General features: G+C 36.1%; 4 protein-coding genes and 2 long non-coding RNA genes across 9 annotated transcripts; 4 read left to right on the forward strand and 2 right to left on the reverse strand.

Annotated features, from left to right (window-relative positions):
• The first annotated feature begins 12,394 nt into the window (after positions 1 to 12,394).
• Positions 12,395 to 19,198, forward strand: LOC122141999. Of its 2 annotated transcripts, XR_006158272.1 has the most exons (4): positions 12,395 to 15,955; positions 17,468 to 17,642; positions 17,721 to 17,897; positions 18,916 to 19,198. It is a non-coding gene; the product is annotated as an uncharacterized LOC122141999 (long non-coding RNA). The 2 variants fall into 2 exon arrangements; XR_006158271.1 differs by having other exon boundaries at positions 17,721 to 19,198.
• A 5,810-nt stretch (positions 19,199 to 25,008) lies between these two features.
• LOC109048061 (RBBP8 N-terminal-like protein) lies at positions 25,009 to 34,976 on the forward strand. 2 transcript variants are annotated; one of them, XM_042750088.1, is made up of 15 exons: positions 25,009 to 25,124; positions 25,202 to 25,290; positions 27,651 to 27,755; positions 29,299 to 29,341; positions 29,436 to 29,531; positions 29,624 to 29,736; positions 30,094 to 30,169; positions 30,451 to 30,623; positions 30,807 to 30,859; positions 30,973 to 31,034; positions 31,454 to 32,159; positions 32,970 to 33,099; positions 33,177 to 33,211; positions 33,307 to 33,400; positions 33,495 to 34,976. In XM_042750088.1, the coding sequence occupies exons 3-15, from the start codon at positions 27,689 to 27,691 to the stop codon at positions 33,578 to 33,580; spliced, it is 1,734 nt and encodes a 577-aa protein (XP_042606022.1). In that variant the 5' UTR covers positions 25,009 to 25,124; positions 25,202 to 25,290; positions 27,651 to 27,688; the 3' UTR covers positions 33,581 to 34,976. The 2 variants fall into 2 exon arrangements, with proteins under 2 accessions (XP_042606022.1, XP_018921294.1); XM_019065749.2 differs by lacking the exons at positions 25,009 to 25,124; positions 25,202 to 25,290; positions 27,651 to 27,755 and adding an exon at positions 28,337 to 28,998.
• Positions 34,977 to 35,870: 894 nt separating this feature from the next.
• On the forward strand, positions 35,871 to 47,924 carry hck (HCK proto-oncogene, Src family tyrosine kinase). The gene is made up of 13 exons (XM_042750089.1): positions 35,871 to 36,041; positions 38,777 to 38,901; positions 39,528 to 39,564; positions 40,015 to 40,111; positions 40,214 to 40,309; positions 41,011 to 41,114; positions 41,273 to 41,419; positions 41,574 to 41,726; positions 43,382 to 43,564; positions 43,648 to 43,724; positions 44,687 to 44,840; positions 44,967 to 45,098; positions 47,292 to 47,924. The coding sequence occupies exons 2-13, from the start codon at positions 38,785 to 38,787 to the stop codon at positions 47,492 to 47,494; spliced, it is 1,500 nt and encodes a 499-aa protein (XP_042606023.1). The 5' UTR covers positions 35,871 to 36,041; positions 38,777 to 38,784; the 3' UTR covers positions 47,495 to 47,924.
• Positions 47,925 to 49,796: 1,872 nt separating this feature from the next.
• On the forward strand, positions 49,797 to 58,497 carry tm9sf4 (transmembrane 9 superfamily protein member 4). Of its 2 annotated transcripts, none has more exons than XM_042750900.1 (18): positions 49,797 to 49,928; positions 51,501 to 51,608; positions 51,913 to 52,012; positions 52,141 to 52,309; positions 53,169 to 53,313; positions 53,429 to 53,552; positions 53,891 to 54,009; positions 54,090 to 54,201; positions 54,285 to 54,355; positions 54,451 to 54,583; positions 54,766 to 54,847; positions 54,942 to 55,017; positions 55,124 to 55,207; positions 56,052 to 56,227; positions 56,325 to 56,388; positions 56,481 to 56,600; positions 56,994 to 57,083; positions 57,780 to 58,497. In XM_042750900.1, the coding sequence occupies exons 1-18, from the start codon at positions 49,896 to 49,898 to the stop codon at positions 57,927 to 57,929; spliced, it is 1,956 nt and encodes a 651-aa protein (XP_042606834.1). In that variant the 5' UTR covers positions 49,797 to 49,895; the 3' UTR covers positions 57,930 to 58,497. The 2 variants fall into 2 exon arrangements, with proteins under 2 accessions (XP_042606834.1, XP_042606835.1); XM_042750901.1 differs by lacking the exon at positions 49,797 to 49,928 and adding an exon at positions 50,013 to 50,037.
• A 1,226-nt stretch (positions 58,498 to 59,723) lies between these two features.
• Positions 59,724 to 88,643, reverse strand: LOC122141960. The gene is made up of 2 exons (XR_006158239.1): positions 86,408 to 88,643; positions 59,724 to 62,735 (listed from the first exon to the last, which is right to left on the reverse strand). It is a non-coding gene; the product is annotated as an uncharacterized LOC122141960 (long non-coding RNA).
• LOC109048065 (zinc finger protein PLAGL2-like) lies at positions 59,724 to 101,953 on the reverse strand. Its single transcript, XM_042750902.1, has 4 exons — positions 101,804 to 101,953; positions 68,105 to 68,181; positions 66,373 to 66,797; positions 59,724 to 65,233 (listed from the first exon to the last, which is right to left on the reverse strand). The coding sequence occupies exons 3-4, from the start codon at positions 66,678 to 66,680 to the stop codon at positions 63,760 to 63,762; spliced, it is 1,782 nt and encodes a 593-aa protein (XP_042606836.1). The 5' UTR covers positions 66,681 to 66,797; positions 68,105 to 68,181; positions 101,804 to 101,953; the 3' UTR covers positions 59,724 to 63,759.
• Between the last annotated feature and the right edge of the window lie 7,159 nt (positions 101,954 to 109,112).

A 109,112-nucleotide genomic window follows, 5' to 3' on the forward strand; every position in this document is an offset into this window, starting at 1 on the left:
GAAAATGTTGGATACTCTAAAGTTTTGGGTCAGTAAGATTTAAAAAATAATTTTTTGACTCTTAAACTCACCCAACTTGCATTTTTTTAACTATCTAACATACAGGTAAAAACAGTATTATTGTGGAAAATTATTACAAAAAAAAAAAAAAACATTTTCTATTTTATTATATGTTACAATGTAATTTATTTATTATTAATTTATTATTAATGTAAAATATTTTAGTGGAAACCATATACGGTTTTGCTCAAAATTATTCATACCCTTGGTAAATATGATCAAAGAAGGCTGTGAAAATGAATCTGTATAATCAATCCTTTAGATATTTTATTAAAAAAATTAAGCTTGGTTTTGTTCTCAGTGACCCATTTTTGTTTTGATTTTGATGTTTGTTTGTTTGTTTGTTAGATCACTGTACTGTTGGAAGATCCAACCATGGCCCATTATAAGATTTCGAGCATGGACAGTCAGTTTTTAATTTTTTATCATTTGGTATTTTATAGAATCCATTATGCCATCTATCTGAACAAGATATCAAAAAATATGCCCACAACATTAAAGATTCAGCAGTATAGCCTATTTCAATGTACACATGGGGTACATTTTTATCCCTGTGTGCACCAAACCCATCTTGAGTGTTTGCTGCTAAAAAGCTAATTTTTTTTAGTTTCATCTGACCATTGAACCCAGTCCCGTTTAAAGTTTCAGTCGTGTCTAGCAGATTAATATGCTGGATTTTGTTTTTTGATGAGAGCGTTTTCTTTTCTAGTTTTTTCATGAAACCCTCCCAAACAACATTTTTTATTTTTTATTTTTTAGGTTTTCTGAACCCAAGACTCAACTATTTTCTGCAGTTCTTCAGCTGTGATCCTTGGAGTCTTTGACCACTCAAACTCTCCTCTTCACCGTGCATTAGGATGATATAGACACATGTCCTCTTACTGTATTAGAGAAAAATATTTAATTCATAATGTGAATTTCACCCACTTTCACTTTTTTTTTATTAATATTTTTTTTACTTTAATTAAAGGTTAGATTTATATATAAAAAATACTAATTTCTGAATGAAAGATCAAGAGGATAAACAATGTGGATTTATTTTCACACTCTTCTTTGATCATGTTTACCAAGGGTATGAATAATTTTGAGCACAACTGTATATTTAACTATATATATATTTCAGTATTCTTTGATAAATAAAAAGTTAAAAAGAACTTTTTTTTGAAATATAATTTTTTTTTGTAACATTACAGTGGGGGGGGGGGGGTAATATTTTCACAGCCAAATGTTATTTGCGATTAATTAGATTAATTAATCAACACATCATGTAATTAGATTAAAAAAATAAATCTGTACGGTAGTTCTAAATGGCCATGCATTATTATTATATATTTTTTCTTTCTTCTTTTCTCGTGATCACAATTTTTTTTTTTTTTTTTTTTTTTTTTTTTTTGTCGTGATCTCGACATAACAAAAGTTGTTTTCTCGTTATCACAACTTATTTTTCTCGTGATCTCGACATAAAGGTTGTTCTCCAAGTTACACAACTGCGCCAACAGGTGGCAGTATAGAACTATTGATGGGGAGTTCTAAAGTTTACAGGCGCTGGTCATATAATTAGAATATCGTCAAAAAGTTGATTTATTTCACTAATTCCATTCAAAAAGTGAAACTTGTATATTATATTCATTCATTACACACAGACTGATATATTTCAAATGTTTATTTCTTTTAATTTTGATGATTATAACTGACAACTAAGGAAAATCCCAAATTCAGTGTCTCAGAAAATTAGAATATTGTGAAATGGTTCAATATTGAAGACACCTGGTGCCACACTCTAATCAGCTAATTAACTCAAAACACCTGCAAAGGCCTTTAAATGCTCTCTCAGTCTAGTTCTGTATGCTACACAATCATGGGGAAGACTGCTGACTTGACAGTTGTCCAAAAGACTACCATTGACACCTTGCACAACGAGGGCAAGACACAAAAGGTCATTGCAAAAGAGTCTGGCTGTTCACAGAGCTCTGTGTCCAAGCACATTAATAGAGAGGCGAAGGGAAGGAAATATGTGGTAGAAAAAAGTGTACAATCAATAGGGATAACCGCACCCTGGAGAGGATTGTGAAACAAAACCCATTCAAAAATGTGGGGGAGATTCACAAAGAGTGGACTGCAGCTGGAGTCAGTGCTTCAAGAACCACTACGCACAGATGTATGCAAGACATGGGTTTCAGCTGTCGCATTCCTTGTATCAAGTCACCCTTGACCAACAGACAGCGACAGAAGCATCTCGCCTGGGCTAAAGACAAAAAGGACTGGACTGCTGCTGAGTGGTCCAAAGTTATGTTCTCTGATGAAAGTAAATTTTGCATTTCCTTTGGAAATCAGGGTCCCAGAGTCTGGAGGAAGAGAGGAGAGGCACACATCGACTCCATGCCGCGACAAATTTATTGCAGTAATTCAGGCAAAAGGAGCCCCAACTAAGTATTGAGTGCTGTACATGCTCATAGTTTTCAGGTTCATACTTTTCAGTTGGCCACGATTTATAAAAATCCTTTCTTTGTATTGGTCTTAAGTGTTATTCTAATTTTCTGAGATACTGAATTTGGGATTTTCCTTAGTTGTCAGTTATAATCATCAAAATTAAAAGAAATGAACATTTTAAATATATATCAGTCTGTGTGTAATGAATGAATATAATATACAAGTTTCACTTTTTGAATGGAATTAGTGAAATAAATAAACTTTTTGACGATATTCTAATTATATGACCAGCACCTGTATATCCACTAGATCTGCATCTTGAGTCTTATGTTGATTGTTTTTTTGTTTTTGTTTTTTTTGTGACATTCTAAAAAGCTTAACCTGGCTTAATGTGTTAATTGAGAGTGTTTTTAAAAGACAAAACTCAGTAGGATTATTGTGTGTTAATTTGTTAATTGCTTAACCTGGCTTAATGTGTTAATTGAGAGTGTTTAATATCCGCGTCCACACGAAACCGCAAAATGATGTAGTATACATGCTGTGGCGCTGTAATTCTGCCACAGAGATACACTTAAAACAGAGAAGAAGAGTTGGACTATGCTCATAAACCTTGCGCGTGGTACACAAACGAACATGGAACAATACACTGTGTGCACAATTATTAGGCAAGTGATTATTTTGACCATATCATCATTTTATCCATAATTTCCAAGTCCAAGCTATATAAACTTGAAAGCTTATTGGATTTAATGCATATCAGGTGATGAGTATTTGTGTAATGAGGGAGGGTGTGGCCTAAGGAGATCAACACCCTATACCAAGGTGTGCATAATTATTAGGCAGATTCTTCTTCTCCTCCGGAAAATGGGCCAAAAAAGAGATTTAACTGACTCTGGAAAGTCAAAAATTGTAAAAAGTATTTCACAGGGATGCAGCACTCTTGAAATATCTAAGATATTGGGGCGTGATCACAGAACCATCAAACATTTTGTAGCAAATAGTCAACAGGGTCGCAAGAAACGTGTCGAGAAGAACAGACGCAAATTATCCGCCAAAGATTTGAGAAGAATCAAACATGAAGCTACCAGGAACTCATTATCCTCCAGTGCTGCCATATTCCACAACTGCAACCTACCTGGAGTGTCAAGAAGTAGGAGGTGTTCAGTTCTCAGAGACATGGCCAAGGTAAGAAAGGCTGAAACCCGACCACCTCTGAACAAGACACATAAGTTGAAACGTCAAGAATGGGCCAAGAAATATCTGAAGACAGATTTTTCAAAGGTTTTGTGGACTGATGAGATGAGAGTGACTCTTGATGGACCAGATGGATGGGCCCGTGGTTGGATCAGTAACGGACACAGAGCTCCACTTCGACTCAGACACCAGCAAGGTGGAGGTGGGGTACTGGTATGTATTATTAAAGATGAGCTAGTTGGACCTTTTCGGGTTGAAAATCAACTCAAAATCAACTCTCAGACCTACTGCCAATTTTTAGAAGACACTCTTCTTCAAGCAGTGGTACAGGAAAAAGTCTGCATCTTTCAAGAAGACTTTAATTTTTATGCAAGACAACGCTCCATCACATGCATCAAAGTACTCCACTGCGTGGCTGGCCAGTAAAGGCCTTAAAGATGAAAAACTAATGACATGGCCCCCCTTCTTCACCTGACTTAAACCCTATTGAGAACTTTTGGGCCCTTCTTAAGCAGGAAATTTACAGGGAAGGTAAACAGTACACCTCTCTGAACAGTGTCTGGGAGGCTGTGGTTGCGGCTGCACAAAAAGTTGATTCTGACCAGATCAAGAAACTGACTGACTCCATGAATGGAAGGCTTGTGACTGTTATCAAAAAGAAGGGTGGCTATATTGGTCACTGAGGTTTTCTTTTTGAAATTTCAGACATGTTTATTTGTAAATTTTGAGTTTGTTTATTATTCTCACTTTAACAGGTGAAAATAAACAAGTGAGATGGGAAAATCTTTGTTTTTCATTTAGTTGCATAATAATTCTGCACACTAATAGTTGCCTAATAATGGTGTACATGTAGATATTCTCTTAAGAACGCAAAAAAAATCACTTTTACTACTTAAATGTTCAGGTTTGAGGGTTTGTTAACATTTTGGATTGACCAAGAGCACTGTAGTTGTACAATAACAAAATCAATCCTCAAAAATACAACTTGCCTAATAATTGTGCACACAGTGTAACAAAATCAATCTTTGTTAATGTTAGTTGATTAATAGTTGTTCGTTCAGTGTTTGTTCATGTTTTTGTTGCTGTTACGTGACGTAGAGGTGTCTGACTAGCGGGGTACGTGGGCTGATGACGTCATCGTTTCAGAAAATATACGGATTAGCCGTCCAGACGAAAACGCAAAGACGGTGTCTTCAAATTTATCCACTTTGGGACCCGGTTTCAAAAAATAGCGGTTTCGCCTTACGAAAATGCCGGATCCGTGTGGAAGAAACGCCTATCCGATAAAAAATTTGTGCGTATTCACAGAAACGCGTCTCCGTGTGGACGGGGCTTAAGAGCTTAACCTGGCTTTATTTGTTATTTTGTAGTGTTTTGAAGATGAGCCAATAATAGGAACGCAATGCGTTTAATTCCACGCTAAGTGTTTTCGTCCCATAGAATACCTTACAGACAACACGTAACATGGCTTGATGTGTTAAGTCAGTGTTTTTAAAAGGCCAAACTCAGTAAACACATCATTAATAAAGCATTCTTTGTACAGACAAGCAAATAAGCCCACAATAAGAACGCAATGCGTTTAACACGTTAGGCGTTTTACCCATAGAAAACAGTTAGGCTATAAGAAAAACGCGTTGCGTTCGCATCCTGGATTCTATAGAGTAATCCTGCATCCTTCATATCTCCAAAAAGTCTTTAGTTTTATCATACAGCTTTACGATTCTCTCCGGAAAAAGCTGCTGTGGGCAGAGCTAAAGATTGATGAGCACTTGAGCGCCGAATGCCAACAAAACAGACATTTGATGCTGTTTCACTAACTGTCTGCAGTTCTGAATCATGATAGCGATGTTTTATAGCTGGGACCACTCCATCTTTCAGTATCAAACGATGTGCAAATCCAGCGTCGAACTGGGCCTTGTTTATAAAATGTTCTTCAACAAACACACTTGTAAAAAACTCCGTTGCTGCCCCAGAAAAACAAACTGTATCCACTGTTTACATAACACTGGGTTCTTTAGGAAGCTGAACAAAGTTATCTTTCCCTTACAACCAAAAAGACACTTCTTTGGAAACATTCTTCCCGAGCAAGTCCCATGCAGTGCTGCTGCCAGATGAAGCTCGTTGATGGGCGTGATCTCTGGTCGATGCATGCGCGGGCGCTTTTTTTCAGAGAGAAATGCCAATATAAGGAATTCCACCCTTTTCTACATCATCAAGCGCCATGATCTAAAAAAAACCTCTCTGAAAATTGTACGAACCCAGAAGTAAGATTTTTGGCACAGAAATACTCCGTCATATGTCCAAATTGTTTTTGGAAACTTTGTCCATGCGTAGCATGAGAATCCAACTCTCTAACAGTGTAAACAACTCTGAATGCATGAAACAGCATTGTACCCCCTTTAAGCATTTTGGAATGGCCCCTTTGAGGCGCAAATGATCGACAGATAACCGTGCGCTCATATGCTGTATCTTGTGGATATTTCAGAAAATGTTGCTTCACTTAGAAATGACGTCTACAATAAAAATAGGCTAAATAGGCTAATCAAACACTGCTGATTTTGTCCAGAGTTAGGCTTCGCTAAACATTTTATTTGTGTATTTAACTACAATAAATGGTCCAACAACAAAGCATTCAACACTGCAAGCACAGGCGGAGAAGAATGCAGAGAAGAACTAGCCTATTCTAAAAATCTTAAACTACTTGGATTATACTCAGTTCATTTTCCTCGTTTGTTTGAAATAAAATTATATATAATAATATATTATAATAATTTGTTTGTGATTTTTATTAGTCATGTAGGATAGGCTGTGATATCATGTCTGGATGCTGGATACAAGCCTGGAGGCTGCTATGTGTGAGTGAGTGTGCTTTATAAAGAAATGAAGAAAATACAAACGATTAGGCTACAACACTGTATAACATCACTGAACTAAATTATATTCATATGTAAATCACATTTCTTATTAATATACATTTATTAACAATAAAGATTAAAAATAAGACAGATGCACATTACAAATGGGCTGTATGTCGTTGTAAATGAGAAACGATGATGAGTCATGCAGCAGTAACGTAATGATAACATAAAATTTCAAGCAAAATGATCATATTTATTCAAGCATTTAACATGTATAAGTTAATTAAATGTTAGTAATGAACAGCACAAATTATACATAGTCTATCATGAAGACAGTCCTCTGTCCCAAATCCATACAGTAGGCAAAAGTTGATACAGTAAACAACTCCCCAGTCGTAGTTCTGTACTGCCATATGTTGGCGCAGTGTAACTTAGAGAACAACTTGTCCTCTCGAGATGTCGAAAATAAGTCGTGATAATGAGAAAACTAGAAAATTAAGTTGTGATTACGAGAAAACAAGAAGGAAAAAAATAATAATGCATGTCTGCTTAGAACTTCCATAAAATCGACTGAGTTGTGATTACGAGAAAACAAGAAGGAAAAAAATAATAATGCATGTCTGCTTAGAACTTAAATTAAATTTTCTAATATTTATGTAATTCTCAAAACTTTTGGCCACGACTGTATATATATATATATATATATTATAGAGCATATATATGTACATTTTCAAAATTAAGTGATCACTGGCATGTTTACTTGTCATATGACCAAAATGTAATACAGAAAAAAAAAAAAAAAAAAAAAAAAAAAATTAAATTATATGCTTATAGTAGACCCTTTAAGTATATCAGTTTCAAATATCTACAATCCACAACATTTTGATAGTTATGGAACACATGCAAAGTAGTTCCAGTTGGGGCTGATTTTTACGTAGTTTACTTTTTCATAAGTGGAATGAACTTTGACCCTGCCCCGGTCAGCTGAACTCTAGCCCACTCATTAATTTATAGACTCTGTGCCATCTGATTGGTGCTGCACTGATGATGTCAGCCCTGAAACAGCAGCACTAAATTATAATCATAGCCATCGTAAAGACAAGGGCCTGCTGCACATGTGGAATTCTTTTCTCTCTTTTTTTGCCTTCTCTTCTCTTTCATTATCTCTCCCCCTCTCCCCTCTTCATCGTCTCCATGCAGGATTTCCTTATGTTCCTGTCTCCGTCTGTCTATCTTTTTCTTTTCTCTTTGTCTGTCTGTTTCTCATGTTCCTTCATTCGGGTTAATCTCTCACCCTTTCTCATTCTGTTGTCTCTCTCTCTCGCGCTGCTTCTGAACATGCACTTTGGATAACCCTGTTCTCAGACTCTCCGCTGCACTTTGCAGATAGATGCAGCCTATTTATTTTACTGTAAGAACACAGCAGACGCAGGGAGCCAGAGAGAAAGCCAAAGACACATATATTCTGGCGGGTTAAATCCAAAAGAAGTTGGCTGAAAGTAAAGTGGGGGGGGGGGTGCCTTGCCGACTATATCTTCAAGAGAAACTTCCAGATTTATAGAAGTGACTCTGGACCTTGAAATATTTTTAATCGTGATTTGTTTGATTATGTGTGGGAGCAGAGAGCGAGCTGGAAGTACTTTAATACTGAATTCGCTCTCTTTGTCTCTCACTCTGCACCCCATCCCTTAACACATAAACACTACATCACTGTCTTTCGTGCCCATTTAAGCTCTTACAGTATAGAGCTTCTTCAGCAAATGCACTGAATCTTAATTCTCGCTTCTTAATTTTGGAGTTTTTGCAATCGCAAAATAAAAAAATAAAAAAATCATATTCAATTGGGGAGGGGGGGTATGGGGGTCTATCACTGGGGACCAACAAACCTCTGGGCCCTATGCACTCTGTCACCTATTTCCCTCCACTAGCTACACCCCTCCTATGCCGACCCCTTTCCCTTGTCCCTTGAAACAGACTGTCAAGGGGTCGGGGTGAAAATATTCCCCTAAGACTTGGGATACCACTACTATACTGTTACACCTCATTATACGTCATCTAACTCCTACAATACGCACACTAGTGTTCATTAGAGCCTTAAGCCCGGGACACACCAAGCCGACGATCGGCTGTTTGCCATCGTCGGGCCGACAGGAGTGACTGTCGGGCTAGTTTGTTTGGTCTGTTCCACTCGTCTGTCATCGGGCTCACATTGGCGGCAGTTTGCCCGATTCAACATATTGAATCAGCATCGGGGACATCGGCGCGAGTGAGAGCTCTGATTGGATGTTCAGTTTAGCGAATGAGTCAGTGCCGAGAATTAGAACAAAAGTGATGAAAACAAGCATGTGAATGAAGGCGGTACAGATAGAAGGCTGTTTAAATGTTACGAGATCTTTCCCAATCATTCTAATGTGCGAATGTTTTCATAACAACATGATCCACTTAAAATGATTAAAATTATCAAAGTTACTGATATTCAAAATGGTAAGCAAGCGCTGCTTTGTTTACATTTCGGATATCTGCGTTTATCTCGTATATCTTTGTTTCAGTTTCTCCTTTTGAATGACGAATATATAATATTAATAGCTGCTGATATGAACAGCTCACTCCTCTCACGAATGCGCAGAATGCACATGTTAGTTTGCCGTTGACTGTAGTCTGTGCGGTGTTACAGCGCATCTTTTTGGTCCGAAGCGAGGCAACAACACGGATGGCTTTTGTCGCCGCTAGCTCTTTGAAGTCGGCTTGGTGTGTCCCGGCTTTTACCGTTAATGTGCTGCTTACTGACACACAAACACACACACAATGATTTATCAGAGATTGCGCAGCTCACACATCCAGGAGAAAAGAAACTTGTCAACACTACCCCATGACTTTTATTAATTAATTAATTGATTAATAAAGGCCTTCTAAAGCAAATCGATGTGTTTGTTAGAAAAATATCCATATTTAAAACTTTATAAACCATAATCTCTAGCTTCTGTTAAGTGTAGGACGTGCATTCATGAGAGAGTGGCGTTCCAGTGGATGACGTAGGATGTAGGCATATCGTAAGCTAAGCTCCGCTGAGAAGTGGCGAATGCGAAAAAAATGCAGAGGAGAGAGCAAATCAAACATCGGTCAGAAATTAGAAGTACAAAACCAGGCTTGGAAAGAAAAATGTCAGAGGATTTTTATATAAGCCAAGAAGAGACTGGTTTTCCTTTTCTGTAAACAAAACGAGGTTCTCACGAGACTAGCATATTCTCACCAGAGCTTCCAGTGGATTTTTCTTTACAAATCCTCGTTTTTTTGTACTTCTAATTCATCATCCACTAAAATGCCTCTCACTCGTGCATGAGCATACGACAGTTAACGGAAGGTAGAGATTATGGTTTATAAAGATTTAAATATGGATATTTTTCTTACACAAACTCCACTCTCTCAGGAATGCGCAAATTCTCGACCACCATTCACTGCCATTATAAAGCTTGGAAGAGCCAGGACATTTTTTAATATAACTCCAATTGTATTTGTCTGCAGAAAGTCATATACACCAAGGAGCGAGTAAATCATGGGGTAATTAGAATTTTTGGTTGAACTGTCTCTTTAAGGCTCTGAAAATTATTAAAAAATTTGAAAAATTTTTTTTGGAGTTTTTTTTATTGATGGTGTGTGTGTTATATGTGTTGTGTGTGAGAGAGTGTATAGATTTTTTGTGGTGTGAGTTTTCAGATTTCACAGGAAATCGTATGGTGTAAGATGGGCACAGACTAAGGTGGTGTTTACATGACACTGTTTTCAACTAAAAACAGAAAACGTTTTATGCAGTTTAGCATTTATTGTCTCTAAGCTACAAAAATGTCAATTTTTGAAAATGGTGACATCATGCGCATGTGTATTTGCTCAGTTTATAGGAATGCACAGGCGTGTGGTGTTTCTCTATAAAATAAGTGTTATTTATCCATTTTTGTGTGTGAACAGGAATCTTTTTGACAACACAGTTGTCTATATGCAAAGGAAAAACTTTTCTGGTTTTAATACATCGTTGTCATGTAAATGTACCCTGACATTTTTTAGCTTCAGATTTTTGACTCCATCCAGTCAGAGAATATCAGACATGTTTGATATTTTGAGCCGATTTTAGAACACTTGTTGTTTTAATTCGTCATGCATATTCTAGAAATGAGACACATATTTCATGAGGTTTACATGATATTTTTAATGTTTTTTTTTTCTCTCTCTCGGAACGACTTAAAGTATTTTAGTATGTGGTCCTCAGTCCTTTTGTGTATGATGCCAAAGTTTTCCTCTGTAACTATTTACAACATCAGCAAGTGTATGATGCATAGAGTTTTAAAATGTTCCAATTTTAAAAGCTGTGTAGTGTTTTCCAGCCACAGCCGTCATTTCAGAATTTAAAAATATCCTGGTCCTATATGTTTGTTTGTTTTTAAATTAATTTTGTACCATGTTTAAATCTATTCTGAAAAATTCTGCAGATTTCCTTCCAAAACTGGCAGAGAAAATATTTTAAAGTTTGCAGATTCCATCTTTCTACTCATCCTGCATAAGGAAGGTTGCATGTCTCATGGAGAAATGATTGTCTGAAAGGTATGGATCTCTCTCTCACTGTAATGGTATTTGTTGGGTTTGATAAGCTCCTCTCTGATGATGTGGACACAGAGACAAAGGCCAACTGCTGCATTCTTCTGAACCCAGAGTTTAACACATGCTCAGATAACAGAAAGGTATTTACAGCACACTTCACCCGTTACCTCCAAAAAAAATGGCCTGAATCTAGAGCTTATAAACTAATACTGCATAAAATGACAGAAGAGCATTTACGCAATAGTCCTTTTAGTTTATTGCATGGAAATTATTTTATGTGCTGGAATTGATTGGCTAAGACTCTGCATCTGTCAGCCACTGTTATATAAATGAAAAGGGAAAGGACAAAGCAAGATTTAAGTGATGTCATTAAAGGCAAAGTGAGGTTGGTGAGCTGTAGTTATCGCTGTAATGTGAGTTTAATATGTGCAGATTAGACTGCAGTCAGTGTGACTGTGAGTGTATCAGTGAGCGGCAGTCCTGTCCATCTGAAGTCCCGCTGGGATTCCTCTGGCTGTGTCTCATTGTGCTGGGCCCTGTAAGACAAAGGGTTAAGTAAATGTTTGGGGAAGATAAGGCCACTCACACTGACAGCATGCAGACTACATGGACCGGGCTCCACTACGGCCAGATACGCACTCTTAACACACACACACACACACACACACACACACTCCTCCTCACTTTCTCAATTTCAATTTTTCTCTGTCTCTCTCAGGATTACTTTATCACTCTATTCCAACTCCATGACTGTGTATGTAAAGGTTTGTCAAGAAGATGCTAGTGCTTTATATTATTACAGTGCACTCCATTTTCATGTCCCCATCATAGATCATGGTAGCTTTATCACAACTTCACAAATATAAGTGAACACTGAGATGAATTTTAAATTTGAGCTGATTTGAGCTGCAATTTTTGCCATGTTCACTGACTGCTAAGCAGTGACTTCTACCTTGAAATACTGTACTGTAAAACAATTTGGAGGTCAAAACACAAAATTTTGTTTTGACTTTCTGAATTGAAAATGTATTGAAAAAATAAAGATTTATCTAAATTTTATGTAATTTTTTTTTTTTTTTTGTTTGTTTGTTTATATTGGAGTTTTATTTGTTTCAATCAACATTTTTTATTTTGTTTGTTTAGTGTGGCAATTCTAATTCTATATTCTAAATGTTGTTTTAATCATTTTATAGTTTTTTCCTATGTTCTCAATTTTACTTTATCTTAATAATCTTTTTTTTATATCCTGTTAACAAAAGCCAGGTCATCTTCCAGGAAATGTCATCAGTTTCTCTAATAAACAAACAAACAAATACAGCACAAGCATTTTTAAAAATTAAATTTACATTCTTTAAAACATACGTCATAACAGCAATGACCTAGCTGCAGTTAACATTAAGGCAGATATATTTCTTTTTGTGTATATGAGAGAGATTCTGTGTAACACAGCAGTATTATGTTTTGAGGTAGTATAAGGCAGAGGGAGGGGAATGGTGGAGGCTTGCTTCACATGGCTGTTCGAGCTGCTATCTCCAGCTACAAGACTGAAAGTCTGGCCAGGAAAACAGACTTGCACACACTCACTCCTATTTTCTTTAATGTGCTCTGTTCAGTTTTTCCTACTCTTAAAACAAGCTATGTCCCACAGCGGTCTGATAAGAGAGAGGAGGGGCTGTGTACCTGTGTGAAGGGCACTGTGTCATGTTGGTTTTTATTTGGAGGGTGTGTGGCATTAGTCATTTAAGTTATGACATTTGGTTTTGTATGTGTCATGTATGTGGGCACATTACGTGTAGTGTACAGTTAATTAGCATCAAAGCAAATAGTTATCAAACACTGTTGCATTAGCAACACATTGTTTAGAGTCATTTTATGTCTATTAATGACAGCTTGTGAACTGAAGGTGGGACTACAAATACAAAAAAGTCACTTGCCATTACTGTGTTTTCTATGGCATTGTACCATAGTAAAAGTGTTACAATACTCATTTTTAGAAAAATACTATGGAAATAAAATGATTCTTTGACATGCACCTTGGTAATACCCTGTTTATCTTTGAATTGGCTTGAAGTACCATCTAAAAACCATGGAACACTAATATTGTAATCATTCAGTGACGTGGTATATAAGAAAATGTCATGGTGTTGCCAACTGATAACATCACGCTGACTGTACCATGGTACCACCACAGTACTTTTTCGAGGGTCAACCCAGCACAGGCTCATTCAACCAGTTTCAATAGAGATAAATGAGCCCTGAAAATACATAAACTACCCACTTTCCGTTTACTTCTTACTTTCACACATATTAAAATTATGGCCTACATTTTACACAAATAGAAGATCATAAATTAAACCGCAGACACCAACTACACAATGAAGTGCTGCCATTGATGTGTTCTCACCATACACAAACAATGAATGCTCTTCGTACACAGTTTGACATTTTGCTTTTCTCTATAATTGGGCTGTAGAATAAACAAGGAGGTTAGGTTGTGGAGCAGGGATGTCAGATAGTTTACGGAGACTTCATTCATGTACGGTCAAGTCTGATTCAGCCAACAGCTAATAAGTACGACGAACATCGCGTCAAATTGTCAGAAACGTCCAGAGCGGCTCGGTTAATGATACACAGTCCTTGATTTGTGCGAGCTGCTAAATAGCAGTAACATTAGTTCAGCTGTTTTAATGGCCTTGTTAGCGTGTCAATGAAAGAACAGTATATCAAATGATGTATCACCTGTCATCTAAGTTATGAAGAGCTAGGACAAGCGAAAATGGGGGAAAAACAGTAAATTTAGTTTAAAAGTGTTCTTGGATCAATGTGAATCATAATGCATATAGTGGGGGTGCATCCTTTCTCAGCCAGTTAAGATTTAGGTGGACAGCTGTTTGAAATGGGAGAATGCATTCATGAACCTGGAAATTAGCTTGTGCTCTTTGGATAATCTACACCTTCGGGAGGACTGGAAATCTTACACACTCCAATACTTTTCTCACTCCCCCCACTCTGTCCATCTATCGCTCTCCCTCTGATTCTTCGTTTCACACACACACTGACACAAACACATTCAGACTTTCTTTATATCTCTCTTTCCACTCGCCCTACCCCCTCACCCATTACCGTGACCCTTGTTCTTCCCACTTACTTTCTCTCCATTCTCTCTCTCTCTCTCTCTCTCTCTCTCTCTTTCCCTCCCTCCTGCTGGTTTTATCAGTGGTCCTGCTCAGTGTCCTACAGTCATGTCATGATGTGATTTATGTCATGGGTTGTGAAGTCTACTTATCTCCTCCCCCTACACACACACACACACTGAGGAGCTGGCTCCCACTTTCTAGGGCTCAGCCATCCTGGCTCCTCTGCCGCCCAGCACCCAGACCTGGCCAGAGTGAGCAGGGTGTGTTGCATGTGTGTGAATGCTGGTATCAGTGAAGAGTATGAGTGTCTGAAATGAAATGCAGGGTGTTTAGTGGACAGTCAGGGATAGTGATGTCATTCATGAAGCAATATATTTTCTCCCTGATCCTATCCTATCCAGTCCTGTCCTGTCCTATACTGGTCTATCCTATCCTGTCTTGTCCTGTCCTATCCCGTCCCATCCCATCCTGTCCTATCCCGTCCCATCCCATCCTATCCTGGCCTATCCTATCCTTTACCAATCCTGTCTCATCCTCATTTATCTCATCCTATCCCACCTTACCTTGTCCTGACTCATCCTATCCTGGTCTACCCTATCTTGGTCTATCCTGCCCAGGCCTATCCTATCCTATCCTATCCTATCCTATCCTATCCTATCCTATCCTATCCCAGTGCTCTTATTTATCCTTTCCTGTCCTATCATACCCTAATTGTTCCTGCTCCGACTTATCCTATCCCATCCTGTCCTGTCCTGTCCTGTTCCAATTCATTTTCATCATATCCTACCTTGCCCTAATTTATCCTAAGCTGTCCTACAATTTTTTATTCTCCCTATCCTATTCTGGTCTATCCTATCTTGTCCTGACTTATCCTATCCTGTCCTATCCTACCCTACTCGTTCCTGGTCTGACTTATCCTATCCTATCTTATCCTGTCCTGTTTCAATTATTTTTCATCATATCCTACCTTGCCCTAATTTATCCTAAGCTGTCCTACAATTTCTTATTCTCCTTGTCCTATCCTGGTCTATCCTTATCTTGATTTGACTTATCCTCTCCCTGTTCCTGTCCTGGGCTATCCTATCCTGGCCTACCCTTACTTATTCTGACTTAAACTAACCAATGCCACGCAAAGAGAGCTGTATTCTTTTCTTCATTCCAATCTTTGAGTCTGAATCTTTGCTTCTTGACTTACTAAAAACAGTGACCAAAATCATCTAGCACCAAATATGTCATTTTCTCCAGCAAGTAACTCACAGTGAATCCAGCTCCATTTATATGTCATTGTTCTGTCTGTAATTTTGAAATACTTTCATCCCAGTGTCTGCTATGTATGCATGTGATATTTGTGAGGTGCATATGTGATTTGTGTATGTGTGTGTGTGTGCGTTGGAGAGGTCATCCACATCTCTCTTTTACACGGCTCTTAGCGCGGACCCTTTGATGTGCTTTTAGAATGGCCATACAGCTCTCTGCTTTACCTCTCGCTTGACAATTGTTTATTAGTTTTGAAACAGCTTTAGTGGACATCAGGCTCTCTGAGATGGCACGTTTGTGGAGAGGACGACTCACAACTCAACTGACCCCTCCTCCCCAAGAGCCGGACCCAGGACAGTGAGTCACAGAGACCTTTGAAGGGTAAAGGGAGACTTGGGCCTGCTGGGAGTCTGAAGGATGGAGGAATGGGTAGGATGAATGTTTCATTACGAGTGAGAGAAAGTTTGAGATGGTCACAGAAGAAAGTGTAGGAGAGGAAAGAGACAAGAGAGAAGACCACCCTGGTGTTTAAGAGCTCATTGTGTGTGAGATTTATAGCAATGGTTACTGGTTGTGAGAGGTCTTTGAGAGTCCTGTTGAAGTGCTAAGAGAGTGCTGTATAAACGCCTCAAGAGCATTAGGAAACTGTCATTTATGCGAAGGGACAGCAAGATAAATCAGTTTTATAAAACTGGACAAATCTTTGTAAATCTTTGAGTGTCTTGAGGATAGTGTAAACATTGCACAGAAATCTGAATAATCAATTTTAAGCTGGTAGCTGTTGCTTTAGCTGGTTTCCAGTTGGACCAAATGGGTCAATAGCTGGAAGTGTTTATTTTTATTTATTTATTTTTTTTTTTTCAGCATGTGCAGGTGTTGAGAGATTTGTGCAGGGATATAATTGTCTTTTTTATTTTACAGTGAAAAATATCTAAATACCTCTGAAAAAACGTCATATATTAAACATCAAAAAGCTCATACAGTCTTGTGTCTCAAATATATCTAGAAACTAAAAATTAGACAAACTTAATAAATTGTTTGGCTGTTGTTGTTGTTTTTTTTTTTTTCTCTGCATGATGTCATATTTTGTTCACACAGTGGTGTGTTTTTGTTTAACCTGAAAGTGACTAGATGGAGATTATTTGCAACATTTATTTTTATATATATATATATATATATATATATTACATACAGTACATTCTAGACACACTTTAATCCCCATGACTTATATAGTCCTTATTTTAAAAAGAACAGAACAATGCTATTATTAATCAACAAGTCACTTGAAGTTTCTATGGCTAAATTATTACTGTTAATGCTTTTTTTGTCTCTGTTCTTCTAAGATCAGTAAATCAGTGCACGTCTGCATTGCAGCTGCTTCTTCCAGTGACTGTCATGGAACATGTAGATGTACTTGTGAACATTTTATAACAATTGAGTTTTTTAAACTTGAGGTTTTTAAACCTCAGTCCAAAGTAAGGCCTGGACATGAAATGATCAATGCAGACTTTGAATGTTAATGTTAGCCAACACGTACTTCTAAAAAAAAAAAAAACAGCATTATGTAGACATTACAGTCATGTATAAATCTCAATATGAAGTCATATATGAAGTCAGAGCCACAATACAAAAATATACAATTGACCAAAAAAATTACCTAAAACTTTGCCTGTTTGCAAGTGTGCAGTTAATATTTTTGCAGCTATTACGTCTCATTGTACACACTGAAGAAAGTTTTTTTTACAGAAGATTTTTGGACAGTGTTTTGTTTAATTTTTAAGCTCTATTGAACAGTATTTCAAGGGAATTCAGTGAGCTAATATGATGGATCAGTCTGCCCCTAGATAAACAGTGCTTTATATTGGTTTTAGATTAATAATCCATATGCAGCAGTTTCACCTGCACTAGTTTTTCACTTAATTTTTTACATCTCTTTCTCAGGAGTCAAAGAGTTACTGAGAGTTCAGTTCATCCATCTTCTCTCAAATAAAGAGAGACTCCCTGCAAATACGTCTAATCTTCCTTACCTCTCTTTCATAACCATCACTTTTCCTTCTTTTCGTGGGACATGATACGCTCGCTCAGTCAGCTCAAGTCTTATCGCTGTGTATAAAGGGTAAGAAAACACTGGGATGTTTGGTTTCTAATAGGCCTGTGTGGTGTAATTGGCTAATTGCTTTATTTTTCTCTGAAGGGTTCTGTGTTCTGTCATAGAGGCAGGAGGCCATAAACACATATGAGCATCTCCCTCACTGTCAAGGCTTCCTATGCTGTGATTGGCTGAAGGCTGCACTGTCACTGCAGCTGATTGGCCGGGCTGAGGATGAATGTGCACGCTGACAACCAATGGGGCCAGATGAGGGTGAGCCGGGTGAGATATGGGACGCCACATTCTTAAGCACTAATCAAATCTTATGAGCTTTCACTGATGGGTATGTGTTATGTTTGTTGATTTGCCTTCATTAGTCTTTACAACGTGTCCATGTTCTTATGCATTTTTGTGCTTGCGATGAATCATGTTGATAGACGTCTGTATAAATTCTCAATGTGTAAAGGGGTTTTAGCCAGTGAGCGAATCAGTTTGTATCAAGAGTTCATATGCAGGAGGAACCAAGACTTGCCTCAACAGATTGAAACACGTATTGCAGCAAGCTAATAAAGTTTATACTGAAGAGGTTCTGGGGTCAAAGGTCACTTGCTGCCCTCTGCTCAGCCTCCCCTCACCACTCCATCTAGCGCTCCAACAGGAGTGCTGAAAATAGCCTGTGATGGATGCAAATCTGAACATTTCCCTCATTCCCTCCCCCTTTCTTAGTCTACCTTGCTCTGCTATTCAGACCATCTCTCGTCATCCCTATTAGTCCAGATGAAGATGGATATGGACAGTCAGTTATTTATGGATTAGGGCGGAGCTCTGAACCTTTATTGCCATTCTTTTATGTCCCGAAAAGGTCTTGGGTATGTTTCACATTACCATTGTTTTTCTACAGCTGACAGAGTGACAGTAAAGACATTTAGAATGTTTCAAAAGATTTATATTAATAAATAAAATGCCTTTTTTATTTCTGTTTGGGTTTTCAACTTACAACTTGTGTTTTGTAGGAAAGAGCAGCATAGATATATCTCAGCAAAATACCTAATTTTTTGTTCGGTGGAAGCAAAAAATGTACATTTGGGTGAGATATATAGTGAATTATTCCTTTTACGTAAGCATTCAAACATTCAGACGCCTTAATGTTCTGTGAGAAACTGTTTCAGACGCACACGCACGCATTCTGAGAGATGGACGTGGTGATCTGTCGTGTGGGTAGACACACGTCGTGGGACACAGGAATCAGGAGGGGGTGTTTTTGAGCTCTGTTTTAGTCAACTTCCTCTCTGTGCAACAGAACTTCCTGTGTTGGTTCCGCGAATGGAGACCCACCAGCTTCCCCCCAGCGGAATGAGTGTGTGCCTGTGCACGTGAGTGCCCGTATTACATGTCACTGCCACCTACCACTCTCAGCATTCTCTTTCTGCATGCTGTAGTCAATTAGACTGCATCAGTATTTATTTAGGGTTTAACTGTTATAAATGTGGCTACGTAAGTGGGTTCAGTGGGGTTTTGGTACCAATGGATTGCAAATTGGGCAAACAATTATGGGTCAATGATGAGATATTTTTGACACTCCAACCTGGTATTTATTTAAAAAATATATATACATTCAAATGTAATTTAGTATGAAAGTATGATATTTTATTGATTTAATTAATTAGTTCATTAATTCATTAAAATTAATTTTGATATTTAATCAAGATGAAGCATTTATTTGTAATTTAGTATGAAAGTATGATATTTTATTGATTTAATCCCCCACACCTTCTTGATTTAATTAATTAGTTCATTAATTCATTAAAATTAATTTTGATATTTAATCAAGATGAAGCCTCCATGGAAACTGATATTTAAGAATGAATAGTTTTGGGATATATATATATATATATTAAAGCACTTCTTTAAAAACAAATTTCATCTTTTTTAAATAACAACTGAGATCTGCACACTTACAATACATTCTATATTGAGGATGCATAATGTCACGTGGCGTGGCAACGAAGAATTTTAGTGATATTTATGCATTAATAATTTGTTAAAAATAATCTTGAAATATATGTTTAAAAACATTTTTGGAATTCATAATTAAGATGTGTACACTCACACGAATTGAAGTTTTGAGAAAAATGTTATTACTTTTGCTTGGTTACACCACATGACATTTTTAGAGCCATTAAACTGAAACTTTTCTTAAAAATTCTCTAAAAGTTTTTTTAAAACCATATGAAACCAACAGAAATACAAAGAGTACATTTTCTAAGAACTTGGCACCAGATTTGTTTTGTTTGTGCTCTTTTACATCATTGGTCTACGCTTCATACAGCCACCAGCACAAAGTACTCAAGCTCAGCCTCTGTCACTTGGACTGAAGGGCAAACAGAGACCGTCTGGATCGGTGAGGTCACCTGTGACCTGGAAAACACACTGAATTTTGCCGAAGCATGTGACAGATTAAAAGATTTTAAATCTATTGCATGTCCAAACAAATGTTCTAATGATTTAGGATATGGGCTTACATTTGAAATACACATAAAGTGAAATATATCTATTTATGCTACAGTAATTTTCCATCATTAGAAACGAAGAAATGGTGACTTGTGAATCTCTGTGTTAAGATTACCGTATTCTTTGGGGATTGGAAACCAAAGCTCCCCTGTTCCCGACCCCGGTCCTGTATCTTTCTTTCCTCTCTCGTTCTTGTTTGATGTCACTGTAAGTGGAGTCTCTGGGTGGGCTTGGACGGTATCGGGTCTTGGACTGACTGACTGCTCCATCATGTTGTTTTCTGGCAACACTACAGACAGATGATCAAGACACATCCATTCCTTTGCTCCGTAGCGGAACAGAGCGATCTGGCCATGCCTTGTGCTGTTAAACAGCAATGGACCTGGTTTCCATCCTTCCCGTACCGGCAGGTTTAAAGACATTCTGTTGAGTTTATCAAAAGTAGTATAAGAGCAGAAACAACATAACAACTTCCAATGGGAAATCATATATTGCCGCCAATGATGAATGTGTGTGTAAACGTGTTTGTTTATATGCAGCATCTCTACAGTGTGTGATTAAAAAATGTTAAGCATTCATTTTGAGTTTAGATTGACCCTCTGTTCAATTGCTGTAATGAAGTCTCACAAGTGAATCACTGTACAGCGCCCTCTAGTGACCGACTGCCGAGCTGCATCAAAACTGCAGCGGTCTCACCTGGACCTGTAATTTCAGACTACAGCCAAAACATGCTAAAAGAAAAAAGAAAAAAAAATGAAAATACATATTTTATTTTTTTTTAATTTTAAAATTTGTGGTTTGTTGTTTTGTTTTTTGTTTTGAAATTTCAAAACATTCAAGCAATGCAATCAAAAGAGTTACAGAATATTATTGGCGTTAGACTGTTCATGAATATTTAAATCTTTTCATAAAAGCCATATGAATATTTACCTCTGTGTACCAATGAGTATATCATGCAGTTTCTAACAAGTTACAGTATGGCCCAAAAGTCTGCATTGAAAAGCTGTGATTTAGGATCAAATAAAACCATGAATTAACCTAATATAGGATTTAGAATCAAAGAAACATCACAATGTAAAATTTGTGTATAAAATAGTGACATTGATCATGTGACTATTTGTACAAAGAGTAAGATACTTTTCTGTTGAACCTTAAGATGTTCTTTGGATCATCTCAGATCATACTGGAGAACATAATCAGCTTTTACACAATGCAGTCTGACTATGTGTAGCTACTGACAAACTAAAAATGAACCAAATCTCAAGACATTATGAGGTTTGTGTATAGCCTACTTTTTATATTAATATTCAACTTTTCACCCAAATTGTTGTTTAAAATATATAACGGGGACAAAATATATTACATTTATACATTTATATAACCCTCAATGTAAGCATTTTCACCAGTGATATTACAAGTTTGGATCCCATTGTATCAATTTTGAATGATTTGCATCTGTTTTAATAGCAAAGTAATATTGCTTTGTTCGCAAAACACAGGTAGCCCATTGTTCTTTCATGTGAGTTGCCATTTTACGATGACTAAGCTTGTTTCTGCAGTGTTAGACGTCTTTTGAGTTACATAAACATTTATGCAGCAGTATTTTTTAAAGGGGGATTCGCCGTGTCTTGTAAATCTGTCTCATTCTTTGAAGTCTTATCTGGCTCGAGACATGGATCGTAGTGCTGCTCTGATCCTATGGAATCCCAGTCCCTCGTGTGTGTGCTTGTGTGTGTTCCTGCACTATGAACGGCCCCAGAAAACCCTGGTGCATATTTTACTATTGAATTATCAAGCCATGTAATTAATAAAATTAGGAATAGTAGAATAGGTAGTAATTTAAGTTGTGCATTAACATACATTAATCAGGTATTTAACAGTCTTTGGCAACTTTGGATTGTATTGCTTTGCTTTGATATGTATGTATGTATTTATTACCAGTGCATTTAAAACAAACTATTGTTATTAGAGAGGGTGAATATGCCTCTACAGACTGTTTAAACCTGTGCTTTTACTCCACCCAGTGGACAAAAAGCAGATCTCAGAGCACTGCAGTTATTTAGCAAATTTTATACTTTGCTTCATGAACCTGCGAAACCTGTTTGCATCTGTCTGTCACCATTTGGAGATTGGATCTCTTTGGCCCCTCTATAAATTCATATGCAATCCATAGCCATTTGCCTATTACAAGATAAGCCTATTACAAGGTTTCTTATTCTTCAAAATATCATTATATAAAATAGATACATTATAAAGTTGACACATAAATCTGGTTTATTCTAGAGTGCAAAAGTGTGCTCATAATCTGCGTATGACTAACAGTCCTATTGGGGTGGAGATGCACAGCTCACTGACCTGGTCTGTCTGGTACTGCAGAATCTGACATTACCATCATTTGTCTTGACTTGTTTATTTTTTTTGAGCTTCCAGTCAGTTGTAATAAAGGGGCGGAGTTTAAGCAAACTAAATGATTGTAGATGTCCAGCATACATCAAGAGTAAAATTATGAGATTAAAAAAAGAGATGTACACATGGATGATTGATTCACAAACAGATCAATAAAACATACATTTTGTTTCATTCTGCCTTACATTTATATATACCAATGATAAATATATATATATATATATATATATATATATATATATATATATATATATATATATATATATATATATATATATATATATATATATATATATACAGGTGCATCTCAATAAATTAGAATGTTAGGAAAAAAAGTTAATTTATTTCAGTAATTCAACTAAAATTGTGAAACTCATTTATTAAATAAATTCAATGCACACAGACTGAAGTAGTTTAAGTCTTTGGTTCTTTTAATTGTGATGATTTTGGCTCACATTTAACAAAAACCCACCAATTCCATATCTCAACAAATTAGAATATGGTGACATACCAATCAGCTAATCAACTCAAAACACCTGCAAAGGTTTCGTGAGCCTTCAAAATAGTCTCTCAGTTTGGTTCACTAGGCTACACAATCATGGGGAAGACTGCTGATCTGACAGTTGTCCAGAAGACAATCATTGACAACCCTTCATAAGGAGGGTAAGCCACAAAAAATTAATTGCCAAAGAAGCTGGCTGTTCACAGAGTGCTGTATCCAAGCATGTTAACAGAAAGTTGAGTGGAAGGAAAAAGTGTGGAAGAAAAAGATGCAGAACCAACCGAGAGAACCGCAGCCTTATGAGGATTGTGAAGCAAAATCGAATCAAAAATTTGAGTGAACTTCACAAGGAATGGACTGAGCCTGGGATCAAGGCATCAGGAGCCACCACACACAGATGGGTCAAGGAATTTGGCTACAGTTGTTGTATTCCTGTTGTTAAGCCACCCCTGAACCACAGACAACGTCAGAGGCGTCTTACCTGGGCTAAGGAGAAGAAGAACTGGACTGTTGCCCAGTGGTCCAAAGTCCTCTTTTCAGATGAGAGCAAGTTTTGTATTTCATTTGGAAACCAAGGTCCTAGAGTCTGGAGGAAGGGAGGAGAAGCTCATAGCCCAAGTTGCTTGAAGTCCAGTGTTAAGTTTTCACAGTCTGTGATGATTTGGGGTAAATGTCATCTGCTGGTGTTGGTCCATTGTGTTTTTTGAAAACCAAAGTCACTGCACCCGTTTACCAAGAAATTTTGGAGCACTTCATGCTTCCTTCTGCTGACCAGCCTTTTGAAGATGCTGATTTCATTTTTCCAGCAGGATTTGGTACCTGCCCACACTGTCAAAAGCACACAAAGTTGGTTAAAATACCATGGTGTTGGTGTGCTTGACTGGCCAGCAAACTCATCAGACCTGAACCCCAGAGAGAATCTATGGAGTATAGTCAAGAAGAAAATGAGAAACAAGAGACCAAAAAATGCAGATGAGCTGAAGGCCACTGTCAAAGAAACCTGGGCTTGCAGCACTTTTTCAGAGTTTCTCTGAAACCCCCCACCTGTATAGAAATGCTACAGGTTATTTTATATGCTATTTGTACAGCAGCAGTATACCTTCGCCATATGCATTGGCAGTAGCAAGTTTCTGTACTTGCTTGCAGCAGCAGCAATAAACCTCTCTGACAACGTTTAGAAACCGTCTCTCAGACAGCACATGCATATAGCAAAATGAGTTCTCTTTAATTGCTGTTTGCGATATTGACTAGAGTACCTTTACAAAACACAACAATGGTTTTACTGCAAAACAGGTTTTTGACAGATACTATGGTTCACATTCCACAAATTAGCCAAGTTTTTCTGTTTGACCTTGTTTTAAGTACAAATACCATAATTAGATGAAGGTTACTGCAGTAAAACCATTACAAATATCTGATTAATATAGATTTGCTACATATATAAACCATGATTACTGTAAAACCATAGTTAAACGTGGTTGTTTTGCTTTTTCACTAAATATCCTTGTTTTTACAGTAGTTACTATAGTAAAACCATGTATTATTTTCCTATGGGTGCACAGTAGGACAGGAGTCACCTTGTTAGGAGGTGTTCTGCAGGTGTGGTTATCAGAGAAACCTCCAATGCTGCTTCAGGACTGTCCTTTTGATGGCTTGGTTTTTGCAAAGTGACATATGACTTGATACAGATCATTCAGTATGATGATTATTATCATAAAATAGGAGGGTCTAAAAAGATAAATTTCCCTTTCTGGGCTATGTATGTAGTAAATAAATGCTAATAAAAACTTTCACATGTTACTGCAACAAAGCTGAATAAGTGCATCTTTAGTTCCTTGAGATTAAAATAGCAAATCAAAGCAGAATAAAGCGGCTTTGTGTGTCTAAAGCTTCTCTATATCCTTCTGAGGATTTTTTTTTTTTCTTTGTGGCCGGGCAGGTTTAGTGGGATTTCAGCAGGACCGGTTTATCCAGGGGAGAACTGGTGTTTGTGTGCCGTGGCAAGGAACTGCTCAAACCTGTTCTCCTCGTCAGTGGGGAGAAGAAGGAGGGGCTGCTTGGAGAGCAGGAGGAGGAGAGGAGCACAGGGCGTATGTAACTCTTTTTTACCTTTCCTCTCTATTTCGTTCTCATTCCATTAGTTTTCAATCTGATGTGGCTCTCCAAGGGGCTCCGGATGACACTGGCGTGACGAGGGGGCCGACAGCGTCGTGTGATTGGCAGGTGACGTGATTGACGTCCATAAGGTGGCACAGGGTGAGTGGACTGCTCGTTTCTCCTGAACACACTGTATTGACCAGATGTCATGTGTTTTGGTGTTTGTTTATTGAGCTATTGCATAATGTGATCAGTCATCAATAACACAACACATCATATTGACAAAAACACAATCACTCATTATTTAAGCTATTTCAGTTGGGTGTGGTGACGTGTTATTTTTTTCTATTTGATCAGTGATAGGAATTTATCCTATTCTTAGTATTGTATTTAATTTTCCGGTCACGTCTATTTTTATTATTTAAATTATTATTATTTTTATTAAATTATATTATTTTTATTATTTAATTATATATTTGTTTACTAAGTTTTTCTCTTTATATTAATTGAAATATTGAGAATGCTAATTTAATAATAAAAACATATTTTTTATATGAGGATTATTAAAAAAGTAATAATTGAATTCTGATAAGTTTGAGTCCACTGATATTGTATCATAAACTCATTACAGGTTCGCAAAGTTTAACATTTGTTTGCACCCCCCCCCCCTCGCTCACTCGCTCACATCTCTGTCTCTCATTTCTCTCATATTTTGATTGTCCTGCACTTGGTAATATAACAAGTATTAAACTGAAACATGTAAAACACAAACAACCAACAAAAAACAAAACCCTAGCAAAATCATAGGCAGAGATTGCGCAATGGCAGACCTGATCCACCAATCCATGTCAAAAGCATACTTTCTCATGTATATTAATAAATAATATTATGCCCCAGGCCTGTTCAAAGACTACACCTGTTCATCTTGTTGACTTAATTGACTGATTTAGTATGTTTTAGATCAATTACAGTATGCATTATATATAACCTTCCACGTATTTAGTGACACAGTGAATGACCTCTGACCCCAAATGTCAAGGGCACTGAGAGTCAGAGGTCAGATGTGGTAACACCAGTTTGTATGGTAAATCTGTACAGGTATATTCTATATTGTTAGTAATTATTTGTACTTTATTTTAATTTTAATCATCAGCTCAAAGGAGTGGGTTTAGTTTGTGTGTGTTTGTGTGTAGGTGTGTGTGAAAAGTGAAGTTTGCAGTTCTGAAAGACAGGTTCCCTCTTGCTCCCGCTGTTGTAACGTTCAAAACTGTAATCTAACGTATCCCGACATGCAGAGAGAGTGAAGGAGCAGGCAAAAAGCTCTCAGATCTAAATGCAAAAAAGATTGTATGGGGGGGGGGGGGGGCATGACCACACCCTCCCAAGAGCCCTCAGCGACTTGCAGATGGGGTTAAAAAAATATAATGAGTCATTATAATGTATTCAGATGTTTCTATGCACAGTTCCCACTTTGCATTTAGATTAAAATCCTGTTTTACTAGAAAGTGTGTTTGTGTCCCATCAGTTTTAAGAGAAGTTATGCTCTCTACTGTACAAAAGTTTGGGGTCGTGAGGTTTTTTTAATGTTTATTTTATTTTTTTAAATCTCTTATGCTCACCAAGGCTACATTTATTTGGTCAGAAATACAGTCATATTTTGAAATATTATTACAACTTAAAAGACCTCTTTTCTATTTTAATCTATTTTAAAATGAATTTTATTTCTGTGATGCAAAGCTGAATTTTCAGCATCATTACTCCAGTCTTCAGAGTCACATGATTCTTCATACATCATTCTGATATACTGATTTGCTGTCACTTTTGATCAATTCAATGGGTCTTTGCTGAATAAAAGTATAAATTTCTTTAAAAAAGTCATACTGACCCTAAACTTTTGAACGGTAATATATATATATTCACATTTCAGTCATTTAAACATTGTTCATTGTGTCAAGGCCTTTACATCAACCATGGAGATCATCAGGAATTTATAGTTTGACAGATTTTTGAGGCAGTCATTTATGAGGCGAAGGAGTAGATATTTGTAGATAGCACAGGTCAGGGAAGATAAGCTGAACGTTGTCATATTTAGATGTTAATATTGTGTGTGTCAAATTGAAACCCATTTATAAGATGTCTGCGCATTACAAGGGTTATAAAAAAACTTCCTGATCCTGTTTGTTTTTAGATGCAAGCACGAACACACATGTTGTGGTAATTCTGTCTCTTCTTATTTCTTACGCTCTCACTCTCTCTTCTACACACAATCATGCATGCATACACAAATAAAGTTAGGCCTGCAGAGAATACATCTTGCAGAACCAGTTTGGCAAGACCAGGTTTTAATAGCCTTGGTATATATGAGTGTAGAAATGTAAGCTCATATTTTAGCAGGTATTGTTGCCAGGGCAACAGCAAAACATGAACTGGCAGCAGTTGTACCCTAATCATGCATTGATTTAACAAATCTTAATTTTTTCATATTTTCCTTTATTATTCCTTCCTATCCTTATTCGTAGGAAGACGAGTGAAGAGGCAGGTGTGCAGGAACACTAGCATGGCTATGGAAAGCTTTCCTGACCTCCTGCAGAAACTGCGGGAAGTGCATGAACATGAGTTAGAGGGTAAGACCAGCCATTTTTTTGTTTGTTTGTTTGTTTTGAGATTTTGCCAATAGGCAACTTCTCAAACCAATGAACAGTACTAACTATGAACAGTAAAAACATCTTTACATGACAAAAAAAAAAAAAAAATGATTAAATAGATAACTATTGGTCACATTTACTGTTGCTCAGCAAAATTTCTCAGATGAAATCCAGTCATTTCAAATAGGGATCTGCATGATCAGGAGTTTCGCTTGAGGGCAAAAAAAAAAAAAATTTCCCCATGCAGATTTTTCTCTTGGTCACATGAATTTGCCGCATTGACAAACAGAAAGCTATTAGGTTTGAAAGTGACTACCGTGTGAGTTTTGCTTCATAAATCGCTACACAGTTGACTATGGCAGTTGGACCTTTTTTGCCTGAGAAATTTAACAACAACTGCATAAATTCAATTCAATTCAAATTCAAGTTTATTTGTATAGCGCTTTTCACGATACAAATCGTTGCAAAGCAGCTTTACAGAAAATTACGTTTCTACAATATATTTAGTAGTAGCTTGTCAGTGGTGACTGTCAGCTAATGTACATATGGCAGAAATGTATGGGAAAATTCAGTTAATGACGTAATCAAACAGACGATGAACACTATTAACTGCAATGATTATATGTTGCAATCAAACTTGTAGCAAAATTTGGTCCAGTAGTTTCTGTTGTTTCAGAGTTGGCATCATCTGAGGTCCTCTGAGGGGTTAGCCTCATCTCTTCTCAGGTTTTCGGTAATTAGCATAGCTGCTGTTCCAACCAAGCAATAAAAAATATTTTTTAAAAATGCTGTGAGCTCACAAACTCTTAAATTAGCAACATTTTGAGTATAAATCTGACATTGTTTATTCACCATCATGTCATTCCAAGCCTTTTAGACTTCCTTTTTTCATGTCTTTCTTTCTGAACACAAAAGGCAAGAGTTTAATGAATAAAGGTGGGGTGAATTCAACACAATGGCATTACATCGTGACTCACATTAACACTTCATAATGCAACCAAAAATGTCAGCAAAAATAAGCCTGGACATGATATTTGAAGGAATAGTTGACTAAAAAAATAAGCTGAAAATGTACTCAACGTTAGGCATTCCAAGATGTAGATGAGTTTGTTTCTTCATTAGAACAGATTTGGAGAATAACATTTCATCACTTGCTCACCAGTGGATCCTCTGCAGTGAATGGGTGCCGTCAGAATGAGAGTCAGCTGAGAAAAACGTCACAGTAATTCACACGACTCCGGTCAAAACACTTCTAAACAAACGTATATTTTGTCCGAAAGTGACAGTTTAACGTTAAAATGTCTTAATTATGAATTTGTTTATTACAAACATGCAGCTTTCCACTTCACTGGAGTTGTATGAATTACTTGTGGGTTATTTATGATGCTTTTAAATTTTTATTTTTGCATGAACTTTTTCTTTAAGTAAACTTATAACAGCTGCCACTTCTTTCCTCTGTGCCATCTAATGCTTCACTCTCCGGTTGTCCAGATTCACTATGTGTTCTTCTCTTTTTCTACAGGATGGCAAGAGAAAGTACTGGAGCTGACAAATAAAAAGAATATGTGAGTGTGAATGCCATATTTTTCAAGCTAAAATCATGACTGACATCATAATTGACATCTACCTCAATAATGGTTTATGTGCATTCTGTTGTAGCGACGCAAAGCGCATGGAAGAACTTTACAACAGGAACCAGCAGATGAAAGAACAGCAGCGGATTCTTACTGAGAACATCAAACAACTGGAGAACAGGTGTGTGTGTGTGTGTTTAAGAGAGAGAAAGTCATTCTTAAATGTAATCTCATGCACCTCTGCCCACACCGGATGTGTCTGTCGATTCTCAGGTTGCGGGCCGGGTTGTGTGACAGGTGTACAGTCACTCAGGATGTGGCTAAAAAAAGGCAACAGGAGTATGAAAACTCCCAGCTCCAGAGTCTGCAGCACATCTCTCTAATGGGTGAGCTATAAATAGAGCCTTTATATGAAGAAGAAATGTTGTGGCATTGACCACGTTGATTTGTTTTATGCAAAAAGTCACAAGAAGATTTCTTTTGAGATATCATTTTTCAGGCTTTACACAAATGCTGTGTAATGAAAAAAAGAAGAAGAAAAAAAATACATTAAAAAATGTTTAAAAATACAGTAAACGGTACTGTTTGAAATAACTGTTATCTATTTTAAAATAATGTTTTTATTTACTTTTATTCAGCAAGGATCCGTTAAATTGATCAAAAGTATTAATTTCTTTAAAAAAATCACAGAGGTCAAAGAGGAATATAATGAATATTAGTGATATTCTTGTTTACTGCTGCAGTGAGTGAGATGAATGCACTAAAGAAAGAAAACGACAGACTGAGAGAGGAGCTGAAGGGCTTGAGGGATCCATCAAAGTGAGTGGCCAATTTTCTCATCGTGCTTCCTTGCCACATTTTTGCAAGTATTTCCTGTTGTTTCTCATTTGCAAGTCCTGATCCTGTCATATAGTGGCACGATCTGATTTACTGTAACTGTAACCATGCAGCACTAGCCAACATACTGTGGTCTGCACCACATTTTGGCAAAATATCTTTCGCCCGATGTTGGTCACTTGTGGTCAGGGCCCGTTTAACAGATTAATACAATGTATTGTATATAATAGACATGCGTAATAACTCGTTCCTTCACCTTTCAGTCGACAGAATGGTCATTCAGAAGACACAATGACCCCAGAGGTCAAGGGGTCACCTGACACAGCAGTGGCTGCTGTGACTTTACTGGCCTCAGGGCTGAAGTCCAGCCAGCCTCCACCAGGGGACACCACTGTACCTGCAGCCACTGTCAAACACAGCCCAACACACAGCCTGGGTACGTTACAGCAGACATTTCTGACATATATGAGAACCAGTGCTGTTTTATTCTGATAATACTTTAGGTTATCATAGATTATAGATTTTACTTTACGTCTACTGAATATCTTGAATATATCTTAGCTTGTAACATCTGATGATTTATTATTATTATTTTTTTAATGTTCTTTATCCTTTACAGAAAAAGCTTCTGAACACAAACTTATGCAAAGCTGGGGCAGGGTGTTTTCATTTGTAAGCTATAATTTGTTTTTGCTCTTTTAAAATTGGTTGTTTTATAGTAAATCTTGTTCTTTCTATTCTTTTGTGTTTCATTGTTTGCTGAAATTTGAGTTTCTCTCTTTCAGGAGTCGAATAAGCCCATGTCGCCCATCTCAAGATGGGGCACAGACCACAGTGCTGAAAGAAGGTGAGACAGCCATTTTGTGTGTGCACAGAAAACCGTATATCAGAAGTTTAAACTAATATGGTTTAAAACACATGATTTCAATGCGATATTCATGATAATCAAAACCAAACAGATGTTTTTAGCAGAGTATTTGAGTTACGAGCTGTAAAGACGCAGCCCTATTCTGGTAAAAGGAGGTGGGGAGCAGCAGCTCATTTGCATTTAAAGAGACATGCACGAAAACTATGCGTTTCGGCTTCCACTCAAAATAGGCATTTGAGTGGAAATTATGTAATAAATGATCTGTGGGGTATTTTTAGCTTGAACATCACAAACACATTGTGGGGACACCTGAGACTTATATAACATATTTTAAAAAGGGGCATAATATGTCTCCTTTAAGGTGGCACATCTTAATTATTCCCCTCATACACCCACAGATCTTCCAGCGTGGACTCGGTTGAGCACAGACATTCCCCTTTGTCTCCTTCTCTTCCATCTCCTCTTAGTCTACTGAAGAACAATCCTATTTTTTCTTCTGTTGCCTCTGAGGAACGTAGCAGCCGGCAACAAATTCACACCCCCGTCCCCTTCCGACCACTTCCGATCAAGACGGGTCGCCTGTCTATCCCGTGGTCGCTCTCAGAATCTACTGACTGGGTAACAGTAGCAGCGGGCGGCTCTGGTGTTGGTAGCGGGATAGCAGTTCACCCAAGCCAGAACCCTATTCCCAGCTCAAACATACTGCGTTTCCCTAAACTGGTCCCACCAAGCGGTGGCCACCAGTCTCGTACACATGGCCCAACACCTAGCGGTATGCGGCCCTGGTCCCGCAGAAACCTGTCAGAGCATGCAGAGAGTAGAGAAAAGAGAGTGACAGAAGCTGTTACAGCGCCGCCCCAGTGGAAGGCCTCAGCAACGCCGCCAGAGAGGATTTTTGGAGAGAAGCTGAGAGAGGATGAAGAGGAAGCTCCGTTAGACCTGTCTGAGTCGGGCCGTTCAAAAAGCAAAGAGAAAGAGAAAACACAATCACAGAGCGATGTATCTTCCTCTTCATCTTCCTCACCACCTGCTACGCTTTCATCGTCATCTCAATGCCCATCAAGCCCTCAAAGTGACCAGCAGACAACAGACAGTAATACACAGGTAGACTTCAAATGTGCAGAAATATCTCCTCATTAAAGACATTCCTTTGGTTGAGACAGTATTTAATGAGTGTATCCTGTTAATGCTTAAACAGAAAATCTAGAAAATCATGTTAAAATTACTATGAAAATATGTTAATTATACTTATAAACTGCATATCATAGTATATTGCCAAAGCTAAAGAATAGTCAAGTTAAACATTTCCTTTTTCTTAACAGTTTCAGTTAGTTTTTCGCTTTGCGAGCTAACTGCTTAGCTAGCTGCTAGCTTAGCGTAATGCTAGCTTGGTTAAGAAATACTCGGCTAGACTACAATAACACAACAAATTTAACTTCTCCCTTTCTTTAGGTTGCTTCCATTAACGCAGGCTGCCAACGTTTTTTTTTGTTTTTTTTTTAATTAGCTAATACAAGATAATGCAGTTTTGATCAAGCATTCAGGATATTGCACGAATAGCAGTCCTTTCTCTTTGACATGGAAAAGGTTCAGCTTTGTCTTTGTTTTGTATATTGTATACTGTTGCACACTCAGACTAATGTTTCTTTGTGTTTGCATTGTTCCTGTTTACGAAGGCCTGGGCATATAGAAAAAAAATTGGTATTGTGGTTTTGTAAAATCAAGGCCACGTGTACTGTTTCGTTCCTTCATTTAACGTAGTTACATTCTGGCCACAATTGAAATAAAACAAAAGAACAAATTAGCACAACATGGCTACGACCTACCTAAAATGAATGAATTCATGTTTTAGCAACAAACTCTGGAAATAGTTGTATTTACCAGTACCTGTGATGTTTGGTTCACATTACACAGCAGGAGGAAGCACGGGAAACATGTAAGGAACAGGAAGAGGTAAAGGAAGGTGAAACATCTACAGCAGCTGAAACGTCTGTCAGCTCAGAGAAGAAGAAAATCCCACCGCTAACCATTTCCCTGCAACCAGGTAAAGCTTCACTCTTGTTGGCTGGTTTAGGTTTATTTGGATTGTGCGAAGTTGAACTGGACTGTTTTGCCTTGCAGTTGTGGTTATGGAGACGCTTAAATCAGGATTACAGGTAATCTTAGCACTGAATTCATGTTATGTCATTAAATTTCAAACAGCTTTATGAGATCAGTTCTAACTTCTGCTTTGTTGTGGCTGGTGGTGAAGTTGTCTGATCATGGCAGCAGACCAATGGAGCAAGAGGAGAAAGAGAACAATAACCTTGAAGCAAGCAGAAAAAGACTTGGGCAGGATACTGATGGTAATAGATCGTATTTTAATAATTTATTTATTTTTAATTTAAAAAACATACATTTAGCATCTTCTAAAAGGTCACTTGTATTGTTTTGTCTTAGCTTTTTCCCAGCGCTCAGTAAAGGAGAAGAAAATTCGTCTGAGCAGGGGACCTCAAGGAAAAAATGTAGACTCAGAGCAAGGATGAAGGTCTCATATATTTATCTCTGTTTTATGTTAATTGGCTTTGTTTAGTATTTTCACAAACGTTATTCTTCATACTCTTTTTTTTATATATATATACAGGCAGTGGATTCAGCTATTGCTGTGGTTATGCACACACCCTTTTTTCTTTCACCTTTCGCCGCCAGTTTTCAAGTTTGAATCTCTGGCGTTTGCTATAGTTTTCCAGAAAAACCAACATTAGACTTCAGCTACACCTCTGTCAACATAATTCTCATGTATCAAACAGAATACATAATGCAGTCCAGACTGGAATTAAATAAGATCTATTAGTAGCATGTGCAGCTATATTGTTCATACTGCACATGGGTAAATTTGAGCATTGATTATGAATAAAGTAACAAATCCATTGGATTATCCACTGGCGGTGGCTGAGAAGAGACCCCTCCATTATTGTAAAGCACTTTGGGTGTACAGCAATACACAATAAAGTGCTATCTAAATGCATCATTCATTCATTCATTGAGACAATTTTCCAGCCATTTTTAGCTGTACTAAAACAGGAAGCCCGCCGTTTTCACTGACAAGGGGGCTGTTAATAAACTTATCTAGATATGTTTTAATTTCCTCAGTTTCATTTTCTTCTTCCTCTTTTGTAACATCACAAGTTATTAATAAGCACATATAACATGAGAACATATGATTTCTTGCTGACTTGTGTTTTGAACATTGTCATGTCAGCTCTAAGTTTATGTTCATTCTTTCTTTCATGTAAAAGGTGTCGCATCTCATCTATTTTTGTCTATGTCTGAGCACTACAGCCTGCTTCTTGTAGATGTGACAAAATGAAAAACCCTCGGCTTCCCCTTTTGTTTTTTTTTTTTGAGATGTCAAGCATATATTTTGTAATAGTGAATTTTCCACTTGCAGCTGTAAAAGCTGCAAAAAGGAGGAACAGTAAAACTGTGAAGAAAAAAGTAAAGGTTTTTTTTTTTTTTTTAACTTTCTGTACTGTTGTTTCAAACTAGCTGTAAACCTTTCCTTTGCACTATTTTTAGATAGTTTTAAGAGATAATTTGGAGATTATCTAATACTTAATTTCATCTGATACATTAGTTCCTCTGCTAACGTCTGTCGAACGAAATGCAGTTATAAGACCATGGCAGCAAACTGATTGCTGTGGTCATACTTTGTGAACTATCACCTGTAATGTTTTAGGATGTGGGAAACACCTGCGTTGTTGCAGGAAGAGGATAAATAATTTTCACGGTGAAGAGTCATTGGAACAATTCAGAATTTTCACTTGAATATGCCAATCACCACAACACTTGACTTGCTTGCTTTTGTATACTGAACAAAGGTGTATGAGTTTAAAGTACAAAGGTAGAAATCCTAATAAAAACCCTTGCATCAACATATCACACCTGACTTTGTTTTCTAAGTTTCTAATAGGAATGTTTTATTTGATCCATGCACATATATGTTTTGTTTAATATTCCTAGCTGTCCGATTTCTGTTCTCTCTTATAAGTATTTGCGTAAGTTGTTTTAAAGAAGGGGTAGATTTATATATTTGCTTGTTTATTATGTTTCTTTCTCTGTCTCTTTCAAAAGAAGAGGGTGTTTAATCTCACCATAGGGGATAATTCTGTCCTTATGTAACTGTGAGGCCAGACCAACTGTTTGTTTGTCTGTTTCCAATCCAATAATACATCTGTGTGTTTCTGTCTGTGGTTATGCACTAAAGTTACACTCAGCTCGCTCTTCTAATCTGTTCTCAAGCAAATTTTGTCTAAATAATAATTAATATTTTGTTACATTTTTCCCTTTTATTTTAACTTTATCATCACTTGTATATTGAAATCGCTCTTATTATTTGTCAAAATTTGAATGATACTTAGACTGAAGGTATTTATTTATTTATTTATTTATTATTATTTATTTTTTATCTCAGAAGTGGTGACATTGCAAAGGGTTGTAAACAGCTTTTTTGCAACCTTAACACAAAATACCCTGGTTTCACAGTGTTGTTCGAAGACTATTGCGTGTAAAGGACATGCGGATATTGAAGCGGAATATTTGTGACAGATTTCCTCTGACTACAGGGTGTGTCTCAATACTCACTCAGTTCCCTACCTAGACAACATTTCACCCGTTATAGGAGCTTGATTTATTTATTTATTTTTATTTTTTGCGATTATCAGCTCGTTATGAATCGGATGGGTTCAATGTGTATATATGAGCTGATCTGACTCGGAGCGCCCCTGGTGTTCTAAACTGTACCCTAGGAAGGCATCTCAGTAGTTTTTGAAACATAACTTCCTCTTGGACAGTACAGCGCGAGACTCTCACTTACTGGAACACAGAAGCGCATCAGTGTGATGGAGGAGCCGGTGTGAAGCGGCTTAAACATTTCTACATCTCGGTTAACTAGCGAGATTTTGTGAATAAAGAAATATACTTTTCTTCTGGATTGCATTTTAAGTGGTAAGTTCGCTTAAAATATATATATTTTTTTTACATACCTTCTTAGAGTTATTACTTGGTAAGGTTTATTGTTAATATTATTTTGGTAATTAAACGACTTGGACTTTTGGTTTTCAATGTACGTTTTTTAAAACGAGGTTTCATACATATTCACTTAACTTAAATAGCCCTAATATTAACATTTAAAATTATTTTAATATGTCTACTTAAAATTTTTGTCATGAGCATCTATTTCATCAGACCCATATTTCATCACGATTTAGGCCTAGCTGTTTATTCTTTTACTGAATTGTTTATTTGGATTCATTTGTAAAGAATGGCACTGTGTCAAATCCAGTAGGTTACTTTTTTTTTTTTTTTTTTTTTTTTTTTTGTAACACAGGAACCCGCATTTTTTGAGGAACCCGCATGTTTCTTTGAAGTAATATTATGCTTTAACTTTAGTTATACTGGTACTTCCATAGTTCAGTATAGTTTTAGAGAACATAATATCAGAGGTCACATTTAAATATTTCTCTTCCTCCTCTGAGGATCCATCTTCTCATGTAAAAGGACACTCAAAAGCACTCTTTACAGTAATATTTCACGTTTCTCTATTGGCTGTTGGCCTGCTGTCAGTCAGACCTGTCAGTCAGTCAGCTTTGGTGTTTTCTGACAGTTTGCAACTCTCCAGTTCTGGGACAGAAAACAAATAACAATGAGAGAGTCCTGACAAGGAAGGTGGAACTGACACATCCCACATTTGCATGTGTGGTTAAATGAAAAGAGCTGTAGTTCTGAGTCTCCCTGCACTACTGTGGGAAAAGTGGAGGTGGTTCCTCTCAGCTTTGGGGAACAAAATAATCTTTGGGTTGCATGGGATGGGTGACACTGTCGAAAGGCAAATCTGAAAATTTCCTCCGGGTATGATCAGTTATCGGATTCGGAGTAGGAAGAAGGAAATGTACCTGTGTTCAAGCCAGCAATTAAGCAGGTTGAGAGGAGACTACCAGAACATCAGCTCCTCTGTGAAAAGAACTACTTTAGTATACCATTCCATTATTATGTAAAAAACATAAAAAATAAAAAAACAGGACAAAATGTCAAGTTATGTTTTCAGACATCAGCATGTTATTTGCAATCGAATGAAAATGTAATCATAGTTTGAATGTTTATTAAATTTATTAAACTTTTTTGAACCACATAAATAGGATTTAAGTCTTTATACTGTGTGTAATTTCATAATTCTATTGTCTTTAAATTATGCTTGAAGTACTGTCAAGCCTTAAGAACCCCCCCCCCCCCCACAAATTAAGTGCTTTAGTATGTTAGTGTATTTATTCAGACTTTAAAGTAAAACATTGACATTTAACATTAATAATGTTAAAAATGTAACATTATTACAGAGTGCACTTTTTAAAGGAACCATTGTCATACAAGTGTACTCGCTCTTCAGTAGCCTTTATTGCAGTAATATTACATTATTTAAATATTTAAAATATACTTTGACGTATACTACAGGTGTACATTTAATAAAATTCAATGCACTTGTTTTTCACAACGGACCTGATCCCATTAGAGTCAGCCAGTGAGACTAAAAAAGCATTCGAAACAACTTCATATAAAGAGAAAGCAGAACATGGGTGAACAAGCTACAGGAAACAAGTTTTTAATGCGCCACATATTTCTCAAACTCATTGCATCTACTGAAGGACGCAACTTTAGCAGTTCTTGAATTACGATTCAGTGTTCAGCTGATTGGACTCTCCAGTGACATTTCTATAATTTACTTCTTTATCTTGGTTATCTTCAGAACAAACAGACTGACCATTGATAATAAATTTTGGTGTTTTGGTTGGGGTTTTGTGTAGGGTCATGCACATCCAGATTAAGAGTGAATAAGTTCATTATCATGCATGAAATGAAGCATGAACCTGCACTGCGCTCTCATGACAAGAGATGCAAGTCGAAGGTCCTTTATTCTTAGGCGATAGCCACAAAGAGGCCAAAGAGCTCAGAAACATGCGGTTTCCGCTCACCTGTCGTTCAAAAGTGAGGAAAAAGTAGCTTTTCTCTTCCAACAATCGACCAAGTTGGAATCTATTTTTGATGGGAGGCAGTTCTTTACGTTTTGGTTGATGAATTTCTGCTACGCTCTCAGAAAAGTGTTAGGGTGTTAAGGCTAGCTGATTTGAATCAGCTTTGAACATTAGGCCTTAACCAACCACAGTTTCCACTGAGCAGCTTCCGCATGTGCATGTGTGAGCGAGTTAATGACAAAACCACAGGCGAGAGAGAACTGCAGCCTACAACGTGGAAGTCAGTGCGAGAAACCGGTTATTTTGACTTTCACTACATTTATCGTTAAAGGTTACATTTCCCAAAAGAGTCATACTCCAACTGTAGTAACCAATGGCACCAAGGGTCTCTACAATCTACACAGGCTTACAGTGATTTTGGGAAATCATGTTTATTTATGTCTGACTCCTAATATTGGAAATACCAATCAGAAGTATCATGTTGTTGTACAGTAGGCCAAAAACGTGGCATTTAATACAATTTGAGTCATATATGGCACATTACAGACATTTTTCCATCATAATCTGTTCCATACATGCTTTTCGAGCATCAAAAATAACAGTTGTGTAGTGGGAACTCAGAACAGCCCATGTTTTGCATATTTTCTATTTCTGGAAATGTTTTGTTGTTAGTACAAGGACAACCTGCATTAGTGTCTTCTGTTGTTAAATCTTCAGGTCTCAACATGGGCTGTGTGGGGACCAAACCAGAGCAGGATCCTATTGGGAAATCAGTGGGCAGCGATGACAGTCGCAACCAGACAGCACATTACACCAAAGACCCAACGGCAGGCTCCAAAGCTGTAAGTAGAAGCATTCTGGAATTTCTGATTAAATTGAGAAGACATCTTTTCAGGGTTATTCCTCACTGAAAAGTGCTGAGTTGCGCTAAACCATCAGAACTGGCTGTTTCAGCACATTTCGTGACTTCAGATACTGAACTTCTCTAAGTCTGAGAGACAGCGTAGTCTCAGCTTTATGATCATGTTGACTTTGCATATATTAATAAAATGTTATATATAATATTTTGAATTAGAATTTTGTCCAGGTTTTAGTTCTTTTTAAATGTTATTATTATTATTATTATAATTTAATACTTCTCTTTAGATTTACTTAATTCAACATTAGTATTTTTTGGTTTTTTATTTAATAGAGTGTTTTATTTCATTTCAGCTTTATTCCAATGACTGAAAGCATAATTTTTAATAGTTTCAGTTAACAGTAACAGCACCGCTCTGTGCTTGTGCTTCTAGCTGCTGCTACCTGATTTACATAATGACCTTAAAAAGAGCTTGAAATTTTTATTTATTTAAACAGATATCCTCTATTTGAAAGACTGCCTCAGAGAGGTCTGTTTTTGTGCTCAGAAAAGAGAACTGAAATGTCTAGTTTGTTGTTTTAAATACTGCACCTCTTCTACCATCTACAGAACAGAAGCACCTCCAACCCAGCTCCTGGGCAAGATAGTAAGTGAAATTGTCTTTGATTTCTAGTAAATAGGCAGGATGTCTCGTTCAGAATGTTAGTGTTTTTTTTTTTTTTTAATAGTGAAATACTTAAAAAATACACATTTCAACTCATATGGTTGACCTCGTGAGCAAGAGTAAAACGTTCAGTGATGTGGTGTTAAATGTGTCGTAAACACGAAAAAGTAGCTTGTTTTGAGGTTTTCCACATGCATTTCATTCAACCTCAATGTGTGCTGCAGCACAGCCAGTGCATACGCCTGCTATTAATTCTCAACCTTAATCGCTGTATAAAAAGTATGCACACTTTAAAACCGTTGTACCCTGTTGGAATCGTGATAAACTCACAGCAAGTGTTGTTATTATGTGACGCCAGTCTGTTTCTTACTCAGAACCATAGTGAATGTGTGATTACAGCTCTTTCACACTAAAGATTCCATTTGCCTTTAGCTTCAGAGAACATTGCCATAGCTCTGTATGACTATGAAGCTATGCATGAAGGTGACCTGGGCTTCAAGAAAGGAGACAGACTCAGAATCCTTCAGGAGTAAGTAAACCTGTCATTCTGAATGAGGATTTAACATGCAGTATCTCATTTCTTTGACTGACTGATTGAATGACTGATTGATTCATTGATTGATGTGTTTAGGTCAGGTGAATGGTGGAAAGCAGCATCTATTAGCACTGGTCAGGAGGGCTTCATCCCCAGTAACTATGTTGCCAAGGATACTCTGGAAACTGAAGAGTGAGTAAATATAGTTTGTGTACATTTGTAGTGGTGCCATTGATCTCTCAGTAAAGGTTGTTTATAATATGTGATCCTGGACCACAAAACCAGTCATAAGTAGCTTGGGTATATTTGTAGCAATAGGCAACAATACATTGTATGGATCAAAATGCCAAAAATCATTAGGATATTAAGTGAAGATCATGTTCCATGAAGATACTCCTACCGTAAATATATCAAAACTGAATTTTTGATAAATAATATGCATTGCTAAGAACTTCATTTGGACAACTGTAAGGGCGATTTTCTCAATATTTAGATTTTTTTGCACCCTCAGATTCCAGTTTTGTGTTCCATTGTCACATATAATAATACGATTGTTTAATATAATATAATATAATATGACCCATTAAATTTATCAAAAGTGACAGTAAAGAGGTAAAATGTTGCAAAATATTTCAAATAAATGCTTTTTTTTTTACTTTAAAGAATTCTGAAAAAAAGAAAAAATGTACAGTTTCCACAAAAATATTCAACATTGATAATATTAAGAAATGTTTCACCAAATTGGCAACACAGAAATAAATTACATTTTAAAATATATTAAAATAGAAAATTCACAATTTTACAATATTACTGTTTTTAAATAAACAGCCTTACTTTTAAACGTTTATGGTATTTTCACATAATTTTTAATCTATTTATGTGTATGTCTACAGGTGGTTTTTTAAAGGTGTCAGCAGAAAGGATGCAGAGAGACAGCTGCTGGCATCTGGAAACAAAATAGGATCTTTTATGATCAGAGACAGTGAAACCACCAAGGGTACGTTCAGCACAGTGTTAAAGCTGAAGGGTTTTATGCAAGGAGTGTAATTCTGAAGCATTAGTGTTTTTTTTAAAATAGCGGTAATATTTTTACTTCAGCTACACATCTACCAGATTCTTATCTGCCCTTAAAAACATCTGTATCTCCCCCCTCAGGAAGCTACTCTCTGTCTGTCAGAGACTGCGACCGAACAGGAGACACTGTGAAGCATTATAAGATCCGCACGCTGGATAATGGCGGTTTCTATATTTCTCCTCGTAACACCTTCAACACCCTGCAGGATCTGGTCAGCCACTACAAGAGTAAGTACAATAAAAAATGCAAATATCTGGACACATTTCACAGGAAAATATACATATTTGATCTTTACCAACCTTTTTCATGAAGGATTGTTTACTCAGCTGGTTTACAACGACTAGCTGGTTTATAACAAACTGTATAAATTTGCATCTACAGAGCAGAGCGATGGGTTGTGCCAATCTCTCACTGTTCCCTGTCTGAGTCCCAAACCTCAGAAACCTTGGGAGAAAGATGCTTGGGAGATCCCACGTGAGTCCCTCAAACTGGACAAACGTCTGGGAGCAGGCCAGTTTGGAGAGGTCTGGATGGGTAAGACAAGAAAGACTTGCTTTAATATGTATTTCTTATGTGTCTGCTTACTCCAAAAACTGTTGCTGTGCAGCATGGTTTGTTTAGAAGGATCTGAAAGATTTGTCCAGGGTAAAATACAGAACTAAAATGGTTGGTTATGACTCTAAGAAGTCGGGATTGAAGTGTCCAAGCATTGGCATTTTATATTAATACGCTAAGTATATAACAAGTTGTTCATGAGTCCCTTGTTGGTCCTGAGCAGTTCAGAAAAATCCTCCAGCTCCTGCACATTCTTTGGTTTTCCAGCATCTTCTGCATATTTGAAACCTTTCCAACACTGACTGTATGATTTTGAAATCCAACTTTAAAACTGAGGACAACTGAGGGATTCATGCATAACTATTACAAAAGGTGAAACCGTACTGATGCTCAAGAAGGCCACACAATGGATTAAGAGATGTACTTACATTTAAATTAATCATTTGATACAATGCATTTATTGTGCACATACCTGTTTTTACATTGTACATTTATAATTACACTGTTGACCTATCCCTTACACCTTAACCCATCCTTAAACCTACCCATACCACCAACCTGTCCCTAACCTCACTGGTATCCCACTTCAGTAACAGCAAAAGTATTTTGCAATTCAATATGAACACAATAAGTACATTGTACTTATTTGTAATGTAAGTACATAGTAGTTAAGGGCACCTAGTATAAAGTGGGACTGAAAATACATTATACACAAAATTTACATTATTGATATATGTATCACAATGACACTGTTATTCAATCACAACTTATTATTACAGTAATAATTTTTTTTTCCATTAATTATAAAGGTGCCTGATGAAGACCTGATGGTAATATAGGACCTGATATATAATATAATATAATATAATATAAATAATATAATATATACCTGATGAAGACCTGATGGTAATATAGGACCTAATATAATATAATATAATATAATATAATTATTGTGTGTGTATTTTTTAATTATATATATATATATATATATATATATATATATATATATATATATATATATATATATATATATATATATATATATGAAAGTGAAAGTGAGAAAAAAAGTGATGTGACACACAGCCAAGTATGGTGACCCATACTCAGAATTGGTGCTCTGCATTTAACCCATCCGAGTGCACACACACACAGCAGTGAACACACACACACACCGTGAACACACACCCGGATCAGTGGGCAGCCATTTATGCTGCGGTGCCCGGGGAGCAGTTGGGGGTTCGGTGCCTTGCTCAAGGGCACCTCAGTCGTGGTATTGACGGCCCGAGACTCGAACCCACAACCTTAGGGTTAGGAGTTAAACTCTCTAACCACTAGGCCACAACTTCCCCCATATATATATAAATTTTTTTGTATAATTAATAAATATTTTCATTAATTATAGAGGAGCCTTCAGGTTTAGGAGATGCGCACAACATTTTTAAGCTTTTCAGTAATTATAAACCTGAAAAAACACAAACCTGAAGCCGTACCTAAAAAACTGACCTGGTCTTGAACCCAGTCTGAAACCCAGCAGTTTCTCAGGTCCTTTCAGGCTTTGGGCAGGGAGCAGAGACTAATAATGGTGTAATGAAAATGAAGAATTCCAGCATAACTCATCTCTGTTTGCTTCTCAGCAACATACAACAAGCACACAAAAGTGGCAGTGAAGACTATGAAGCCTGGCACTATGTCTGTGGAAGCTTTCCTCATGGAGGCCAACTTAATGAAATCCCTCCAGCACGACAAACTGGTCCGTCTCAATGCTGTGGTCACCAAAGAGGAGCCCATATACATCATTACAGAGTTCATGGAGAAAGGTGTGTGTGACTCCAGACTCCACTGTGCAGAGCATGGCTTTATATTTCTGTTATTTATCTGTTTGTGTGCTTGTGTTTTACAGGCAGTTTACTGGACTTCATTAAAAGCGATGAAGGGAATCGTGTCCAGTTGCCCAAACTGATTGACTTCTCAGCACAGGTGAGGCGTCTGAAGATCTCCTTTGTTCAGTTCATGTGCTTTCCTCCCACATACAGAGTCACGTTCCCTTGATGTGGAAGACAGGTTTGCCTTTGTAGATTTTAATATTCAAATGTGATAACCGACAGACAGTAATATTTGTGTACAGAGGTATGTGTGCGTGTGAGAGAGAGAGAGACAGGATTGAATCCACCATTAACATGACAATCAATTCCTTTAACTTCCTGTCACTTTAACTTCCTGTCACTCTTTAAAGTAAATAATTAAACATTTTAAAAGAAGTCTCTTATGCTCACAAAGACTGCATTTATAAAAAAACATTAAGCTATGAAACTGTTTTCAACTTATAATACATGTATCTTGAGCATCAAATATTAGAATGATTTCTGAAGGATCATGTGACACTGAAGACTGGAGTAATGAAGCTGAAAATTCAGCTTTACCATCACAGGAATAAATTATATTTTAAATATATTCAAACAGCTATTTGAAATTGTGAGAATATTCACATTATTATATTTTTACTGTAGTTTTGTTCAAATAAATGCAACTGAGCATAAGAGGCTTAGTGAGCATAAGAAACCTCTCTCAAAACATATATTTATATATATATACCACCAATATACATTCAGAATCAGGTAATAATGAAGTTATACAAAAATATATATTAGGAAATATTAGTTATGAGATATGACATGTTTCATTTCAAGTGAGGATTTTGAATGCAAGTGTGTGTGGCAATTGCAAAAAAAAAAAGGGTGCGACCATTAGTTGAAAAGAGGAAGAGAATTGCAAGCACTTAACAGGACAGATGTGAATCTGGCTTCACCGATAAGAGGATCCACACACACACGCACACACACACACCATTAAAGCTTATCACACCTCTTGCTATTAGTTACACATACCTCACGTAAGCACATCATTAAACGTAACTAAAACATTTTTTTCTCTGACTTCAGATAGCAGAAGGCATGGCTTACATTGAGCAGAGAAACTACATTCACAGAGACCTTCGTGCTGCCAACATCCTGGTCAACAAGAGTTTAGTGTGTAAGATTGCTGATTTCGGACTGGCCCGTATCATAGAGGACAACGAATACACTGCCAGAGAAGGTTAGTGGGATATGCAGCCAACAATAACGTTGAGAAACCAAGTTTATTTAAGTTGGTAAACTGGATACATGTTTATTTATAGGTTATTGTCAGAGGAAGTCATGTTAATATTTTTTTTGTGATCTGGTGCAAAGTTCCCCATAAAATGGACCGCTCCAGAGGCCATAAACTATGGTTCCTTCACCATTAAATCAGATGTTTGGTCCTTTGGCATTCTGCTCACTGAAATCATTAGCTATGGTCGCACACCGTATCCAGGTTAGTGTTCACCACAGTGCACTGTGAATATGCTAAAAGGTCATTCTCTGGAATCTGTGCCATTTGTGCCTACTTGTTTTTGTAACTCTATGACTTCTAGGATTCTGAATTATTATTTCATTGATTTAACTTTGTTTTCAAAACTCAACAAGTTAAGTTAATTAAAAATTTGTATTTTTAAAATTCGATTTAAATCAACTGCCATATCATTGTCGCTGCATTATCAAACAGTTAAATTAAAGAAATATCTGCGTAATGTAAATGTATTTAATATTTCTTGACAGTAAATTAAACTATAAGCTTTACTTAACTGTAAGTGTAGATAAAACTTAATTTGTTAAAATCAGTAAAGGAGTCATGAACTGAGAAACGAATTCCCTTGATCTTTTGATATAAGAGGTCATTGTACTATAAATACATCCTGTAAGTTTCAGAACGCAAAACTTTCTCATAAGTCTAAAAACAGCTTAGATTGAAGGCAGTCTGCCAAAATTACAGCTTGTGGAATGTTCCAGTCTATGATGTAATAGTGTGGATAAGCACCGCCTCCGCAAAAGAAGATCAACGACTGCTTAGACATCACTGTCTGTTTAGCCCCGCCCACCGATTCGTGCATGTAGTAGGTAAATGACAAAAGCGGCAAATGCAGGTCTGCGCGGAAACTAAACGATATAAAAATACAATTCTAGACCACGTCAGAAACCCCAAGAACCTGGGGCCAGTTGGATAAACTTAGCCACCCTTTTAAGACTGTGTCTTAAGAGCTAGTTTGACCAACTAGTAGCTGACAAGGGGTAACCAGTCTTACCTTTCCAATACAAATAAGAACAATCTACCTTTTCATAACTGAATTAAAAAAATGTATGACCAGTCTTGAAGAAAAAAAAATTAGAGGACTAACTTTTTAAGACTAGTCTTTTGTTCACTTCATATTACCGCAGATTTGTTTACAAACAAGGCACAATTAGACTCAGGATCTTCAGAAAGATTGTAACTGAAATGCCGAATATATATTAGATCCGACATTAATTTCGCACCATACAAGTGTTAGTTTTTATTATGTGGGTACTATTGTTTATCTGTTATTATCATTTGATAAGTGCTGAGTATTTATGCGTTTTTAACCTAAATCACAATAGCATCCATCTGTGAAGGATGTAAGCTGTCAAATATGCACAAATGTTAGCCAATCACAGCAGTGGGCATTTACTTCCGAGTCTACAATCCGCCACACAGAGTGTCCTGATGAGAAAGGTCAAAAACAGGACAGAAAATAGCCTATAACTTCTAAATTATGATGTTTTTTGATGCAAAATTCTTGAGAACATTATAAGTGGACCTCGAAGAACAGTACAAAATAAAAAACAAAGGCCCATCATGACCCATTAAAAAATTAGACACATCAAATAAACCTACACAAATGTCTTAGAATTAACTAGTAGCAATAACACATTCTAGTAGCTGTTTCAGTTCTTCTTGGTGGAGTTCACATAACTTTCTCAGTAATAACTGAGTGAAACAAACTCACTTTATGCTACTGTTAAAAAGTCTGGGGTTGGTAAAATTTCGAAAGACTTCTCTTATCCTCACCAATGCTTTATTTATTTGATCAAATATGTTATAAACATTAATACTGTGAAAAATCATTACAATTTAAAATAATTGTTTTTAAAATCATTTATTTGTATTTTTATATTTTGTATTTGTTATATTGCATTTTAATATATTTTAAAATGTAATGTATTCCTGTGACGGCGGCACCAGTGAATTTTCAGCATCCGGGTCAATGTCACATGATCCTTCAGAAATGATTCTAATATGCTGATTTGCTGCTCAAGAAACATTTCTTATTAATATCAGTGTTGAAAACAGTTGTGCCGCAACTTTTATGGAAACAGTGACACGTTTTGTCAGTATTATTTAATGAATAGAAAATGAATATAAATTAGAAATCAATTTAATGCATCCTTGTTGAATAAAAGTATTCATTCCTTTCCAAAAACTTCTTACCAACTTCAAACTTTTATTACGGTAACAGTAATATATTTTACGGTAAAATAACAGTAGTATATTTAATACATTTCTCTTCTTAGTTTTACAGTGCATTTTTTAAAATCTTTGTTTTTCAATTGAATAGCAGCTATGCTTTGGTAAGAGCTGATGCTAGAAACTCTGTGTTTATGGTGTGTTTAGGTATGACAAATCCAGAGGTGATCCGTGCTCTGGAGAGAGGTTACCGTATGCAGCGTCTGGACTCCTGTCCTCAAGAGCTCTATGACATCATGCTGGAATGCTGGAAGAACAAGCCAGAGGACAGGCCCACCTTTGAGTACCTGCAGAGTATACTGGAGGACTTTTACACTGCCACAGAGAGCCAGTATCAGCAGCAGCCTTGAGACACACACACACACGCACACACACTTTGACACGACCTTGATCATGATCAGGAAGAAATTTACACATATGTAACTTATCCATGCCAATCTGTTGACTTTATACATATGTAGTGAGATTAAATGTGAAGAGTTACAGTGTGTTATTTAATGATATGTCAATGAATACAATTTCAAAGTCTAATCTCAGTAATAGCAGTTTTATTCCTATCATGCAGAGCCCTTTGCCTTACACTGAGTGTTGCACAACAGAAGCTATATGAAGTAAGAATTTTAATATAAAACGTGAAAAATAATATTCTTTTTTTCATGTTATAACTTTTCTGATTTATTTGTAAAAACCTGATGACAGATGTATTTTAGAGCTAATCATACGTGTGTATTGTAATTGAGAGTACACACAGAGCAATTAAATAAATTGTAGCTTTGATTGCTTAAAGGGGTCCTATTATGCTCTTTTACGAGGTCTTGATTTGGTTTTGGGGGTGTACTATACTAGGTTGTTCAAAAAACACATTATTTTTCACATATTTTACATTATTACAACACCTCTCTCCCCAGTCTGGCATGAACGGCTTGAATAGTTCCTGTATCAAATGAAGGCCCGCCTTCTGAAATTCAAAATGTGCTGTGATTGGTTAGCTGGGCAAGTGTGTGCTGTGATTGGTTAGCTGGGCAAGTGTGTGTTGAGATTGACAGCACTCAGCGCCTGGTCAGGAAATGCCATGCCCTTACCATAGTCACCTGTGAGCTTCAGTGTAAATATTGCATCAAAATCAAATCAATTTGAGCGTGATTTAAACCCGGATGATTGTAAACACTCTTAAACTTGTCTGCCTTCTGTTAGGGAAAACTTACGTGTCTCAGACATAGTGATAACACTCGTTGCCTTCTCTAGTGCAGCTCAACCAGGTCTCGTCCCATTCGTTGATCTTTGTGATGTCACAAATCCAGGAAAATATGCATTGTAGTCCAAACGAGTGGTTCGTTGTAGTTTTTGAAAAGTGATTTCTGTCAAATAAAATATCTCCTTTTGAAGTGGACTTTAAGCTTTGTAACTTTGCAGATCATTTTTATTCTCAAACAGCAACATTACAGACTAACTAAAGTTGAAAAAATTTAAAAAGCATAATAGCACCCCTTTAATAAAAGATCATTTCTAAAACTTCAACCTACATTAGGTTTCAAAGAATTTATTGTGGATTAGGAAATGTATATATATGTATTTGCTCAGAAGAAAAAATAAATAAATAAATAAATGTTTAAACCATTGCTCCAAACATTTCAGAAAAAAAGCATCTGTACCTAAGGTAGTTATGAATATTTCTCTTTGAGTATCTGTGTGTTATTTTATGAAGTTGTGAGTTTATGCTTACTTTTTTCAGATATCTGGGTACTTTTTCAAGTCTGAAGCGATTTCTCACTTGATGTGTATCTTTCTTGTATATCTTCTGTTTTGTTGATATTTGTTTGAAATTTTGTGCAATAATAGTAAATGATTTATGTGATATAATATTTTTTTTTCTGATTTCCTGCAGTCATATTGAGGGACCTTAGCTGTGGCTTCATTAAAAAAAAATGTAAAACATGATGCTGATTATGCAACTGATTTTCAGTACACTTTTATGTAAAGTCTTTTCCAAAAAAAAGTTACCTATAAATATTATGTAGTGTGTATGTATGTTGTAACAATTACTCCATAAAAAAATACATTCATTTTAATTTTGAGTAGTGTGAAGAAAAAAAAAAAACTCATTCACTATCATTCTCGTAATAGCAATACAAACTCGTTAAATTATCTTATTGATGCATTTATTAAACCATGAAAAATTACCACAGTGTTAAGTAACTAACACTATAATGATAGCAATATAACTATATATATATATATCTATCTATATATATATATAATTTAGTAATTTTCAGTTCGGTGTAATCATCATATTTATTCATATATGTTGCTGACTCACAGACATACATTTCATTGTCTTTTACTGCAATGTGTGTTTTCCTATGCATAATGATATCCAACTGGAAACTTTTTAATGACACATTATTAATGTTTACCAGAATTTGAATTCATGTGGCAGGAAATAGTTTGACTATGATCCATTCATTGCTGTTACTGGCGGCTGATATTACTAATGATTAAGAATTAAAGACCACAGTATATTATTAAACAAACAAACAAACAAAAAGTTATATATAAAATAATAAGGAAATTTAATTTTTAAATTAAATTTATTAGTTTTTAAGTATTTTTCATTTTAAATGCCTCGTTTAAAATGAAACTTTCACAGCTGTTACCACCGTCTTTTGTCAACGTTAAGACTTCCTCGTGATCTTTGTGAGTGAAATGACAGCAGCACGATGACGCATTGATATCCTTCCTGTGACGTCTGCAATGACACGTGTAGTCAAGATGGCGGCGGCGGTGGTGAGTACCGACGCTAAAGCCATTTCTGTTTTTCTGTTTCATTACAGGTTTGATTTCACACTGGTAGACATGACCAAATGTTAAACCGCCTTGTTTTGTCTTTCTCACTGTAAGTGTGCCATTTGATGTGATTCGCTATTTCCGCGCAGTGGATGTCGATTAAAAAACAGCCGGCTAGCATAAACACTTAGCAGGCAGCTAATTATCGAGTGTTTGCTAAGAGTGATACCGAGTTAAAATCGTGTACTAATCTAAAACCCAAGCCATATGAAGCAGACAGCTTTCTTTACTTGAACAAAAGCGGCTGTGTTTCATGTTAAACAGCATCATATGATGGACTCAGTGTAATGCGTTTGCGTTGCTTTAGCATGTAACGTAACGTTACTGTTTCTCGAAGTCAAAGCAAAGGTGATAATAGTAAAGTGATCAAATCACAGTTGTTGTCTCAATTCCCTTCATAGATTACTAAAATGTTTTGCTTCTGCGGGTTTGCAGTGTTTGTGATTGTTCACTGACAGTTGCACGGAGTTCCGGTTTAGTATGAAGAGTTTGGATATAATTTATGTTATTTTGTTTAAATTAACAGGTAATTATGGCAAGATAGCGCTGACTGGGTGACAGGACCACGATGCGAAGCTGACGGCATATTTCTCTGCTTATTATACCGCGACTTAACGAGAAGCTAGTAAATAAATGACCATCATGTATTGATTTAGTATCAAGTTAAATGGTTTTATTTTTTGAAAAGAAAGTGTGATATTGATTAAAATCGGAATGAAATTAAAATTCACGCTTTATGTTTCTTGTAGATATCTTGTACAAAGTGTGCTTCACTTTGTAATTCGTTTGACCTCGTAACATTTAATCAGATATCATAACGCTGTAATATGTAAAACTGTAGACTTCTCTTGTGACCTGTACCGTTATTCAATCTGCTTCAACCTGTCCCTTTTTTACATTTGACTTCACTTTGAGTCACAGCCACATCTCAAAATCCAGTCAAAAATCCATGGACATGTTTTGGTTTTGGTAATCTGTTTCACTCAGACATACACCATAATACAGAAGAAAAGATTTGTCACTACTTTTGTCTAATCACGTCTGCAGTTATGCAATTATTACACAGCTTTCTGGAAAACTGTATGTTTGCACTCTACACCACTCATATACTCTGGTCTGGACTGTACAAACACAGATTTTCATCTTCTTCCGAGGACTGTAATTTTAAAACTGCTTATTTGGATGATGGTGATACAGATTATCGAGCTGTATTAATCTTGTTTTCCTGCATATGTAATTAAGGTTGTTTCACATTCACCTTCTTTTTACTGTCGGCATAGTTTATTGATCATTTATCACCTGCTTGTGTAAATGAGAGTATTCACTCTGTCAGCAGAGCTCAACATTACTGTTAAAAATTACCATCAGCTGGCCGTTGTTCATTTTTTAACAAGAAAGATGTATATTTTTATGTAAAGCATTGACTGTCGATGTGCCTTTTGTTTCTGTAGCAAGATTCTAAATGAGTAACTAAAGAAATTTGCCTTTGTGTGTCTTTAATTGTCTTTGTAGGAGATGTGGGCACTGTTACTGGTGTCCACACTGCCTTTAGTAACGCCCTTTTATGTACCAGGGGTTGCGCCCATGAATTTCCACCAAAACAGCCCTGTTGAAATAAAGGTGAGGCCTCAACCTTCTTAAGAATTTGAGTTGCAAAAGAGGGATTTGAATTTTTACTCAGGCCTAGTTATTCATTTCACTTTAAAAATGCTAAAAACACTTTGGCTCTACACACAGCAGCTTCTAGGGCCGTTTATTTGTGTGCTGACTGCCAGTTTTCCACAGACATGTCTTTACAAATACTGATCTAGATACAAGCCACTGTGTTTGACACACTTTTATCATTCATTCCGCAGATTCTTTCTCACAGGTTTCTAGATTTTTATTGTGGCGTTTCTAACATTTGCCTGTTTTTAATTACCAGGCTGTAAAATTGACAAGCTCTAGAACCCAGTTGCCCTATGAGTACTATTCACTTCCCTTCTGCAAGCCTGATAACATCGTCTACAAGGCAGAGAACCTCGGTAAGGATTGTGTGTCATTTAAGTCAAGTATTCAAGCATAGATATGTTTAAAACTAAAGCTTGCAGTGAGAAGGTTGATTTGTTGCCGTGACATGCTTCTCATTTTGTTGATAATGATATGTGATCAGGTGAGGTGTTGCGAGGAGACCGTATCGTAAGCACACTGTACAATGTTCTCATGAACCTGGACAAGAAGTGTGAGGTGTTGTGTAAAAAGCCTGATGATCCCATCAAACTCAGCGTGGACGAGAGCAAGCTGCTAGCTGAGCGTATCCAAGAAGAGTACTATGTCCACCTGTGAGTCCCTCCTCTACTGACAACACTCTTTGACTTCATTCATGAAACATGAGCAGAACAATGTGCTAAATTCTTTGTAAATCCAGTCTTACACATTCAGTGAGATGCATCAGTTTACATGCATTCTTTCTGCTCGCGTTTCATGAATGAAGATCAATGCGAAGTGCGGACTTTTATTTTCCTGAGAAGTATTTTTTCATAAATGAAACGTCAAAATTAAAAAAATAAAATAAAAAAATTCAGGATTCTTTGATTAATAAAATTTTTAAAAGAACAGTGTTTATTCAAAAAAATATTTTGTTACTATTCAAAAGTTTGGGTTCAGTAAATTTTTTTTATAGAAATGAATACTTTTAATCGGCAAGTATGTGTTTGAAAATATTACCATTTTGAATAAATGCTGTGCTTTTTAACTTTTTATTCATCAAAGAAAAAAGTATCACAGGATCCCCAAAAAATATTAAGCAGCACAACAATTTCAACACTGATAATAAATCAGCATATTAGTATGATTTCTGAAGGATCATGTGACACTGAAGACTGGAGTAATGACTTCTTCATCACAGGAAAAGCAAAATAGGCTACATTTCAATAATATTAACATAGAAAAGTTATTTTAAACTGTAATATTTTACAATATTAGTTTATACTGTATTTTTGATCCAATAAATGCAGCCTTGATGAACATAATAGACCTTTTTCAAAAACACTTAAACATCTTTCTGACCCCAAAGTATTGAATGGTTTATATATTATTTTATGCAGAATAGTTTATGCAACTATAGAAGTAAATCACCAATATCTGTATAGTTTGAGGCTGTCAGTAGCGCTTGGATTAATATATTATGCATATGAACAGTATTGCAGATAACCTCCCTGTGGCCACACGGCTAGAGTTTTACCCGAACAAAGAGGAGGGAACGGAAGAGGAACAGAGGAAGGACACACTGAAGGATATCCAGTTTGAGCATGGCTACAGGCTCGGCTTCACTGAAAACAACAAGGTGATCCCGAAGAGCATCTTTTTTGCCAATCTAGAGATGTAGACTGATTTTTGGTGATGTCACTTCTACTTTTGCATGATTGGTTGACGCATGCTGTTTTGCTCTGCCTTTGTAGTTCTATTTGCACAACCATCTGTCATTCATCCTGTACTACCACAAAGAAAAGGTGGAGGAGGATGTCGAACACAATTACAGAGTTGTACGTTTTGAGGTGATGCCAAAGAGTGTAAAATTGGAAGGTAAGTCACTAGTAATGCAAAGAAATGTCAAAGTAAAATTGCATGAAAAAACAAAACAAAAAGAAAGTGGTATCGGTGCATCCCTAATGCATGCATACATATAGTGTATAATACATATATATATATATCATTTATTATGAGTTTGTTTTTATTCATACACTGCCATTCAAAGGTATCGGGTTAGTAATTTTTTTTTTTTTTAAGAAATTAATAGTTTTATTCAGCAAGAACACTAAATTGATAAAAAGCGATGATAGAGACATTTATATCATACAGTATATTGAAAATATTTTATTTACTACCATTTTGTTTGTTCTCCCTTCACTCATGTGTTCTAGATATAAAAGCAGACGAGCGAAAAACATGCACATTACCTGAAACGGTTGCCCCCGTCCCTCAGGAGATCGACCCGACTAAAGAGAACCGCATTCTCTTCACCTACTCTGTGCACTGGGAGGTGAGACACGTCGCCGCCTCCGTCAAGAATACGCTCTTTGCTTTACATGCTCTCGTTTGTCTCTCTGTTCTTCATTGCAGGAGAGTGAAGTGAAATGGGCGTCTCGCTGGGACACGTACCTCACCATGAGCGACGTGCAGATCCACTGGTTCTCAATCGTCAACTCTGTAGTCGTGGTGTTCTTTCTGTCAGGTTTTCATCTTCATCCTCACTTGCCTTTTAGTTATTTTCAATTGCATTGGTGTCATGGCTTCTAAGCAAATCTATGTCTGCAGGCATCCTGAGTATGATCATCATAAGGACGCTGAGGAAGGACATTGCCAACTACAACAGAGAAGATGACATTGTAAGATGCTGCATTCTGATTGGTTGCTTGTCTATGTTTCATATCTCTTACATGATGTGATCTCAATGCTTTTTCTCTCTCTTTGTCACTAATAGGAAGACACGATGGAGGAATCTGGTTGGAAGAACGTCCATGGTGATGTGTTCCGCCCACCTCAGTATCCCATGATTCTTAGCTCCCTGTTGGGATCTGGCATCCAGCTCTTCTGCATGATTCTCATTGTTATCTGTGAGTATTACGCTGATCTTTTTGTTTTAAGGTAGCATATGAAGCTAATGTCCAGATCTGTGTGTTCAGAACTGCAGAAAAGATTTCCACATAATTGGAATGATTGTCATTCATACTATGCTCGCTCAGTTATTTAACAATTTTGATATATGAATCATAAATGTGATGAAACCATTTTATAGTTGTGGCTATGCTGGGGATGTTGTCTCCATCCAGTCGAGGAGCTCTGATGACAACTGCCTGCTTCCTCTTCATGTTCATGGGGTAAAAAAAGCACAATAAAAACACCATGTATTTCAGGTTTTGCATTTTCAAATGTGGCCATATTCAATCTCTGTCCATTTGTCTGGTCCTACAGTTTGTTCGGAGGATTCTTTGCAGGAAGACTTTACCGAACTCTTAAAGGACACAGGTGGAAGAAAGGTGCTTTCTGTGTGAGTACAAAGTCTTGATGCATTTGTTGCATGAAAATTAATGAGATTACCTGGCTGGAAGAATAAGGAAATATATTGATGTTTATGTGGATGTGTGTCATTCTAGACGGCAACTCTGTACCCAGCTGTTGTCTTTGGCATCTGTTTTGTTTTGAACTGTTTCATCTGGGGAGAACACTCTTCTGGTGCTGTAAGTATCTCTTCAGATTGATGCAGTTAGCCGCTTATGCAGAAATGCTATATTAGGCTATTTGTTTTATATATATATATATATATATATATATATATATATATATATATATATATATATATATATATATATATATATATATATATGTTTTATATATATATATATATATGAAATACAAAAATACAGAAAAAAGTAATAATGTGAAATAGTACTACAATTTAAAAAATATATATATAATTTAAATTTTATATATATTTTTAAGATGTGACAGTAAAGCTGAATTTTCAGCATTATTATTCCAGACTTCAGTGTTAAATGATATTTATAAATCATTTTAATATGCGGATGACTTTTTTTTTTTTTAGTATTATCACAGTTGCAGATGTATATTTTTGTATACAGTGCTGATGTATATTTTTGTGAAAACTTTGTTTTTCAGAATTTTTAAAGAGAAATGTACAGCATTTATTGGAAAATCTATTTTTTTTTAACAAAAAAATGTTGAAAATGTTTTTTTTTTTATGTTTGATTACTTTTGATGAGTTTAATGGATTCTTGCTAAATAAAAGTATTCATTTACAAAAAAACAAAAAAATACTTTTGATCAGTGGTATGTCAATAATCACTTTTAAATTATGTTTTCACTGTTTTACTCCGTAAAGGAATCATTATACTTAAACACTCATTTCAAACTATAATTCATGTGTCTATGTGTCATTAGAAAAACAGCCATTCGTTTCAGACAGAAACTAGTCAAGCTGTATGCTCCATCAAGCAGCTTCCTCTTATCCAGCTTGACTCTTCATGCACACTGACGGCCATCTCTCATTTGCACATATTTCAGGTTCCTTTCACTACAATGCTGGCTCTGTTGTGTATGTGGTTTGGTATTTCTATGCCTCTCGTGTATCTGGGCTACTATTTCGGTTTCCGGAAACAGCCATATGACAATCCAGTTCGTACCAATCAGATTCCCCGCCAGGTCCCTGAGCAACGCTGGTACATGAACAAGTTTGTCGGGTATGTGGCGCTCTTTGTGTAGTCTGTGAATAGTTGAATTAGCAGTTTAACTTCATCAGTGCATGCTTAATGTGATTGTATTTATCTCTCCCTGTAGTATCCTGATGGCAGGAATCCTGCCGTTCGGTGCAATGTTTATCGAGCTCTTCTTCATCTTTAGTGCAAGTTGAATCATTTTTGAAGTATATAGTGTACGTCTTGTAAATGTTCTTATATATTGAAGCTCACTGAGGTGTGTTATACTCTTTTATAGGCTATCTGGGAAAACCAGTTTTATTACCTGTTTGGCTTCCTCTTCCTTGTCTTCATCATTCTTGTGGTTTCCTGCTCTCAAATCAGCATTGTGATGGTGTACTTCCAGCTTTGTGCAGAGGTGGGTATACAGAGTCACACCATGGACATAATGCAATTCATATGTAATTACCATAAATCCACTCTTAAAAACTTTTCTGGGCAATATTTAGACACTCTTGAGTGCTAAAATGCTGCTTTGTTTCATTTATTTAGTGTTCCTGTTTTACCTGTTGACCTCTATAATCTTTGACACACAGACATAGACTCACATTGACAGAAGATAAACAGGCAAATATTAAGAGTTAAGATAACAAAAGTAAAGGTCACTTCATTTGAATGAACAGTGAGCATGTTAAACTATCTCTAAAATGGCGACGGTGTGCACTCGGTCTGGTAGAACTTGAACAGAGCTCACCGTGTCAGTAGATACTGAATAAACACATTTCAATCTTTGTGACTCCTCCCCCTACAGGACTATCGGTGGTGGTGGAGGACATTTCTCGTGTCTGGAGGATCTGCCTTTTATGTCCTAGTCTATGCTGTTTTCTATTTTGTCAACAAGGTAACTCTTTTTACTTCAGCATGTTACAGTAGACCTCTTATTTACTGAAGTGTCTTTCCTATTCAGCACCTTGTGTTTTTCAATGGCAGAGGGGGTGTATAACATTATTTTAGACTTAAACTGGTATTAACTGTAAAATAGATTGAATCCCACTGAATTGAGTTGAGTTTGCTCTTTCATATACCCACAAACACACTAGAGGAGTTGATGTCTCTGTGAATGAGATACTTAAACAAAACTTTGTGTGTTTATTTATATATATATATATATATATATATATATATATATATATATATATATATATATATATATATATATATATATATATACACACACACATACTATATATATATATATATATATATATATATGCTGCTATTTGCACAAAAATAACACATCAGCTTTATAATTTTGTTGAGGATCTGCCTGTATGCATATTATTGTTATTGTTATTATTATTGTTATTATTATTATTTTTTTAATTAAAGTGATTTTACAAAATGCAAAACCAAAAAAAGGAAAAATGGACATAGCATCAACTGGAATAGGCCTAGTTAAAATACATTTTCTAGCTAAATTAATTCCAAGATTGACGTTTCCGTGACTAGCTTAATATATTTTTGTATCCAATAACACATTTATCTGTTTTGAGGTACTCAACATTTACATAGTTCTTTCTTTCTTTTTCCCTCCCAGCTGGACATTGTGGAGTTCATTCCCTCTCTGTTGTATTTTGGCTACACAACCCTGATGGTTTTGTCTTTCTGGCTGCTAAGTGGAACGATTGGCTTCTATGCCGCTTACGTGTTCATACGGAAAATTTATGCTGCGGTCAAAATCGACTGAAATAATTCTTTCAGTTTTTGTTTCCTTTTTTTCTGTTTTGTGAAGCAAGCACTGACGTGTGTGAATTGCTGGCGTGAGGCGCAGCAGCGCCCCCCTATGGACTGGAGGAATGAACAGATGTGTTTTGTACACCGTTATCAAAACCTTTCTGTCCTGCTATCTCTGCTCCAGCAAAGATGTAAAGAAACAACATGAACAGTTCCATTTTTAATGTCTGTATATCTTTTTGCACACACAACATGGGCCAAAGTGTGTCGATTGACTTTTTTTCTTTATTTTTGGGTGGGGATGTTGGATTTTTGGGCTGGGTCTCATTCTTTTGAAGACATTGAGGGTTAGTTGCATATATCATTTTACAAATTAACTTTGTGTCCTTTTAATATAACATTTGATTTCAACTTATTCCTGTGTCTTTGATTCAGAACTGAGTTCTTGAATGCTTGTCTTGTTTGTTTGTATGTGTGTGTGAATGTGTGGTCACTCTGTGATCATTATATATTGGCATGAACTGAAATTATGGGATGTAAAGACATGATGAGGCAAGGACATTAAAAAAGAAGTAGATTTCCTTCTGTTTCCTTGTGCTTGCTGGTCAATGGACCTAAAAGACTCTTATAATGATGCAGTATCGCTTTGTTTGTTTATTCTTTGCCACTAAGAGAAAGGCCTGTTTTTCAACGTCACACACATTTGATATTCCACATTAGAGAAGCCATTTTTCTGTAAAAAATCTTTCTGCCATGTATTAACCACCTATCAAGTATTCCTGTAGCCAAAATCAGTTACCCCAAAATTCAAGGGTATCAACACAAATTTGTGTAGTTTCCAGCAAGTAGCAGTATATTTGCTTACATCCATGGTACTTTTTAGACTTGAACTTAAAATGGTTATTTTTAGCTCTCTCAAAACCCAAGATACAATATTTAGATCCTAATTCTGCCTCTGTGCCCTAAAGTGAAGCAGATGCAGTATTCAGTAGTTTAAAACACTATTGCAAAATCTACGTCTACTTTTGTATGTCCTGTCATCCTCACAGGTGACTTTATGAATAAATGCAAGATCTACAGAATATATATTTTCTACAGAAGTACTTCATTCTGCCTGCCATTCTGCGTTGGATCAATGTGTCTGTGTATGTTTATGGTGTAAATACGGTGCTTTATATTGTTGCATTTTAGGGTTTTATTTGTGGAGCTGTTTGTCCCATTATGTCTTTGTTTTAGGCAAAAGCATGTTTTTTTTTTTTCTCTATAAATCTTTTTTTCCTTCCTCTTTTAAGAATGTCCATTTCTAATGTATTAAATAATAAAGGTGCCAATATGTTGACATTTAAAACACCGTCAAGGTTTTGTTGAGAACATCGTTCGCTCAGCACGTTTTCGGCCCCTTTGGGAGTGTTTTCGCAGAAGAGTAGGAAGTCGGAGCCTTGGCTGTTCTTGGAATACAAGAAGACTGTAAAACCTCAAATTCCTCCAGATTTAAGTCATTTTCACATGAGGAATGATGGTGCGTTATATATTGTTGGTGGGCATTTTGGGCCTAAAACAACTCTTTGAGATGTGAAAGTATAGGTTTGAGGTCCACTTTATAATTAAGCCTGGCTATAGCTCAGTTTTTTATTACTTGGAATTGTGCCCTTCTTGTCTTTTCATTTGTGTGCTGTGGTGTGGTTTCCTGTTCTGGCTGTATGGTATGTGAATGGCAGTTTTCAGCCATAACCAGCCTGTTTCTTCTCGCACCCTCTCCCACCGCTGCAGACAGGAAATCAGACGCTTAAAAAAAGGACGCCAGAAATAAGAAACCGTGGGTTCATCTTTTAATCATTTTAACATAACATACATAAGTCAAATGGTACAATGTACTGTACAATAAGTAAATAGGTTTGTTGTAATGTCATCTCTTTGGATCAACCAATATACAAATCTGTCAACTTTACAATGCAGCAACTGACCGCAGGTGAGCTGTGTAACAAAAAAAGCACAGTTTGTCTCCTTTATGCATTTCTTTTGTACAATTCGTCCCGTCAATCATCTTCTCCATGTTACATAAAATAGTGTAAGGATGAATATTCCATTTTTTTTTTGTTTTCACCTTTTTTTCCAGAAGTCGTTGTAATAAGCAAGTACTAAAAATAGAACGACTATATTGCTAAACAAGTTACATAAAAAGCTTGGAATGCAAGACTTACATTAAGCTAAAGTATATCAAACTACAAGTGGATTTTGTCCTCTGCGGACGTACCCATTTTCTCACTATAAGCCGAAAGAGCATTTTATTGAATCATTTTTCCTTTTCTTAAAAGTCAGATTGTTTTGTTTTACCCTAGCTTGGTTACCTAATAATTTCCCTTAATATTTTTGTTAGTATTTGGGGCGTAAAGGACAAGTGCATCTTAACAAGAGAGGAAAAGGTCAATTTAACTTGCTTAATCTGTCTGTGTTGCAGAATGTTGCTGGTTAAAAAAAAAAAGCAAGCAAGATGCTGAGTTCCAACTATCCAGGCAGTTATTATATAAAACTTCATTTGAACCAAAAGTGCTTTTCTGGGGGCAGAGAGCTGGGAACAATTTCACACCAGTTGAAAACACCTCAGTTATAGATGGAGCTGGAAACTTTATTTTTTTTCCGTTTGTTTGTGGCAATGATTTTATCAGAATTCAGACACAGAGAATGCTTCGGAGCATGTTACTCTAACATCTATTTTAAGATTAAATGACTTCCTCAAATGTATGACAAGACAGCATGGCAAAAGGGCCAATGCTGTTAATATTAGTGAAAATCTATCTAAAATACTGTTACTCTTTTGGGAAAGGAGAAAAACAACAATTACATAAAGATTAATAAACTCTACGCATCAAACTAATGGCACATACAAGATCAAATACAAAATTAAAAACATACAAACATACAAGGCTGAAAAATACTCTTTTTAAAGGTTTAAAAGTGCTAGAATTCAGATCAGCTCACAGAAAACCTGGGGAGGACAAACTTAAAAATTGCCAAAAGCCTTCTTTTATTGTTAAACATATATCTTCCTATTTCTTAGAAATAAGTGATAAATGATACATTTTGATAGCTTCAAGCCAAACTATGACAGTACGTTCAATTCAATTTTTTTAAATAGTCAAATTCATTTTAAATGACCTTAAATTATTATTATTATTATTTTAATTATTGTTAAAATGCCCAAAAAATCCACGAATGCCTATTAATCAATATCAGCCCACTAACAGAGCAGGATGTAGAGAAAACTCACTAGGCGTTCTTATGAATCAATTATTTCTAGCAAAAACACTAACACTAACTCGATTATTCTTCAGATAGCAATTGTGCAAAAATAAGTTTCTTCTCCCCAGGTTTTTGGTATGAAAAACAAAAATAAATAAAAATAAATGAGGTGATGCGTTGTGTTGTTTTGAGGTCCTGTTTCAACAAACAGAAAATAATATAATGACAAAACGACTAGGCAATATCCCAATCAAATGTCCCATGCTTTGAATGTCAAAGCCCAGGCTGGTGACTTCTTTGTGTCTCTTTTCAGACCCTTTTCATAAAATGTTCATTCGAATCAAAGCAGCTGAAGAACAGAGAAAACGGACAAACAGTTCACGTGTACTACTGTGCATGTTTTCTGCTAAAAGATCATTTTAAAATGTTTCCAGAGTGGTCTATGGTTGCTGGCAACCACAGCACAAAGAGCAGCATAATATTGTTTTGTCTTAGTTTTGCGATGTGGCCTTTTACCTTTCTATGGTCTTTCCTGCTTGTGAGATATTCACATTCACTATAAACACAGATGTGGACACAGAATAGATTTAGCCAAAGGGATGAGGTGAAGAGAAAGAGAGAGAAAAATACATCTGTTTTGTATGAGGCACTGCTTTCACTGCTGGTACGTTGATCATCATCTGTTTCTTTGCACACAACTCTTCCTCACATGGCCATTGGTAATGAATGATTATTTGGTAAGAACTTATGCAGTCCACTTGCTGGGAAATGGCAACTTGTAAGAGACTGTATGACAAAACCCCTCAAATTTCCTGTTTTCGTAATATTAAACTGAACCTACAGCAACTGGAATTGCGGTTTCAGACATTTCAGTGCGATGGTGTATATGATCGTGGAGGTTAAAAACTGTACACACAAATAGACAGCATGAGTCAGGTCTGATCGATCACTGAGAACAAAATACGCAAACTGAAACCTGGATCACATTATGGGCATCTAGTTCATGCTCTAAAGATTAAAGACTAGTCCATTCTACTGGATTATGCCACTATTAGTCTAGTATATGCAGGTAAAATCCCATCTTATTCATCTCCTTTGACTCAAATGGAAAAACAAGGAACAGGAAAAGCTATAGGGAAAAGCTAATACTTCATCCATTTTGTTCAATAAGATGCAAGATACATAATTCTGTAAACTTGCTAGACTTTTTTTTAAATCCATCAGCAATTTTTTAATACAACTATCTAAATTACAAAATGTACTGAAAAAGAAGCAATTATAATATATATTTTTGATGTGGTACTTCGTACACTGCAAAAAAAAATCTTGTTTTTGTTTTGTCTTTTTTCCATTCACATATACCAGGGTTATCATTACAATGTATCTCTCTAAAATAAAAACCTACCTAAAATACTTTTTTTTCTTAAAATACATATATTTATATCATGATCTGGTGGGATATTGTTGCCACGGAGACTTAAAATTAGTGCTGGAAGGAAGAAAACCATCTTGAGACTCGTATTGCTGTGGAGTATTCAAAGGTACTTGGGTTGTTTAAACTGTGTGTTTGTGTGTGTGTCTAATGGCAGTGTCTTTTCAGGAAGCATGAAGGTAGAGTGGGGAAAGGGAGGGGATTTCAGTGGGTCACCTTGGCAACCCAAAGAGGTCAAGTGCCTTCTGCTGTAAACAAAGTGCTTCTTTTGAGAAAAATTGTAAACCTGTAAGATAACGTAAAATGTATTTTGCTTTAGTTCTGTCAGTGATTACATTGTACCAAATGAACAAATTGTGCAGTTTTTTTTACCCTCTTTGCCTTTCTATTTTCAGTCCCTCTGCTTCTTTCACATAAAAACTAGGTACTGACCATTCCAACAAGTGTAAATTTGTATTATCAACACAAAAACGTTGGAAGAACACATTTTTAGATATTTTCATCTAATCAGGTACAGAGTATTTGTTTTTAAACTGCTTTTGAAATCCATATGTGAATCTGTAATAATAATGATTTGACTGAGCCAGATATTAAGTAATAAACAACAAAATTTGGAATAACCAATTTCACTCCTTCGTTCCTTCACTAATTCTTCCACTCCTGGCCATGAAGACGGTTTTAGTTTAAGGGCAACCAGCTATTACCTGACTTAGAATCTTAATAGAATAGAGATAATATAGCAAAGTCAGGCCTCACATTTGGAAAAGAAAACAAAATTCATATATCACTTCAAACTAATCTTTCAGAGTCTCAAAGACAGATTATCTTTTCTACATTAATCTTTTCCTTTTTCTACTAATATTATTACTTTATAAAGTATGCAGTACCATGCCTTGTGGCCTATGATGCTGCTGTCTAACTACAAAATTGTAGGAGAGGGGATGGTGGGAGAGGTTCAAAAGGGTATTAAAAAATCATAGCTAATAGACAGCCTAAATAAAAGCTCCATGATATTTCATATGCTTGCTTTCCTCCAGGCTCATTACAAAGCTGTTGTGCGCTTTTGTTAAGGCTTCTATGTGTTCAAGTGTTCTACCTCCCCACCCCTAGGGGGAGCACTAATGCTCCTCTGCCCTGAGCCCCAGTGGCAGGCCAGGTTGGGGTGGGGACCTCATTGAAAGGCCTGGTGAAAGCGAGGCAGAGTGGTCGTACTGAGGCTAGAGCTGAACACTGGTGGGAATGGGTGCAGAGACCCAAGACCGAGACCCCCACCGGAGCCTGGTTGCTCCTGAGGTTGAGGTTGCAAAGAGGTAAGAGGCACTGCAGCTGTGGCTGTGGCAGCATGTGGTTCAGCAGCATGCGAAGATGCTGACAACGATGAGGAAGAAGAGGAAGAAACGGTGGAGGATGTGGAGTAACCCATGACCAGTCCTCCTGAACTCATGGGGGCACCGTAGGGTTGCAGACTGAGTGGAACAAAGCTCAGCAGATGAGAAAAGTCCATGTTAGCAGCACACAAAGATTCAGCAATGACAGCGGGGCTCTTGGACATGAGGGGGTCCCCGCAAAGTTCATCCGACAGTCCCGCCGGAGGTTCCATACCCTCCTTATTGGGCGAAGCTGCTGAGTGGGGGTTGGTTGAGGGTGGCGGAGGAACTGGGAGTCCACTCTGTAGATCCATCAGGAAACTCTCCATCTCCACCTTCAGGGGCTTCTCCAGCAGGTATGAGGTAGATCCGAGCTGGTACTTGGGCGGTGGCTGAGGGTGCTGCTGTTGCTGGTTTTGCAGGGTTGTCTGCTGCTGGTGTGGAGGTGGGGAGTGGTGATGATGGTGAGGGTGGTGATGGTGGTGATGATGATGTGGGTGATGTTGGTGCAGTGATGATGGAGGCTCCATATGGCAACCCATCCCCATAGCAGTAGATAAAGACCCTGGAACCAGTGAGTGATGGTGGCCCACACCCGGATTGGACATGGCCTGGAGATGATGAGGGTTGTACATGCCCATTGGGAAAGTGGTGGCACTATGGAAGGGCTTTGCCATCATCGAGTCCTTGGTAGGTCCCATGCTACACATCATAGGACTTATCTCTTCTTTCACAGCACAAGGTGGAGAACCAGACCCAAGTAAACCCAACATATCCGGAGACTCTGTCTTGATCTTCAGCAACTCCTGCGAGTGGCTCTTCTTGACATGCCGTGTCAGATGGTCCTTCCGCCCGAAACGTTGGGCACAGTACTGGCACAGGAAGTCTTTGCGTCCAGTGTGAACCACCATGTGTCGTCGAACATCCTTTCGTGTGTAAAAACGACGATCACAGTGGTCACAGGGGTGTTTCTTCTCCTTGGCACCACCTGAAGACTTGCCTGAGTGGCTCTTGAGGTGCTCCAAGAGTGCAGGCGTGCTCTCATAGCTTTGCAAGCACACCTTACAGGTAAGATCACCGGCTGTGGCTGAGTGCATGGCCATGTGGCGCTTGTAGCCCAGCTTTGTGTTATAGTGTTTGCCACACTCCTCGCACTTAAAGGCCTCTTTGTTGGGGTCGTGAGTCTGCAGATGGTTTTTCAGGTGATCTTTGCGGTGAAACATCTTTTCACAGAATGAGCACTGATGAGTCTTCTGTGGGGAGTGTGTGGCCATATGCCTACAAAGGAGACAAAGACAGTCTTTAGCTAAAGACTAACAGACAAAGGTACATTGGAAATTTCTGTTAAACAAATTCATCATCGCATTCATCAAGTTCAGGCCAGACCGCAGTGGGACGCTTTCAAGCAGAAGTGTCTACTCCTGCCCCTGGATGACCACCTTCCAGCATAATTTAGTTCCAACCTGCTACAGCACAACTGTCTGGAAGTTTCCAGAAATTCTTCAAAACAACACATGCGCATGACGCTGCTGCTTACATAATACGCAAATGCGTCAGCCTGCACATGCATCGTTAACATGAAGTGGAAGCAAGTGCATGCGTCCTGATACTCTTTCCACAATGGTGACACACTGCTGCAGATGACAGGAGGAGAAGAATTGTTGAATAAAGTCATTATTTTTGTTTTCTTCGCGCACAAAGAGTATTCTCATAGTTTCCTAAAATTACGGTTGAACCCCTGATGTCACATGGACTATTTTACCGATATCCTTGCTACATTTCTGGACCTAGGAACATTGCAGTTGTGTTGCTGTCTATGGAGGGTCTGAGAGCTGTCAGATTTAATAAAAAATATCTTAATTTGTGTTTTCCGAAGATGAACAAAAGTCTTAAGGGTTTGGAATGAAATTAGGGTGAGTAATTAATGATAGAATTTTCATTTTTGGGTGAACTATCCCTTTAATTAGGGTTTGAGCTAAACTTTGCAGGACAGTGGCCCTCCAGGAACAGGATTGGACAATATCCCTTTATACCAGTGGTTCTCAATTCCAGTCCTCGCATACCACCATTCTGCACTATCCTTTTAACACAACAAACAACACAAATGATAGCAATGAGAGAATTTGATCATAGGGATGAGCTTCATATTTTCACTCATGCCAGACCACAAAAAACTGAGCAAAAAAATACACCTGAAAAGATTTCTGTGTTAAAGAAGGTAGAGCCCCAGAGCACTCCCATCTATGATTATTTAATCGCCATGGACCAATGGCAGTTCAAAGCCATTTAACAGCCAGTGGAAAGTTTTTCATAAAAATGCTGTTTTGGCCAGATTTAATTTAAAATGACATCACAACAATTCATTCTTCCATTACACTAGAAGAATACTGTGGCCTTTACATGCAAGTAGCACCTACCTAAAGAGCTTATATTTGGAGCTGAAAGCCTTAAGGCAATGGGGCTGGGAACAGTGGAAAGGTTTCTCTCCTGTGTGACAGAACGCGTGGAGCCGGAGCTTGTCCTGTGAGCTGAAGAGGGCACCGCACACCAAACACTCGTTCCCACTGCCTCTCCCTTCCCTCTCCCTTTCTTTCTCGTTCTCTGTCTCTCTTTCCGTCCTCCCTGCAGCGGGACCTCCAAACACTTTGGTGGCGCCTTGTCGTTCCTCGTCCTCCAGCGTCAGTGTGGCAATATGGTGTGAGGCATCGGCGGCAGCTGCTGCCATGGCAGCCCTAGGGTGCCGTTGCCATTGAAACTCGGCCGTGGCTGCCTTGCCTTCCAGGCTCTGGTTCGATATTGCGGCGACGTTTAAGGGGATGCAGGCTCCAAAACTGTCTGCTATCTGTACAACATGTGACCAATGAAACCAAAAATGATAACATAAGATAATGCTGATTATTTTTGTTGTTAATTTTAAGCATGTGTTTTTTCTTATATGTAGGGAGACAGCTAAACAGCACTTACCCTTTTTGTATGTGCTGAAAACTTGAGGTCATGATATACTTCAAACGAAGTTCGTTTTGTTCTTTGTTTGGGGAGAGGCTGAGCGACGGTATATTTTTTAGCACTACTGGAGTCGGGGTGTAGATTAATGTAAACGCGTCGCGATGCTCGCGCAACAACGAAACACAACTAAACACAACAACGAAATGATGACGTGTAGGCAATCTAGGTGAGACGGGCACAAATGGTCAGAATATTATAGACAAAAGAATAATGATTAGCAGCAGTTCAGAGTCAAGTATCATGTTTGCAATACAAAAGAACCATTCCATTTCCATAATCAGTCCTTTATGGGAAGTTTGAATGTCTCATAGTCTGAAAACTTTGGAGTCAGTTTGTTACTTTATTAGTGTTCATTTATTTTATTAAACTGGATAAACTGTTATACCTTTTTATATTTTATGCGGTGTCATGATTTACTTTTGATAAAAACAAAGGTTTATGATTGTATGTTCGTTTGGCATTACATTTATTGTAGGCTATACCCTTTAAATTCGCTTATTGAAAAAAAAACAACAGCAGCAGCAGTACGGTGTAACATTTATTTGAAATACATGTATTTGGTACTTGCTACCTTATATCTTCACTCTTTCCTTTCATTCTTTTCATGGCTTTGGAAAACGTGTCTCGGATGTTATCTCTGCGTCACTTTTTGAATAACTCCAGGTCGTCGACACCAAGCTTCATTGCAATTTCTTTCTAGGAATTAAATGCTTTCTCTGAATTTTTAAAGTATGTCCACGAGCGATCGTACATGTGCGGATATATCTGTGCCAGCTCGGCTATTCGACACATTGTATTTATGTTGCTAGTGATAGGAGATGTTGTTCTCTTGCCTGACCTCCGTCGAATGAGATACGAACCGGTAAAAAAATAGCACGTCAAAGAAGGCAGAGTTTCAGAACACATCCACCGATTGCGTAACCGCCACAGACCAATGGTTTCTCAAAGGTATTTAGTAGCCAAAACGATCTCCTCCAGAAAGTTTGCTTTGGTTAGCTGTTTCAAACTGCCGAAACGAACTCTAAACAAACTTTATTTTGGCCTGATTTTGTTCGAAATGACGTCATATCAGTTCGTTATTCGATTTCGTTTGAAGTATATCGGGTCTTTAAGTTAAGTGCTTTTCATGTCTTTTTCATTTACCTTCACGCTCTCATCCAGTCCCACCTGCCATGACTGGGGCCGAGTGGGTGACAATACTGCTCATCATTATCTTCACCCTTTCATAAAAACAGAATAAAAAGACATACATCATTGATTAGTGTTTCTTTTCAAATATTTTTTTTCTTCAAATATTTAAAAGTAACACTTTAGGTTTGTTAACATAAGTTAACAGGATCTAACTATAAACAATACTTTAACAGCATTGATTAAACATTTAATCACAAGTTGTACATTTTACCATTATTTGCATTAAGAATTAAAAATAAACAATATTTGTATATTATAAATATGTTAATAAATCAATCTACAATTTATAATTATATACATGAATAAATATTAATAAATACTTCATGTTCATGACATTTCCAACAATAAAAGCATTATTTATCTGACATTATGGGCTCCTTACATCAATATGAGGGGAAAATGTGCAACTGCCTGTGGATATACTGTTAACTGTTCTAAAACACGTTTACTGTGTCACTATGCTAGCTAGAGGGCAGTAATGTACAGAACTCTTAATAAACTGGGCAGTACCAGTAGTTGGCAATTCTTCTCTTGCTGTACCGCATCAACAATTGAGGTGCACAAAGTAAGCTTTGTGTGTCCATGCATGTTCTGTCATGCATGTGTGTACATGTACTCCAGTGTTAGGAAACAGTCTAAGGCTCCTGTAATCCTAAAGCAAATACAGACATAATGCTACCTCTAGGGATGTCAAATAAATTAGACCTTAAATAGCACTACACGTTACACAGAAAAATGTACACTTCCGTAAAACCCCATGGCACCAGTATCACATGATATTACCCCCCTTGGTAATTTTGGCATAGTTTATACGACCTTGATTAATTTATTATGCATTAGTTTATTATGCAAGATTCATAATTCATTTAGAATTATCAAGCATAGTGTTTAAGACCATAATAACTGAAAGACTATTTGTACTCTTAAAAATAAATATCACACCATGGCATAAGGTGATAAAACAATTCAAAGCTGTCTATAGACATTATAGGTTTTATAAATAACCTGAAATTGTTGTGTTAATTTGTTCATTAAAAAAAAATGTCCAGGTACAGACAGGGAATTATCTATTCTAGATATATTGGAGCATTTTAAAAACATCAGTATGATATTTTGATAGTTATGCACTTTTAGGCAGACACTTTTCATTAAAAATGAACTATTGTAACTAACTGCAAAGACTATCTTACATATGAGAAATCCGCAAAGCTCAGTGAAAAACTAAATTAAAAATCAAGGCTTCTTTTACACATAGTATTAACATTTATATGTAAAGTCAACATGCATTTTACTGTAATGTAATGTTAGGGACAAAATCAGACAATCATCAATGAATTATGGATGATTCATTGATTATGGATCAATGAATACAGGCACATTTGAGATGATGTACACAGGGTCAAACTCATACAGCAGGAAACCCACCACAGTACCACCCTTCTCATGCTACTGGCATATCAGTACCTCTAGGGGCATTCATCCATACTTCCTTTGCTTTAGCAGTGAGTGATACACATATCTCTTTACTGATTGTTACATTAATTTTCTTTAGTATTAAGTACTGAGCATTTAACAACATCAGCATGGAGTATTATGCATTACCATCCCTTTCCCGATGAATGCATCACTCTATTAAAGGGAGACTCCATCCCAAAATGAAAATTTTGTCATTAATCACTTAACCCCATGTCGTTCCAAACCCATAAAAGCTTTGTTTGTCTTCGGAACACAATTTAAGATATTTTGGATGAAAACAGAGAAGCTTGAAAATGTCCCGTAGACTGCCAACTAAATAACACTGTCAAGGTCCAGGAAAGTATGAAAAGCATCGTCAGAATACTCCATCTGCCATCAGTGATTAAATCGTAACATTATGAAGCGGCAAGAATACTTTTTGTACATGAAGAAAACAAAAATAACGACTTTATTCAACAATTCCTCTCCTCTGTGTCTCTGCAAATCAGCGGCATTTTGGCAATTCTAAGCAGTACGCAGATGGCGTACACTCTTCTGTTTCTGCAGCGCTGCACCGATGCATTGTTTGCTTAACGCAGATGGCGTACACTCTTCTGTTTCTGCAGCGCTGCACCGATGGCTGATACAGAAGAGTGTACGCCATCTATTCTGCGTTCTGCTCAGAATTGCCAAAATGACGCTACGCTGATTTGGAGAGAACACAGGAGGGAGGAATTGTTGAATGAAGTTGTTATTTTTTGTTTTCTTTGTGGGCAAAAAAAGTATTCTCGTCGCTTCATTACGTTACGGTTTGAATCACTGATGGCAGATGGACTATTCTGACAATGCATTTCATACTTTCCTGGACATTGACAGTGTTATTTATTTGGCAGTCTATGGGACAGTTTTAAGCCTCCCTGTTTTCATCCAAAATATCTTAAATTGTGTTCTGAAGACAAACAAAGCTTTTACGGGTTTGGAACGACATGGGGCTAAGTGATTAATGACAAAATTTTCATTTTGGGATGGAGTAACCTTTTAATTATCAGTACATGGTATGATATAGAGAATTATTTCTTTCTTGATCTCTCATGAATGTCAACCTCTATGTTTATCCATATGTTTGTGGATAAGAGGAAGTGACAGCTGTGTGGCGCTGCTGCAGTCGTCACCCAGCAGGGAGGGTGCAGGGGGTGACACTACTCCATTCAGCTGCTCCAGGGAGCCCTGCGCCATTGTCATGCTTCTCCACCGCAAACATTCCACATGCATACATCCCATCCGTCACACAGCACATCTAGCCTAACCTGCTGTATGCACACTAAAACAAACAATTCTGACACTACACCCATTTCATTTCCAAAATACTATCCAAAAGCTATCCATTAGGAAGTGACCAAAAATTTTGCGTACAAGTGTAACCAGGTAATCTGTACAGTCTCGGAGCGTTTCAGTAGAGTTTGACACATCAGTTAGTGGGGGTGGGTGCTTTATATATGGCCATCCTCTCTGTAGGCCACACAAACTCACACTCACTGAGTGCTGCCACAGAGGGGGAACTGGCCATCCATATTGGCTGCGTGAGTGTGTCTGAGGTTTTGTTTTGAGATTAAAGGGTTTTCACATTCCTCGGCCCGGGGGTCAGAGGTCACAGTGTACACCATGCTGCCTCCTGTGTGCAGGTTTAACCCCTTCTGTCCAGAGGCAGAGAGTAAGAGAACAGCTAATTCAAGGTCACAGACAGTCAAATACAGGCAGTGTGCCAGATTCTGATCAATTACACTGTTATAGTGCCTAATAGACAAATACATGAGAAATCTGCACATTTCCAACATAGCCATTTTTTTTTTTTTTTTTTACAAAGTAAAGGTCACATTCACCAGCCCTTTATTTTCATCTATTAAAATATTTAGCAGAATTTTGACTTTGCTCTTTCAATCAATAAAAAACCTTTTTATCAGGTATCTTTAACTACTATGTATTTATGTACATTTTTATGCACAATGTACTTATGTTCATGTTGTATTGCAAAACACTTCTGCTGCTATTGAGGAGGGATACGGGTAAGGTTAGGGACAGGTTTAGTGGTATGGTTAGGTTTAAGGCTGGGCTAAGTGGTAGAAGTTAGTTCAAAAGCCAAATTATAAATGTAAATACAGCAATTAATTAAAGCTAAAAATTTTAATACAATGTAAAACATGCAAGTACACCGATTTAAAGATTAATTTCAATGTTAGCACATAGTAGTTCACAAGACGTTTAAAATGGTACAGTGAGGGAAAAAAAGAAAATTAATTCTCAAATTTTAATGTAATTTCTTGCCTTTTTTGTATTCTAACCACTTATGTGGCAAATTTAGACCTTCTAAACATTCAAAACACTAAACACAATACTGTGGTAATTTGATTGAAACCTAAATTTTAATGCAAAATATCAGTACTTGGTCCATAACAAATATCACTGCTAACATGAATAGATTCTGGCCTAATTCAATGCAATCAACTATCAATAGAAGTAATGCTTACAAGATGTTCACAAGTTGGCAGAATCATTTTCTATAACTATTTTGTTTAACTTAGAGCTATTAAGCCTACTGAATGACAATTGTTACAGTATTAGGAATATGTTATTTAAATAAATATAAAAAATATAATATTGACTCCAGCAAAATACCTTTTATTACTAGAAGAAACAGAATATTAAGAGTACATAAAACCTTAAAGAGAGCCTTTTCTTGAATGTTTGTTTATGAAGATGATTTCAGCTGAAATTAGGACTGCCTACTCGTGTCATGGAGTGACTTTTAAAAATGCAAATGTTTGCAAAACATCTACCCAATCAGAGAGCCCATCAGAAGGTCAGTGAGTACACTTCTGGTGAACTTCCACCAGGTGGGAGGGACTTAGAAACAAGAAAGAGGATTTAATTTGATCTACACACAAGAGCAAACTTTACCTGTCCTGGACTCAAAGAAACAGAATCTATTCACTCAAATAGCAAACCAAAAGTCAAACTATTTAATTTGACATGCAAACCACATCCGTTTCACTTATGAGTGAGATCAAGTATACTCAGCCCCTAGCCAAATTAGAAAGTAATAGATAAATAAGCCACAAGAAACTAATAAAACACCAAAATTGAGACATTTGTTCAATAAACAGACAGGGCTATGTGAACCCAAGCCTCCATCTTCACGAGTCTCACGTCTGTGAGGGGTTTATTAACACAGAGGCACACGACTCTCAACGTGTTCCGGAAAAAAAGAAGTTCAGTTACCAAAAATAGCCCGTGAGTTCACCATACTGAGCTAAAGTGACAACAGCCACGCTCGAGAGAGGGAGACGAGCGAGATTACGAGAGTGTGGTAGTTAAGCAAAGCAACAGATGGCACGGAGAGCGAGTGAGAGAAAAGAATTTCAGAGAGGAAGGAAAGAGGAAGGAGAGAAAGAGAGAGAGAGAGAAAAAAAGAAGAAAGAGAGGGCCGGAGGGAGGGAGGAGCTCTCGGTCAGTGATAGTCACGCAGACTCCAGAGGGGAGGATGGCTAGTCATGCTTTACTGACCACACTGACAAGGGATGACAGGCAGAGGAAGGGGGAGCAACTGCAACAGGAGATGCCAGATATGAGACCTGGGGGGGACAGAGAGTATGTGTGTGTTATCTTGACGTTCAGGGGCTTAAACACAAACAAAGACAACTTTTAACCTGAGGGCCGGTGAAAAACACAATGTGCACTTTGTCCAAGTCATTTCGGACCTGTAGTTACAAATCAACACTTTTTTTTTAAACACACCACATTCTGGTCACACTCCTTTAACCCCACCCGCACGGCGCTCTCTGTGGCGCTTGCTGTGACGGACAGGTTTCACTTCCTCAAACAGTGTCCGTTTGGAATGTACAGAAATCTTAGCGGGGGTCGTGAAGAGCGGAAAGCTGCTCTCCCTTCCCACCCTACTGACACAGAGGTAAAGCCCTGCCAAACCATCAACAGTTACACTGCACTGGCCCTGGCTACCAGCACGGGATGTGGCCACAATCTGCACCGTCTCCGCCCCCCTCCACATTAAACACATCCACCAGCCTGGGCACAAACACAGGGAAACGCAGCTATACTTAGCCCCGCTGTGGTTGACCGTTACAGCAGGGCAGCTCACCTCATCTGCCTTGTGTTTGTCTCATTAGAACAGATTTGATTGGTGCATTTCATTCTTCACAATCGCTAAGGGAAGTGGTAAAGTGCACGGTGTGATTCTTCAAAAGAATCTCGCAGTGACAAGTGGATGACTAGCAACGAAAATAACATAAAATACAATAAGTCTTGCTAAAAGTGATCCACGCTTTGCAATCATATGATAGATTTAAGTGAGGAAATTCATGAAAGTCTGTGAAATCATAGCTCTCAAATCTTGATATGTATTTTTAATATGCATATTCATTTCTGGGTTAACTGTCCCTTTAAAGTTGTCTTTAATGCACAGAGAAAGCTTAGCTTTTACTCTCATTTCAATGGCAGTTGCTTGGCTGCCACAATCTTTGCTCATGTGTATGGTACATCCAGACGCAGTTTTTAATTACTACTATAATATTATATAATGTGATGTATAAACTACAAATTTAAAATCTGACTTGTATAAAATCTTCTTGTGTTTTTGACAGAGGTCTCTTATGCTCATCAAGGCAGCATTTATTTGATCAAAAATGCAGTAAAACAGTTATATTGTGAAATATTATTAATTCAAATTTAAAAGAACTGTTTTCTATTTAACATATTTTAAAATGTAATTTATTCCTTTGATGCAAAGCTATATTTTCAGCATCATTACTCCAGTCTTCAGTGTCACATGAACCTTCAGAAATCATTCTAAAATGCTGATTCGCTGCATGCTCAAGACACATTTCTTATTATAAATGTTAAAAATACTTGAGTGGTCTAATTATTATTTTTTTTTTTATCTTTTGTAAAAAAAATATTTTTGTCACTTTTGATCAATTTCATGCATCCTTGCTAAAGAAAATAATAAAACTACTGCTGTCAAATGATTAATCACATCCAAAATACAAGTTTTTGTTCACATAATATGTGTGTGTGCTATGTACATTTTTTATGTATATATAAATACACACACATGCATGTATATATTTAAGAAAAATATGTTATATTTATAAATTAAATATATTTTTATATAATATAAATTATATGACTATAAATATGTACATGTAAATATTTTCAAAATATATACTGTATGTGTTTGTATTTATATATACATAATAAATATACACAGCATACACACATATATTGTGTAAACAAAAACATTTATTTTGGATGAGATTAATCGCGATTAATCATTTGACAGCACTAAATAAACCTCTGTCTAATTTAAAATAAAATAAAAATAAAATCAGCAACCTTTGAATGCTATCTATAGAAAAAAGATGCTTTTTTCCCCTATAAAATTATGTAGTCGTAGCATTTACCAGCTAATAGGGTCATGCTTGCCAGATACACCTTGACTCTTTAAGTCATACAACAGAATCTGGTTATTTTGGGTGATGACTTACAAGTATAAAAAAATGAAACCGAGAATCATACCATATTTCACTAACAAATTACACAAACCTGAGAAAGAAAGAAAGTGCACGCAATAATGAAAGTGAGTGACTGTGAGAAAAGCAGCCTGCTCATAAAAACCTACAGTTTAAAAATAACAATAGCTTATTTGCCAATGCTAGCTAACAAACATAAAAGGTGCCACAACAGTTCCTTCATCTATGATGCCAATAAAAACACACGGCACAGCTATCTTGCTTTCTCTCACTCCCTCTCCCTTCATGTGTGCCATTCCTGTGGTTCAAGTTGGCACATATGTGGATTTAAAGAAAAATAAACAGATTAAAGTTCTATTGAGGTGGGATTGCCAAAAAACAATTAATCACGCCATCCAAAAACACTCCACTGAAAGTCTCTCCCAGGAACATGACAGAACAGATACATAGAGCTACAGCATAACACCTTTTCTACAGTATACATGACACTGTAGAAATACTGGCACAACTGCAACATTTAAAGGGATAGTTTACCCAAAATAAAAAATCCTGTAATCCGTCTTTTACTCACTCTCATGTCATTTAAAAGCTTTACGTTTTTATTTCTTTGGTGGAACGCAAAAGAAGATATTTTGAAGAATGTTAACCAAATACTTTACATATTGGTAGCCAAACAGCTGTGGCATCTTTAGACAACAAATAAATAAACTAGTGCTGTCAATCGTTTAAAAAAAATAACTAATCACACTGAAATTAATTTCCTGAAATTAATCGTGATTAATCCCACCTAACATTAAAGTTTTTAAATATACTTTTATATTGCAATAATATCACATTCCATCTTCAAATTAATGTAGAATCAATATAAAGATAGTATATTTTTAATATTTGTTTAATGGCATCTTTTTTAGGCTAGTATCACTGATATCCAACATCTTTTTTTGGATTGTATAGATGATATCCAACTGATATATAAATGATGACAATTCATTATTCATTTTCATTGAGTAAACTGAGTCTTTAAAGGGCACCTATTATGCCCCTTTTTACAAGATGTAATATTGGTCTCGGGTGTCCCCAGAATGTGTCTGTGAAGTTTCAGCCCAAAATACCCAACAGATAATTTATTATAACAGCTGGAAAATGCCTTTTTTTGGGGTGTGTCTAAAAAAGAGCTGTTTTGGAGTGTATCACTTTAAATGCAAATGAGTTGCATATTCCCGACCCGTCTTCAGAAGGCGGCATCACGTATACGTCTCTCTGCATTGCATATCTACAGCAATAAAAAGGCGGAAGAAGCAACATGACTGAGAGCAAGAGAACCGGTGTTTAGCTGTATGTTTAGCTGAAAGTGGAACGAAACAGTGCAATGTTACAGAGCTTGCGCTGCGCTGACCTATCACTGGCGCGGATCAATGGACAGAGCCAAGCGACAGCGCTACCGAATGAATCTCGCGCTTTTTTGAGACATTGTTGACGTTACATATGCTCGAGAGCGGATATAATGGAGGACAGTGTACAACTGCTGAGAGTGGAAACTATAGCAATGCATAGTTGTCAATCAACCCCCGTGGGCCCGCCTTATGCAGTGTGACGTCACACTGCATGAGAATCAAAACGGCAGGCCTAGTGAGAGTGATTTGGTTTAAAGGGGATTAAAAAATGAGGAGTGGGTGGATTTTTATCATTGTACGGTGGTTGTGTTCACACACTGCCAACACACATTTATGTCTAGTACAAGAGGATTTTGCGTAATAGATTCCCTTTAAAGCAATACTGCATTCAAGGTTGTGTTCTCTTGTAAAAAACAGCCATGGTTAAATGGCTTTGTTAGAAACTATGCCACTGAGTGACTGTATTCACAACACAGCAGCACAGCCTTGAGTGCTTTATTGTTTTTCTAAAATAGTTAATGCATATCAAAATTTAAATATGAAAGAATTAATCAAAATGTTATTTTATGAGGGAAACGTTATTAAACAGCCATCCTTCTGCTAGAAAACTGATCTCACACTAGTGGGTCATGACCAAAAAATTGGTTTAACAAAGTTAATAATTGGCTTCATGGCTGCGGAACAGTGATATACACAGTAGGTAGGTAAGAAGTGTTTAGCATCAAAGCTGTTAACATATTGTGCACTTTAGCATGACAGGAACTGTCCGTTTTGTAATTCAGAACAAACAACACGTTCAAAAGTCTCAACGTAAATCTAAAAAGTCAGCAAGAAACATTTCCGCTCCATTGATTTTATAACCATTGACCCCTCGGTGCACAAACACCACAGAGTAAACGGCTCTATCTGCATCCCCTTTCATTCATCCTTTCTTCATGTTGAAAAAAGCTCTCAATATACTTTTAGCATGAAGACATCTGGCCAACACACGGACCCCACTTAACGACGCCTGAGAAAAAAGAAGGTAAAAGAAAATTAACAGGCTTAACAAACAAAGGCCAATTAAAGCGGGTTCCCTCCCTGATCTAATTTGCGGCCAAACAATGACAGAGCAAACAAATCGATGTTTAGTTGAACGGATGTTTTGATTTAAGTCTGGTTTTGGAAGCTATCAGAAGCTACAAGAGCTGGATAACAGGAAAAGGCATGTGTGGAGTTAAAAGATATCGCTGCCAGATGCCTTTCTGATTTCCTCAGGGATTCCCCTCGTGAATGCTGAAAAAACAACTTTAAGACGGGACGAGATACTGAGGCTTTTTGGTTTCCACATAAATGTAAATAAGCAGGTGATCTGGGGACAGAGAGACAGAGTATGGTGGAGATAGATAAAAGTTTAAAGATATTTCAGGTTTTATATGTAGCTCTAGTGTATGTGGGGTTCACAATGTGGGTTGATTTTGATGTCACTGTGAATGGTGTGTGTGTGTGTTTGAGTTGAGGTGAGTCAGGGGAAACCCCTTCTGGCAGGGAGTCCTGGTGGTGACACAGAGCTCCAGAACAGCAGGCATCCTGCCAGACGGCAACGTGCCAACTCTCTTCCTCTCTCCCGCACTCTTCCCACTCCCTACCGCATCCCTCAAACATTTCTCTGAACGTTTTAATGTCTCTGCTTTATATCTCAATCACACTTTTTTTTTCATTCTGCCATTCATTCAGCATTCTCACTCATGCACTTCCTAAAACGACTGTAATACAGACGCAGTCCAAAATTAACTTGGGTGTGTGAACTGAGAGCTGGTATTTTTATTAAAACTATTTTTGTTTCAACTACTTTTTACATCGCATATTTGTGACAAATGCTTGAGTTGATCTGCTACTTATTTCTTGGTAAAACTGCACCAGAAACAAAAACGTGAACAATACCAGTCATTTTTATTTATTTATTTAGTTTATTTGTACATGGACAACGCACAATAACAGTGTTGTGCCAGAGTTAGCTATAAAGCTAATTTGCATCTGCAGTACCTGGGCAGGATGTAGTTACAAAATTACAATATTAAGTGACAAACAATACAATTCATATAACACATACAATATCACATCATACTACATTAAATTACAAATCCAAGTCAATGATCACATATCAGATTTTCCTTAAGCCATACTTTAAGCGTAGTTTTAAAAATACTAAGTGTTGTACACTCTCTAATATAAACTGGTATTAAATTCCATCTTTCTGCTGCTCTAACTGAAAAAAGCTATTTGTCCAAAAACAGTTTTCTTAATTTTAGTTGAACAGTCACCTCTAACTGATGACCTAGTCTGCCTGATATTGTCCTTACAGAAAGTCACACACTGTTTAAGAGGTGGTGGTGCAAGATCATAGTTAGTACATTAAACACATCAGCAAATAATAAAAAATTGTCAAACGTCAATAATTTATAATTTTTAATAATATTACAGTGATGATAACTCCTTGGCTTTTTAGCTAAGGTTTTTACAGCTTATTTATGAATAGTATATAATGGTTTTAACATAGTTTTACTTGCATGAGACCAACTTGTAGCACAGTAAGATAAATGAGGGAGGATCATTGTATGCAACAAGATTTTAGCAGCAGCCAGAGGTACATGTAATTGGTGCCTAATATTCCTGAAGATCACCAAACTTGCCTTAGTACTTTTAGAGACCTTTTTAATATGTTTCATAAAATTTAAGTTAGAATCCATAATCATACCCAAATATTTAAAATGTTCAACAATATTTATTTCCTCTCCTTTAACTAGAATATCTGGACAACGCTCATCAACTTTCTTGATCGAAAAAAACATTCCCACAGAGTAAGGCAAGAATGACACAGCCAATCTGAGACTTCAATGCACAGTTAGTTTGTTAGCAGCTTGATCTTTTGTCTTAGCATAAGTATAAACAACTGTATCATCTGCATACATCTGAACCTGGACCTCTGGACAAACTGTAGGCAGATCATTACTGTATAAACTGAACAAAACTGGTCCAAGAATCGACCCCAGTGGGACTCCAATATTACAGTCAAGAAATGGTGAGCATGCATCATTAATTCGTGTACATTGTTTTCTTAAATTTAAGTATGACTCCATCCATGTTAATGTATTAGTAGAAAAATTCAAACTGCATACGATGTAATGGAAAATGACCAAGGTTTAAATGCTCTACTAACTGATTGCAAATGACCTTTTCAGTTACTTTAGAAACAACTGGTAGAATACTGATAGGTCTATAGTTAATTACGTTAGCAGGGTCACCAGTCTTAAATATAGGTGCTATTACTACTGACTTCGAGGCACTTGGAAAATGACACATTGTTTTATTGACAAATTAACTAAATGAGTTGTAGGTGTACTAAAAACATTTGCATACTTTTGAACAAATACAGAGTCACAATTAAAAACATCTTTGGCCTTAGAACTCTTAGGCTGGCTTAAAATTTTTATTATATAGGACTCAGATACTTCAGAAATATTAAAAATAGTAAGATCATGATTTGGTAAAATAATATCCTTACTTCTCACACCAAATCCATGTGTTAAATCTTGAATTGAGTCTATAAAGAAATATTAAATACACTAACAATTTGATGCTTATCTTGAGTTAAACTTCCATGAACCTGTAATTCAATAGCTTTATAATTTTTATTACTTTTCTTTCGTACTTTATTGATATTCTCCCCTACTTCTCTACTATTCCCCTCTGCATCATTTATAAGATCAATAAAAAAATTTGCTTTCGCTTTTCTCAATTCCTTTACAACTTTATTACGTAAGTGATGAGATATCCTTCTATCATGAGCTGACCCTGATTTAAGCGCTATTTTTAAAGCATGGTCCCTCTGTTTCATTAACTTCCATAACTGTTCTTTTAACCAAGGCAAATTCTGCTACTTTCTAGAAAAAGTAAAATTTTTACTAAATTCACCCTTGATCTTATTAATTGTTACCATTAAACATTCAGAGGCAGCTTCTTAATTATCTGTAGACAGAGTCTCATTCCAATCTAGTTTTTAAAATTCCTCTTCAAGTTAGTTTTTAAGTCTTTTTGGTATAATATTTAGCACATTTTCCTTTTCTTGTTGATATAAAAACCTGTGTTTTGTTAATATTCTTACCACTAATATAAGATTATGATCTGATAGCCCTGTTAATAAATTTATTGACTTAGTAATTCTTTCTGGCTTGTTGCTAAATATTAGATCAATTTGAGTTTCAGATGATGAGGTGATTCTAGTAGGGCCCCTGATTAACTGTACTAGGTCAAGATGACTTACTATCTCCTGAAGCTTTTTTCTATTTGACTTCTCGTTCCAATTTATATTTATATTTGGTCTCCAACCAAAATTAATTCTTTATTTGGATCAAACCCCTTCATAAGATTTCTCAGATGATCATAGAAAATACTATTTGATGAAGGAGGAATATACATGCCCACTACAGTAAATATCATACATGGAGATAAAACAATTGTTACAGCAATATATTCTATATTCTATACTGAATTAAATTTTCTTACATTTAATGCAGTCCTTCACATATATAAGCAGTCCACCACCTTTTCCAAATTTTTGGTCCTTTCTGAATACTTTATATCCCGGGACCAGATATGCAGTGTTTGGTGATGTTTCTGTTAGCCACGTTTCTGACAAGCAAAGCAAATCAAAGTTTAAATTTGTAAGTAGCTGTTCCAGTTTTTCAGTTTTTGAGGCAACGCTTCTGATGTTTAAATGTCCCATAAAAGTTTCTCATGATTTGCTGTTTTAAACAGATGAAAATCCTTTGTCTCATTGTGTGGACGCAGTTTGGTTTTAAATTGTATTGTGTTAAGTTAAATAGAAAAGGCCGTGCGTCGTCTTTATTAAAATTAGGTCCTGGATTTTGATTAACGTCATTCGCCAGAAGAAAAGTAATGGCTAAATAACTGATTGAGATGGTTTTCTTCTCTTGATAGATTGTAAGTGCTTTGCTGGAAGAGTCACTTTTCCGTCGTTCTATATCACGTTGAAAGAAGTGAATTGGCTGCATAAATCAAAACTAGTAACAACAACTTGTGTGTCTGTCCACCGCTGATGTATGTTTTTTTTTCCCAGCAGCAGTGTAATGATAGAAACAAAAGGATAGCAGTATAGCCAATAACAATAATTTTTTTGTGTTCTATGGGGAGAATTTTGCCATTCAAAACTCAGTTTTGAAATCAAAGTGATCAGTTTTTAGTTTAAAATTGGCAGCGTTTACACCTGCAGCTCCTGTCCTGCCGTCAGCCATTTTATGCATCTCATGATTTTGTTTCCAGAATATATGTTTTTAGTGGCTTATTGAATAAATAAAATAAAATAAAATAAAAAAAATAATATAAAGTTAAGTAAATTAAAATAAAATGTATTACCTACTATTAAAAAGTCTGGGGTAAAGAAATCTAGACTTCTATTCAGAAAGGATGCATTAAATTGATCAAAAGTGGCTGTAATTTATAATGATACAAAAAAATATCCTATTTCAAATAAATGCTATTCTTTTGAACTTTTCGTTCATCAAATTATCATGAAACAATGTTTCATAAAAAGTTCATTGAGCACAACTGTTTTCAACATTGATAATTTCTTGAACATCAAATCAGCAAAAACATTTCTGAAGAATCATGGGACACTGAAGACTGGAGTAATGATGCTGAAAATGCAGCTTTGCTTCACAGAAATAAATTACATTTTTAAATATATTCAGATAGATAGCAATTGTTCTAAATTGTAATAACATTTCACAATTTTGATGTTTTTACTGTATTTTTGGTCAAATGCATAGGAGCATGAGAGACTTTAAAAACATTAAATAATCTTATTATCCCCAATCTTTTGATCTTATTATTTAAAATTTTTTTTTACATTTTAATTTGATTTTTTTTTTTCATTGTAGGATTAATTGTTATAATTTAAATTAGATTAATGCCGTCACAAGAACTGAAATAACCTGATGTTGAAACCTTAAACCTTTAATCATAAACTTTGCAAACTTTAATCACCTCTAAAATGTACATTTTACTTTTATGAGTTAAACCTGACAATAAAACGTAATTACTCACTCACAGAAACATCTGAACTTCTATTTAGACATCTCTACGTTTCAAACAAGTGTAGATTTTATTTTAATGACGAGAAAATATGAAGACTAAAATCTGCTCTGTTTCTTCTCTCCCTTCGTTCTCTTTCAGACGCGGTCAGCAACAAACAATCTCTAAGTTAAGCTTCGTCAGCACCGCTTAAAACAACAGGCATTGTTTCCATGACCCTTTTGTTTACAGATATCAGCAACACTTTACAATAGACCTCTCTCTCTTTCAGTCTTTCTGTCAATCAACTCCAAAGTTAGCTCATTTTTTTTGTTTACTGCAGGAGAGCTCACCTCTCCCTTCTTTCCTGTCTGGATTTAGAAGGATGTGCAGTTAAGGAGAGACGAGGAGGAGGGGAGAGCGAAAGTTGTAAAAAAATAACATTCCTGCATAAACAGGCAGTGAAAATGGTTGCGGAGCAGAACACATTCCTCACATTTCTTTCGAAACACGATCAATTTCTGCATCTCACCGCTGGACGCTCCGTCAGAGAAATGACAGCCGTGTGTTTGTGGGACAGTGACATAGACACAGAAATCTGCTCATTCATAACCCAAACAACATCTCTTTTGAGAGGCTGCTTCACACTGAAGCATAGGTTCAGATTAAAGTCAGTCAGATTGAATATCAGAGTCACATACTGTACTGTTATCTGAAATGCTGAAAATACAGACAAGACCAAATTCATGTAAGCAATATTTCAATGCAATTTTAATATTTTGTATTATGATATTTTATTACTTCAGTCAATAACTACATATCAAAACACATTTTAAACTTGATAAACTTATTTATTATTTAATTGTTTTTATTTTTTAATTCAAGTAATTAAGCTTTCGAAACAGCTGGTGAGCATTTTCACAGCAGTGTTATTTTAATATCATTGAGATATTATTATAGTTTGTATTAATATTTAGATTTTTTTCTAATTATATTTTCCAATTTTATTTTCACTTTTAAAGTTTTAGTAATGATATGGTGTTTTTGTCATTTTATTATAAAATGTTATTTTGAGCAACATCATATGACCCCTTTAAAAACACATTAAAAATCTTATTGATCCCAAACTTTTGAACAGCACTGTATATTGTATGTTTATATCGTTTTAATTTAATTTTAGTTTGAGTACTTCTATGGCATGTTTTTGTCATTTTATTAGTTTTTTAAAACAGTTTAGTTTACTATTTTTTTTTTAGTTGTAACAGTTTGTTGTATAACAAAAAATTACTAAAACTGAAATATATATATATATATATATATATATATATATATATATATATATAATATATATATATATATATTCTATATATATATATATATATATATATATTTCAGTTTTAGTAGTTTTTTGTTTGTTGGTTTTTAAATATGTCTATATATTTTTACTTTTTTCAGTATTAGTAATTTTATCAGCTTTATTAGTTTTTTCAAATAGGTCTATAGTTTTTACTCATTTTTATTTCAGTTTTAGTTATTTTAGTACATTAAGTACATTTAGAATGAGTAATGTTGTCTTGGCAAATAAATGAAATTTAGTTTTTATATTTTATAATATGTTTAGTTTAAAATGTGTTCATGGTTTTTATAGTTTTAGTTTCAGTTAACTATAATAACTTTGCTCCACAGTTTTCCCAAGCTCTTCTGTTCGAGATGCAGTTCAGTAAATAAGTCACATGTTGATTCAGGAATCACTCTGATTGTTAGAAGCAGCTCAAAGAAGTCATATGTTCATGAATCGGACAACAATGTTTGTTTTTGGATAGAGCTCACAAGGACAACAAAGTAGAAACAGAAGATATTTGTTGTATCACCACATACGATACAAACTGCAAACTCGTATTCACAACAAAACCACAAAAGAAATCACACTCAAAATTAAATACAGCCCTGTCAGCACATCAACAAATTTCTATGGCCATATATCACTCTTTGTCTCCAAGTAGCCTAAATTGTTTTTGGAGATCTCAGCAGACACATGTTCTGTTCTATGCATGTAAAACTGAGCTCCAGGGTCTGCACCAGAAGCATCAGTGTAGATATCTGATGACTTATCAGAGAAGAACAAGCGTGAATTTTGATGCAGTGAGGTGGGGCCCTTCCATAAGCAATCTCTCGCAGCTTCTCTGATGGCAGATTGAGATCAGCTATGCATTACAGCTCCCCTCCTCGTTCACACACACACACACACACACACACACACACACACACATAAAGACGTGTGTATTGATGTAGGCAACAAAGCTCTGGTGCACGAGTTCGCCGTACTGATGTGCGATGAAAATCCTGCATGAGGATAAAGAGAAAGAAGAAAGGGCCGTGGAGAGAAAGAGAGCGATGTGTGTGCATCGGGGGGAGGACTCCCCGTAGGCCGTGAGGTGAAAGACACCGAGGCAGAGCAGTTATTCATTAAGACGCTGCTCTCTCTTCCTCTATTCTCTCCTTCCCCGGAGCTAAAAACACTTGTTCTCCCTTCAATGGCCGTCTAACCCGGGGTGGTCTTCCAGCCCACTACCTACACCCACCAATCAACACCACAAACGCTGAGCTGCTGTGTATGTGAGCATGCAGATAAATTATTTTCCATGCACAAAGACATCAAAAAGAAGGAACTTTTGATACTTAAAACTGTTAAGTAGAATTTCTTATTAGAATAAAAATGGAAATAATGAAATGTGAAAAATAAAAATATATGTACATGCATTAAATGTATATTAAATGTATAATAGTTGTGTATTACAATAAATAAGAATAACAATCCTTATTAAGAATAATATACAATTATAAATTACATAATAATATGGATATTAAAATATTTAAAAAAATGTAAAATATATTTCTATTTATATAAGGATGATGATAATAATAATAGCAAATATGAATTATTGTTAATATTGTTATCATTACGGAAATATAAAAAATATATGTACATGTATTAAATGTATATAACAATAAATAATAATAACAATCATTGTTAAGAATTATATAAAATTATAAATTAAATAATAATATAGATATTAAAATATTTTAAAATTGTAAAATAAATTTCTATTTATATAATGATGATGATAATAATAATAAACACACATTAATTTTGTTATTGTAATCATTCGTTGTATTATTATATTTTTTTTTTTGTATTGATGTTGATATTTTTAATTTTATTTTTTTGATTTTTTTGTTGTAATCATTCATAAGAAAAACATGCATTTTAATTATTTTTGTTTTTTATGATTTCAAAAATAAATATATTTTTATATATAATATTTTTGCTGTAGCATAATGATAATTTAACTATTTATTATTATTATTATTAATTTAATTATTATTATCCTTATGTTGTAGCATAAGGATAATTTAATTATTAAATATTTGATTTTACATTTTAATAATAATAATAATAATAAGCATTATTTTTGTTATTAGAACATGCATTATAATTATTTTGTTATTATTATTAAAATATTTAAATATTTTTGTTGTAGCATAAGGATAATTGAATTATTGTGTCACAAAGCAAAAACAAATCAATCATTTAAAATCAGATTTGCATAATGATTATCAGACACATGAACATTAAAATAATCTGTAGGCTATCGTTTTAGTCAAAAACATCAGTCTCTAGTAGAAAGACACAATCAGGACAAACTTAACGACGTAAAAGTGTGTGTGTGTGCGCAATAGAGTGTAACGGGGCACAGAGGGTGAGAATGTCTCTCTCTGTTAGTCTGCACATGTGTTTGTGTGTGTGTGTGGCTTGATCGCTATGTGCTGAAAGGGTTTGGGTTTCACATGAACGGTGAAATAGTTAACAGACTGCTGCCTCAGTCCTGCTCAATTCAACATTAACCTACACACACACTGATGCTTTCCATGCTTTATGGGGACATTCCATAGAAATGTTATGTATTATATGTTTTTATACTGTACAAACTGTATTTTCTATCCCATTACCTTAACCTTACCCCCACACAAAACTTTCTGCACCAAGAAAAAGCCCCCATAAAGTAGGGAATACCAAGACCACACATAGGCTACACACACACTCTCATAACATTTTAAATCTAAAAATATATTTTTATCTTTTGGCCACTATGTGCTTCAATAACAGTTTTACACACTCTAGAGATTCACTGAACCAACTTCATGAGGTTGCAAGATTTGTGGTGTGGGCATGAGCAATACTTCAAATCACATGCCCTGTTGAGAAGAGATGTGATTTAACTTCATGATTTCTGTCTGGCAAACAACAGACGAAAACACTGCACAAAAAATCCACAAACTCACACCGAAAGAGAGACCTGAGCCATAGCTAGGAGGGAGGGACATGTGTTAACCTCCCAGATCAATTGTTTTTGATCTCAAATATTTTGGTTTGTAATGAAATAGATTATACTTGTCTGGGTGGGTCATGGAATGGAAAAGTTTGGGAACCCTGCTGTAGAGTTTATTTAAATCTTCATGTGAAATCATTTAACAACCTATCACATTTTTTTTTTTTGACACTAACAGCTCGATCTGTGACGGAACATCTGTATCTGTTTAGTAGGTCTTCTGTTCATTTCAACCGATGTCTATGTTTAACCTAATAGTGTTTGTTGTGTACTGTACTGAAGCTGGCACCTGACAAGACTTTGTACACAAAACCTGAAAGTGAGATGAAAAAAGGAGCGTACATAAAGAGCACCGTGTTCTAGAGGACACACAATCTGTAGCACATGACAATGAGTAAAGCTGTTCACAAAAAAAGTGAGAACAAACTGTAATGGCCAAACTCTTATCACCCAGCGATGGGCTGATCGCACAGCTTTATCACAAATTATGGTGCAAATGCACTTGCACTCAACTTACTAAAGTGTCAAAGCTATTTGATGAGGGTCAAGTGTCAGCTACTTCTCAACTAGAAATGGAAAGTGCAGGTGGTCAGATTGTGCCTCAACCTAAAGAAATATTATGTGACACATTAGTGACATATAATTACGCATTCGACCCTAAAGAAGCTCCAGATGAAAGCCCCTTGACATCTCCCACTACAGTCGTAAATAACAAGAGTGACGCAAACTGGCAAGGTGTAGATTTTCAGATGTTCAATCAAAGAATCAGATAATAAAAGGCTTAAATGGTTATGTAGCTTTGAGGAAAGTCCCTCGCCACAGTCAATGCTTCCATTTCATAGATGTAGATAAAAGTAGTGAAGGTACATCTAGTGAAAACAACCCACATTAAATCTGCCTTTGTGATGAGTCTAGCAGCTTCCAGAATGTGATGTCGAGCTGAACAGCATGAATGTCTCCTCTGCCAATGCCATGTTTGTCTAGGAATATAGAATTGCTTGTTTTGAGGATTCAGTACACTGAAAGAATGTAACTGTCCTCTGAGACATGCCATACTTTTGGACATTAGTCAAATATCTCGGCCATGTGGTTTTGAGGAATGGAGTGGAGACAGGTCCTGAAAAGATTTCCACCCTTACTACCTGGCCGTGACCCAGAAACATCAAGGACCTCGTGTCCTTCCAAGGATTTGCAGGTTATAGCTGGAGGTTTATATAGGACTACTTCTATGTTTATTCATACCTGTTGCACATGGATGCAAGGCTGCGTAGACCTGGCACCGCACCAGGAACAGAAGAGGAGGAGATGATCCTCTGTAAACTTCCGTGTCCGTGACCGTCACCAACTTCACATTCTTTACAAGCATATTTACAGCTTTACTTCCAGATTATCAGTGTGAAAATATGCTCAAATATGCCAGTTTTTAAATTAGTATTCCACACAAAAACTAAAAAAAAATTCAACACAAGTAATGCATCCTAGGAAAGACTTGACAGACTGTTATTTTCTAGTTATGACTAAAAAGAGTCATATGCATTTAAAAAAAATAATTAATTCAATTTGATCCTACTTCATTCACTACTTTTATTTAAATATAATAAAGGAATAGTTTCATCCAAAAATGAAAATTTGCTGAAACTGTACTCACTCTCAGGCCATCCAATATGTAAATGAGTTTGTTTCTGCATTGGAACAGATTTGGAGAAATGTACCATTACATCACTTGCTCACCAAGTGAATGGGTGCCGTCAGAATGAGTCCAAAGAGCTAATAAAAACATCACAATAATTCAAAAGCTGCATGTTTGTAATAAACCAATCCATCATTAAGACATTTTTAACATCTTTAAATATTGCTTTCTCCGGTGGAAAGGTAATTTCATCTCAAGCAGGGAGAAATATACACAGATCAAGCACCGTTCACGTCTAAAACTGTTCTAAACAAATATGTTGACGAATTTTGACAACAGGGAATGGATTTTTCACTGTTGAAAGTGTTATTATGGGTTATGGACTTGTATTTTGGGCAGAGACGACAGTTTAAAGTTAAAACGTCTTTATGGTAATATTTCTTACAAGACATTAACTGATGGACAGGAGTGTTGATTTTTGTAATGTTTTTTGTGATGTTTTTTTTTTTGTGATGGCCTAATGGTTGGAGAGTTTGACTCCTAACCCTAAGGTTGTGGGTTCGAGTCTCGGGCCGGCAATACCATGACTGAGGTGCCCTTGAGCAAGACACTGAACCCCAACTGCTCCCCGGGCGCCGCAGCATAAATGACTGCCCACTGCTCCGGGTGTGTGTTCATGGTGTGTGTGTGTTCACTGCTGTGTGTGTGCACTTTGGATGGGTTAAATGTAGAGCACAATTTATGAGTATGGGTCACCATACTTGGCTGTATGTCACGTCACTTTTACTTTCACTTTTTCTCAGCTGTTTGGACTCTCATTCTGATGGCACCCATTCACTGCAGTGGATCTATTGGAGAGCAAGTGATGAAATGCTCCATTTCTCTAAATCTGTTCTGATGAAGAAACACCCTCAGTTTGAGTAATCTTTCAGCAAGTTTTCATTTTTGTGTGAACTATTCCTTTAAAACTGAAATGGAATTTAACTGCATGCTAAATTCAATTCTGAATGGCGCACAACCACGTTGGCCATTATGAATAGTTATTGTATATATAAAAAAAGATCTATGTGAGGAAACCTGCAAGACAGCAACAAGTTTATAGCGAAGCAGGAGCCGGGGCTAAAAGTGGTTTATATAAAGGGTCAGAGCGTTTCTCTTATAGTGCAGAGTGTTGAAAAGCAACAGTAAACTCAGACTACTGTAATGGCTGATGAAGCTGAGCAGGCACAAATGCCTGAAACTGATGATGAGATTGACTTTCCACATCCCACAGCAGATATTTAAACTCAAGGTGGACAACAGCTGAATGAGAGGAAGGATCTGCAACACCAGTGGCACAAACAGCAGAGGAAGTTCAACAAGAGTACACTAAGGAAGTTGAGTAGAGTCAAGAAATGTGCATGATAAATTCTGAAACTTGATGATACAAACAGACTGGATATTTGGATGAAAATTAACTGTGGAAAAAATAGTGAAGAAACTGCAATGAATAAGATGAACCTATGGACACACGCAAAAGCCTCAAGGGGAACACTTTAGTATAGGGACCGATTCTGACTGTTAACTAGTTGATTATTATTTGCATGCCTATTATTAACATATTGGCTGTTTATTAGTACTTAAAGCACATATTCTGCATGACCATATTCATCATCCCTAATCCTACCCAATACCCAAACTTAACAACTACCTTACTAACTATTAACAAGCAACAAATTAGGAGTTTACTGAGCCAAAAGTCGTAGTTAATGGTGTGTTAATGTCAAGAATGTGATGCCTCTGAAATACACTGAAAAATAAACCAGAAGACTAAACAGAAGAAAAGGTTTTTAAAGGCGTGTTGTGAACCAATACAAGATGAAGAAACAGAGCAGAGGAACTGCTTTAGACAGAGAACAACTCAAAGGGAAACTGACCAACTCAACTCTGGAAAAAACCCTTGTTTTGATTATGGATCTGAATTGGTTTAACCCATTATTTCCCATCATTCTAAAAGAGTCCAGGCACAATTACTCAGCATTTCAAAAAAACAAACCTGGTGATGACACCCATGCAGTGGAGTCATTTCTCACTTGAAAATTATTTATTTATTTTGTAGTATTGCTGTGAAATCTTTCTAAAAGTATATATACATTAACTACTGGTCACAAGTTTTAGGTCAGTATAAGACTTTTTAATAATATTTTTGAAAGAAGTTGTTTATACTCAACAAAGCTGCATTTGTTTAATCAAAAACAGTAATCTTGTAAAATACAAAAAAAAAAAAAAGAAATTACAATTTTAAATAAATTCAAGCTCCTTGTCTTTATCTCTTCCTCTCCTGTTGAATCTTCTGGTTTAGTTAAGCACTTATTTGAGAAAGAAACAAAAAATTATATATATATATATATATATATATATATATATATATATATATATATATATATATATATATATTTATTTATTTATAGAGTAACAAAATTGTAACCTTTAAAACGTCCTTGTCTGTTTTGATCAGATTTCTGCATCTTTGCTGAATAAAGGTATTTTTTTCTCAGTCTTATTTATCTTATTGCGTATTATCACACATTCATTTTATACCAAAAAAGTCTAGGTATATTTGTCTGTGACTTAAGGGGAAAACATAACAATTGACATTAATCTCATGTACTTGTTAATTGAAAACAAAAAATCTCAGATTGTGTTTCTGAGAAACAAGTCAGCTTTGTACGCTAAAAGAGCTCAACGCTCAGCACACAGTTACTGTAACATTCATGAAGACACTGTTCATGTAAATAAACAATTATTTATCTCTACATTTATTTTGGCAGTACAAACTGAACCAAGCTGGGTCAAAAAACTTAGTGAATTTACAAACAATTTCAAGAGACATTACAAACCACTTCCTTTTAAACGATGACAAACAGAAACTTAAGAGTGGACTTTTTCTTAGAGGCACATTTGTAATACAAATGCTCTTTTGTGTTATTTTTTATTTTTATTTTAGCATACTGCCTTTTGAGTTCATCTTGAATAACACTATGCTGTTTAATTTTGGGGGAAATTACATTCATAATGTAATTCATAACATTCATAATGTAATTTAAGGGAAAACTGTGGCCTAGTGGTTAAAGAGTTTGACTCCTAACCCTAAGGTTGTGGGTTCGAGTCTCGGGCCAGCAACACCAGGACTGAGGTGCCCTTGAGCAAGGCACCGAACCCCCAACTGCTCCCCGGGCGCCGCAGCATAAATGTCTGCCCGCTGCTCCGGGTGTGTGTTCACGGTGTGTGTGTTCACTGCTGTGTGTGTGTGTGTGTGTGTTCACTTCTGTGTGTTTGCACTTTGGATGGGTTAAATGCAGAGCACGAATTCTCAGTATGGGTCCCCATACTTGGCTGTATGTCATTTCACTATCACTTTAACACGTCAAAAACATCTTGTTCCAAACCTGTGATTTAAAAGTCTATAAATAAATTAAATCAAGCCACTTTATATAAAATAACTCAGCTACAGTTAGAGCAGAACATCTGCGTGCTGTCTACATGACACTGATGTTCATTCAATGCAGTTTTGTACTAAACATAAAAATTAAAGATCTCGTAACACATAATAGGTGTAACACTGATGAATTATAAAGCATTACCATCTAAAATCAGCTAGTGACCCACTAGTGAACTAAACAATAATCACATCTTTATTAGTAGCAATTGAATCAAAAGATGAACATCATCTGCCTCTGATTAAACAGAAGAGAGTACAAGTACAGTCCCACTACAGTTAGACCTGCAGAGCCAGTCTGGACAGTTAACGGCGTATGCTCAAAATGAACGGACATGGAATTTTCTCTCTCGCCAGCGTCCGGCAGGCGAAGTGTGTGATAGAGAAAGACATGTGCTGTGAGTCAGCTGCTCGCTAAATGAGGGCATTCAACCACATGGTCGCTGAGAAATATCCCTGCTGCTGTCTGATTGGCCGGTCTTCGGCAGGGGAGGAGTCATGTGACCGAATCTAGCAGAGCGCTCGATAATGGGACCCCCACTCACAGCGGGGCGAGAGAGAGAGAGAGAGAGAGAGAGAGAACGGCCTGGACGAGAACCAAAAAAACCCCTCTACCACACACAGGCTGTGTATTGTTGCCTATTCACTGGACTCCATCTCGGGCCACTTTATCATTCAATTAGGACAGCTTTCACACCACACAGCAGAGAAAAGGGCCCTTCAATCAAACTGAAAACTTTATGCTGCCACTGGAGGGCACACAGAAAGAGACCCACAGTCCTCTCTCTCTCTCTCTCTCTCTCTCTCTCTCTCTCTCTCTCTCTCTCTCTCTCTCTCTCTCTCCTCCTGTTGTTGTTGTTCTGGACTTTGTGAGGAAGAGAGAGGGAGAGCGAAAGAGAGGAAGAAAGCAAGTAACAGAGGTCATTTGTTAACACCAGAGCTTCTCTCTCGCTCTCTTTTTCATTTCTTTCCCTTTGTTCTCTCCTTTTCTCCTCTTCTCTCTCTCTCTATCCCTTTGAGAGGAAATCAGCATCTACAATTTTGCGATGTTGCCACTGGAGTGAGCTGTGGTTAGCCTGAGAATACATGGAGGAAAGAGAGGGACAGACCACATATTTTTTAAGATTGCTGGAAAAGCATCAATGAGAGTATTACTGTGGAGCATCTGCTACAGAAAACCTCATATTTGAGCTGCAACCTTTCCGAAAATACATTCAAAAATTAAAACAGTGCATTTTAAGTTATATTTTATTATAACAGTTTTTATTTTATCTTATGCAGTCTTGAAAATGTGCAGTCGTTGAGCGATGCATTCAACAGGTGTTGTTGAGTGTGTATTGTATTTTTTATTTAATTACATTTTTTATTTTACAACATGCAGTTGTTACCCTGAGCGATTTCTACTACTTTGAATCATATTACATTATATATTTAATGAATACTGTTGATCATGAGTCATGACATTCAAGTTATTGATGAGTGCAATTTGTATCTTTTTATTACATTATTATTAGTAGTAGTACATTCTATTTCTACCTGTCCCGACCCTAAAAAATTACTTTTCATATTAAATATTAATGATTAATTTTTTATTATTTTATTGCATTATCATACTTTTTTTAATTTTATTTTATTTATTTTTTTACATTAATGCATTTTGGAAAATGTGCAGTAGTTACATTAAGGAGTCATTTCTGCCAGATCTGATGTATAAAAATGAGTTCAGTCAGGCTGAGTCAGTCATAGTCATTTCTGACTTAAATCAAGTTAATTTAGATCTTATCAAACATATTTTAAGCAACCTAAATACCTCTGTACAGTTTAGTTGTTTCTATTTTAATTACCATTACTGTCTGGTACCTTATTTCTTCCTATCACTACATTTTAATGATATACTGATTTTATATGATTTTAGATATACTGTATTTACTGTGCTTGTCATTTTTGCTCATTTTTATGAAAACAAATTATGGTAATAATGTAGAAATTACATAAGAGAGAGAAGTGAAAAAAGTGAAGCGTGGATCTATGAACAGACTTAATTTATTTGCTAATTATGTCTGTTTAAGTGTAACAGAGATAGTGAAGGAGCATTAGAACTATGCATAAACATAAAGTAGTCACATCATGATACATGATTCCTTTCATTTCATTATTTTTCTTTCCTCCTCCACTCATAAATTGAATCAAGAGTTTCTAGCGATTCTTCTCCCGGTTGCAGCTGAAAACGTAACAATGGATTCGCTGGACCACACACCTGACCGCACACAATGAGACGGCAAGCACCTCGCTCTCATGTGCTGCCAGGAAACATTTCTCCATCAAACTCACATTAAAACACCAGAAATTCATCTTCAGATTTAAATAGCTCCTATTCAAACACAAACTACGCTGCCTGACACAAACAATTTATTATTCTGATTTTAATAGATCATATTTTCATCTTCAGATTTAAATAGCTCCTTGGGGTAAAAAACACCAATGCGCAAACACACATTAATGAAGAGCTGTGGGGCCTGACACAAAACCATAAAGCCAATTTATAGAGTTTCACAAAATGAAGGAGGGTTGGAGGAATAAGAAAACATTTGCCAGAAATTGTCCCTTTAGACTAAATGAAAGACTGCAGTTGCATCACGAGTGTCTATGATCTCAAGACATTAAATAAATGTATCACCTTTTATATACACTAATTTGATGAAAATTATACTTCAATTAAGTTAAGAAAAATAAGATTTTTGGCATCTCTTAGATAAAAGCCTTGTTTAAACAACAAAAACAACAACAACAACAAAAATCATTTTAGATCTATAAAAGATGATGTTGTTTAAATTAAATAACAAAAAGAAATTTGATTTTTGATGTATAACTGATTATATATAATATATAAAAACTATAGAATTAATTAATTTGAATTATTTTATTTGTGCTGTTGAATGAGTTAATGGGAGTATATTTAATATAATGATATATATATATATATATATAATATATATATATATATATATTAAAACATAATATAAATATAAACAATACAAAATATATTAAGTATTAAAAGTAAACTCTTAAGCAACTGAAGCTTCTTCATTTTATAAATTCTTTCGGTAACACTTTCGTTTAGGGACCAATTCTCATGCATATTACTAGCATTTTGGCTGTTTATTAGTACTTATAAAGCACATATTAATGCCATATTCTGCATGACCATATTTTAGATCCCTTAATCCTACAATACCAAAGCTTAAAAACTATACCAACTATTAATAAGCAGCGAATTAGGAGTTTAATGAGGCAATAGTTAGTTAATTGCTCCCCAATCTAAAATGTGACCATTTTCTGTGTAAATAATTAATTGTTGTTTTTTATTCCTTATTCTGTGTAGCTCAGTTGATAGTTAACTTAATATTTATAGGTAATTATAGTTAAGAAAATTAAGAAAGAATACAAGTTGAGGTGTCGCATACCAGCTTGTTTTTGTAAATGTTTGTTTAATTGCCATTATATTTCATTATATGATTATGAATCAAATCATAACATACACAACTTTAATTTTCCTTCTTTACTTGCATTATCAACCGGTGAACGGAGGAACCCATAAAAACACCTGACACCTCACTGGATAACTACTTCTGACCAACACTTCCACACAGTCCAAAGTATACATTAATACACAACTACACAAACCCTCTCTCTAAAGCAAAACATTGCTTTTTCTTCATTGCCGGTGCCTTTAATATGTGTGGGACACAAAACTCAAACGACGACATGAATGATAAATGTTTTCTGTGACTCTCTCCCTCGTCACGCAGCTTTCTTTTTCCTCTCCGTGACTGAGTCATCTAATCACGCTCAAGGTCTTTTGGATTCTCCGTACATGACTGTGTGTCTGTGAGCGCTGTGGTAACCGTTTGAGGTTCATAAAGTTTATCTTATTTCACATCCTTTCCATATGACTGTTTTTGATTGTTTGTTTTCTCATACAGTCACAATCCGTGCCCTCACTGACGAATACGCATTTTTATACTCATATTACAGTTCATATTGCTCAGCTGTATTTGCCATTTGAGATGTTGGTAAAAAGTATTGTGTGACAGTATTGAGCTGTCATTCATGAATCAACCAGCCACGAACATTAGTGCACACAATAGGTGTGCATTATCTAATTAACAGTGTGATCAGCCAATCACAGCCACACAGAAGTACCGCCTCTCGTCAAGTGACTTTTACGGCTGTAATTCACTATTTCCTCCTCAGTGAAAACACAACAAGCTCAAAAGACGCTGCCCTCCTCTGAACCTTCCTGGTGTCGCTGTTGGATGATGTTGCTTTGAATAAACGAATGCTCGAATCTCACATTTTTATGGTTGTACTTCTATTACTATTTCAAATACTCATGTAAACTTTTTGACTTTTTTTTTATTTTTGGATTAAACTCTGTGCCTGTCACCTGAAAGATGCAACAGAAAACCTAATACATCAATGATTTAATTTTAACCAATTCAAAATTCAGTATAACTTATCTAAATCTAATTATTACAGTTTGAGGGTTAGATAGAAATAGCTGCTTAATGTAACAAATGCAGGTGACCGTTACAGTGTGGGATCATTTCTATAATTTCTAGTGAGCTTCCAATATAATTTAGAACATGTTTCTTAACAGTGAGGTGATCACATTAAAAAAGACATTACAAATGTACTGCACAGTTACAGTACAGCACATTTCCTGAAGCAAGACAATAAATTCACAACAAAGATAGCAGAGAGACAGTAGCTCGGAGGGGAAGAAGACCCATCTTTGGGGTGGAAAAATGGACGAGGGGGATCTGAAGGAAGAGAAGGAGGGGTTGCAGCATAAGTGGTGTTCAGTGATGGATAGACTCGAGCCTTGAAAAGCCACACCTGGCTGGCTGCTTTCAAAAGCACAGCTTTACTCATGTACAGTGGCGCTATGCATTTCAAACATCTAGCGTCTTCTTACTATCTAAAGGCGCTGCATACTGCAAGTGCAGTCAGAATGTGTGCCAGCAAAGAAAAAAAAAACTCTTCTCTTGTGCGTGTGTGACTTGGTTGCGGTGTGTGTGGCATGTGTACTTTGTGTTTGGACTTGTTTTGCAAAGGTGTCAAGAACATTAGCGTGTATTTACACATTATGTGTGGGTTACTTTTCTATTACTCATTGTTCGGTTCGCTTGATGATGCTATCGCCTGCAATTAATGAGCTTGGATTTGCGGTTGCTGAAATTGTTGTTTCATACACATTCTGAATGCTGTTCTGTACTCTAACATTCGGTTTAGACCCTGAAAACATTATTTGGATCAAAATATATATTTTCGTTTGATTCAGTTTTATCTTTTTCCTTTGTTCTATATTATATCAAATGCTGATTGATGAGGGAGCTAAAAAGAAATACTTTAGTAAAAGTTTAAGGATAATAAACTGTTAGGAACAAAGCATTAAATAAGTAGTTTCTGACTAATAAATGGTTAGATTTATGACGTTCCACACTGTAAAAACAGAAAAACACAACTTTATTTACTTTAAGAAGCTAGCAGACTTCTATCTTCTAAATCTAAAATAGTTTGTTTTTTAAATAATTTTATTGTATTAAAACTATTTTCATACTTTTTTTATATTTTTGTCTAGAATAAAACTGGTTAATTTACATGTTACCACATGAAACCAATTTTCAGGTTATCTCAAAACATTTTTTTACAGTACAATCCAAACAGATTCGAATCAGTTTCTGAGAATGTTTTCATTTAAATCAACACATTTAATATCCCAAGATCAAAATCTTTGGGTAAGAGTACAATATTTGTCAATGGCTCATCATCAATATATTATTATTTTACACATTATTATTATCAATCTAAATGTTTTGGTTGTTTGATGACAAATTCATAAAAATGTAACTATAACATTACCATCTCTGCTAAGTTGACCATATTCTATGTGAAAAAAAAAGAACTTTAAAAGTACTTTAATACAAAACCATTTTGACAACAATAAATAACAACTCTTAACATTTATTAATAAACAAAAAGGTTTTTAAACACAGTAAAATTGCACAGCGTATTTGGAGTTCATTTCTACGACTTTCTATGCTAATTAATATCTGTAATTAGGGCTGCACGATTATGACAAAAATCATAATTGTCAATTATTCCCTTGAAATTGCAATTATTAATTATGATTATCACAATTTACATTGAATGATGTTTACCATTGTTTAATTCAACTGCATGCTGTAATTTTATATCAAAATAAACAAGCTGTAAACACTCAAAGTTAGTGCTTTTCTATAGTATTAAGCCTGAAATGTCAAATATACATCAAATTGGTTTCTTCTTCAAATTATAAAAAAGTACAAAAAAATATGAATGGTATTATAATGTTATACTAAACTAACACAATGGAAAAACCCTTAAGAGAACATAAGTGAACTTTGAACGATTAATTGCCGATTTGAACTATTACGTAATTATGCCATCCATAATTGTAATCGCTATTAGAAATTTGATTAATTGTGCAGCCCTATCTGTAATACACATTTAACATGCAATACACTGTTTTTAATTGATTGCAATTAATAATGTTTGTTGCGAAATTCTATTTCTACAATCATTCAGGCGTTCCAAATCTGAATCCTGAACGAACGATTTTTCATGTTTCTGTCAGTTCTGACACGAATCATTTTTTGATAAGAATCAAATCTAGTGTTAAGGCGCTTGGAGGAGTTATAATGCCCTTGTGAACTTGGCCTGATTTTATCTCTCTTTTTCTCTCCTCCCTTTTTTATGGTGCGACTTAGTGACCAGTTCAGCTACTGTTCATTCTGCCCACATAAACACTCCCCAGTGCCCATTTCAGACATGGATTTAGACACAACAGAAACACATATAATATGCTCACGACTGCAAATACAAACAAACTCATCGGCTGAACCACAAGCCCATAGTACTGTGCCAGAACACTTAAATCATAATGCAAAATAAATAGCTATTTTAATGTAACTCGGCACATATCTCAGGCACAGCATCGTCTCTGTACACTCCTCAATGCTATAAGTGGAGGATATAAGGACTCAGATGAGGGCTGATCCCCATTCTACACTGGGTATTAAGTAGCGTTTGTGCTCTCCAAAGCCTGTCCTACCTATTAACCCCTCTGATGTGCTTTCTCATGATAATCAGCCTGTTACCCACCGAGGAGCATGGAATTGTGGGATGTTTTCAGAGGAGAAACCCCCCTTGATGCACATGCTCGCTTTCTCTCTCTCTCAAAACTCACACACTGAATCAAGCATGCAAGACTCCTTTTCAGAGAACACATGAAAATTAAACCGCTGCAACGTTTGTTTAAAACGTCCCACAACATCTACATCTCTCAGAATCTCTCAAAGCAGAGAAATGTTTGAAATAACTCATGATGAGGTGTCAAAAAATGACATGCTCAACAAAATACAACTGCATCTGAAATGGAACAAGAACCAGAAATATTTCTAAGAAATATTTTAAGCTCATTTCTCAATTCTTATAGTGCACAGTTTAACACTTGACATGAAAACAAATGAGCTTTAATCAGTCAAACCCTTGTAAAGATCCTCAGAAGCAAAACCAAAGCCAATGCTGAAAAACTAAACCGTCTCACACATCACAATATGCGTTTCAACATGCAATGTCAATAACAAAAGCACTGTCTCGTGACGATCTCACTTCCATTTCCTTATTATGTAGCTCGAGGCAGTGGAAGTAGAAGGCCATGATGGAGCACAACCACCAAACAAGAGCTCGTCGCAACCTGCTCTTTATCAATCACTGTTAGAAAGCCATCTTTACACACACATCCAATGAATCCAGCCAAAGTGAAATATCTCATTTTTTGATTATTTTCAATGCACAAAGCAACAAAAAATAACTTTAGCAAAACACAAACAAGTGCATGAGATATAAAAGGCAAAGCCAATGAAAGCTTTCACTCTGTAATGCATGTTTAAAACATCACTGCATATATATTTGAGAAAAAGATATCACAGCTACAGGTGTTTGAATAGTGTTGCAATCATGCTGACTGGTGAATTAAAGATTGGTCACAGTTATGCTTACATAAAAAAGCAATGACAAATTCACTTTAATTACAGTTTCTATACCTTAAACCACTTTAATGAACAATGCTAGAAACATGTTTTAAACAATTCATTTCAATACACTTCAAGTGTTTTAACTTATTAGTAACATTATCAAAAATACTGAAAAAATAATGAATTCATTTCAATACACTTCAAGTGTTTTAACTTATTAGTAACATTATCAAAAATACTGAAATTAAACTCAAGTTTTCAGTTTAGTAACATTATCAAAAATACTGAAAAAACAGTGGGATGTATATTTTTAGGTATTTGAGAAAGAGATGTCACACATCTACAGGTGTTTAGTGCATGTGACTGGTGTTCGGATGACATTACATAAGCTGCCACCAAAAAACAAAAATAAACTTTTAAATGACTTTTATTTTTATATCTTAAAACATTTCAATGAGCTCTCTTTTGTTCTGTGTAAACATGTTTTAATCATTCTAACGGCATATTTCATTATACCAATGAACTTGCCATTTGTCCTCAATTGTATCAGTTTTAACTATATTTTCTTTAATGCAAAGTGGTTATAAAAGTGTAATAAACTCAAGGTATGACTTTGAAACTGCTTTGATTTTACTCACAAAGTGAATGTACAAACTTGTTTTCAATTTTGTGGGTTAAATTTGTTTACACAAAGTTCACTGATGGAATATAAACAAGGGTGATTCTTAGCTTAATCATCCCTCCAGCCAAACAATATGTAAATGAACATTAAAACGAGGTGCCCCACACCTCAACCCACCGCTTGACACTGTTGTTTGTTGAGTACCTCTTGATAGAATACACAAACAAACAGTTTTTCACACAAGGCGGCATTATAGAAAAGTCAAAATCCGCCCAAGAACATCCGATCTGTGGCAAACAAATGACGAGCAACAGATAAGCCATGGAGGCAGAGTTCTAGTACGAGACAAACTAGCCTAAAATAGTTGTATATTTACAGCCCATGCAGTGTTATTTTCTCAAATCAAGCAGCGAACTATTCATAGACAGACGCGTTATAAACCAATAGAGTTTGAAACTTAACAGGAACGGAGCTTCAGCTCGTGTGTGTCCACAGCACAAACATACATTTTCAGAAATTACTTAAAATTCAACTATTCGCTCCAAAGTCCTACTGAACATCTGTAGACACCGCCGAGCCGATGATCGATCAAATGCAAATGTATCGGTTTGTGAACAAAATGCGCCCGCGGTGTATTTATCGATGAAGTTTGCGAACTTGCAATTAAAAATTAAATACCCGGAGCCTCAACGATGTTTTACAAAATAAGCCAAAAATAAATGACGTCGGCTCGAGAGGAAATATCAACAGTGTTATTACTATTAAGGTCTTGTGTATCATCTGCCATATCGATCAGCGGCCGAACGAGTTGCATTAATTATCGGGATCTCATTAAAAAAACATGCACACATCAGAGCGTGCAGCTACATTATGAGGACTTGCAGAAAAAAACTAGCAGTTGCCACCAAAAACTTTCCAGCGCTGCATTAGTCAATTTCACAAGGAACCGCCGTCACATTCCAGCACCGAATAAGCGCAAACCTACCGTGGGAGCCCCACGCCACCGTTCCCGGTCTTTCTCCTCTTGATCTGTTGGTTTATTATTTTTTCCAATTTTTTTCTCTAATTTTTCTTTTTTCGGGGCCTGAGTGTCTCGCGCTCCTCAGGCTGCAGCAGCAGAGTTATGGGGCGCGCGAGCATTGTGGGAGTGTGACGTCAGGCCACTTTCACAAACTTTTCACAGGGGCTGGTAAACTGTTGTGTGCGCGCGCGTGTGTTGTGTGTGTTTTTGGGCTTGTAGTTTTCTTATCGTTATGATTAATGATGGATAACGGCGGCACTGATGAGGCTCGTCGCTGAACGTGCATCGAAAGTAAAAGGATTGAGACAGCCGATAGCGTTTTTCAATTATTTAAAGCAGGCATGTTTAATGCAAGGTGTCAATAAGCAGCTCTTTATTTTATACAGAACGCCGCGCTGTTTTTAAATGCAATACACATTTTATCATGTCTCTTTTGATTAATCTCTTTTCAAGCTATATATATGGTCTTAAGCAACTAAACTCTGGTTCTAGTTATTAATTGAATTTGTTAAAAGCGTAAAGGAAGTATCATTGGTTTGCATGAAGGTGTTAAGATGTTTCTTTTGAAATGTTATATGATATATATATATATATATATATATATATTATATATATATTATATATATATATATATATATATTATATATATATATATATGATTTATTATGAAAACTTATAAAACAGAGTAGAATGACAGAAATTGTTTGTAGCAAGTTAAATGAATGGAAACATGTATATAAACATTTTACAGTTTAACCTTTGTACAAAACCTAATGTCTTATTTTAGCAGGTTTATTGAAGTATTTTTTTTAATGTTTTTTAGGCTTACAAATGTAAATAATAAATCTACATTGTAAGTGACAAATCTAAAAATGAGCATTGGAATTGAATTACTGTTTATTTACAGTGTTCTTTCAATCTAATATATATATATATATATATATATATTTGAAATCAGTTAGAAAGACAAAAGATCATACACAAGTAAACAAACTTTGGATGATCTTCAAAAATTCTGGAGTGTGATCTATCTGTCAAAGCCCTGTTGAGGCTTTCTGTCCTGACATTAAAAGTTTTCATCTATTTATTTGAGAAGAGATGTTTGTATTACAATGTCCATCATATTTACAAGTGAAGAACAATTTAATAAGCAAGAAAAACAGGCTACAATAAATGCAGATATTCATCAAACAAAATTATTGAGAGGATGTTGATTCTATGGGGAAGGCATGGAGAATCATTCTGAATGCTGAATTATTTCAGATAGAAATCAAGACACGTCATGCATGAACATGGTCATTCACGAGCAAACGATCTTTGGATGCTCCTTAAATATTCTGATCAGGTAAGATTTGATTCTCAAACGATTATTTAACAAAAATAATTTCTCTTTAGATATTTAATCAAGTATTAACATAGTAAGATTTTATACTGCTTGAGAATTGAATAGCCTTGTGGTTATATGTCTGAAGCGAATGTTTGAATAAATGAAAGATGTAGAGGGCAGGTCCCACGTGTAGTGTACTCCGATACTCCCGTTTCACCTTGTGTTTTGGGGGAAGAATCACTTCCAGGGCACACCAGCCTGTTTCCTCACCGCCCCAACCCCCTCCGACCAGCGGGTGTGTGTGTGTGTGTGTGTGTGTGTGTGTAAGAGAGAGAGAGAGAGAGTAGGGGGTGGGGGAGCAAGGGTCTTCAATGAGCCTCTCGACATGCTCAATGCAAAGGGGCGAAACCTTTCCGAGTTTTTATGTTAAAAAAGAAAAAGAAACCCCTCCAGGAGCCCTTCTGGCACCTGAGTGAAATTAAATGTATTCACGAAGGTTTCAGGAGTTTTTTCTTTCTTTTTTTCTGAATGTGAATTTATGAGCTTTGTTGTGAAATTGTACAAAAGAAAAATTAAAAATAAAAAAAATGTCTGGATACTGAATGATAATTTGGAGTGATACTACCAGGTAGCTTTGAAATGGAATTGTTGCAGGTTTTGTGAGTTGGAGGGAAGTTCACAAGAGCGTTTGAAATGAAGAGATGTTTTAACTTAGGAATGTGCATATCTGAATTTAAAAAGGGAAAAATATATATATATTATGCTACATTTATTTTAAGCCATTCTCTTTTAATGCACTTACAGTCACTTAGCCTAAATAAAATAATATTAATTAAGTTGTTTTTTAATTTCAAAATAAATAGTTTAAATGTCTGAAAATAAATGCTTTTTCTCTGAGAAACATTTGTATATATAAGCTACACAGAAAAGGTAAAACTTGTCTAAATGTATATAAAGTTTTCGTTAAAAGATTCTCAAAATCTACAGCTCTTAGATTTTACTAATAAGCTAAATGGACTGTAAAAAATAAAAGTCTCATAATAATTACTCCCGTTAATGTAACCCTATGTCATCTGGTTAAGTCATAATAAATCATATTTTAAAATTCAATTAAACTAAAATCTTTAAGTTTAGATGTTACCACATAAAGCACTTTTTTCACATAGTTTTTTCACAAACAATTCATATCAGAATGACAGACTTGGAAAAGTAATAGTTTGTACACCACATTAAATTTAGACTAAATAGATTAAATGATATTTTAAAAGACTTATGTGTGCAGACAATAAAGAAAGATCAAAAGGGAAAGCCCAAATGACTGTACACTATGTGGTAAGAGATGATTAAAGGTTAGGTGTTGGGGCTTTTATACAATTAAAAAAGACATAGAAAGAACCCCAAATTACTCATTGATCAAATAACAAGTAGATTAACGGTTTGCATCTATTTTTATTTTCCTAAATGTTTAAAGATGTTTTTGATGCATATCTGATGCATGTGCAACAATGGCCATCAGATCATTTAAAAATAAATTTAAACAGCATGAACATAATTACAGAACAATAATTACAGCTATTCATTTACCCCCAAAATTATCCTATATTCCTCTGAAGAAACTCTCCATAAATCATAATATGTGCAATTCCTTAAATTAAAATTTATTCAAATGTATGTTGGCCAATTTTCTTTAAAGAACATGACACTTTGGGGATGAACAGAGCTGAGATTGTATTCATTTCCTGTTGCTTTAGATATAAAAGGTGGTTTAGAACAGAAGTTTGTGCAACAACAAATGTTGTTTTTGATTCATATTTCATCGTTTTCTTTTACTGTTTGTAGAAGACTTTTACTGTTTTTGTATGAAATGAAATCGGTTACATGACATATATCTTGCTTGAAGCCATTGTTATGGTGTCAAAACATCTGAGATATGTTGTGTGTTCAGGCAGTAGCAGATTATCTAAAGCGTAACAGCTCTGAGTCCAGTGGTCAGAGGCGACTTCTCCAAACAGCACACAGAAGGATGTGAAGAGAAGGTCAGGTAAACTTCACACACCGTAAAGTGAAGGTGCGAGGGTGCCGCAGAGTGAGCTGGGGAGCAGCTGAAGTTTATCCAAACAAAAGAATTCACATTTCTAAGTAAGTATATAAATGAATAAAAAGTTTAAAACACCTAATAAGAACAATCTTTCAAACTTTACAGCTGGCATTATTTTACATATTATAATGATGCATTAGGTTGCATTTTAAGCCTACAAAACCAGAAATATTAAAGCAGTGATTCAAAGAAGTGTTTCTCATATGGACTCATAAATAAATATATTCCAATATCATGGAATGACATGCAGCAATGAACATATTAATGTTTATCTGCACACACTCTTAAAAATAAAGGCTCCATAAGGGTGTTTTTGCAGTGATGCCATAGAAGAACCATTTTTAATTCCCCAAAGAGCCTTTCAGTGAACATTTTTACATTTCAGAACATTTTAAAAATCTTAAGAAACCTTTTCCACTATAAAGAATTTTTTTTTTATTTTATTTTATTTATTTATTTATTTTTTTGCATTTAAAAGGTTCCATGGAGTGCAATTTATGGAGAGATGATTCAGAAAGTTTCTACAAACACATGTATTTTCACCTCAGTACAGGGCATGATATTCTTATTTTTACCATGAATTCAAAGTTCATTGTTAAGATATTAGGATATTAAGGATATTACACTTTTTTTTTTTTTTTTTTTTTGATAAAAAACAAAAACAAAAACATTATTGGTTCTATGAAAATTACCTAAACAGCTAATAGGAATAGCAAGTAACTCCACTGAAAGTTTCTGAAAATGTTTTGTGGTGAATGCTTCAAAAGTGTGGAGTATTTACAATGGCATGACCAAATATTTGGGTGAAATTAAAGCTTGCCTACCAGCATAGTAGTTTAAAAACACAAAATAAATATGCTGAAGCCAAAAACATGAGTAACTTGATTGAGTCCAGAAGGATGTCGTTTTAAAAAATCAAAGAGTTCATTAAATTTGGGAAGTGGCCGCTTTCTCTTACTCATTCACACACACACACACACACACACACACACACACACACACACACACAGCTTCTGTTAGACATCAGCATCCACACACATTCATTCTTTCTTTGTCATTTAGTTCTAAAACCAAAACACACCCATTTAAAAAGAAGCTAACTGAGGAGTCATTATCTGCTTGTTTGTTTATTTATGTTCTTCTTTTTTTTTATTTCCTGCACTTTACGGCTGGGCTTCATTCAGGTTGATTACAGTGGAGTGGTGGTCTGTCATTTAGATGTTCCAGATTGATTTTAAAGTGCTCTGTGAAACGCCACACACCACACTGCCGGCCCAGTAAAACCTCTCCTCTCTCTCCACCTCAAAAGTGCTTGTAAAAAAAAACCTATTATGAGGAACAAGGGGAGAGTGAGTTTCAAAGCAAAGTCAACCCTCCATTCCTGCAGGACCAGCTCCTAATTACTCTGTGATTAACCATGGGACTCACAAAGCCAATATTTGGCTCTTTATACAGATGCCATGATGACAGGAAACAGAATGGGGCAAACGCGCACATGAACACTAAAAAAAGCCCGACCGAAGTGTTTGAAAGGCATTGGGGAACATCTGTGGCTGTTTATGAGTAAGTAGCCAGTAGTCAAACCTCTAACAGGTTTAGGTGTCATCCTAATTCCTCCTGTTTGGCCTCTCGATGCTCTGTTAGTTTGTTTTATACAAAATCCAGAACATTTACTCAAATGATCCTGTCACCTCATACAAAAGTTACCAATGCCTTGGTATTCGTATTAATTAATAATTAATAAAAATAATATTTTTTGTTTATGATGGCAATTGAAATTGGGGTGGTTTTTATTTGTATGGATTTGGTTTTGTTTTTATAACAGTAAAAGCAAAATCAGCTCTACAGTTGCCTTCTCCCCGCTCTGCGCTGCTAAATTGGGGACTGTATTGGGTTAAAGGGAGCATGTTTTTTATGTGTTTGGTTAAAAGCAGATGGTTGGTTTATATTAGTTCAGGAAGGCGATAAACAGTTTCAATGCACTGTCAAACCACCAATGTTCAGAGACTGTGGCATGGGTACTTTTCACCTATAATGTTAAATGAATTTTATACATTCAGACTTACTATTCTTCAGCTTTTTTTCCCCCCTGTAAGAACATGTTTTGTGAAAGTTTCAACTGTTTTTGCCCATACAATAAAAGTCGCTTGCACAGTTATTGTACAAAAAAACATAAACAGATACATTGTTATAGATACAGATACATAAACTGATACATGGAACACAAAAGTCATATGGTTTGGAATATGCTTTTTTTGTGGTGAGTAAATAATGACAGAATTTTATTTTTTGGGTGAACTATCCCTTTAAGATGTCACTGTGGATGTCTAAATCTACAGACAAATTAAATTTTTTTTGAGTTTTTTTATTCATATATTGTGGTAATTTTTTTTTTTTTAAGAATGTGACTCGTTGAGGATGAAGTAAACAGAGATTTTATTAATTTTATATTGCATAAAACAACCTTTTAAAAAAAATAGTTTATGCAACAACAAATTATAGTCTCTACCTATTATTTTATTATTATTTGATTTATTTTGGTAGGAAATTAAAAACTATACAGTAGGCTTAATAAAAAGCCTAACACTCCAAAGATATTCACTGCTTTCAGTCATTTTTTGGTGAACTATAGATATCACTGTGGATGTCTATATCTGCAGACAAATAAAATAAAATAATCATTCAAAATAAAATTCAAAGCTTTTTTTTATACAACCAAATCAACCTGGCTACATTAGGTTGCACTAGTTCATTTAAGGGTCAGTGGAGGTAGACATTGCTGCATTTTTTTTTTTCATTTTTTACATTACTATTTATTGTTCCGTTGTTAGAAATGTATCAGTGTCATATTTGGACTTTTTAATGGCTCTGAAATAAACCCCAGAAAGCAAGAGGAAAGTGTGTGGGAAGGTAGGTTAGCCTGAGCCCTAAGGTAACAGCAACAACCTGCTGTATCACCCGTCAGGCCGTCATTGCAGTGGCTCTGTTCAGCACTGATAAGAGACTTGGGTGGACCTAGCAGAGCTGTGCACATGCATCACACACTCCTTCTTATTAATCTTCAGAAACAGATAACATGACGTCCGTAAGATGATCCTGATCCTGTCCTCCGTGAAGTGTTTGATGCGCCATATGTTTTATCCCTCGCGGTTTCAAAGCCACTAACACGTCTTTGAGTGTGAAACTACGTACAGGAAGGGATGAGCCCTGTTTTTTTACATTCACGTTTAGAGGAAACATTTGTTCTCTCTGAGTTGCTGTTCCCCTCTCTCATCATAAGTGCAGGCTTTGCTCGAGCACACAATGAGAATGAGAAGCGATTGTTTTAACCTCTATCTCATGGCCTTTGAAGATGTGATTCGCTTCCTCACCTGAAGGAAGTTTCAGAACTCTGCACAGTTAGAAAGCGAGAGCAACCCAGTCTCGCTCCGCTTTGTTATCATCGCAGTCATCTCTAACAATGAAAAACACTGTCTGCTGTGTGCACATGTGAACATTTCAATGGAGGGGGGATGGGCCAGGTCATTAGAGAGCAGGGATAAAGGGAGGGCAGTAGACACAGGAAACAGAGAAACATGTTGACAGAGTGCAAGAGGAAATGTTGAGAGATATGACGAGAGAACGGAGTTATATATGAGAGGTACGAGACCCTGTGGTCTTAACGGCTTGCCCACCGAAACCTACTGGACATTCAGTGATAGCAATCTATTGACCAGATCCTTTTCAGTTGGACGTTATCATATTTCCTGCAGAAGTCACTCCTGATATGCTTGACCATGTTGCGTTGGTGATAACTTGATTGCCAATCATCACTCAGTGAACTTTTAGGTACCAGGTGCAACAACAAC

Source organism: Cyprinus carpio, chromosome B23 (genome assembly GCF_018340385.1).
Source record: "Cyprinus carpio isolate SPL01 chromosome B23, ASM1834038v1, whole genome shotgun sequence".
NCBI classification, from domain to species: Eukaryota; Metazoa; Chordata; class Actinopteri; order Cypriniformes; family Cyprinidae; genus Cyprinus; species Cyprinus carpio.

What these genes read in the sequence shown, in the direction of transcription:
- LOC109048065 (XM_042750902.1), bottom strand. Translation starts at nt 66,680, where the DNA reads ATGGCAGCAGCTGCCGCCGATGCCTCACACCATATTGCCACACTGACG. An exon ending in TCCAAATATAAGCTCTTTAG is followed by an intron (nt 65,234 to 66,372) that starts GTAGGTGCTACT and finishes TCTCCTTTGTAG; the next exon opens with GCATATGGCCACACACTCCC.
- LOC109048061 (XM_042750088.1), top strand. Translation starts at nt 27,689, where the DNA reads ATGGCTATGGAAAGCTTTCCTGACCTCCTGCAGAAACTGCGGGAAGTG. An exon ending in CAACAGACAGTAATACACAG is followed by an intron (nt 32,160 to 32,969) that starts GTAGACTTCAAA and finishes CACATTACACAG; the next exon opens with CAGGAGGAAGCACGGGAAAC. An exon ending in ACTTGGGCAGGATACTGATG is followed by an intron (nt 33,401 to 33,494) that starts GTAATAGATCGT and finishes GTTTTGTCTTAG; the next exon opens with CTTTTTCCCAGCGCTCAGTA.
- hck (XM_042750089.1), top strand. Translation starts at nt 38,785, where the DNA reads ATGGGCTGTGTGGGGACCAAACCAGAGCAGGATCCTATTGGGAAATCA. An exon ending in CAACGGCAGGCTCCAAAGCT is followed by an intron (nt 38,902 to 39,527) that starts GTAAGTAGAAGC and finishes TACCATCTACAG; the next exon opens with AACAGAAGCACCTCCAACCC. An exon ending in TGGTCGCACACCGTATCCAG is followed by an intron (nt 45,099 to 47,291) that starts GTTAGTGTTCAC and finishes TGGTGTGTTTAG; the next exon opens with GTATGACAAATCCAGAGGTG.
- tm9sf4 (XM_042750900.1), top strand. Translation starts at nt 49,896, where the DNA reads ATGACACGTGTAGTCAAGATGGCGGCGGCGGTG. An exon ending in GAAGAGTACTATGTCCACCT is followed by an intron (nt 52,310 to 53,168) that starts GTGAGTCCCTCC and finishes GCATATGAACAG; the next exon opens with TATTGCAGATAACCTCCCTG. An exon ending in TTTTCTATTTTGTCAACAAG is followed by an intron (nt 57,084 to 57,779) that starts GTAACTCTTTTT and finishes TTTCCCTCCCAG; the next exon opens with CTGGACATTGTGGAGTTCAT.